Genomic DNA, 143,230 nt, shown 5'->3' on the forward strand with positions numbered 1-143,230 from the left:
TATCTGTGTAGCCTAACCTGGAACTCAGAGATCTGCCTGCCTCTGCCTCCTGAGTGTTGGGATTAAAGGCATGCATCACAAGGCCTGGCCACTTTTTCTCCTGACAAATTGCTTTTTTTTCCTGTTTCTCACAAATACAGCTATCAATAAGGCATATTTATTTGAAACAATATTTGAGTCAAAACAAAACGAAACATGGAAGGAAAGAAATTGCTATCTTTGAAAAGTGTATAGCTGAGATCAATTTATTTGGTACATGGAAAATTCTCAGAAAACAATCAAAATTAAGGGCCTCAGAGATAGTTCAGCAGGCAAAGTCTCCTACTTACCAAGCCTGATAGCCTGAGTTCTTTTTTGTCTTTTTTTTATTTTTTTTTCCAGAGCTGAGGACCGAACCCAGGGCAAGCGCTCTACCACTGAGCTAAATCCCCAACCCCGATAGCCTGAGTTCTATTGGCAAGACCCACACTGTACCAGACAACTGACTTCTGTAACCTGTGTCTGATCTCCACATACATGCCATGACACACACAGGCCTACACATACACAAGATCAAAATAATGTAATAAAAAGAAATTTAAGGAAAATAATAAAGATGAGGTATCACCACATTTTTCTTTTTCTTCAAGTTTAGAATGAAAATGGGAAGAGGAAAAAGAGACAGGGAAATAAACAAGTAAGCACATTTACAGCTGCTAAGTTGTTATTATTGTTCATGAAGTGTGATCTTGTGAGAAAATATTCTCAGAACAGCAGAGGGAAGATCATGCCAAAAAAGATGAACATGTGAGCCACACAAACCACAGCAGGCAGGGCAGACAGAGTCACACCTGGCCTTCTCTGAGGACAGTCACAACTCTAAACATCTTTTCTACTGAGTATTACTTTTTTTTTAAAGACTTATTTATTTATTATGTATACAATGTTGTGTTTGCATGTACATCTGCACACTGGAAGAGGACACCAGATTTCATTGCTGGGAATTGAACTCATGACCTCTGGAAGAGCAGCCAGTGCTCTTAACCTCTGAGCCATCTCTCCAGCCCTGTGTATTACTTTTTTGTATAAAAAAATAATTTCTGAACTTCTTAGTTTCTTAATGTAGCAATCACAGGAGCTGACTCAAATCTGGACAGAGATATTTACATTATAAGACAAAAAAACTCAAGATCACAGTACACAGCAGTTATTTATTTAAACACTTGAAAAGGTCAATGATGGAAAAAATAGGTTTATTGTGATAGTTTATATCCATTAGATTTATTTTACCATTAAAAAAGTGTTGCCTCTAGATTATCCTGGCCAGATACAGAACACTTGACGACACATGCAGCTATGGCGATATACTACGACAGACCACTACAGGACGGTTTCCCTTTGCGTGAGTCAGCAGTGGTCAGGGTGGCTTGTTTATTGTAACTAAAAACATTGATAATATACAAATTGTTTTCCCCGTTTGATTGAAAGGGCTATAAAATCCCACACACTGACAAAGAAGCGATGTAGTGACATAGGTAACACCTCTGCTACCTGCTTCTGCCTCAGGTCCTCAGCCACACACTCAGGTACACAACTTTCTAGATTTCACAATGGCTTTGATGCTGGCCTACCATAAGTGATGGAAATGAAGCGGTTTTACAAAGCTGACCTTGATTTCTGTGTGATCTTAAAAATGGAGAGAAAAGGCTATGGAAGCCAGAGGATCGTTCTGAGTCAACATGAAGTAAATGTCATCCATGAGTGAGCGTAATCTCTGGGGTGACTGAAACTTAGCAGAGCGAGCCAAGTGAACACTATAACACTAATGTAGAAATGTCTGGAAACACCGTTTCTAGAATTCAGCTTGGGAGACCACATCTTGCTTGAATATATACATTATTCACAAAATATTCCCTTTTGGCCTCTGAAATTTAGCCATTTAAGTTTGGCTACTAAGGTGTTTTCTTTCCACATGCTAGCAAATACTGCAGTCATTACTATCAGTAAAATACTCTTATGCATGAATTACAAATATTAATAAAGTAACTCTGCATGTATAAATATCTCAATTATTTCTAGCAGAATTTAAAGCATTCAGAATGTACATAAATGTATTTGTTTTTGGTAGGCCGGTTATTTTTTTTTTAATCATCGCTGTTTCAACAATGCTTTGTACATAGCAAAGCCCAGAACTGCAAAAACGGTAGCACCAAAACTCGCTCGAAGCCAGAACGTGGAGCTCTTGAGGTCAGCCTGTGTCACGTGCCTGCAGTCAGAAAACAGAATATTTAAAACATTATTAGTGGGAAAATTTCACTGCACCACCTAACAGTCTACCTGGGGAAGTATTGGCACACTTGTCAGGCTAATTGCATACAGTAGTGCTTACCCAAAGCAGTGACCAACATGGCTACACACGAAGTAAAGACAGCAGGGAAGACAAAGGTCTTTACAATCAGCTACTACTTGGAAGTTGCTATATAAAATTGTATACAATTTTGTCACATGGAAAATGAAGTTGGATAAATCAGTTGAATACTTTTTAATGTCACCATAGTCCTTCAGAATGAGAATTAGGTTAGAGCCTCACAATTGTGAGGGTCACATTCATGGAATGTGAGTAAGAGAAAGTCTTCTGTCTTCAGAAATCAGAAGCTATCTTGTAAGCAGTTAATTGACAAGTGACAATACGGTCTCAAGAGCAATGCTTAGTAGGAAAAACTTGATATAAAATTTACCCCCTCTAAAAAACTCCAAAGAGGAAGTGAAGGTTGACCAGTTGGCATTAGTTTAGTTACTGCTAATTAAAGAGGAAAACCAAAACCAAAAAACCCAAAACTGAAACCAACAAACCTTGATGTTAGTTAGACAGGCAGTGATAATGACACCAAATAATGGCCATGATGTAATGTGATGTATTAAAAGGTAATGACACAAAAGAAGCTATATTATACACGACAAGAACAGGGACAGCCTGTGCCACAAACTGAGGTGGTGAGCATGCTCAGTTAATAACGCTGCTATGCACCCTCAGGCATCTCGAGTATGACAGCTTACCACGGAGAGGACAGAGCTTAAAGCAAAGGTCGGAACACTGTATTTAAGTGTCAGTGAAGAGAGTCAGTTAAGTGGGCACAACTGAGGTGCTATGAGAACTTCCCAGAATTAAGAGCTCAGTGAGTCAGTCTTGGCTGCTTTATAACTAGGCAGATTCAAAGCAAGAGTCAGATCATTAAAAGACCAAGACACTGTTATATGCAAAGGAGTTAAGAGCCAAAAGTTCAAATTGTCCATAGCTACTTTACCTTGGTCATAGAAACAGAATGTTTAGATTAGCTCTCACAAGATGCGATCTGTTCTTCCCTAGAAGCTGCTGTACACAAGCCAGAGCTGCATGCTTCTCAGCTCACCACACAACACATGCACTCCACACCTCATCCACAATCTCTTCTCACATGATTACGCTGCACAAAGCAAAGTGCTAACACGGGTTCATTCTAGATTGTAGGTTAGTTCTTCCAGCAGGCAGAGTTTTTATTTTTTAAAAAGTCAGGGAAGAGAATACTTAGGTCTCAGTTTTTTCTAGGTGGGAAGACTCTAACAAGGCCAGCCCACTGTGGTAGGAAATGTTACCTGTCTTCAAGAAAAAGCTGACCATGAGATGACTCCATGAAGATGGAATCTTCTACAGAGCTGACGGCGTGCACCTGGTGAGTAATACTGCCTTCGTCGTCTGCTAACAGCGTGGCACCCCACTCAGCTACCCGGGCTTTCAACCTTTCACACACATGCACACAGTTGACAGTTCACAGCAGAGCTCACGAGAGAACAGGGCTCAAAATAACATCTCTCAATTAAACATCCTACATATATTTTGGGTTGCTTTTCTATCAAATTGAATCTTATGCTTTCTATATTTAAAATATGTGCATCACATAGATAATTGCCGGGGTAAAAATGATCTCTACATACTCTTAAAATATTCATGCACTGAGCAAGGAGACTTGAAGCCGCTACATGCATCCCCTACTTAACCCTAGGAGGATTGCCTAAACCAGTGCCATAGCATTGCTTGACAACAACTGATAACCACAGTATCACTCAAATGAGGTTAGCAATCACCAGTCATGAAGTTTATGTGCTTAGAATTTCAGAATGTTGAAAACTAAAAGTACTATCCATGAAAACAGAAAATGACTCCAACATTCCAAACAGACCATCAAGGAATCATACTGAGATGAACAGTCTGTATTTCCAATAGGCAAAGAGAGGACTTAAAGCAGAGGGTCTCCACTTATGTGTCATGACTCTTTAGGGGTTGAATGACACTTTTACAGGAGTCACCTAAGACTATTGGAAAACCCAGATATTCACATTACAATTCAGAACAGCAGAAAAATTAGAGCTATGATGTAGCAACGAAAATAATTTTATTGGTTAAGGGTGGCCAAAACATGAGGAACTGTATTAAAGGGAGACAACCTGAACATTAGGAAGGTTGAGAACCACTGACTTTTAAATACCACAGGCTGAGCGTATTAGAGATTTTGCTTTGTGATTACTGTGGGTACACTGGGAATAACATAGGGCCTTGCACAGTCCATCACTGAGCTATATCCCCAGTTCTACTCATTTTACTTATTTTTTTATTTCGAGGCAGAGATTTGTGATGTTGCCTAGGCTGGCCTTAAACCTATGATCCTTACACCTCTGCCTCCCAAGGATGGGATTATGGGCAGAAGCCACCACACCCAGACAGCCTGCTTTTGTTTTTTAATTTTTTCCTTTTTCCTTCATAATCACATTAGTATATGTCAGCACTGTTTCTCATGAACAGTCCTTAAATGAATAGGTGCTTCACAAACTTCCCTTGTTGCTGTTGTTTTAAATTTGTATTACTTGGGGGAAGGGGGAGTGCCACTGCATGCATCATGGAATCATGTTGACCTCTGACCTCTCATCTCAGCATGATTCCATTAGGTGGATCTCAGGGACTGAACTCAGGTTATCATGTTTAGTGGCAAGTGACTTTATCCTTTGAGTCATCTTGCTGGCCCCTCGAGACAAAGTCTAATTTTGCCTTTGTCTTCTGAGTTCTGGCATTTTAAGTGTGTGTCACCACAGACAGCTTCCTTTTTGTTATGTTTGTTATTGCTGTATTTTTAAACATTTTATTAGATTTTTTTTTTAAACGTGTTTTGCCGGGCTGGAGAGATGGCTCAGAGGTTATGAGGACCAGCTGCTCATCCAGAGGTCCTGAGTTTAATTCTCAGCAACTATATGATGGCTCACAACCATCTATAATGAGATCTGGTGCCCTCTTCTGGTGTGCAGGTGTACATGCAGATAGAACAATAAGTAAATCTAAAAAATAAAATAAAATAAATAAAATATTCTTAATTAGCTAATTACGTGTTAATAAGCACTTAAATAGCTAAGTGTTTTGCTTGCATGTATGTGTGCACTAGGTGCATGCTCGTAGCCCTTAGAGGTCAGAAAAAGAATGTCAGGACATTGGACTGCTTGCAACTGGAGTTAGGATGGTTGGGAGCTATCACGTGGGTACTAGCAATCAGGTGCTGGGATTTGAACCTGGGTTCTCTGAAAGAACAGTTAATGCTCTTACCCACTGAGCCATCTCTCCAGCCCCACATAAACAATTTTAAGAAGAGTTTCTCCAGAGAGATTCAGAATGCAACGTACAGAACCCAGTAAAGAAAGACTGACAGAAATCACAAGGAAGCTGGTGGTTACTTAGCATTAGCGACAGACTTCGGAAAAGGGTGTGCATGTGGACTGATGTCAAGAAATGCTTCCTCTAGCGGGAAGAACACAAGTGACTCAGATATACAGGAACTGCTCTACAATCCCCATGTTGACTAGTGATGCTTAAAGAACAAATAAGGCAAAGTCCACCTCATTTAGTTCTTTAATATATGAACTAATGGAAAATAACCTGAAATCCTAATTAGTGGCAGCTGACTGAGAATCTGTAACACAAGTTTTTGCGTTATCTTAAAATTTTTCTCTTTTCAAGACAGGGTTTCACTGTGTAACCTTGGCTTTTGCTTTGTAGGCAAGGCTGGCCTACACTCACAGAGATCCAGCTGCCTCTGCCTCCCAAGCATATGTCACCACGCCCAACTGAGTTACTTTCAAGTCAACTGTAGTAGCTAGAGAGATGGCTCAGCAGCTACGAGTACTGGCTGCTATTCCATGACCTGGCACCGTCTTTTGGCCTTCTGAGGCACACGAATGTATGTGGTGGTGCACACACACACATGCAGGCAAAAGCCTCATATATACAAAATGATATAAATCTGAATAGAAAAAACAACCTGTGTTATATAGACAGATTCAAAGAACTGTCCTTAGAGACATACAAAGGAAAGCAGATGAGGCATACCAGACACTAAAACAGGATTTCTTTGTACACATTACTTTACTACAGCATAGTATTCAAAGAGTGCTTAGAGTCCTAGTAACTAACATCCTAAAACCCATCTTTTTCATCAGACAATTCTATGAAAGAGCAATTTATTTTGGTCTAACAGTAATAAAGTTCTTTCTTTAAAAAGGGTACCTAAATAAAGTAATGTGTATTCCCCCTACATAAGGGAAGAAGTTGGGTGATTATCAAAATAACACAGGCAAGTGAAGTAATCCATTAGTAAGTAGCTTAATATAAACCCCACATATAATCAGCTCTAAAATGTATTAAAAACACAACAGGGACAATGTCTATCCATAGTATCATTAAGTTAGCAAACAGTGTGAATTATGTGTTGAGTTACCAAAGTAAAATGCTGCTACTGAATTCAAGGAATAACATGAATAAATAATTCAAATACCTAATGCAAAAAAAAAAAAAAAAAAAAAAAGGAATTAAAAATTCCTAAAACCAAAATAAGCACTGAAGAATATCACGGCAAAATACTGAATTGTAGCTGGCAGTAGTGGTAAACGCCTGTAATCTCAGCACTTGGGGAGGCAGAGGCAGGCGGATCTCTGAGTTCGAGGCCAGCCTGGTCTACAAAGCAAGTCCAGGACAGCCACGGCTACACAGAGAAACCCTGTCTTGGAAAACCAGAAACCAAAAACCAAAACAAATAAATAAATTAGTGAATTGTAAAATAAAAACAATTTTGGTTAAACTACAAGTTAGGAAAAATGAGAAGATTATATACAGATATCTTGCTTTGAAAGAGATCAAGAGAATTTAGAGAGGGAAAAAGAATATAACCAAAATATACTGTATGAAAACTTTAAAAAGATTGAAAATCACTAAGTAGCACAGATGGCTGAGTTTTGAAAAGCATACCTAAAGGACAGATGGACTCTGTAGCACTTTATATAATAAAGTTATGGATGATAACTTTATTATATAAAGTAGTTCTCAAGTCAGAATAACAAGTAATAAGAAAAAATTCTGGGTAGGTCAAACCAACAATCAAGCTATATACTCAGTTCATCACTTTCAGATTCAAAAAGTACTTAAGAAAATGTCAAAAGGTGTTTTCCCCAGCTGTGTAACTTACAGGACTGGAAAAATGACCTGACTACACATGAATCACCCTTCCTATGTGGTGGTCTGAATAGAAACGGCCCCCACTGACTCGTGTTTAAATGCTTGGCTTAGGGAGCGGCGCTGTTAGGAGGTGCGAGCTTGTTGGGAAGGTGGCCTTGTTAGAGGAAGTGTGTCCCTACGGGGGTGTGCTTTGAGCTCTCGCACGCTCAAGTCCCGCCAAGTGTGTGACACAGTTTCCTTTTGCTGCCTGCAGATCCAGATGTAGAACTCACAGCTCCTCCAACACCATGTCTGCCTGCAGGCTGCCATGCTTCCCGCCATGATGATGATGGACTAAACCTCTGAAACTGTAAGCCGGCCCCAGTTAAAATGTTTTTCTTTATAGGAGTTGCCTTGGTCATGGTGTCTTTTCACAGCAATAAAACCCAAACTAAGACAAAATGTATATTCAAACAATTCTAGTTATTCATAATTGTTCTAAAGAAAAAAATGAAACTATTCAGATATGAAATATGTGTTTTTTATGTAGCCATTGCTGTCCTAGAATTCACTACATAAACCAGGCTTGTCTGGAACTTACACATCCTCCGTCTCTCCGCCTCTAGAGTACCAGATTAAAACCTTGCTTGCTGTGTGCCTATGTGTGCGTGCCTGTGTGCTGTGTATGAGTGTGCACGTGTGCAAGAATGCATGCACCACCATGCCCCACTCTATTTACATCAAACACATAGTAGAAAGTGGAAACTGGGGGCTGGAGAGATGGCTCAGAGGATAAGAGCACTGATTGCTCTTCCCAAAGGTCCTGAGTTCAATTCCCAGCAACCACATGGTGGCTCACAACCATCTAAACATGAAATCTGGTTCCCTCTTCTGGCGTGCAGGTGTACATGCTAACACACATTGCATAAGTAATAAATAAATAAATCTTTACAAAAAAAAAGTGGAAACCTTCCTCAAGGAGTGACGCTCAGCGAAAAGCCCTTCAATGACTTTTAATAAAGTAACTGGTCTTTTTTTTTTTTTTCCTGCTTATATTAACAATATTAATTACGATATGTTTAGGATGGCAAACCAATAATGACTAACCACCAAACACTGTCAAAACCTGAGAAAAGGAGAAGTTTCCATTCTTATCCCACTGTCATTCCGTGGGTGTCCTCTTTTTCTGCAGGATTTGTGACAGGATCTTGAACTTGTGGCAATCTCCTGCATCAGGGCTACCCCATGCTCTGTCTGCCTCCATTTTCAAGGGAGTTTACCTTAAAACTAAGAATGCAAATGGTGGCTTGTAAATATGCTTTGTGCTGGTAATTTCTAAAGTCTTTAATGCATATTTGTCAGTTACCGGGAAATTTCACATCAAATTGTTTTTTGTTTGATTGTTTTTTGAGAGGTGTATAGTCCTGGCTAGCCTGGAACTCTGTAGACCAGGCTGGCCTCAAACTCACATCCACCTGCTTCTGCTTGGAGGACTAAAGGCAGGTACCAACATGGCCAATTTTGTTTGTTTGTTTTTGTTTTTTTGTTTGAGGCAGGGTATTATTCTAGCCCAGTAGAACATACTCTGTGGTTTAAGCTGGTTCCAAACTCATAGTAATTCTCCTGCCTCAGCCTCCTAGTGCTGAGATTAGAGGCATGGATAATACCACATACCAAGCCATGTCAGATAAAAATCTTGATTTTTGTTTTTTAGAATCAGAAAGGCAGCCAACACCAGTTCCTATACAGCACAGAGATACAGCTGAAGAGCGAATGCCTCTAATGACAGGCCTGTTAGAGCCACCGTCTCTACTCCTTCGTGGGCACTTCCTCCATCTGCCTCCTCACCTAGAATTCTAGATCCTTTGGGAACTGAGCTGTGACTTCCACCCACCTGTGCTGTTTCCTACACCCTTCTGTAACCTAGAAGAAATTTAGTACAGGACCCTGAAGTCCACTGCACTTCTATTCAATACACGCTCCAGTAGTAACTGAGCTGGGCATGGGGGAACATGCCTGTAATCCCAGCACTTGAGGAGGCAGAGGTAGGAGGATCTCTGTGAGTTCAAGGCCAGCCTGCTCTACAAATCAAGTCCAGGACAGCCAAGGCTACACAGAGAAACCCTGTCTGGAAAAAAACAACAATAACAAAATCAAACAAACAAGAAAGTAGTCCTCTGAAACATACATAGTTTTCCTCATCTTTCCATCCCCCTCGCCCCCCATTTTTTTGAGACATGGTTTCTCTATGTAGCCTTTGCTGTCCTGGAACTCATTCTGTAGACCAGGGTGGTCTTGAACTCACAGAGGTCCCACTGCCCCTGCAATTTAACTTATTTTTATTTTATATACATCGATGTTTTGATTGCATGTAAGTCTGTGTGAGGGTGTCAGATCCCCTGCAACAGGAGTTACAGACAATTGTGAGCTCCTATGTGGTGCTGGGAATTGAACCCGGGTCCTCTGGAAGTTAAGTGCTCTTAACTGCTAAGCCATCTCTCCAGCCCCATCTTTTCGCTCTTTATTACCAGATGTTAGTGAAAAGGTGCTGACACTATTAAATTACTTCCCATTTTAACAGATGTGATAGAAAGGGCTGACTTGTTTGAAGATTGCAATATAGAGCAAGCACATCAATTTAAACTATCTCCAAACACCTGGAAACTGACTGACCCGACCTAGGGGCAAAATTGCTACCAATGTTACAGAAAATGAATGAGTATGCTACAATAGCAATTAAGAGTTTCCAGACAGATAATGAAATGGGTGGTTTGTAATCAGTAATTACTATAAGCCAAAGTGGGCTCACTAAGAATAAGATTTCAAACAGATGTCACTTCCTATTTAGTAGATAAAACAATCCATTGGTAAGCAGGGCAATGTGATAAAAAATTATAGACTGATTTCATAAAAACCCTGAAACTCCTGATGGATAAGAAGATAAAATGTGTACTAGGTAATAATATACAATGTATACTAGGTAATAATATACTAGATAATATGCAATGTATACTAGGCAAAATATACAATGTATATTAGATAATAATAAATTTATTTATTTTGTTTTGATTTTTTTTTTTCTTTGAAGCTAGGTTCTCAGGATGGAGTTTAGTCAGGCCTCAAACTTTCTGTGCAAACCACCAGGCTGACTCTGAACTTGAGATCTTCCTGCCTCAGCTTCCTGAATACTGGGATTGCAGGTGTGTGCTACCACACCCAGCTTAATGACACACTTGTTTTTAAACTTTATTATTTACTATTGTTTTACACTGCTGTATTTTTTGAGCTAGGTTCTCAAACATCCTAGACTAGCTTCCAACTTGGTAGGTAAGCAAATTCCTGATCCTCCTATCTCAGCATGCCGGTGCTGAGATTACAGGTGTATGCCCCCACACCTGGCTCAAGAATGTATGTTTTGCTAACTGAATTTTACATCTATCATTGGCAGACTTCCCTATGGCTTGTCTACTTCTCTCTCCTTTTAATATTATTTATCAGTAACATCTGCCTTAACAGTACTTCATGTGAAGAAAAGATCTGATTTCTATTAACCCCAGTTAATAATGTATGTCAATAGTGGGATGGGCTACTAAAAACTTCGGTCATGTATTAGTTGGGTACTGAACATGTGCAGAACATGGCTGCTCACAGTACAGACTAGTCAGACAACACCTGGAGTCACTTTCAGTGGCACCTGCTAACTTATGGGGATTTCAGATGACGACAATCAGGAAAGATGAGGTCACTAAAATTACCTAATTCTGCCTGGAGAAGAGACTGTCAGAAGATTGCTCTGTTGATGAGGAAGAGTGTGTATGCTGTCCTAAAGGGCAGAGGGAAATCTTCAGGAAATTGTTTAGCTAAAAAATTAAAAGCAAAAGCAAAATCTCACTCCAAAAAAGAAAGCCATAAGCAAATAGAAGCCTCTCTCAGGAAGCCATGCAGGGAGAGCCATTCTCCTGAGATTAGCCAGGTGAATTCCAGACTCTTTAACACCAGAGCTCCTAGGTTTGTTTGGTTTGAACTAGCCTTGCATTTCTGTCAGTCACCATGGTGAGTCTGGGTCTGGTTACTCCTTTACAACATGCTGTTCAAGAACAGAAGAAGAACTTCACTACCAAGAGAGAAAGGTAATCATTTGAAGGTAGTTCTTGAAGGGGCTACATTCTTATTCTGGAGCTGCTACTGCTCAAAGCACCATGGAGCACTTACAGATGCCTTTAAAACTAGCCTCTAACTCTTGGCAAACAGCATTCTATAGGCTCAGCTACTACATTGGTGGTGGCCACATACCAGATATTCAATCCAGCTGGAGTCTAGGCAGGATATAGATAGTAGCTAGAGTATTCAAGGATGGACCAAGTAGCAGAGCCATTTTAAACCAAATTTATTATTAGCTTGATCATCTATTTAATCAAGGCTAGCTCTTAATTGTATATAGATGATTTAAAAAACAAAATTCATCCTTTGGCATAAGATACAAACTAATATTACATAGGGTTTTTTTTTTTTTATTTTAAGAAACCACTGATTTACAAAAGGGTAGAATGATCAGAATAAGGAAAAGATCATTGCTTTGAGAGAATGAATGCATACCTCCCGCCCTTCATTTTTGAAAGAACAGATTACTTTATCAGATTACTTTGTCAGAGCTTTAGCTCACTAAGAGTGACTCCTAAAAGTAATCTCTCTGTCTGTCTGTTATAAACAAGTTTAACAAACCTGGGGAAGAAGGGCTCAGAATCCAGCACTACAACTTTCCCCACCCCTTTCCATATTCCTTAAAGCCTTTAAAGTTGATTATTACTCTCATTTCTAGAAACCATGTGCTTTCAAGTAAACTTTCCAGGTACTTCTTTTCCAAAAGGAATACTGGAATTATAAATGGTTTCAAGAATTGAGAATCTGGTTCATATTAATATGGTTTACATATGATATATCACGGAACATGAACTAACTACAGTATAATGTTTCTCATTTTGGATCGACACATTTTTTTTTCCTTACTACAAAAGTCCTCTTGGTCTACAACTCACACCCAAAAGATTTTAATATCCATCTACATATTATCTCCTAAAATGGAGCAGATAACTACTTTTGTAATGAAAAAGTCTCAAAATCTTGTTTTATGGTTACCCAAATAGACCTATTAATTAAAAAAAAAAAAAAAGGATTATCAATGATGCTTCCCAAACTAAACACTGTCACCACATGGAGATTTTCAGTGGGAGTTAGTGGGGGTCAGTTGGCATGTTGCCTTTGAGGTGAATAGCTCTATAATAAATAATTATCCACTTTTTCTTTTGTATTTTAACAGAATGCCTGGTACCCAGTAAATAAAGTTAAGAACCTGTTAAGAACTGCAGTGAAGATTTTGTTCTTTACAGATTGCAGCAAGTCTGAGTTGAGGAAGTTCTGACAGATGCAAAATGTACACCTGTTGCAGGTGCACATACAGCGTAACCGGGCATGGCTGTGAAAACACACAGAAGGACAGGGTTGAGTTCTTACTCGCAAATATGGCACAAGTCGAGTGTGCCAACTTAAAAAAAGAAAGATTTAGGCATAAGCAACACTCTAGAAAGGAAAAGGGCAGTGTGGGGCATGCTAAAGTTGTGCAGAATTCCACATTTGCTGAAAACATAGTAAGAATAGTTCTCCTCCCTCCCTATAGAAAATCTGGGGGAATATTAGCTAACACTTTAAAAAATATCGGAGGGGGGATGGAATCATTACTGATGAGTCTTAGTGGAATAAATATGCACAGCAATAGATGGCACCCTCATCTAAATTAATAAAATAAAACTTGAGGAAGCCACAGCACCAACTGAAAGGGCAAGTTTGCTAACATTTGAATAAGCACTCCCTCCTTCGACTCCTCCCACGCATACACACATGCCTGAAAACCAGGAAGGAAAAGGTGACAAATGCACAAAAGCCAACCCAGAAAAGATATGAACAACATTATCTTTAATTCACCAAGCACCCTGGCTCCCAAAGGAAATCAGAGTGCTTCATAAATTTGTACTAGAAGAAATACAGGGTTAATTCCATCAGCAGCTCTAAGTATGATGGATGAGATTCTGATAAGGATATAAAAATCTACAGTAAGCCAATTGAATTAGTTATTAAAGGGCTTTCTGACTCCTTTCTGGTTGAGTGGAGTTTCACTGGTTACTGCAGGCACATGGGGTGACCCTCTTCCTCTAAGCCCTGACTCCAGTACAGGGGCCTTTAATGACTGCTCAGTTGTCAGACAAACAAAGCCATCATATCACCCATGACAAGGTACTGACTGGAGCAGAACCCACTGAGAAGAGGACCATTGGATGAATTAATGCCATCACTTCCTGTGACGTCTGATCATTTTCAGAGGCTTCTCAGTCAAGGGACTGGCCCAGTTTGCTTTGGCTTAGCTCGTGAGAGCTGATGAGACCACAGCACAGGGTGGCGTGGTTGTCGACACTAGCAGCATCTCAAAAGTGCCTAACTCTCAATATGAAGAAAAACAAGAATCAATTTTGAGAATTAGTGCTCAAGACATTTCTTTTAAAAATCTGGCTTGTGATGAGAAATTGTGTCACTGGTACCAAGACACTGCCAGCTGTCATACTGGAATCCATCCGTGATTTTATAAACTCAATCTGACTCTTCCACATCCACAAGGCTCCACCCACCAAAAAGGAGAGATGGAAAGTATGCTGAGCAACAGGGAGATGCTTCATGAGAAGTAGTTCGGTATCAACTGCATAAGAAGTGTCCATATATGTACATTTATCATATATACACACACAGTCAGCATAACGTGCTTTAGAGATGCAGCTCTAGTCACACTTGCAGTTACCTATGCGGCTGAAGAGGTACACTGACATAGCAGGGATGGCACCGTAAGTTACAGCTAGGCAGGGGGTCTGACCAAGCAGTGCGTTTCTAGAGATTTCTAAATATTAACAGCAAGGAAGGAGATTTGGCCACCCTATAAGAAAATGTCAACAAGATCCCACAGAATCATAAAGAAAAAGTAACTTACAAAGCAGTTTTTAGAAAGACCCAGATTTTTCTCAAATTCTCTATTCTATCAGTGCTGCCCATGTCTCGGGAGAGGCTGCCTCTGTAATGATCCTCTCTGTAGATAACATATATGAGAGTTTTAAAGCAAAGGTAAAACAGAAATAAGGGTTTTAAATCTTATCTTAATAGGAATGATTTGTCTTCCAATACAAATAGAAAGTCAAAGGCTTGCTGCTTTTATAAAAAAAAAAGTATTTAATAGAACACCAGTATACTATGATTTCAGAAGTCTATACAAATTAACACCTTTTGAAAAGCGTTAATCTTTGCTTACAACAATGTTTAATTATTACTGTTGTATTTAAATATTGTGTTGATTATTCTCTATTCTAGTTTTCATAAGAAAAATGACTTAAAGACTAACAGTAATAAACAGAATATTCTCTGAATTGAGAAACGCACTGCCTGAAAAGCTGTTTTGTTACAAAACAGAACATAAACACACTACCTGAGTAGAATGTCATTAAGATCATGCAATTTTAAGGCAGTTAGTAAACTATGAAAATAACCATAGTAATATGCTGCACATATGCATGTATAAATATAATAAATGTACATGAAATTTATGTCTATAACAATGCAAAATATTTACATAGTGGACATTCCACTTGTAACTTTTTATAGTACTTCAAAAGTGACAAATCTTGAATTCAAACATAAAATGTAAGTTCAATGTAAATTCACAAAAGACTTTAGAATTCAGCACACACTAAAGGTCATTTAATCAACAGGAAAACTTAAAAATGAAACTGTGTTCATGTGGAAATGTCTTATAAGCATAAAGCAACATGATGTCAACTCCATTTTATCAGCAGGAGTACTGTTCAATGCTGGGTCCTGGCTGTGCTTTATCAGACATTCTGTTAGGACAGCTACAGCCTGTAAAAATACACAAGTACTCTAGAAGCCCTGCTTCTATCATTTCTGCAACCAAACCAAACTTGCAGTTGCTCAAACTTATCCCTTCTCATTACAAAGTTTCTTTCTGTTGCTGAACAATTTCTATGTGACAAAGAGCCCCATGGCTAATGGCATGCAATGTTACTATGAACCATGCGACAGGAAAACGAAGACAGAGCAAGTACTTACGGATACATGGCCATTGTTGTCAGTTTAACGAAGATATCCTTACTGGGTGCATCAGCAGTATTGCAAGTGAAGGCTTGAGGTGGAGGCATTTTGTGTTTCCTGCAGAAATCTGTCGGTGATACACTATGCTCCTGTTTGACTTCATGCAGGTCTGACTTTGCAGCTACAATTAGGCAGGGAATTCTGCTGTCCATAAAATGTTGCTATGGAATTAAAAAAAAAAAAACGAAACCAAATGCTGACGGCAAGTTTAAAGGTTACTATTTAAACACTCCCCTAGACAAGTAAAGCGACAGCATTTCCAAAGGGAGAAAACAAAGTGTGGTTATGCGTGACAAGGACAGCTTTTCTTGTATAGGTAACAAAAACTTAATTTTCATGTGTCATTGTAATTTTTTTTATTTCTTTGAGACAGGGTTTCTCTGTGTAGCCTTGGCTGTCCTGGACTTGCTTTGTAGAACAGGCTGACCTTGAACTCACAGAGATCTGCTTCTGCTTCCCAGAGTGCTAAGATTACAGGCGTGTGCCTTGGTGCCAGGCTAAGTCACTGTAATTTTTAACATGTTAAAATATCTACCTGTTTTCTATACTAAAAAGTGTCATTTTTATTACGGTATCTCTAGTCTTTTACCACATACATTTATATTTAGCAGCTGCAGTTATGCTTTACATGGCATAAAAATATAGGTCTGTATCATCTCTGTACTTCAGAATCAAAACTATTGTTTTTAGTGTTCGCTTATTATCTTACTAGATTCTAAATTCTATTTATTTATTTACTTTTGATTTTTTGAGACAGGGTTTCTCTGTGTGTAATGCTGACTGCCCTGGAGCTCACTATGTAGACCAGGCTGGCCTCCAACTCACACAGATCCTCCTGCCTCTGCCTCCCAAGAGTGCTAGAATGAAAGGCATATGCCGCCATGGCCCAGCTATTTTATGAGATATTTACCTTTCTTTCTTTTTGTTTTTAATTTAATTAAAAAATATAATTATTTTTGCCTGCAGACCAGAAGAGGACGCCAGATCAATTATAGATGGTTGTGAGCCATCATGTGGTTGCTGGGAATTGAACTCAGGACCTCTGGAAGAACAGCCGGTGCTCGTAATCTCTGAGCCATCTCTCCAGGCCTTGATATTTATCTTCCTTAGAAAATCATTTGTCAACTGTTAGATACCTGAGTTTTTTTTTACATTAAAAACAATGCTAGAATAAATAGTTTTGTACACATAGCTTTCTCCTCCTCTTGACCCTTGTTGATAATCTCAAAGTGAATAATACACCTTGCAAACAGCCCTTGCTCTGGCTCTCACTCTTTGGGTGACCGGCAATATATATAATGCTTTGCCTTCCTAACAGCCAAGATCTTCCACTAATGCAAAAGTTCTCCATTAGGAACACGCATGACAGTCACATGTAGATAAAAACGTGTCACTACCTTTGATCAGGACTCTACTACTATAGAATGAAATGAGGATTTTCAGGGATAGGGTACATAGATGCATATATTTTTAAAACAAATCTTCAGTCTATTCTGTTGCACTTTCTGACTAGAAAAACCATACTGCAGATCCTTAAAACCCTATATAAAGTTACAATTAGGTATGGGCCTAAGAACAAACCTTAAAAATCCTGGCACAGTATTCAAAGGACTTGGGATTGGTGACGTCATATACCAGGCATACAACATCACAAATGGTCTCAGCCTCAGTCAGAAATTCCGACTCTGAGAGGTCGTGCAGCTTGTAAAAGAAAAAGATAATGAGAAACTTAGAATCATAATACCAATATAAAAGTAACTTGACAAATTTCTAATAAAACATTATAAAAGCATGCATAGCCTGAAACACAAAATATGATTTACAAAGAACATGAGAATATTAATAGTCAGCAATGTCTAGTGAGTATGAATATTTAGCACTCTGTGAGACAAACAAGATTAAATAAAAAACTCACAAAACCCTTATCAGAAGAGTAAAATATTATAACATCATAAAATGTCTAATATTTGTTCAATGTGATTACCTGAGAAACTATTCTCTGAGAAAAAACAAAGTATAGATATTTTCCTTTTTGTTTTCGTTTTCCAAGACAGGGTTTCTCTGGATGGCACTGGCTGTTCTGGAACTTGCTCTGTACTGACCTCATATATCCACCTGCATCTGCCCTTCCGAGTGCTGGGATTAAAAGGTGTGTGCCACCACCACCTGGCTGCATGCATGGGGCTTATTAATACTTAGTTGTCAGGAGCATTCCACAAGGATCTAATCTGGTTAGAAATTTGACTTAGAAAAAGCAGCTTCCTGAAGTCGCACAGCTAAGTTATTGTGAGCCAAGCCTGAAACTGCAATCACAGCATTCAAGAAAAGCATAACCTTCCATTGTATTTCACTGCTATACAATCCCTTGATGAACACATAAACTTGATTCAGATTAGAGACCACCAACATTGGTTTCAACTAATTTCTAGCCTATAACATTAGAGTTTAAAATTAATATTGAAGCAACTGGCTTTTTATTTATTCACATGGAAGGCACATAAATGTTGTATGTGAAGGTCAGAGAATAACGCTGTGAAGCTGTTTTTCCTCCTTCCATCTTTATGTAGGTTGCAGGGATCAAATCAGGCCATCAGGTTTTGTGGCAAGTACTGATGCCACCTCACCAATAGTGACTTTAAAGAAAAAAAGTACTCAAAAGGCAGAGGCAGGTGGATCTCTGTGAGCTTGAGGGTGAATTCTAGGCCACCCAAGCCTACAAAGTAAGCCCCCAGATGACAAACAGATTTGTGTGGTAGTATGTATGTGCGCATTAATGCCAGTGTGTGAGCGTAAATGTTTGTGCATGTGCATGAGGATCAGAAGTGGACATTGGTTTCCTTAGAGCTGGAGTTACTGGTGGTGTGGGTGCATGGAATCCTTGGATCCTCTGCAAGAGGAGCACGTGTTCTAAACTGCTGAGCCATCTCTCTAGCCCCCCAGCAGTAGATTTCTACAATCAAAATGGCAGAATAAAAAGGGGAGGTTGGATTTGTTTTGTTTCCCTTCAGTCTGAGTTTCTTATTATGGGGTAGCTAACATACAATTAAGTTTGACAAATTAATTTCTAACTTTATCTATACCCATCTAATCATCACACAGAATCAGTAGAATTAACATCCCAATGAGTAAACCAAATGAAAAGTAACACACACACTTGACATACAGCCATTAAACGAAAGCTAGTTTGTGCCTCACTTTTTAACAATGTACCCAGTATCATAGACGATCTTACCAACAAGTATTTCTCTTGTCCATATACATAGACAGTGTTAATTGCATAATAGGACTTATGATCATCACGAATCTTCTTCTGCCTCTAAAAATAGAACCAAAAACCTCAATGTTTAGAATAACACATTAACAAACTTCTTTTCTTCAGCACACACCTTTGTTCATGTGTGGGTTGCTTACAAACAAAAATACATTCGTTCCGCTTTATATTGCTATATATCAGCAAAAACAGGATACTGATTTTATACTTCTTAGTTCTGAGGTTCTTAGATTAAAGGTACATTTAGTTTGCATAATGTAAAAGCAGTAGCTGTAGAATAAACAGGATTAGTGAGTGATTCTGGAGCCATCTGCTGGCAATTCTCATAGCGCAATATGGTCTCATGCGAAAAACCATCTGTAAATAAAATCAGTGTTCTTAGTGAAAGGAATAGTCAGAACGAAGTATCAACACTCATTTGATACACGAACTTTATGCTGCTCTGTACATTAGTGCTATACAATCTAAATAGTAGCAATAGGTACACTGAGGACTTGGAGTCTGAGCCTACAGCCTTGGATATGTAGCCAGTTCCAGGCCAGTGTAAGCTCCTTAGTGAGATTCTGTTTTAACAAACAAAGTAACAATAAGTTTCTATCTTGCTTCTCTGATGTTATCTTTTTAGAAAATCAACAGGGATTAAATGACTGCATACCAATGACTTCTAATAATTACCTAAAGAGGATAATGCCTATGAAAACTTTTGTAAACCTATTACCATAAATGTTTGTTAGAATAAATTACATTCTGACAATCCTCACCATCAGGTTTCTTCCAAGGAGAGCCTGAAGAACTCCACTTTTCCCACAGCCTTTCACTCCGATTACATTACACCTGAACACATTTCTCTGAGTCTGTTTTTTCTGCAGGTCAATTTTTTTATCTCTTGTTACTAAAACAAAAAACACACAACATAAACATGTACCACTAAGGCTCAGTAAGCCTCCATTCCACCATCTATAAAACTGAGTATTGCTGCATCTCACTTTTGGGAAGTATTTGACTGACAAGCAAACAACACACAGCAGTGGTAGCTCACAGCTCTAATCCCAGCACTGAGAGGCAGAGGCAGATCTCTGAAATCTTTGAGGCAGCCTGGTCTACAAAGTGAGTTCCAGGACAGCCAGGGCTACACAGAGAAACCCTGTCTCAAAAAACTAAAAAAGAAAAGAGGAAATAAACAAAAGAAAACAAAACAGACCTGTAGAATCAGCACAATAAAACACCTATCTTTCTTTTGGAAGTGGGGGTGGGGCGGAGAGAGTTTGAGGCAGGATTTCATGTGGCCTACACCGGCCTCCAAATCTCTACTAGCTGAGAACGACCTCATCCTCACGTTCATCATTGGAGCACTGGTGAGGAGAATAGAAGCAAAAACCTCCCCTTTGATAAACAAAACAAAACAAAACAAAAAAAATTGCCAAATCATGAGAAACGAATATAGACATAGAATGAGCTTATCTTCATTCTTTTTAACATTTGAAATTAATTTTTTTTTTTTTTGGCCTTCTAATAGCTTGGTCCACATTTCTGAATCCTTTTTAAGCATTTATACTAGCATATATCAATTATTACAGTCACAGGTCTCATCTTCCCACATGTATATAATGCACTGTGATGATATTCGCCCCTCCCCACTACTCTACCCTCTCATTTCTTTCCCACTCCTGCTGATCCTTTCCTGCCAGTCTTTCATATCATTTTTTAAAAATTAATTTATTTTTTTAATTTCATATGCATATGCATTTATTTCATATGCATTTGCCTGTATGTATGCCTGTGTCGGGGTATCAGATCCCCAGGAACTAAAAGTACAGACAGTTGTGAGCTGCCATGCGGGTGCTGGGAATCAAACCCAGGTCCTCTGGAAGAGCAGCCAGTTCTCTTAACTGCTGAACCATCTCTCCAGCCCCATTTTTTTTTTAAGTCTTTTCTACTGACTCATTAGGGTTGCTAATAGGAATATGAGGGGTTATTTACAGGGATAGGCATCACACCACTTACCAGTGGTTACACCACTCAAGAAAATGCCTTTTCTGGGCTGGAGAGATGGCTCAGAGGTTAAGAGCACTGGCTTGCTCTTCCAGAGATCATGAGTTCAATTCCCAGCAACCACATGGTGGCTCACAACTATCTATAATGAGATCTGGTGCCCTCTTCTGGCATGCAGGTGTACATGTAGGCAGAATACTGTATACATAATAAATAAATCTTAAAAAAAAAAGTCTTTTCCATCCCCCATGACCTATCTATACATTCTTGAGAGGGTGAGGCCTTGTAAGCCCCTGAGGTAGATGGTACCAACCACGTGCAGGTCCTGTGTAAATAGCCACAGCTATTGTGCTCAAAAATACTGCTTTTGTTTTTAATTTCAAAAGTTTGTGTATGAATGTTCTGCCTGGATATGTGTGTGAATGCCTGGAGCCCACTGGGGTCAGAAGAGAATGCTGAATCCCAGGAACAGTTACAGGCATCTGTGAGCCAACATATATGTGCTGAGGAACTAACAGGGGTCCTCTGCAACAACGGCCAGAGCTCTTAACCGCTGAGTCATCTGCCCAGTCTCGTTTTTGTTATGAGAGAGGTCTCACAGAACATGGCTGGCCTTAATCTGGACTTGAGAATGACTGTAAACTCTGCTGGTATTATTGCAGGTATGCACCACCACTCCCAGATTATGCAGGGTAAGACCCAGTCAGTGCCTTCCGTAGGTAAGCGTTCTACCAACTGAGCTACACTCCCTTCTCCCAAAACTGGAGTGAAAACCGGATGGCATCCATGCGCTTACCTGTAATGGCTGAAGCTTGAGACTCTTGTTCCGTCAGTATGGAATATCCTAGATAGCCCAAATACTCCAGGCAACGCTGTACATCTAAGTAGGTTGTGAGCCTAAAACCAGGAAGTTTACAAGGCTTATGTCTTAAGTGAACACTCACAGAAAAAAAATTTCCAGGAACTCGAAAAATTACCCACCAGGCCAGATAATATTCGTCACACTGCTTTGCTTTCATAGGTTTTTATGACTGTGTATGGGTCTGTACGTATATAAGTGTAAAGGTGAGTGAGCACATGTGTGCAGACTAAAGGACAATCTGTAGTATCTATTATTCCTCAGGAGCTGCTTACCTTGTATTTAGAGAGAGTTTCTCACTAGCCTAGAACTCTCCATTGGTCCTCATTGAGGAGCAATGAGGTTCAGGGATCCATCTGCCTGTCCCCACCTTCCCTGAGGTAATGATAAGTGCATGCTCTATCTGTACTTTTTGACACGAGCACCTTACCAACTGAGCCATCTCTCTAGCCTCTCCAGCCATAGTACAGGATATGGGTGAGTTCTTCTATTCTACCTGCCACAGAAAGCAAGCTGAATGCTGGGACGACTGAAAACCTGCGTCCCAGGCTAATACAACTGACCAGACAAAAACTAAGCTGATTTGAAAAGAGTTGACAGAAAAGCAAGAACTTCCCGCTGAATGTACCCGAACTGGGTCCTTCTTATATACTTAGGGGGTTGAAAGAGTTTTGAATGTAGCTTAGTTGGTAGAATCCTTAGCATGATCCCTAGCAGCACATAAACAAGCATGAAATTCCAATTATTTATGAGGATTAGGAGTTCAAGGTCAATCTCAGCTACAGAGTAAGCTACAGAGTAAGCTCCAGGCCAGCTTAGGAAGGTAAGACCTGGACTCAGAAAAAAGGAGATAGGGCTGGAGAGATGGCTCAGCTGTTAAAGTAAGAAAAGGGAGCTAGTGGGGAGGGAGGATGGATAGAGAAAAAGAGGGAGAGGGGAAAAGGGAGAAGAGAGGGCAGGAAAAAGGAGAGGGAGGGGGTGGGGAGAGGTAGTGGAGAGAGACGAGAAAGAGAAAATGTTTAAAGTCTGCTTCAGGGATCTTTCCTTGGGGTGGAGCCTGGTTTTCTTTAAAACATCTATAACCTCTCTGGAAAAAAAAAAAAAAAACCAACAAATTTTTCTCAGAGCTGCTAAAGTATTGATGACATGTAAGAACAGAGACTTCCCTTAATGTTCTTGGTACAATGCCAACCATGCTCGAAGTAGATTTTAGACACACCCTCATTAATTTTTACAGAGAACTGAGTAAAAATCATTTAAAAGCTGTAAGACTGTGAAACAGTAATAACAGTTCTAATTTCCTAATCAAACAAAAAGTAAAAAATTTAGTTTCATTTTGATATAATGCTATGTCCTACAACATCTCAAGAAGAAAACAGCCCTTCTTGACAAACAGTTCATCTGAGACATGCTGCTTAGAGGAAGTCAGGATTGAAAGCTTTCTTATATTTGACAGACATACAAAATGATACAGGCAACACCACCATAACTTAAAAAGTAACTGACTCTCGAGCAAAGAGGTGAGCGCTGTACTCACGTCCACTGGGAAAGGAATCCCTGGTAGGTTATCCAGCCTCTTTCATTTGTGCAAACTGTGTTATTTACATCTGGTCCCCAAGGTATGTAAGGGAAAACTTTAAATAAATCTTTAAGTTCATCGGGCGACAAAGCACAGTCTCTGTCCTGAAGACACACAAGGAAGTGACATAACACTCAGATGCCTGAGAGAAAAGAGCCCAAACACAACAGCTCCCCAGTCCAGTAAAGCATGCTTTGAGAAACTCATTTAAAAAAAAAAATTCTGCTGAGTGTGGTGGCGCAAGCATTTGATCCCAGCACTTGGGAGGCAGAAGTAGGCGACTCTCTGAGTTCAGGCCTAGCCTGGTCTACAGAGCTAGTTCCAAAACAGCCAGGGTTGCACAGAAAAAAAGCCTGCCTCAAGATAGATGGATGGATAGAAAAATATGGACTTTGTATATTTGTTTTTTGAGACAGTGCTGGTATTAAAGGTATGTACCACAATCACCCTTCATAAAATAAGAACTTTTACATATTTCATTAAGACATTTTTCAGATTATGAAAATCTACTGGAAAACCAGACATTTTATCCTAAGAAAATAATAAAATCATATGATTAAAAAGCTTGAAGTTTAGGCAATATAAACACTGGACAACTCAAAGGATAAAAGAAAACTATTCATAAAAAATACTTGACTATGAACTCTGGAAAACTTTGGGCAAAGGCTTACCAAATCATGTTTGTCAAAGGTGCTTTGGAGAAACAAATATGCATGATGATTTAATTCAGTAGTACAATCAGGAGGTATTTTTAGCCTGTTGATGAAAAAAAGTAAAAATAAATCATTAATCAAATGTTAAATTTTGAGAAATGAATAAAAAAAACAAAAACAAGTATTTCTGTGGGATGACAGCATGAACAAAAATACTTTCTCTGAAGTCATATAGACAGTCTCAGGGAAAAGCCTCTGGGACGGTTATTGCATTCCTCAGAAGAATTGTTAGTAATGTTCACTCCAAAGACACATATACACATTTTTCCTAAATATTACTAGGGCAGGTTGAAATAACAACTTTATAAAGAATTCTAATTATGGGATGGAATGTGACTCAGCTTGCAGAATGCTTGTCTATGCACAAAGTTCTCCGCTTACTTCCCAGAACAACGTAAACTGGGGGCGGGGATGAGGGTGTGAGAGCTTATATCTATAATCCAAGCACTCAAGATGTGGAGGCAGGAGGATCAGGCATTCAAGGGTATCTTCAGCCAGCCTGCACAACATCAGACCCTAGCTCAAAAAGAAAAGAAAAATTTAAAAGGAGCCAGGAGATGACTTAGCAGCTAAAAGCACTTGCTGAGCAAGCCTGACAACCTAAGTTTGAATCCATGAAATAACGTTTAAAATAACAGAGGCCAGCCAAGTAGTGGTCACTGTTAGTCCCAGAATTTAGGAAGCAGACAAAATGGATTTCTGAGTTTGAGGCCAGCCTGGTCTACAGAGCATTCCAGGACAGGCAGGGTTATACAGACAAAGCCTGTCTCGAAAAACAAAACAAAAGTAAACAAAAAACAAGGGACAAAAGATGTTGCAAGTGTCTATATCCCTCTGCTCACACTAGATATAGATAGATAAATGTAACAAAAATATTTTAATTATAAAAAGATGGATGGCAAAGACTAACACCTAAAGTTGTCCCTTGACCTCCAAACATGCACACACATATAAGCCATATGCAAACATAACATATACACACAAATAAGTAAATATTAAAGGTAGGGACTGGGAGAAATTGCATTAAGTAAAGTGCTTTCCAAAATGCATGAGAACCTGAGCTCAATCTCCAGCACACAGATGGAAAGACAGGTGTGTGCACATAATTACAGCCCTGAAGAGGCAGGCAGAGATAGGCAGATCCCTGACACTGTAAGAGCAGTCCATCTAACTTAACCATGAACCATTATCTCAGGGAGATCCTTCCCCAAAAACAAAGCAAGTGGATGGCTTGAAGAATACTACTTAATGGTAACTGTATTGTTTTTACTATACACAAAATGTCATACTTTTTTGTTAAAACTTTATTATAAAGAATTTTGTAAATAAAACACATCATGTAACCAAGTGTGGTGGCACACACCTTTAATTCTCTGTGAGTTCTAAGCTTGCCTGCTCTACAGAGCTAGTTCCATGACAGCCAAGGCTACACATAGAAACCCTGTGTCAAGAAAAACAAAACAAAAACAGAACAAGGGCTGGAGAGCTGGCTCAGTGGTTAAGAGCACTGGCTGTTCTTCCAGATGATCTGGGTATAATTCCCAGCACCCACATGGCAGCTCACAACCATCTGTAACTCCAGTTCCAGAGGACCTGACACCCTCACACAGATATTCATACAGGCAAAAAACAATGCGCATAAAATCATTAGAAAACAAAACAAAAGGAGCCATTCTGTAGCTGTTGAACTTCACATTATATTTACACTTTTATTACTCAATTCTCATATATATATATATGCAAATGTACATGTGAGTTCAATGTAGCATACAGAAATAAGTACAAGAAATGGTCAGTATTAGGGGATGAAGAAGGACTGAATGCAAGTAATGAACATAAACCTAATTGTTTTTCTAGTTCTAACTCTGTCTGGAGTTTTCATTTTTTGGTGGTACATAAGTATATAAAAATACACCCAATGAGCCAGGCTGTGGTGGTGCACAGAAGCAGAAGGATCTCATGAGTTCGAGGCCAGCCTGCTCCACAGAGTGAGTTTCAGGACACACAGAGATACACAGAGAAACACAGAGAAACTGTGTCTTGAAAAACAAACAAATAAGATACACATATATACACTCAATGGTGTAAGTCACAACTATGGGCTCAATATTAATGGCAGCATTGTAATGAGTTGAAAATAATATGGAGATAGTATTTAACAAGTGTCAAATGCAGTAAGCTAGGTGTTAGAAAGACAAAACCAAAAATATGTGCCCTACATCAGAATTTTAAACATTTATCTTATTTATGTACTGCTTTGGAGTGTTGTGGATGTAAATATGTTCTTGTTTTGATCCCTGGTATAGGATACAGGACTGATTCAGATTGTCCACAGCAGCAAAATATTTGCCTTGTGTGGGCTCTGAAAGGGACTCTTTCCCACCTGAAGAAAGTTCAATTCTAAGGACTCTGAGAGGGAATAAAGGCCAGAGCCCAGACAGTGTTGGGGGAGCTCCAAGAAAGAAGAAAGCAGCTGGTGCTCCCCAATTGCTGTTGATGCAGTGTGAGAAGTCAGAGATATCCTGAAATGAAGACTGGACTTTCCACAGGAACCCAACGACCCTAACCAGCAGGAAGTAGCTAAAGAACATTACGCCCTTCTCCCCACAAACCTTTCTCTCCTATCTGTTGTTGGGGGTATTAGAGGGTATTGCAGTGGAGAAGGGAGAAAAAGATATAAGAAATGGAAATAAAATAGTTAAAAAGTACGCCAATATTGGAGTTTATTTGTCTATTCATTTGTTTTTCTGACAGGATGTCATTCTTCGGATCCCTTGGTAGGGACTTTTCTTAATTAGTGGCTGATGGAGGTCATGCTACCCCTGAGCAGTTCCAGGGCCTATAAGAAAGCAGGCTGAGCAAGCCAGAAGGGGCAAGCCGGTAAGCAACACCCGCTATGGCCTAAGCATAAGCTCCTGCCTCCAGATTCCTGCCATGCTTGAGTTCCTGTCCTGACTTCTGTTGACGATGAACTGTGATGTGGAAGTGTAAGCCAAATAAATAAACTCTGTCCTCCCCAAGTTGCTTTGGTCATGGTGTATCATCACAGCAATAGTAACCCGACTATGACAACTGGCATGTAATATTTGTGTTTGTTTATAGAATACAGGATTATAAATTCATATCTGATGGTAAATGTAGTGGCACACATTTTTAATCCCAGCAAAAGTAGACAGAGACAGGCAGATCTTTGTAAATTCAAGGCCAGACTGGTCTACAAAGTGAGTTTCAGGCCAGTAGTAAGGAAAAAAAAATCTTACCTAGATAGGATGTATACTGATAAAAATCATAGTAATTAACTCTTCTATACCCTCAAATACCATCATGTCTATGTGTAAGGCATCTTTAGACATCTTTTCACCAGTGACTCTAGTTACACTACAATGCTATATAGAATATCAGAATTTCTTTCTTATAACAGTTTATGTTGGTGCACATTAGTAACCTCTACCTAGTCACTCTCCTCTACTTGCTTATTTGTGATCAAATATTTAAGCAACTATGAATAAGGACATGCGTATGTCTTCCACGTCTGCCTATTTCACTAACCACAGTTTAGTGTTCTTAAACTCAAGTTCCTCAAGTTCCAGTCACCTTGCCACAGGTAACAAGATGCCATCCATCCTTCTGGGGCTAAAGAGAAGGCTCAACAGTTAATAACAGTAGCTGTTCTTTTCAGAGACAGGGTTTCTCTGTTTAGCCCTGGCTGTCCTGAACTCACTTCCTAGACTAGGCTGGCCTAAAACTCATGGAGATCCATCTGTCTCTACCTCCCTGAGTGCTGGGATTACAAGCGTGTACCACCATGCTTAGCTGGCTGTTCTCTTCTATGACCTCGGTTCAGTTCTCAGCACCGACATGAATTATCTGTAGCTCTAGTTCCAAGGGATCCAATACTCTCCTTTGCCCTCCATAGGCAACAGGCACACTCATGATGTACATAACAGACAGGCAAATATTCATGCACATGAAAGAAAACTTTTAAAAATATTTCATCCTTTTATGGTTGAATAAACATTCCATTAAGGAATCATATTTATATAGCACTTTAATTTTCATTTATTTATAAATGAATAAATAAAAATTGTGTGTGTATGTTGAGTGTGGGTACACATGTAGTGGGGGTCAGAAGACAACTGTGTGGAGTCAATTCTAGCCTTCCAACTTCATGTGGATTCTGGTGTTGGAGTTCAGGTAACCAGCTTTTGTGAGAAGCACCTTTATTAGCTGAGCTACCCAGCCCCAACTTTTTTTTTTTAATCATTTATTTATTTAGTTAATGTACATTAGTGTTTTGTGTACAAGTACATCTGTGTGAGGGTGTTGGATCCTCTGCAACTAGAGTTACAGACAGTTGTGAGCTGCCATGTGGGTGCTGGGAATTGAACCCGTGTCCTCTGGAAGAGCAGCCACTGCTCTTAACCGCTGAGCCATCTCTCTACCCCCCAGCCCCAACCTTTAAAAACAACTCATTCACCCATAAGTCACTCTATATTGTGGCTCTTATGACCAGTGCTGGAGTAAACAAGTAAATGCAGTTATCTCTCCGATGATTGCATTTCTGTTACTCATGAAATCAGTAGTGGGAATGCTGGGTCACACAGGTCATACAAAACTCTACTTCAGGTCTCTGAGGGACCTTCACACTGTTTTCACAATGGATGTACTCATTTGTGTTGCTACCAACACTGCCTCAGAATTCCCACTCCTCTGCATCCTTCACTATTTGTTTTTTTGTTTGTTTGGTTGGTTTTATTATACTTACCGCTCCCTAATTCTAAGAAACCATGCAAGTGAGACATGAACCACAAAGGTCCTTTACAGGTTCGAATCCCCAGCACCCACATGAAAGTTGGATGTGGCAACATAGGCACCTGTAAGCCCAGTGCCTGGGTGGGGGTGGGTGGAGACAGCAGCATCAGGGGGCTTGCAGGGGGCTTGCTAGCTTGCCAGACTGGCTCTAGGTTCAGTAAGAAACCATGTTTCAAAACAATGAATAGGAGGGCGATGAAGCAGTGCATCCAAACTCTGCCTCTGGACTCACACTCATGCGTACCCATACTCCCCTACAGTAATAATAATCTGCAGAATGTATCACCCACATAAATGACATAGGAAAAAAAAAAACCTTTATGGAAGATCCTAGGATAAACTGATTCACTCAGTATGCACGTATTCAAAAACCTTGTTGAATTTCAGCCAACATTCCGTTCCTTACGTTTCAAACTAGAACATATCAATGGACCAAGAATCTGGTTAGAAAAACACTCTGGCCCCTTGACAACTGAGAAGGTTAGAACAACTTTTTTTCTGAACCAGTACACAGACAGTTGGAGGTGTAATTCTTAAACAGGTAATATTACGACTAAAAGGTAAGGAAGAAAGGCCAGAAGACGCCAAGGCCCAATTATGGCCGGCCACAACTCCCAAAGAAGAGAAGAAGTGCCCAAGACCAGGCAGTCTCTCCTGGGAGGGCATCCCTGAGCCCACATTTAAACACGTAAGACTCAAACAGCACTACCAAAGGAAAATAACAACAAATACAACAGTTGTTTAGGAAAAAAATACTTAATGTGAACTAAACACAAGCCATAAAAGGGGAAGAAATAGCAGGAGGGAAATGTTAAGTAACAGTTTTCCCATCTTTTGACTCTAAACCTGGTATCTTTTTTTCCTCTATCATCAATAAAAGTTTTTAAAAAGATTTGTAAGGTTGGATACGGTGACACAAATCTGTAATCTTAATACTGGAAAAACAGAGGCAGGCAGATCTCTGTGAGTTCAAGGCCAGCCTAATCTACACAGCAAGAACCTGACTTAAAGCAACAAAAAATTTTTCAATTAAGTAAACAGATAAATAAAGCATTTACACTATATTAAGTACTGATTGCCAATTGTGAACAATTTTGCTTAGGAGAGGATATTTTTGCTTGTCACAACTGGAAGAAGAGTTATTGCTGTCATTTAAGGATCTGCTCACCATCGTATATTAGGGAGGACAGGACAATATCCACAATAAATAATTTTCTGGCTGGGCAGTGGTGGTACACACCTTCAATCCCAGCACTTGGTAGGCAGAGGCAGGCAGATCTCTGAGCTCCAGGCAAGCATGGTCTACAGAATGAGTGCCAGAACAGCCAGAGATACGTAATAGAGAGACTAAAAAAATTCTCTGTTCTAAAATGTTCAGAGAGCCAAAGTTGAGAAACTGCCTATAATTTTAAATCAGTCACAAGACACTTAAAAAGTATGCATATACTAAGCAAAACTTAAAAAACACTTGGCAAGTGAAATAAATGAGAAAGCTAAGGTACATACAGGGGGAATAAATACTCAGGCGTCAGATCCAGATCATCATCATAACCAAATCGCCGAAGTACAGTCCAAGTAGTCTCATGCCTCCCCCTCTGGATAAAAAGTGTATGTAAAAAGAGAAAACCTGAAATAAAGTAAATCAGTAAATACAGTTGATGTGAACACTGTGGCTGTGCCAGCGAGAAAAGCATACAATGTGAGTTAGGTTTGTGAGAACTCCTGGACTAGTTTTGCAGTGAGGAACAAAACAGTCTCCAGCTGTTCAACCCATTTTCCATAAACACCCAGCTTGGCAAGAGCAAGCAATGGACAAAAGGGACAAAGTTACATCCCAAGGAGCACACTGACAGCCAGAGCAACTTGATGAAAACAAACAAGAATGATGTACAGGTCTCCTGGCTTACTTCTATAATAGAAAATTCTAGTTTTAATTTCATTTTTTATTATACCACGACTTAGCAATATACTCAACAAAGAACACTAGAATTGGTAAATCTGACTCATATACACAGCCCCTAGAAGTAATTTTCTCCAAAAGATTGCTTATGAGTAATAAGATGTTTGCTACATGTATCTTGCCTTCATGTAGATCTCTGTATGTCTGATCTAACCAGTTTCCCTGCCTCTAACTTATAGTGACAGTGAAGATAATAATCTCTCACTACTACTGACATTTCCTTAATGTATAAATGATTCTATTTGAAAATATTAAATTTAAAGGGGTGGGAAATGAGCTAGAAATACAATTAAGTGGCAGAATGTCCACTTTGCGTGAGTAAGGCCCTGGCTTAGCCCAGCACTTGGGGAGAAGGTGATGAAAAAAACACCATTTCCTACCTCTTAGCGTCAACCCACTGTCAGCCACACCATCACTTAAGTGCTTTCTAACCACATTCTTGACATCTTCCAGGGCTTGGGGAGCTAAAGGAGTGTTGAAACAAATTCTCTAGCAAAAACATAAAATAAAATACATTTAAAAACAAACCAGAATGTAAATTCATAAAAAGTGTAACACAAAATCAAAGAGCTAGAACTACCAAAAGAAACAAGTTAGTGCCATCTATATTTCCTATTATTTAAGTAAAATGTGTTATACTTGAAGAGAAAAACTGGCAGTACTCCTCACTCTGTTTTAGAAACACAAAGCTCTTTGTGTGGTCACAATACAAAACCCAGAAAGCAAAGTTATTTACAGCTCATCATCCTTCATACACCCACTGAATACCAAGACAGCAAATTACCAAAAAGTCTCCAGTCGTAGGAATAAGAGGCTTTTTATATCTTAGGATTTACTAGTGCAGCTCTTGTTGTTTAAGCTGTAGTAAGACAGCTACCTGAAAGAAGTTGAGTTCAGCATCATTCAGAGTGCCATCGTTATCTTGATCAGATATTTTAAATATACGAGTGAGGGCTTTGATACACGCTGGTTTCATCTATACAACAGGAAGGAAAGAAACAAAATAAATTTTTAATATACAAATTTCACACACAACACCAAGAAAGCTTCTGATAGTTTTCATCTAACATCAAAAAGCTGGTAGCATGAAGAAATGAACTACAGTGTAAAGCATCTTTTTCTTTGTACAGAGGACTGAGCCTATAACTTGCTGGGCAAAGCATTCTATGCTATGCCATCTCCTCAATTCTTGTGTGTCCCATGGTGCTGACACGTGGAAGTCAGAGGACAACTTTGGTTGTCAGGCCTCATCTTTTAACTTGTTTGAGACAGGGTCTATTGTCTGCTTGTGGAAATCCTCCTTCTTAGATTCCCATCTTGACAGAACAAGCAAAACACAGATGAAGACAGAACAAGCCAGAGAATGAGAAGAAGCCAGAAGATTAGAACATATTGCTGAAGTTAGAATGAGGCCAGGCAGAACAATGCAGTCAGAGGCCAAGAGAAAAGACAGTTTGAATCAGTCATGTTGGAGAGGAGTTTGACCCAGGACAGGACAGCTGAGCTGAATCAGCCAGCAAGAGTCAGAAAGAACTAGAAGGTATGAAGCTTATTCAGCACTAAGTCTCAGAGGCTGAAAACATTCTAAGTCTAGATTAGATTGTGTGAAGGCTAGAAGATTCCATGAGGAGGCCTAGGTTACAGATAAGGCAGTAAGAAACAATTAGACAGGTGACTAAAAGATACTGTTCCATCAGGACTAACACGGTAAAAGAACCAACTCCCAAAAGTTATCCTGTGACCTACAGACACACACACACACTCATGTGCATATATACAAACAAATGGAAAAAAAGAAAAACTACTTTGAATAAAGTTTTATTACTTTTTAATTGTGTGTATTTGTCTGTGTGTAGTGGAAGCACATGAGTATAGGTGTTGGCTGCCCCTACAACAGCTGTGAGACACTACATGTGAGTACCAGGAACTGAGCTATAGCTCTTAGCTAGCTCTCTATCTCCCCAAAAGAGAAATTCTTAATAATAAAGAAAAGAGAGAGAGAGAGAGAGAATTTTCTTACAATAATCTTACGTTGTTTTACATGATCTCTCTGGGAGAGTTACTTGATATAGTGAGAACAATTTAAAAAGATTAGAAAGATGAGAAAAATACTTCAACTAGAGAGCACTGGCTAGGGTTTCTTTTATAAGGATATAAAATGGACTATAACTATTTGTTATCCCTCTGTGAAAGCACAAGGAGCTGAGTTCAATGCCCAGCACGCATGTAAAAGCCAGGCACTGTGGCTGGAGCTATAATTCCAGTGCTGGGAAGGTAGAGACAGGAGGAACCTGGGGGATTGCTGGCCAGCCAGCACAGCCAAATTGGCAAGCTTAGGGTTCAGTGAGAAACTGTTTAAAAAACTACTATGGAGCACAACTGAGGAAACCACCCAATGTCTCCCCCTGCCCAGGCTCCATACATACACCTACGCACATACTAGCACTGTAACTCACTATACTACCCTACAAACTGACACACATACACAGAATCATTCAATAATCTAAATATTTCCAAATATTTCCAATATGTCATTCTAAATAGCTAGAATGACATATAAAACAGAATTTGCAGCCTTGGATACAAAGTAAGACCTTGCCCTGCTCCAAAGGAAAAAAATCCTATTAGAGCACTTTAGTTTCTGAAGCATTTCAGACTGATGAAAAAGCGTATCATTACTTACATTCCACCTGATTACTATTATTACCTTTCATTTGTTTTACTTACTTTTTTTTTATAGGGTTTCTCTGTGTAGCCCTGGTTGTCCTGAAACTCACTCACTGTGAGTTGTAGAGCAACTCACAGATTCAACTGCCTCTTTTGTCTGGGACAAAAGTCAAGGACATGGTACTGTTACTACATTTTTAAGGCGAGCTCACAAAACTCAGAATTTCAAGGTCATAAAATCCTTTCTGCATCATTGGAAAAAATTCTGGTATAAGCTTAGACTTCAAGCCTGTACACGTATAAAACAACACAGTGTAAAAGCTGAAATTTTATGTTATGTTATTACTTAGATGTACCTGAGAACTGAGTAGCAGATGGTGTCTTGTCAAGGCTTTACTCAGGGAAGGGGGGAAGGGCAAGGGATCAGCAGATTAGCAGAATTAATAATAGGCCTAAGAACAGAGTAACAGTTAAAGAATTCAGAGTAAACTAATAGGGAATATCACTGGGGTAAAGGCCTCACAGAGAAGTTCCTATAATTGAAAATATTTTCTAAACCAGGAAAAAAGAAGAGAAACCATAGTCAGATTATGGAACAACTCAAGACTAATTAATTATCTTTACCAGGGGTCTGAACTTGTTCTGTCAAGAACACATCAATTATTTTAAGCTTTGGAGCCAAATATGCAAAATTACAGATGGCATATGGGTTTTATTTACATAGCATGCATTCCCTTTTTACTGACAGCATTTAAGAAGTTAATATAGTAACAAGTGAGTGTAATTTTACAGGTCACTAAAGAAAATATAATTTGTCAAGGGGTAGTAGTGTCAGGTGCATCTCTGAGTTGAGGCCAGCCTGGTCAACAGAGCAAGTTCCAGGACAACCAGGGCTACACAGAGAAACCCTATTTCTAAAAATGAAAATAAAACAAAAGTAAAATTAGAATTCTCCAGAGGGGCTTGAATTTTGCTACACTTGGACTCAAATTCATGTTCTCCACAGAAAGATGAGCTATTACTGCTGATCTGCAATGATCAGCAATATGTCCTCTTTTAAAAGTTTGGTTTTTTTTTGTACCAATCTATCCTGCCAAATACTGACATATACCCACAACATGTTTTTGTTTTACTTATGTTTTTGTTTTGTTTTGTTTCGCAAACTCTACACAGTCCTGTTTTATCCCAGAACTTGCTCTGTAGACCAGGCTGGCCTCCAACTCAAGCGATCCTGTCTCTGCCTCCCCAGTCCTGGAACTGAGAGTCTGCGCCACCACACCTGGCTGCACAAATGTTTTTGTTTTTAAATCATCTTTCTTTCTTTACTGGGGGACAGGACGCCTGACTGTGCCATAGCCCATGCATGGAGGTCAGAGGACACACCTCAAAAGCTGGTCCTCTTTTTCCACCATGCAGGTCCAGGGACTGAATTCAGGCAGACAGGCTCAGTGGCAAGGTCTTTGTGCAATGAGACATCACACTAGCCTACAAACAAGATTTTAATTGGGGAATCCATCCCCTGGAAGGCATCTATAGAGATGTTTTAGACTCCACTTTGGTGTCCGTCTGCATTTTAGGATGTGACTACACCACAGACTCATCAGGTCCAGCTAGAGGTTTGTGAGGAAACCAACTACAGAACTATGAACTATGAAAATTTCCTTGGACTTGCATCAAAGCCTAAAGAACAAAGCTACAACTTAGGGTTGTAGCTTAGGGTTAGGAACTGTGAGTGCTAATGACCATCTCCCTGTGTTGGTCTTGTAGAATTGGGTGTGGCACTGTGCACTAGATAGCAGGTGAGCTGGACATTACCAAAACCAGTAATGCTCAAACTGCTCATAGCTGCCACAGCTGTAAACAGATACGGATGCCTGATACGCAATTTGAATATAACATGGTTTCATATATCACAAAATACAATTCTTTCTGATGTTTTCAATTATCAAAAACACATAAAATGTACTGACAGCTCACAGGTTGTACAAAAATTAAGTGTAGGTCAAGTTTGGCTAATGGGTCTCAACTTGCCAACTACTCAATAATATCATAAACTGCAAATTTTTATTAAATTATTTTTAGATTTATTTGTGTGTGCCTGTCTGTCTACATGCCATGCATATGTGAGTGCCTGAAAAGGCCAAAGAATGAGGGCACTACCACCCAGACTCAGGACTTCTGAAAGCCAGGGAAGTACTCTTAACTTCTGAGCCAACTTTCTAGTCCTCTAAAATGTTTATTTTTTTAAATAAAAAATCCTGGCTGCTAAGATTACAGGCATGCATGACCACACCCAGCTGTAATCCCGGCACTTAGGAGGCAGAGGCAGGCAGGCAGATCTCTGTGAGTTCAAGGCCAGACTGGTCTACAAAGTGAGTCGGGGACAGCCAAGGCTACACAAGAGAAACCCTGTCTTGAGGGGAAAAAAAAAAAAAGAGCACCTCAAGCTGGGCATAGTGGCACACACCTTTAATCCTAGCACTTGAGAGACAGAGGCTGGCAAACTGTGAGTTCTAGGCCAGCCTGGTCTTTAAAGTGAGTTCTAAGACAGACAGGTCTGTTATAGAGAAACTCTGTCTCGAAAAACAAAGAAGAAAAAAACTTGCAGGGAACAAGCTAACAACAGCAGCCAGCAGCCCATTTAGAAGAAGAGCAGGAAACTATGTCAGCAGACATCAGAAGATAAAGAAATGAGAGTGGTTACTTCCCTATGATGAAACTAGAACTACTTAACTAGAAGAAACAGTTTGACTAGAAGTGGGACAAAGAGGGAGGGAGTGAAGCTGATGGCTACAGGGTTTCCCTGGGGGATGATATGACAGTGGAGTTAGGTAAGAGGTGCATAACTTTCTGAGCATGTTAAACATCACTTAACTGTATGCCTGAAAGACATGAGCTTTTGTGTTATACATCTAAAAAATCAGTTTTAAATCTACACCAAAACTGTGTTAGACCCTGAGTGTTTCCCAACAGGATTCTTAGTTATGAAAGAGCACATTCGAGGTGCGTCACATGTGCCAGGACAAAAACTACAAGAGGCCTGAGAACGTAAGTGCACACTTGTACTATGAGACTAATTACTGACATAAAACAAAGCAAACAAAACTACTCAAGTTTTTGTTTTGGCTCATAGATTTTCAGTGTTGGTGAGACAAATTAATGGGTAAAGATACTTGCTACCACGCCTGACAACTTCAGTCTGACCCCCGGGACCCAAATAGTGAGGCTAAAAAAGTAATTCTCACAAGCTGTTCTCTGACCCCTCCAGGCATGCCATGGCACACATCTACCTCACACAATAAACAAATGGAAGTTAAGAAAAAAAGTTCATAAAATTAACAGCTGCAAAGTAAGTAAACCATGAATGGAGTCTTGGCTGTTTTGTTAGAGCTGCACATCTGTGTCAGTCACTACCTGAATGAATACTTAATCAGGAAACTCTATGAAGACACAATGTCAGTGTCACTGAACCAGAATACTCAATTTCACAATCTAATAAGCTACACAATTCAATTTCACTAGCCTCCTCTTTATAAAAACTTAAACATTACTAAAATCCACTACCGTACTGGAATGCCTATATCATTCAGTCCCAAAGAACACAGCCTAGGGTTACCTCTTTCTCCTCTGGGCAGTACAGAGGCCCTGTAGGATGAAGAACAGCTTTCTGTGCATAATAAAACAGCTCTGATATATTCTTCAGGTTTTTTGCTGAACACTAAACAACAACAACAACAAAAAAGTTTTAAACTGTATATTCTGAAATCAATTATGATAGATAAAAACAATTTTAAAATATTAACATAGGTCTGAGATCAATTCTCCAACCAGGGACCATGTATGGATATAACCTAGAACCCCTTCTTGGACGAAGCCCATGGCAGGTCAGTATCCAAGAGGCTTCCCTAGTAAGGGGTACAGGAACTGTCTCTGGCATGAACTCTGTGGCTAGCTCTTTGACCTCCCCATCCCCCGTGAGAGGAGCAGCCTAGCTAGCCCACAGAGGAGGACACTGCAGCCAGTCCTAGTGAGACCTAATAAGCTAGGGTCAAATGAAAGGGGAAGAGGACTTCCCCTATCAGTGGACTTAGAGAGGGGCAGGGAGGAGATGAGGGAAGGAGGGAGGGTGGGATTAGGAGGAAATGAGGGAGCGGGATACAGCTGGGATACAAAGTAAATAAACTGTAATTAATATAAAAAAATAAAAATTAAAAAAACAAGAAAAGTAGATGGCATGACAGTGGTCTAAAACTAAAAATAATTTAAAATTCCCCAATCATTTTTTAAAAGAAAATGAACAAATTCTATATTGTAAATAAGCATTTAAAGTGTGAATGATGACACTGTTTCATAATAAAGTTGTATTCATTTGGAAAAAAAATGTTAACATAGGATATTCCTCTCTTGGAACCTCTCAAAAGTTTTTCTTACTTTTTCTTACTACATCTACATCCACTGTCTAAAAGGGGGGTGGGGATGTAGCAGGGAAAAAAGCCAATTTAAGGTAAGAATAAGATTCCTTGAAGAAACTGAAAAACACATTTTCCTTTGTAGATAGTACCAAGGTCTCCATAGAGTGTTAGAAGAAAACTCTTTAAGTTCTCTGTTTAATTTGGTTTATCTGACTTCACAAAGAACAGAAAATGGATTCCATCCCCCATAATCTCCCCTCCCATTCAAAGTCTCAAATGTTGAAGCATTCACCAACAACATATTTCCAAATTAAAGCATGAAGCATACCTCCACACAGGTTTCTATTTCTGTGTATTGGTTCATAATGGGAAGAATGGTCTCCATGCTACTGTACTCCACCAGATCAGATTTGTTCCCAACTAATATCAAAGGCAGCCTGAAATAAATATGGCATGAATGCAATAAAGAAAACAAAAAAAAATGTCAGATTTCTATTTTACCTTATATCATCACCCGATCTAACTAAAGTTTTTATCTAATCTTCCCAGTGTAACTTTTCTACTACAGTCAAGCCAAGGACTCCAGATAGTAGGTTCATACATTCAGTCAACACCCATTTATAGACTTGTTTTAAGCTACACACTCTTCTAAGAATTACAGGCATTAAAAAAAAAGAAAGGTTCCTTAGAGCCTGGAGAGAAGAGCACTGGCTGCTCTTCCAAAGGACCCAGGTTCAATTCCCAGCACCCACATGGTAGCTCCCAACTGTCTGTAACTCCAGTTCCAGATCTTACAACTTCATACAGACAAAACACCGATACACATAAAAAAATGAATAAATAAATCATTCGAAATGTTTTAAGTCAGACAATGGTGGCGCACACCTTTAATCTCAGTACTCAAGAGGCAGAAGCAGGCAAATTGTGAGTTTGAGGTCAGTGTGGTCTTCAAAGTGAGTTCTAAGACAGCCAAAGTTACACACAAAGAAAATTCTACCTCAAAAAAACAAAACAATAAAATAAAATAAAAGGTTTTAAAGCCAGATGGTAGTGGCTCATGCCTTTAATCTCAGCATTTGGAGGCAGAGGCAGACATATAATAAATAATAATTTTTATCCAATTAAACATTAGAAGAAAAATATTTTCATTTGACTTAAAACTGAAAACATTTATTCAAAGAACTATCATTCTACTTAGAAAATTAATGGGTTCTCTTGCTTTTTCCCCCCATCACGCTTGTATCTTCCAAAGGATTGCACAGAACCTCCTTGCATGAATTTCTAACTGAAGATTTACAAAGTATTTAGAGAAGTTATATATAAGCTAGTTAATTTAATTCTCGATACACCCATATGCATCTAGGATAAATATTACCTTTATCCCTGTTACAGATGAGGAAACTAGAGTCCTATGAAGTCAGAGGCCACAGTTTCTAAGTGGCCAAACCAGATCTCAAAGGTTGCTCAACATTTTCCAAGTCCTTGCTCTGCCTAGTGTGCATTATGAGCAATCAGCATTTCCACACCTCATTAAAGCAGCAGCTCAGGAGAGGGCACACAAAACACGCAAAGACAGACTCCCAAACAGACTCCAGTAGCAATTCTTGAACAATATGTAAAATTACTAAACTATTTTATCCTTCAGTAACCATTATAGCATCAGAGACGTTTCCTGCTTTGCTCTCAAATATATTTATTGTTTCTAATCACTCCTGCCCCACAAAAGGTATGTGGTGATATATGAAGGTAAGTGAACAGAGAGGAACTGGTTAAGTCCATTATAAACATGGCTCAGCAGGGAAAAGTACTTGCTGGCAAACCTCAGTTCCATCCTGGAACCAACACAATAAAAGGAGAGAACTAAATCTTATTATTAATATTATTTATTTAAATTTGGTTGGTTGTTTGTTTTTTTTTGTTTTTTCAAGATAGGGGTTTTCTGTATAGCCCTGGCTGTTCTTGAACTGACTTTGTAGACCAGACTAGGATAGCCTCTAACTCACAGACACCTACCTGCCTCTGCCTCCCAAGCGCTGGGCTTAAAGGCATGAGCTTCCACCACCACCACTGGTTCTATTTGTTTTTCATTATTTTATGTGTGAGTGTTTGGCCTGCATGTATGTCTATGTACCACACTCATGCCTGGTGCCTGAGGTAGTGAGCCTCCACATGGACGATGGGAATACAACCTGAGTCTTTTCAAAAAACAAGTGCTCTTCAGTACTTCAGCCCTAAATCCTGCAAGTGACCCTTTTGAGACATGTGTGTGCACATATATATACACACACACAGACATATACACACAAATAAGTAAATAAATATTTGAAAGAAAAAACAAATGCGGGACATTAATAACTGGTGGGTCTAAGTAAGGCTTTACAGCTATGTCTGTTACTGTTTCTTACATCTTTCTCCAAGTTTGAATAGAGGTTACAAAGAAAAAAAAATACCTGCTGTCTTTGTCTGTTCTTTCATTTATGAGAGGAATCCATCGGCTTGTTACCTAAAATAAAAGTAAGTAGGAGTGAAGCAATGATGCAGATCGTCTTTCAAAAGCTGCACACCTTTAATTCCAGCACTCTAGAGGCAAAGGCAGGGAGGTTTCTAATTTCAAGGCCATCCTGGTCTATATACTGAGTTCCAGGTCAGCCAGGGCTACCTAGTGAGATCCCACCTATAAAATTAAATAGATAGATAGATAGATAGATAGATAGATAGATAGATAGATAAAAGTGGGAGATACAAAAAAATAAAAAGCATTCTTTTATTTTTAAGTTTTTATTATTTTATGATTATGCGTGTTCTGTCTGCACATGTGTCTGTACCCCAGGAGCATCCCTGGTGCCAAGGCCAGAGGAGGGCGTCAGATCCCTAGAACTGAAATGGAGTTATAGATGAAGAGTGGCTTCTGGACATCTGGCCCTCTGAGCCATCTCTCCTCTCTATTTTGTTAAGAGTCCCTTAACTTTCAATGGAGGATCAGCTTTGATAAGATTTGCCCCATAAAGCTAAGCATAATGGTACATATTTGGAATCCCAGGCTGAGGCAGGAAGATCATGATCTCTGGGCCAGGCTAGGATACAGAGCAAGACCCTACCTTAAAAACAAAAACAAAAGCCAGGCAATAATGGTCTTTAATACCAGCACTTGGGAGGCAGAGGCAGATGGATCTATGAATTTGAGGATAGACTGTTCTACAGAGTGAATTCCAGGACAGCGAGAGCTACACAGTGAGATCCTATCTCAAAAAAAAAAAAAAAATAATAATAATAAATAGTATCACATTGAAGTTAAATATAGAGAAAATGTAAACATACCTTATCAATAGAATGTTTGTTGTTAACAGCATAAACTATGCAGATGACATTAGCCTAAAAAAATTAAAAATTAGTGACATTTTGAAATAAAATATACACAATAGCACTTGATTTTCAACTACCTAAGATTTTGAGCCAAAGGGGGAAAGGTTTTGGAAGGAAAAAAAAAAAAAATCCTACCTATAAGAAGAAAGTATCCCTAAAGAACTAGAGCAAAAATACATATTCAAACACCAATGACAACAACAAAGAGTTGAGAAACTCCTGGTAAACTGGGAAACTCCTGGTAAACGCCTAGAGAGCACTCAAGAAATGGAGGCATGGGCATCAAGACAAGCCTCAACTACACTGGAATCAAGGCCAGTCTGGGCTACAAGAAACTGTCTCAATCCCCAACTGTCCTTCGAAAAAAACATATTCTTGGTAAGAGAACTAAAAAGATTCATAGGATCATCAGTGCTCATGCGCACACACACACACAATTTTTTAATGCATACCTGTGATATTTCTTGATGAAGTTGTTCATCACTCTGTTCTGCTTCTACAAATGACAAAAGTCAGTGTTTTATATTTCAAAACTTGCATAACTAACAGACAAGATAAAAACAGAACAAAAACTATGCAACATCTGCCTTACAAAATTGACATAGATGGTTCTGTAGTTAAGAGAACTTGTTGCTCTTTCAGAGGACCCTGGTTTGGTTCCCAGCACCTACACAGCAGCACATAATTATCTGTAAGTGCAGTTTCAGGAAATCCTACACCTTCTTCTGGCCTCCATGGTGCTAGGCATGAACGTAATGCATTTCCATGCCTACAGGCACAATAAATTTTCAGCATGCGATAGTGTAGTACCAGGCAAGGAAGCAAACTGAGGGGGATCCAGAGAAAGAAAAAGCCTGACCTAAGATGAGGAACTGTTTAGCAAGGAAGAAGGATTCAAGAGAACAATTCCAGCAGAGAAGGGCAGAGGCCTTGTGTCAAAGATCTAGGCCAGGATCTGATCCAGCTGAAAAAGGGCCAGGCAAAAGAAATCAGCAAGTCAAGAAAGAAGACTTAGTGCTTCAGACACAGAGCCCAAGACCAGAGAATCTGGACACTATCAGCACAGTGGGCAGGAGTAATAACAAGAAAGGCCCAGAGGCAAAACTGTGTCCTGACAATGAAGAATTCCCTTTCTGGGCTGGTAGGATTGCTCAGTGGATAAGGGCTCTTGCTGCCAGGCCTGATGACCTAAGGGCGATTTGAAGAACCCACATAGTGAAGGAGAGAATCAAATCCAACAAGGTATCCTCTGACCTCCACACAGAATGAGACACACTGATGTTCACACAGATAGTAAATGAATAAAGTCAGTAATATGTATAGTTTAACGATTATCACAAACAGGTGAACTCTGTGTTCACATGTGTGTACACATGTGTGTACACCAGTGAGCTCTGGATGTGCCCGGCTCTGCTCCTGCCCAGTGCTGCTGTTACAACCACAGTGCCCAGCCTTTTACTTGGGTACCAGGGATCTGGTTCCAGGTCCTTACGTTTGCTCGGCAAATACTTTAACTACAAAGCAATTTCCTCGGCTCCCAAAGTGACCGTTTTAATAAATTTTTTGTAACCAAGGTAGAGAAATTTAAAAACACACACAGAGTTTAACAAATCATTGTAATATATGCATCCATGTGTATGATCCTGGAGACCAAATCAGGGCTGGGCAAGCACTAGGTAAATGAGCGACATCCCCATCCTCTTAACAAATTTTACAATTCAGAACTTTCTTACTCTTATTTTAAGTATGTGTGTATAGTACACATACATGTATGTTCACATATTCACATTTGTGTGATCACAAGTGTATGGGTGTACATGCTACATGTGTCTGTAGTGGCTACAGGCCCTGGATAACCCTGAGGCTGGAGTTACATGAGGTTCTGAACCATCTGATGTAGATGCTGGGGACTGGACTCAGGTCCACTGCAAGAGCAGTATGTGAACTTTTTTTATTTTTTTGTTGTTTTTTTCAAGACAGGGTTTCTCTGTGTAGCCTTGGCTATTCTGGACTCGCTTTGTAGACCAGGCTGGGGCTGGTCTCGAACTCACAAAGATCCACCGGCCTCCCAGAGTGCTGGGATTATAGGCATGTGCCACCACACCCAGCTATAGCATGTGATCCCAAACGCTGAACTTGTGAACACTTTTAAAAGCTCAGCAACGTTAAGCTCAGCGAGGTCAACTGCCTCACCCATAAGAGGCCACTCATTACCTGAGTAATCGACAATGTGTGTTGGAACTCTCTCAGGGGTGACATCCGCTGGAATGGTGATTTCTTCTGCCCGAGGAGGAACCTTTATTTGAAAAAATATATATAAAAAAGAATAAATGTGGTGAAATTATTCATCAAACTTATTAATAGACCAATAGATTTATCTATATCAGGCCCTTCTTTTCAGAGTTATCCTTGTAGATATTCACTGCATTTTAAAATGCTTTCATTGGGGCACTTCATCAGATTAGCAAAACTACAATAAAAACATTTTTTAAGGGCCAGCAAGATGGGTCAGTAGGTAAGGGTGCTTGTGAAGTCTGAGTTTGACCCCCCAAACCCTCCTGTGTTCTGTGGGTGCGTATGCATAGAGAAAGGTAACAAATAAAAATGCAATAAAAGTTAACAATAAAATAAAAATCAAAGGAAAAAACAACTTTTCAGCTGGGGTATAGTTCAACGGCAGAGCACTTGGCTAGCAAATGTCCGGCCCTAGGTAGTCAGAGGCCGTATTATGGATATCCACAACTTAAGACAATTTTTCCACAACTTAAGACAATTTTTCTACAAACTTAAGACAATTCTCTGTTTGGTCTTCAAACATTAGATTTTTAAAAATAAATTGTTCTCATTGTATTCTGTTAAGAATTTAAGATGCTTTACAAGTAAGGAGCTATTCTAATCTGAGGTGATCTTGATGGGTGTAACTCAAGTAGGAGAACTTATCTGGGTTTAATCTTCAGCCTTGCAAAACCCACAAAAGCACAAAGCGACAACTGTCAAGGTAACCAATAAATATTAATTTTGTCTAGGCTAAATGATAACTGGTTGGCTCCACAGGCCTTGTGTTTAGTAATTTCACATTTTAGAAAGACTGAATAATTTTTTAGTTTGTTTTATTTATATATTTATTATAATGAATTCACTTTGTATCCCCACTGTAGCCCCTTCTTTCATTCCTTCCCAATCCCGCCCTCTCCCTCCCTCTTCTTCCTCTATGCCCCTCCCCTAGTCCACTGATAGGGAGAGGTCCTCTTCCCTTTCTATCTGATCCTAGTTTATCAGGTCTCATTAGGGCTGGCTGTATCATCTTCCTCTGTGGCCTGGCAAGGCTGCACCCCCCAGAGGGAGGTGATCAGAAGCTGGCCACTGAGTTCATGTCTGAGATAGCACCTGTACCCCTTACTAGGGTACCCACTTGGAAACTGAGCAGCCAATGGGCTTCCTTAGAACAGAGGGTCTAGGTCCTCTCCATGCACGGTCCTTGGTTGGAGTAGCCTTCCCTGCAGGGCCCCCTGAAGACTGCATATTTTCAACAAAACTGTGGAATGTGGTGGCTCATTCTTTTACTTTAATTAATTTATTTTTATGCATATGGATTTTGCTTGCATGTTTATCTGTGAAACTCATGCATACCTGTTGCCCTTGGAGGCCAGAGAAGGGAACTGGATTCCCTAGAACAGGGTTAGCAGACAGCTGTGAGCCACCATCTGGGTACTGGGATTCAAACCCAGTCCTCTAGAAGAGCACCTAGTGCTCTTAACTGCTGAGCATCTCTTTGGCTCCAACTGTATGACTTTTATCCCCACTCAAGAGAAATACCCTAAAACAACCCTATCTTCAGTTAAACATTTAAAACTTCCTTATTCCTTGAGACAGGGTCTCATTCTATAGTCCTAGCTGGATGGGAACTCACTGTGATTCCTTAACTTTGTTTATTTATTGTGTGCACGGGCATCAGAGCACACAATGGAGTTCAGTGTGTTGTCAGTTTTGTACTTCCACTATGTGGGTCCTGGGAATGAAAATCAGGTTGTCAGTGTTGGAAGGAGGCACCTTTTCTCACTGAGCCATCTTGCTAGCTCCTCAGTTAAACCTCTGTTGAGAACTTTAGGTATTATACCCTAAGTAATTCTAAAGTAATGCTAATGATTCCACAATATACTTCCAAAATTAACAAGTTACAGTTTGACTCTTCTTTTGTTTTGTTTTCATTTTTGAGACTGGGTTTCTCTGTGTAGCCTTCGCTGTCGAGGAACTGTATAGACCAGGCTGGCCTCAAACTCACAGAGATCTACCTGTTTCTGTCTCCCAAATGTTGGGATTAAAGGGGGCTACCACCACTGCTTCCCAGCAATTTAATTCTTCAATGCAAAAGAGAAAAAAAGACACAGCACAGAACTGTAAATGCTGAAAACAAATTTACAATGGGTTTACATTTAAAAAGGGAGCTATTGCACAGCAGTAAAACCCTTGCTGGTACACAGACCCTAGACTCAATCCCAGCCACCAAAAAAATCCAGAAAAACAGAGACACTGTTGTGACACATCAAATTCCTCAGCAATAAAACTGTAAGATTATTTCTTTCTAAACAAGAGTAAAGAAAGGATAAATGAGCCAGGGGAGGTGGTGCACGCCTTCGATATCTGCATTCAGGGAGACAGAGGTAGGCAAACCTCTGTGAGTTCAAGGAGAGCCTGGTCTGCAAAACCAGGACAGCCAAGGCTTCACAAAAAAAAACAAAAAAAACAAAAAAAAACAAAAAAAAAAAACACAACCCTGTACCAATGGCCCCCCCAAAAAAGGGAAATACAAACTCTGACATAATTTTATTTCTATGTGTGAGCGCATGTACTTGCGTGTGTGTTAGGGGTGGGGGGAGGTGGGGAGATACATGCCAGAAGAATGTGGATGCCCTAGAGCCAAAGTTATGGAAGCCATGAGTCACCTAAGGTGTGCTGGGAATCGAACATGGGCTCTCTGGAAGAACAGCATGTGCTCTTAGGTAATAAGCTATCTCTCCAGCCCCAAACTCTGACATTAACAATACTTAGGAAAAAATAAAAAACAAGTCAGGCCTGTAAACCCAGCATTTGGGAGGCAGAAGTGGAAGGATCAGAAAAAAATTCAAGACCAGCCATGGCTACATAGTAAGTTTGAGACCAACCTGTACTATATAGGCTATGTCTCAAAATAAATAAATAAATAAATACATAAATACATAAATACATAAATAAGCAAACCAACAACAACAAAGTCCAAATTTTTGCTATGCTGTTTTCCATAGCAATACCCTAACGTTACAAGAGCCAGCATCTCCTCACTCAGGAATTTTAAAATGTAAGTAAGCTTAGGGTGGTGGTGCATACCTGTAATCCCAGCAACAAGGAAGCAGAGGCATGAGGATCAAGAGTTTAAAGTCATCCTGAGCTATGTAATAAGTTTGAAACTAGCCTAGGGTGCATGAGACCCTGTCTCAAAATACCAGTAACGGTAAACATAATAACAAAACTAAAACTACCTGGTTTCTGGTGGCACTTCATTATTATAATTTAATGTCATACACAACAATTCTTTGGATCTGTAGACAAAACAGAATGAACTCACTTCTAATTTGTAAAATGAAATAGGTAGGTAATAGCTGCATCAGAATTCTAATATTTCTGACAAAAACATCTCAGTGACAGGCAAGAAGGCAAGAGGTACCTACACCGTAATCTGGTTTCAATCCACACAATACTCTGCATCTCTTTCTGGAAAACATTTTACCTCTAAGAACAGGTTACACGGCTGATACGATTTCTGGATCTTTTTTGCCACCATTTTACAGATGAGACAACTACGATCCAGGGATGACAAATGACAACGCCATTGGCTGGTGAAATGGCTCGGCGACGTGCCCCCAGACTGATAGTCGAGGTGGAACCTCAGGACTCACATGGAGGGAACAGAGAACTGACTCACACAAGGTGTCCTCTGACCTCCATGCTGTGCTGCGGCATGCACGGGCAGTGCAAACACAAACACACAATGTACAAGAAAATTAACTGCAAAGTCAAAGGCACATAATGAGAACTTAGGCTGTTTCATAAGGTGATGTCCTCTACAAACTAACAAGAGCTTTTTAAAACCTAACTGGTGAAGAAACACATGAAGGTGGCACTGATATAATTTTAACTTATTTTTTTTATAAATCTAAAACCAAAACTAAATATGACAAAGAAATTAAATGTTTACCTCTTCTGGAAATTCTTCACTGACCAGAGACATAATCAGTGATGTCTTCCCAACTCTGGCTGTTAAGAGAAAAATCATCACTTTAATAAACCACTTAGTCACACACGCGACCATTTGAGAATAACTGTATCTTAGTATATATTTCCTAAAAGTTCATTCTTCTATGTAGCCAAAGTATCATGTCAGAGGTATGAAATTAACTATAAATACAGTACTATCATCCACCTTACTGACTTTATTCACTACTATCCTTTATACCTTTATAGAAAATGGAAAAAATTGGTTGCCAAGTCTCTTTAGTCTCATTTATACTGGAAGCATTGTTTGAGTCAGAGGTTCAGTAGCCTAGGCTGGACTTGAACTCAAAATGTATATGTAGTTTAGAATGACCTTGAGATTTTCTTCTTCTCTCTCTCTTTCTGAGAAAGGGTCTTACTATCTATCTATCTCTGGCTGTCCTGGAAGTCACTGTATCAAGTTGGCCTTAAACTCAGAAATCCCCTTGCTCTGCCTCCTGAGCCCTGCATATCACCATGCTTAAGACTTTCAATTTTCTAAAATTAAAATTATGCTACTAAAAAATGCCAGTAAGTACTATTTTAAGTTATTTTAGTGGTAAAAATCGGAAGTTCTAGATTTGACCCAACAGATATTTCAGGAGCACTTCTATGTATCTTAAGATGTGTGGAACAGTTCTGCATTAGGCCACTGTGTGTCCTTTTATAAAAATTACATCCTAACAGGCTTTAGGGGTATCATCAAAAAGTGAATACCGGGCCGGAGAGATAGCTCAGAGGTTAAGAGTACTGTCTGCTCTTCCTAAGGTCCTGAGTTCAATTCCCAACAACAACATGGTGGCTCACAACCATCTATGATGAGATCTGGTGCCCTCTTCTGGTGTGCAGGTGTACATGCAGGCAGAATACTGTACACATAATAAATAAATAAATCCTTTTTTAAAAGTCAACACCATTTCTACACAGGAGGATAAACTGCCATCCCTAATTCAGGTTTCTTATTTTGCACTAGAATTCTGTTAATTTTTCTCATTACTATTAGGGGAGACCTACTACTACCCTGCCCAAGTTAGTCTGGAACTCCTGGAGAGTCCTCCAAGCAGTCCTCCCACCCCCTGAGTGCTAGAAACACTGGCACCTGCCATAATGGACTTAGCCTGAGGTTTTAAGTTTGCCTCTGCTTGCCCTTTTGCCTGATTCTGGTATTTTCATTTAAACATTTCCCAGTTCCCAACTTTCCACCCTCATTAATCTACCAACAATAAACATTTCTTACACACCCTTCATTTTCTAATTGAACCTTTTAAACTCTCAGCATACTGAACTACCACATCACATTGGAATCGTTCTCATGAAAAGCGCCATCTACCTGCAGCTCACCTACCTAATCTCATTTCCCACTGCTGTCCACTCATTTGTTTGCACAAATAAGGCCACTCTATGTTTCACACGGCACAAGCACTGACTTTGTACCATACATGCTAATGTATGTATATATGGTTTTTATTTGTGAGTTTCTTGTTGTTGTTGTTGCTGTTGTTTGTTTGTTGTTTGAGACAGGGTTTCTCTGTGTAGCCCTGGCTGTCCTGGAACTCACTCTGCAGATAAGGCTTGAATTCTGCCTCTGTCTCCTGAGTGCTGGGATTTTAGGCATGCACCACCATGGCTTAATCATCTCTTTGGGGCACTTTAGTCCTACCTCTACCTAAAGACCCCCAAAGCTACCATAGCTCTCACTGCCTCCACTTCTTCCACTAAACCACTTCTGTGGCGTGACATATAAGCTACTATGAATGTAACATACATACTTACCATGTATGCATCTACATGAACACAATAACCAGATATGTGTAAACAAGTGGCTGATACGTCAGATCTGCTAATTTTCCATGAATGGAGGCTCTGCAGCACTATCTGGCTGGATGTCTCTGCGCCCAGGCACAGCTGCACTGCCAGCGGAACAATTCCTACAGTTCCTACCTCCCAACGCTTCTCAAACTCTTGTTCAAAGCTTTCTTTTCTTTCATTTTCTTTATTTTCTTCCTTTGTTGTTGTTGTTGTTATTGTTGTTTGTCAAGACAAGGTTTCTTTGTGTAGCCCTGGCTGTTCTGGATTCACTCTGTAGACCAGGCTGGCCTCGAACCCACATGCCTTCAAACCCAACACTCAGGAGGCAGAGGCAGGTAGATTTCTGTGAGTTAGAAGCTAGCCTGGTCTGTAGAGTGAGTTCCAGGACAGCCAGAGAAATCCTGTCTAAAAAAAAAAAAAAAAATCTAAAATAAATGAACTGTAAAATTCATTGTATCCAGGGGCTGGAGTGATGTTAAAAGCACTGGTGCTCTTCCAGAGGTCTCAAGTTCAATTCCCTGCAACCATATGGTGGCTCACAACCATCTATAACATGATCTGACGCCCTCTTCTGGCATGCAGGTGTACATGCATGCATTAAATTTTTAATTAATTTAAAAAATCATTGTATCCAATATGTTCCTAGTAAAAAGCTAAGGCTGAAATTCCATATAGCAAAGTAGAGTATGGAACTATGACAAGCAGCTTCAAAATCTCTTGCAATTTCCTAACAACAGCTAGTCTATTCCTATAACTATACAAGTTCATCTTATTGAGAGAACCATTTTAGGAGATACAGACTAGACAGCTTCAGAATAAGGGTTGGTCACCAGAAAAATCTAACCTCATGAGCAGAAGGTTGGAAAGAGATTGAAAAGGAGGACTGGCACTTGAGTCCAACCACATGATAATGGGTTAATCATCACTGAAAAAAAGACCCCATATAAAACCTCTAGGCATCACATCTCAGGAGAACATCCAGGTTAGTGAACACACCAGCAAGGTGGTACACCCGCTCCATGCAAAGTTCCTGATCCCTCCAACCTTTCCTTGTGCATCTCTCCATTTAGCTGCTCATCTGCAAGATGGTAAGTGTACCATTTTCTAGGAAATCAGTGAACCTGAGAGGGGTGGTGAGAAGCCTCCTTCCAAGTGTTTGACTACAAACCCTACTTGTACCTAACATCCAAAGTGAGAACAATCTTGGACCCTTGTCTTTCAGTTTGTAAGAGTGGCTACCTTCTTGAGGTAGCATTAGAACTAAGGAGAATTCTAGGACACCAAGCTGATGGCAAAGAACTGGTGTCAGAATGCAGAGGACAGGAAAGTCTCATGTTTATCAAAGTAAATCATTTCTCAAAAATAAAACAAAAACCTGAGAACATAACATCTTCTACCCAAGCAGATCCACACAAACACATGTGTCTCCTCAAACTAAGAAACACACATGTAGTGAGATTTTTGGTTTCTTTAAAATCATAGAAATGAAGGCTAGAGAGATGGCTCAGAGGTTAAGAGCACTGGCTGCTCTTTCAGCGATCCAGAGTTCAATTTCCAGAAATGACACGGTGGCTCACAACCATCTATAATGAGATCTGGTGCCCTCTTCTGGCATGTAGGTGTACATGCAGGCAGAACACTGTATACATAATAAATAAATCTTAAAAAAAAAAAAAGAAATGGCCGAGCACGTGGCACACACTCAGGGAGGTTGAGGAAGGCAGATCTCTGTGAGTTCAAGGCCAGCCTGGTCTACAAACTGATCCAAGACAGACTACAAAGAGAAACCCTATCTTGAAACAAACAAACAAACATACAAATATATTATGTTTTTATTTTAATCCCAGGTGTGGGATATAGGGCTGCTTCAAATTGACCACAGCAGTTAACTATAATTGTCTCATGCTCTGGCTGGGACATGATTTTGCCATCTGGACAGTTTACGTATGGAATTCTGGGGACTCTTGAGAGGATATAAATTCAATGGCCCCCCTGCTGTTGTTGCTGGTTAAAGCTATCCTGAGATATAAAGATCAAACTTGCCCAAGGAACTCAATGTCCCTAATCAGCAGGAAGTAGTCTGCCAATATCGACGGCCCCTTTCCCCTCTTTTTTCCTATCTAGTGTTGGGGGTTTGGATGGGATAGGGGTGGTGTAGGGAGTTAGGAAAAAGATCCCAATAAAATAGCCAAAAATCCAGTTACACATAAAAATCTGAACTTCTGCTTTCCAAGATTTATCTCTTTGTGCAGATCCCTTTAGCTCATTTGATATTTACATAATTGTCTACATACAAACTTTAGTCTTACATACTACATGGAGATAATATGAAAAACATTTTAAATAAGACAACCAAACTGTCATAGAAGGGGCCAAGTACTATGTTCAATCCTTCTACTTAAAACAAAGGATCACAGGGAGCAGAGAGGAAAGGAGAAAAGAAAGCAACCCACTTCTTAAGTCTGTAAACAAAATGTCAGAAAAGCCAACCGGGGCTGTCGTACAGGTCTGTGGCAGATCACTGGCTTATCATGTACAAGACGCTGGGAGGGGAAGGGGAAAGGGTCATTTGAAAAGAACAAAACTAGCTGGCATGCCTTTACTCCCAGAGGAGACAGGCACACTGCCTTTTTCCCCCAGACAGCGTCTCTCTGTAACCCGGCTGTACTGGAACTATGTAGACGAAGGCAGCCTCAAGCCCACACGCACTTGCCTCTGCCATCCAAGTGCTGCAATTAAAGGTGTGCACCTTGTTCATTCTGCCGGTGGGTATGCTTGTGCACCACCTGTATATAGTGCCATCGGAGGCCAGAGGGGAACATAAGATCCCCACACCTGGAGTTCCTATCTACCTATCACCCATCAATTTATCTGTCACGTAATATTTATTCTTTTACGTTGGCTCACTATATAGCTAACTCACTCATTCACAACCCAACTTATGGCATTTGTAAATCATTCTCTAGACTGTACAGAACATATCCTTAGCCACAGGATGTGCTCCTAAACCAGTGGTTCTCAACCTGTAGGTCACGACACAGGAGTCACATATCAGATATCCTGCATATGAGATATTTACATTAAAATTCATAACAGTAACAAAATTACAGCTATGAAGTAGCAACAAAAATAATTTTATGGTTGGGGGTCACCACAACATGAGGAACTATAATGAAGGGTGACAGCATTAGGAAGGTTGAGAAACACTGTTCTAGATAATGGGTATAAACTATTAATATATCTACAGCAATTTAATCTTTAATATTTTTTAAATGGAAAGCAACAGGCTTTAAAGTGGCCTTAGGAAGTTTTCTAAAATAAATGTTGGTTTATACTCAAAGTCTCTTAGATTTACGCCAGTTTATACCTGAAGAACCATTCTTCATCCTCATCAATTCTCTAAAGCCTCTAGTGTTTTGAGACATTAATTTCCTTGAGAAGACAAGCAAGACATGAAATAAACATGTTACTGCCACAGTAACTCCCTTATCTAATTTACAGCCAGAACACAGACCTCTCCCAGACCTCGCAGGGCAAGAGGACGAGAGAATGGATAAATGTTGTCCCTTCTGATCCTGACATAACCGTATCCATTGGATTTAAGGCAAGAGGTCAAACCTGTGGGCAGTCCATGCCTGCAATCCCTGAGGCTTATAAATCTGAGGACAACCTATAGTACCTAACAAATCCCAGGCAGTAAGTAAGAGCACCAATGAATGAAGTTGCCACCGCCTGGTTCAGGGACAGACACTAGCAGGAATACAAAGTAACAGAGTAACACAAAAGAATGCACTTGAAATCCACAATACCAGAAAGGATAGATACTCCTTTATCTTTGCCTCCCCTAACCCCAACCATCTCAAAGCAACTGAAAATTAGATACAATTAACAAGCATATTAAAAACTCAAATCACAGTCACTTTTCTCTAATACCAAAGGAATAGATAATAAATGTGTCAGATCTATATTAAAATAGTCTCTGACACACATTTACCTACCATTTGATCATTTCATATTTAAGTCCTGTCGGTGTGTGCATGTGTGTGTAAGACAGTATCTCATTATGTAGCCTAGACTTTCCTAGAACTCACTAGATAAGCCAGGTTTGGCCTTGAACCTGTGGTGACCTCCCTCCTGAGTGCTAGGATGACAAGTGTATGCCCTAAATCTAGGGTTTAAAATGCTACAACTAGGCCAAAGGCTGACAATAATTTATATCAACTCTCAAAAAGCAGGGCCTGATCAGCAGATAAGGGCACGGGCCTCAAAGCCTGACTACCAAAGTTCAGTGCTCAGAACCCACACGTTAGAAGGAGGAACAAACTCCCACGAGTTGTCCTCGGATCTACACACACACAGATAAACAAATCTAAGAAATAACTTTAAAAAGTAAACGCTTACGCTGGGTGGTTTCTATCAGAACACTGGGGAGGCAGAGCGGAAGGTCAGCCTGGCCTACAGCGAGTTCGGGATAGCCAGAGCCACACAGGGAAACTGTCTCATAGTGTGTGGCGGCAGGGGACAAACTAAAATGACTAAGATCCTACATTTCGATGAAGTTTAACTCTACTTCTAACATTTTAAATTTGAAAACATATGTAGCCGGGCAGTGGTGGCCCAGGATTTGGGAGGCAGAGGCAGGTGGATCTCTGTGAGTTCGAGAGCAGCCTGGTCTACACAGGACAGCCAAGGCTATACAGAGTATAGAACCCACCACCACCACCACCCCCCAAAAAGAAAGAAAACGTACGTATACACGGGCTGAGGAGCTCACTTGGTAGAGCACTTCCCCAGCAAGAACCAAGCCTTAGGTTTGGTACCAAGCACAGAACAGACTAAACAGGGCGACATAAACCTGTAATCCCAGCCCTCGGGAGGTACAGCGAGAGGATCAAAAACTCAGGGTCACTACTGGCTACAGAGCCAGCTCATGGGCAGCCTAACAGAACAAATTGAATACTTTCTCCCAAATGAGAAAAAGGGTAGAAAAGGGAAGGAGGAGAGGGAAAAATACATGTATGTGTTGTTGTTTTTTCCTTTTGGTTGGTTGGGTTATTTTCTTTTGGTTTTTCAAGACAGGATTTCTCTGTGTAGCCTGGCTGTCCTGGAACTCACTCTGTAGACCAAGCTAAACTCCAACTTATAGATATCCACCTGCCTCTCTGCCTTCCAAGTGCTGGGATTAGAGGATGTGCACCACCACCCAACTTGTTGGTTTTTTTCTTTTTTTCCTTTTTTTTCTTTCTTTCTTTTTTTCTTTTTTAACTTGAAGTAGGAAGATTCACTTCTTTTTTTATTGTTTTTGTTTATTTGCCTGTTTTAGGTTTTTGAGACAGGTTTTCTCTGTGTAGCCTTGGCTGTCCTGAACTCACTCAGTAGACCAGGCTGTCCTTGAACTCACAAATACCCACCTGCCTCTGCCTCCTGAGTGCTGGAATTAGTGGCATGTGCCACCACTGCCTGGCTATAGTTTGTTTTCTTAATAGTGAGTGGCCTAAAGCTTTGTGCTATTGGCGACTAAACTCAAGTCCTCATGGATGTCAAGCAATATACTACTCAGCTATATACCCTAGCCCTTTTAATTTTTTATTTTTATTTGCCATCCTCCTGCTTCAGACTCTGGAGTAATGGATTACAGATGTGTGCCATCAGCATGGTCAGTACCACCCTTTTAGTAAGAAAAGAGTGTCTCCTCTCTCCCTACGATCAGAAAACTCACATACAGATGGACCAATTTTCATTTGCTTTCACTGCCATATGACACACTTTTTCTAACAAATTTTAAACTTCTGCATATTCCTAAATAATACTGTCAAAGTTGAATGTAAATATCCTAAGGGTTGACACTGAATCTTACATATGTTAAGACAATTTATACACTAATGACATGTAACTGATTTCTATATTGAACACCAAATCCAAAATACCTATTTAAAAAAAAAAACTATTAAAAAAAGTATCGGACTTTTATACAGTTAAGGGGTTGCCTGCTCACTTTCCCTAATTTTGCTCCAAACGTACTAACATCAACCATACCTTAAATGCTTTTACTGTCAGAGAACTTGATGCAAAACACAGATTAAGATATCATTATAAAAAAATTAAAAAATTAAAATTTTATCATTATAAGTAAAATCTAAAATTCAAATCTCAAACCAAAAAGCAAACTATGTTTAGCAAAGCTTAGTTCCAAATTCTGACTAAATAGTTCTCAAAAAAACCTGCTATAGTTACATGGGTAAACAGTTACATGGGTAAACTGTCCATCGTGGTTATCATTGTCCCCAACTCCCACCCCTTTTTGGGGCCCGCAGACTTGGGGCTGACGAAGTTAAAAGCAGAAGACCCAAAGCTGGTTCTCAGTACCCAGGTGGTTCAAACCACCTGTATGTAACTCTAGCTCCAAAGGGATCTGACTCCCTCTATCTGGGTCCCAAGAGCACACCCTACCCCAATGAAGACGAGTGGGATCTCTGTGAGGCCAGCCTGCGCTACAGGGCAAGCTCCAGGACAGCCAAGGATGCACAGAAAAACTTTGTCTTGAAAAAAACAAAAATTAACAACTACAATAATGCGTGCACTTTCCTCTTTGGGAATGTATCACAGTGACCTACAGAAGTATCTCAAAATGCAATGGGGTTTAGAATAAACCGCTTCAAATCAGCAATAGCAAGACATTAACTAATGAACTTGTAAATAAATTCAAGTCCTCTTTAGCCCTCTTTTTAATTTTAGTCCCCATGACTGAGTCATGTAACTTGTAGTAAGATAAGGAATCCTTGCTGCACTGTCTTCATATCAGCCAGCAAAAGCGTTGGTTTGTTGTTGTTTCCTTTACCCGAGAAAAAGTGAAACCTAGCAATCTCTAGGGAGTCTTGGGGACTTGTGTATGCTACGGTCTTATATGCCTGCTCTTATTCATAAAATAACTACCACATAACGATGGAATGGCTAACAAGGAGAGAAAAGTCAGACTTTTAGGATAATAATTGCCTCAACTAAAAGGTCCCTCACTATTTAAGTATCGTCCACTGAGTACTTGTATTATTTGAAGGCGATAGTTCAACACAAAGGCCAAGTATGTCAAAAAAGAAAAAGAAAAAAGAAAGAAAGCAAAGCAAAGCAAAGCAAAAAATTAAAAAAAAAAAAAAAAAAAAAAAAACCGCTATTTTAACTCCCTGGTGCTGGAAACTGAGCCCAGATCTTTATACATACTGCTGAGCTACACAAGCAACCCAACGCTTCCTCTCAATGCCCATGCACAGCAGCAGCGAAGACAGAAAGTGGAAAAAAAAAAAATCCAGAAGCCTGACCTTGCCCACAAGTCTACTAGTTCACTCCTCCCCCTAGCGTCCCCCACGAGCCGGTTCCCACAGTCCCAAGTCCTCAGTCGGCCTGTTCCAACATCTGCCTGGCAGTGACTGACAGGCGACCAGAGGGTCCGACAGGAGGTGGCCCGAGAAACGCCGAGGCCCAAGAGGAAAGGACTCCAAGTGGCGAAGGCGACAGCCCTGGCAGCGAGAGCGTCGGGCGTTGGGGACTAGAGGGGACAAGGCCTGCGAGGAGCACTGCGGGACAGGGCAGAACCCTGCGAAGGGACGAGCGGAGGGGCTGGCAGGCCGGGCAGGGCGCGGACTCACGTTCTCCCACCAGCAGGATCCGCACGTCTTTCTTCATGTCGGAGGCTCGCGGGGGCCGCGCTCGGCCCGCACGCATGGAGCGCACGCCTCACGCCGGGAGCGCCCCGCCCGTGGCGCCGCTCTCTCCGCGCTACCGCCGCCCCCTGCCAGCCTCCCAGGCCTCCGCGCCCGAGCTTGGGCCGCCCGGACCAGCCGCACCGTCTCCTCCGCAGCCGCTCCGCTCTGGAGCCGGGGCAAGCCAGCTCCGCCTCCTCCGGCTCCGCGGACGCGGGCGGCGCTCGGCGCGGCGGCGCGGACGACGGCGGGCGGCGAGGGACACGCGCTCTCGGAACGCAGACGCTCTCGTGGCCGGAACAGCGCCCCTGCAGGCAGGCCCGCTGTAGCACAGAACCCGGGAGGTTCGCCGGCCTCATTCCGGATACTGCCAGAGAAGAAAGTGGCAGATTCCCTTGTCGGAACCCACTTGTTTTACAGAGTAAGAAGAGAAGGCATTCCTTTTCCAGGGTCACAGAGCAGGAGCTTGCTCATGACTCAGAGCAGGGATCTTCTCACTAAACGATAAGATCCAGGAGGGCAAGTGACCTTCCTACTTGGTTTTCAGCTGCGTCCACACTTGGATTTACGTGTCAAAAATGCTTTATTAAACAAGGTGACTAGTTCCCAGGGTGTGTACACTCCCCAGAGCCCATCATCCTGTTTTTGTTTTCTTCTTTCTTCTTCTTCTTCTTCTTCTTCTTCTTCTTCTTCTTCTTCTTCTTCTTCGTCTTCGTCTTCGTCTTCGTCTTCGTCTTCGTCTTCGTCTTCGTCTTCGTCTTCGTCTTCTTCTTCTTCTTCTAAATGTATTGTTTTGTGTATTTGTGTATGAGGTGTGCGAATTAGGAAGTTGACCAGTTTCTAATAGGGAATATGTTAGAAGCCTCCAAACTTCACGAGAAACATCATGTTAATAGGAAACGTTTAAAGAAGAAAATTTTCTATCACTTGCCAACAAGCCAAAGCGGGGGGAAAAGTCCTACATGTTCTCCATATAACCAAATACCTTTACCTTCTGATAGTAACCCTAGGGGTACTAAAAGAAATGAAATCTGTCAAGTGGATGTTTTTCATTTTGCAGAATTTGAAAGACAAAGATATATACACCATACCATGGACACATACTTAGGGTTTAATGGACAACTGCTTTAAGTTCTGAAAAGACTGGTTGTGTAATTACACACTTATTAAAAATAATGGCAATTATGGGGATACCAGCACAAGTTAAGACTGATAATGCACCCCATAGGTATCCAGTAAGATGAAGCAATTCTTTGCATATTACAACATAAAGCAGATTATGGGCACACCGCACAATCCTACAGGACAAGCAGTTGTAGAAAGAGCCAAGCCTCTGTTAAAAGAGATGCTTGCCAAACAAAACGGAAGAGCAAAGCCCCCAGGAAAAGACTAAATAATGCTTTGTTAACTCTAAATTTTCTCAATGTCAGTGAAAATGGAACGACAGCAGCTGAGAGACACTGGGTTATAGAAAAAAAAAATAAAGAACTAGGTCAACCAATATACCATAAGGATGTGTTGACATTAGAATGGACACCTGCAATAGTTTTGAGAGGGGATATGGTTATGCTTATGTATCAACAGGGAATGAGAAAATATGGTTACCAACAAAACTTATAGAGATTAGATCTGACCAGGGAAAACCTCTTATCACCTGAGATGTGAATGTCCACACAAAGCAAATAGCCCAGATGATTGACTCTCACAGACTGCCTCAGTTACTGATTTTCCCAAAATGGGCATGCAAATCATCTTCAAAAAAATGCTAGCCCAAACGACAGACAACACAAAGGCTGGACAAGCAGCACAGAGAGTGAACAGAAAAAGATACAGCTCACTTTCCTGGGACTTAGCCAATATCCCAATTTTCACAGTGAACACAAAAGATACCTAATTCTGCAGCCCTCCTACAGGAGTTAAAGCGAGGGACTTTCAGGGTATTGTAGTTGTATACTGGCTAAAAGCTCTGACACTTCTATCAAGGGAAAGAGTCTGCAGGGCAGGGGTCTAGGGAGAAAGCTGATTTGGGAGGACATGGGAGATGCTGTTCTGGAGGAGCACTTTGTGAATAGCACTCACTTTACAAGGCAAGAAGAGGGCCTGCAGAGCTGGTGCTCAGCAGTTATGAGCACTGGCTGTTCTTCCAGTGACCCAAGTTTAATTTCCAGCATCCACATGGTGGCTCGCAGCTGTCTGTAACTCTTCTGGCCTCTGAAGGTACTCAGCAACCATGCACTACATGCAATACATGCAGGCAAAACAACACACACACACATAAAATAAATAAAATAATCCAAGCTGAATGTGGTGCAGTTACAACACTCAAGAGACTGAAGCAGGAGGATTGTGAGCTTAAGGTCAGCCTGGGATCCATATTGTCTCAAACAAAAAAGCAAAAATCTAGACTGTTGGTACAATGTTCTTTCAGAACATATACAATTTACCCTTGTTCATTCAAATACTGATTTCTCTCCCCCACTATCTGGTTTCAATCTGGACATTGCATTGTGGTGCTTATTCTAAGCATCACCTGTCTCAAGTTTGTGTAAACATGCCGCCATTTGTTCTCTATATTGTCAATTAAAACAACCAACCACAATGATGAGCATTGGAGAGGAGAGGGTGGGACATCCTGGTCTGGGGTGGAAGGAAGAGGAAGGAGGCAGGGAAGAGGAGAAGAGGAGAATTGGCAGGAGAGGTCTTGGAACTACGTGGAGAAATAAACTGGACCAAAGATATGACTAAAAGCAAGTATATTCTGGAAGGGTGGAATCTGAATGGTAGGAAACTATGCAGGCTTGGAGGTTTAGGATGGAGTAACTATTGCCCAGCATTGTGTTCTAGGTTAATTAAATAAATCCCAGTCTCTGTATGGTGATTTGGTTATACAGCTGTTTAGGAATAATTGCTGCTAAACTAAAAGATATATCAATAGTAAATATTAATATACCACAACACTAGACCCACAGGAAGGAGGCATCACCCAGCTATTTCACCTGGGAATATTGATGGATGAATATAAATCAAGGCCCGCAATTTATTAAAGGGGAGGGAGGGGAGTTGAACATGCTGGAGTTTCCTTCACCTGCAATGTAAGTTTTTTTGTACTTTGCCCCTTCTCTCTCCCTGTCCTTGAGCTGATCTGGCTGCCATGGCTTTCCTTGAGGCCCATGTCCTTCTCATGTCGGTGACTAATATCCACCAGGAGTCAGTCAGAACTCTTCCTAAAGATAGCATGGATCATGATTAAGAGCAGAGAATTTGAAGTGCCCCTGATTGGTTTTGAACGTCCACTCTGACAATTACTAGTAATTTGCATTATTAGTCAAATTATTTAACCTCTCTGTTGCCTCCAGATGCCAAAGAAATTGCAATAGAACAAATTATGTGAAGTTGATATAAAAATTAAACTATCCTATATAATGAAAAATCCCTAAGAATACTACCTAGTGCCTGATGTTTAAAATACGGAATGTAAAATATATGCTGAGGGAAGTAAGTAATTTCTTGGTTTGGTTTGGTTTGATTTTTCGAGACAGGGTTTCTCTGTGTAGCCCTGGCTGTCCTGGAAGTCACTCTGTAGACCAGGCTGGCCTTGAACTCACAGAGATCTGCCTGCCTCTGCCTTCCAAGTGCTGGAATTAAAGGTGTGCGTCACCACAGCCCAGCTGTTTTATTTTGTTTTTGAGGCAGGGTCTCTCTATGTAGCCCTGGCAGCCCTGGAACTCAATATATAGACCAGGCTGGCCTTGAATTCAAAGCTCTGTCTGCCTCTCACCTCACCCGACAGCTCCCAGAGCTGTGTGCCAACATACCCAGTTCGAGGGAAGTTACTTCTGTCTACCTCTCAGAGTTTGAGGCTCAAGCCCTACGATTAAACACACAACAAGGCAAGGCAGAAGCCGTAGATGGCTGGCGATGAAACCTACTGTGGGGATAGTGCAGATCTACCGCAGGGTGTTAAATAATCGGGTACATGTTGGCAGGCAGAAGGCCCTGATGGAACTTTACTCAGTGTGCTAACAGGGAGCTTTGCTTTCACAAGCAGCCTTTACGCCCTTGAGGCGGATCATTGAGAAGGGAGAGCAGAGTGCTTCTGCCTAGAGATAAGAGGATCTATCTTTTCTGCCTATCAAAGGGAGCACTTGCAACACAACCTCTCTCTTGAGTCCCAGGAGGGTGCAACATCCCAGGCTAGTAGGCAGGCCTGCTGGGCAGAAGAGACGGTCTGTCAGAAGGTGACTGGCCTAGGGAGGGACGAGGCTTCATCTCTGATTCTTAAGTTCCTCCCTGACCTGGGCAAGAGGCCAAAGAGAACTTGGTTGGCTTCAGTCCCACCCTTCGAACCTATCTACCTCCGGCTCTCACGCTAATTCAAAGAAGTATCCCTCACCTGATCTGCCTTCGCTTTTTTTTTTTTTCTCTTTCTCCGTGCAAGAGATTGACAGGGCCTCGCACAAGACACATGTTCTACCCCTGAGTGACAGCCCCGATCTTCTTTTCCACCTTCCCTGTTTTGTTTCTGTTTTTTGTTTGTTTGGTTGGTTTTTTAATATTTTCTAAAGAGGGTTTCTCTGTGTAGCCTTGGCTGTCCTGGACTCACTCTGTTGACCAGGCTGACCTCAAACTCACAGCCATCTGGCTGTCTCTGCTTCCCCGAGGGCTGGGATTACAGAGGTGTGCCTCCGAGCCCAGCTCACCTTCCCTATTTTGTATCAGAGCTTCATCACATTGCCCAGGCTAGCCCTGAACTCGCTCTGTAACCTAAATGGGTGCTGTTTTGCAGTCCTCCTGCCTCAGTCTCTCAAATAGTGGGAACTATAATTCTCTTCTTCATTTTTGTTCTTTAAGAAGGCTGTCTGTGGGGCTGGAGAGATGGCTCAGTGATTAAGAGCATTATCTGCTCTTCCAAAGGTCATGAGTTCAATTCCTGGCAACCACCATGGTGGCTCAGAACCATCTATAATGTGAACTGATTGCCTCTTCTGGCAGGTGTAAATGCAGATTAGAACACTCATATACATAAAAAAAAAAATAAATGTAAAAAAAAAAAAAAACAAATTAAGAAACTAGGGCTGGAGAGATGGCTCAAAGGTTAAGAGCACTGGCTGCTCTTTCAGAGGTCTTGAGTTCAATTCCCAGCAACTACATGGTGGCTCACAACCATCTAAAATGAAATCTGGTGCCCTCTTCTGGTGTGCAGGTATACATGCAAACACACATTGTATATATATATTGTATATATACTAAATACATAAATCTTAAGAAAAAAAATTAAAAAGAAGGCTGTCTGCTTTTTCTACCATGCCTGTTCTGGTGGAGCATAAAAATCCAAAGGCTTGGTAACTGGTAAATATTCTCTAAGCTTCCAGCAAAGTTGATCTTGGTTCAATGTTAAACATCCATGTCCTCTACACGACACTGTGAAGAGAAACTCCTGAAAGGAGTCTGTGTCTGCAGTAGCTGGTTGGCTGCCTAGAATTTCACTGCTGTGGACAGACTGGAATGTGGCAGGTACGGAGGCTAATTACCTTACTCTGGGTTCAGTTCTGGCCCTTGGAATAGCCATTCTTTGCCCTGCTTTGTCAAAACTAACATTTTGTGCCAAAAGATTAAAAACTTTTTAGAGCCGGGCTGTGCTGGCTCATGGCTTTAGTCCCAGCACTCAGGAAGCAGAGGCAGATGGATCTCCATGAGTTTGAGGCCAGCCTGGTCTACAGAGTAAGTTCCAGGAGAGCCAGGGCTACAGAGAGAGACCCTGTCTCAAAAAGCTAAAACAAGCAAGCAAGCAAACAAACAAACAAACAAATTTTTAGAATCAATTGCCTTAGCAGACAACTAGCTTCTACCAACCTAAAAACTAAGAATGCCACCAGATAGTACCTTGAGCCTACATAAAGCTTCCCTCACCGCTATGTACCTGTGTCTCCGTATATACACACTCATGTATTTTAAACTTGCTTGATTTATGACTTTCTTTTCCTGTAACATTCTGTAAACTTTGTGAAGCTTCCACGTTGGAATATGGAATTTGGGATAACCTAAATCTGTTTTCCTGGGCCATGGCCACTCAAAATGGCTCCTAAATAAACTATCTCTCATTCCCCTTAAGATGAGAGCTGTGAGCTGGGCATGGTGGCACACACCTTTAGTCCCAATGCTTGGGAGGCAGAGGCAGGTAGATCTCTGTGAGTTCGAGGACAGCCTGGTCTACAGATCAAGTCGAGGACAGCCAAGGCTACATAGAAAAACCCTGTCTCAAACAACAACAACAACAAAAGATGAGAGCTGTGTTTTTATGTCCCAAGGGCCAACATGTAGAGGACAAAGTCTCTGATTGCTTGATTTGGCATGAAGGTGTATTGCTCACCACAACTACTTATTAAAAGGGGCATGTTCATAGTTATATTGGGAGAAACTTTTCAGACAAAACCTCATCTGTTGACTGGGGCAAATCCAGTTTTCTTCTGAGTTTTCTCAAGCTCCTTCAAGTATAGTGAAATACTAAGTACTCTAGATTAAGAGATAATTAATATGAGAAACCTATCTGACCACCTCCCTGCAAATGGCCTAAATTCCCTTATGAGGCAGTTAAAGGCTGTAGAGAAATTTTAATCCAGCAACATGGTAACTCTGGCTGAATACAGACATGCCTTTAATCTCAGGAGACAGAGGCAAACGGATCTCTGAGTTCAAGGCCAGCAAGTTCCAGGTAAAGAAAAGCTTAGGTCCAGTAGTAGTGGTAGTGGTGCATGCCTTTAATCCCAGCACTCAGGAGATAGAGGCAGGCAGATTTCTGAGTTCTAGTCAGTTCTGTCCAGTCCTTGAGCTGAGTCAGTACAGTGGCATTGAGTTCCTGGCAGTTCAGTTTGTGGAATTCAGAGGCAGTTTTTACTGGGAGAATTTTACAGACAGAGAGGTTGAAGAGAGAATAAGCTAGACACAGGTGAAGACAAAATGAGCCAGAGAATGAAAAGGAGCCAGAAGATTGGAACAGATTGTTAGAGTTAGTTTGAGGCCGAGTAGAGCAAGTCAGGGAGAAACTGAGAGAAGCCACATTGAATCTTGGACAGGAGTTTGAGCCAGAACAGCTGAGTTGAACCAGCCAGCTAGAGTTCAAAGAGGACTAGAAAGGGTGAGCTTATTCAGCAGTAAGTCTCAGAGGCTGAAAACATTCTAGGCCTAGAGTAGATTGTATGGAGGCTAGGAACTTCCAGGACTAGGCCTAGGTTATCGATGGAGGCAGTAAGCCTCCAGGACAATTTCCTCAGGTGAATAAAAGTTACATCTACAAAAGACAGATTCTAAGTTCTGTATTTCTTCTCCAATAGTTCACCAGCTATTCAGCACTAGGCAAGTAGCATAATGTCTCTGAAGGGCATAAACCACCCCTATAAAACAGCGCTATCTCATGGGCTCTCTCTGAGAAGGAAACGATGCTGGCAGAGCATTCATTACCCTTGCTTGACATGGAGTCTTCAGTGCACATGTCACGGCCAACAGCTCATTTTCATCTCTCATTAGCTTCCCAAGGGCAAAATGATTAGCCAGCCCACAGCCCAGTGAACTCTAAAAAGCGGACCAGTATAATTTGTAATCACCTTAGGCACATTAAAATTTTTGCTGACTTAGATATGCTGCCAACCAGTGATTCTCAAAAACTATGTAGGTCACAGGACACTTAGGAAAAAAAAAAATTCCATGGAAAGTAAATTGATAATTTCTGCTTGCTTCTGAAAAGAAATCATCAGAATTAAATGCAACCCTAGACAGTAATGAAAGAACTATATATGCCCATATACAAATATATATGCTTAGCTGCTGTTCAATACAGACAGAGTTGGTTCTAAGACTTCTTTCAGATACCAGAATTGAAGGATTCTTGAGTTCTTCAGATAAAGTGCATGATGTTTGCATATACATCACAACTTCTTGCATTCACTTATAAACCTAAGATATGTAATTTCTTCAGGTGATATCATTTAGGAAATAACGACAGGAAGTTCATATATGGCCATTAGAGGTGTTATTTATTCCAATTTTTTTTTGTTACTGATTTTGAGAGTGGGTTTCTCTGAGTAGCCCTGGCTGTCCTGGAACTAGCTCTCTAGCCCAGGATGGCCTTGAACTCAGAGATCTGCCTGCCTCTGCCTCACAAGTGCCACCTTGTCTGGCTATTTTCTAAGGATTTTTGATGCATGGTTGGTTTATTATGGAGATTTCACCAGAACCTGGTAATAAATATTTAGGATAGAATGAAATAAAAATATACAGACACACACATACATGCACAAACTGGGGAGAAATAAATTGATGTTATAAAACACTTACCATGGGCTGGAGAGAGAGTGCAGAGGTTAAGAACACTGTTCTCCCAAAGGTCCTGAGTTTAATTCCCAGCAACCACATGGCGACTCATAATCATCTCTAATGAGATCTGGTGCCCTCTTCTGGCCTGCAGGCACATATGCAGGCAGTATACTGCATAAATGAAAAAAATCTAAAAAATAAAATAAAATAAAATTTTAAAAAGGGCTTACCAATAAGCTTGCCTAGGAAATAATAAGTTTTACAACACTGCCTCTACTATAACTTGAAGATAAGTAACATTAGACTAACCAGAGTTGTTAAAAACCTTAGAAAGAGCTGAGCAGTGGTGGTGCAGGCCTTTAATCCCAGCACTCAGAGAGGCAGAGGCCAGTGGATCTCTGTGAGTTCAAGGCCAGCCTGGTATGCATATTGAGTTCCAGGACAGCCAAGGCTACACAAAGAAACTCTGTCTTAAAAAAACAAAAAGAGGGCTGGAGAAATGACTCAGAGGTTAAGAGCATTGGCTGCTCTTCCAGAGGTCCTGAGTTCAATCCCTGGCACCCACATGGTGGCTCTCAACCATTTATAATGTGACATGGTGTCCTCATGTGGCATGCAGGTGTACATGTAGGCAGAACACTGTATACATAATAAATAAATAAACCTTAAAAAAAGCAAAACAAAACAAAAAGAAAGTACAGGCAGTGGTGGCATGCACCTTTAATCCCAACACTCCGGAGGCAGAGGCAGGTGGATCTCTATGGGTTAGAGGCCAGTCTGGTCTACAGAGTGAGTTCCAGGACAGAGAAACCCTATCTTGGAAAGGAAGGAAGCAAGGAGAGAGGGAGGGAGGGAGGGAGAAAGGGAGGGAGGGAGGGAAAGAAGGAAAGAAAGAGAAGGAGGCAGGGAGGGAGGGAAAGAAGGAGGAAGGGAGGGAAGGAAGGAAGGAAAGAAGGAGGGAGGAAGGGAAGGAAGGAGGGAGGGAAGGAAGGAAAGAAGGAGGGAGAAAGGGAAGGAGGGAGAAGGAAGGAAAGAAGGAGAGAGGGAGGGAGGGAAGGAAGGAAAGAAGGAGGGAGGGAGGGAAGGAAGGAAGAAAACTGTAGAAAGGAAAATTTTGTAACTCTAACTTTAATTTTTTTTTGAGAAAAATAAAAACTTTCACCAAGATTCAGCCAATTAGGCTCCATTTCCATAGGAGACACCCTAACTCACAACCAGCCAACAGTTCCATTCCCATATCAGAGAATATGCCTTGGGTGCCTGTCTTTAATCTCAGCACTCTTGAGGTAGAACCAGGATCAGAAGCCAGCCTGATCTCCATAGCAAGTTCCAGGACAGCCAGGGCTACAGAAAGACTGTCTCAAAAAAACAAAAGAAGGGCTGGAGAGATGGCTCAGAGAGTAAGAGCACTGGCTGCTCTTCTACAGGTCCTGAAAACAATGATATCTGGTGCCCTCTTCTGGCGGACAGGCACAAATGCAGGCAGAATAAATCCAAAAGAAAACCAAGAATCAAGGTGATGGCGCCGGGTAATAGCCATCACTGATTAAGTACAGGTCCTGGTTCTGGTATCACGAAAGGTGGAGGGCAGAACACAGGGCTTTGTGCAAGCAAAGTAAATCCTCTACCACCAGGTTACACCCCAGCCTGTGCAGTATTTTAAAGCGCTAAATTAATGGAACGCTATTCCACAGCAATTGCTAGGTGGCATTTGTCCCTTCTGGCTGCGGACCCTTCGGGTCATTATCTGCTTCAAAGACCACTTCAGGGACTCACTGGACTCAGCTCAGCTGTGACTCTCCTGGTTTCAGTTTATTACACGGAAAGGGCACAGAATCAAAGGAACAATAGGGAAGGGCACCCAGCTAGGGTCTGGGAGGGGTCCCTCTCACTCGTCATGGGACAATGCCCCACGCTTCCAACAGTGGTACGTGGGGACATTTATAGAGTGTGCTAGCTAGCGATGTTCACGCAGCCTTGCTGTGGGGCTAGGCTTTTAATTGGGTGCTCAGTCCTGGAAGTATGACTGGCTGGCCACAGGCTGATTGAACCAACAGTCCCAAATGAGGCCAAAGTGACAGAGAATGGTTCAAAGTCCTTCTTCTTAGGCAGGCTATTCTGAGGCCTTGGAAGTCACCTTCAGGAGACACTGCAGGCCAGCTTTCTCTGAAATGCCCAAGGTTCAAAGAATATTTAGTTAATTCTGTCCCCTGCACCCCCCCACAAAAATGTAACTTTAAAAGTGGGCAGAGTCGTACTATGTAGCCCAGTCTGGCTTTCAACTCCCTTTGTTGACCATGCTGTCCTCAAACTTGCAGTGATCCTCCTGCCTCCACTCCTCAAGTGCAGGGGTTTCAGGCACGTACCTCCACATCCAGTTTCCTTAGGTGGAATTCGCTGGTTGCCCCTAAACAGAGGAACTAAGAAGCCAGTGGTTTAACCCCAGGGGAAGCCTCATGAGTCTACCTGCTTTATTTCCAGGTAGTTGCCAGGACTTAAGCCATGCAGCCAGAAGGCAGGATGCGGAGGGGAGGAGGCAGAGACCGCACGCTCACACAGAAGCCTCTCCTGGTCAGCCACTGAGCATAAGGCAAGCTTCCCCAGCTCAACGTCCAGCCACAGGCCACCACCTCAGGGCGGCCCAAGTGAAGGTCGGTTTTCTTCACCATGGCCCAAGCGGAGAACTGGCCAGGCCCTTTCCACTCTATACACCAAGAATCCAAGTTCCGTCCCAGCATCTGGTTCTACCCCAGGAAGCCGCCCCAACAGTCCAGTGGTTGCAGTTCCTAACGTCCACTTCCCAGTACTTCTGCCCAGAAGAGAGGGCCTGGGAACATAGACCTGGCTAATTAAAAATCTCTCGGGACTGCAGAGATAGGGCTGTGGACATCTAGACACCGTCACCACATGGCAATTGTTTGAAACCTCCAGGTTCCAGGAGATGCTCCTCAGGTCAAAGGTTAGACTGATGGCAGAAATAAACACCACAATCAGTTATCAGTTATGCTTTTCGTTTTTTAAATTTGTGCGTACAGGTGTTTGGCCTACATGTACGTCTGTGCCCACACACATGCGGTGCTCACAGCTCGAAGAAGAGTCCCTGGGATTGGCATTCCAGACCACTGGGACACAGGAAGAGGGTGCCAGAGATCAAACCTGGGTCCCCTGGAAGAGCAGCCGCTGCTCTAGCCACTGAGCCATTTCTCCAATCACTGATAGTTTTTGACCATCCATGCTGGAAAACATTCACGAAATAGCAGAAAGTTGCATTTTACCCCTCTGGTGTGATGTTTAACATTAAATTGATACATAAACGTGTAAGACGCTCCACACAAGCTCATGCTGTATTATCAATACCTATTCCTGCCTTTCTTCTTTTCCTCTGAGCAGGAAGCCATCTCTGAATTCCACAAAACTAATGTCCTTGCTTTTCTCAATACCTTTGTATGACCATGGCTTTCTAGGCCCGCTCTCAGTATTATTCATTTGTGTATAATTTTCTCCCCCTCTCTTCCTTCCTTCCTTTCTTCTTTTTCCTCTGGGATGCCTTCTGGAGTATTTCAGAGTCCTATGCCCAGTGCCCACTCTAAGGGCTTCTAAGTTTACACACCTCTGCAAACAAACTTAGCCTCAATTTTCCTTAGACGGCAGATCCAAAATGGGACCTTTTTAGTTGCTGCTAAAGTGATCAAGTAAATGGAAGGCGGTTCCCTATGCTCAAGCTTTTAATCTCTTCTTCACTCCCAACCTTCCCCTTCACCATCTAATCCAGACATTTTAGTGCTCTTGCTTTCTCTTTCTTTCTTTCTCTCTCTCTCTCCCCCTTGCATGGTGGCCAAGGGCTGCTTCCGAGGAACCTACATTTACTTACTTTAGCTTGCCTTGCATGAGAAGCAGTCCTGTTTGGCCATCCCTCCCTAGCTCCTCATATTTTGACGTTATCGGAAAATGGAGGAATGTTAGTTCACAAGCCAATGTACTAGCCCGCGCCTAGGTTACCTAGTAACCTGACATCGTCACCTGCCACCTCCAGGTGTTTGCCAAACACGCTTCAGCTGCATCCCAGATATAAAGGACCGACTAGTCGCTGCATGCTCTCTCTGTCTCAGTTTCTCTCCCCCTCTATCACTAGCTCTCTCAGGGTGCCTCATCCATCCCCCTCTCTCATCTCCTATGCTTTCCCTTTGTTTCTCTCGGTGCCTCTCTCTCTCTCTCTCTCTGACCTCATGGCTCAATAAACTTCCTTGTACCATACCTGTCTAATATTTATATTATTGCATGAACTCTTAAGGACCATTTTAGCCTTCGATAATGCAGAATATGTATAGGTTGGGGAGCAAACAGGCAGTTGTAACTGATGACGGCAGCATGGATGTGCTTGGATCTAAGTCATCAAGGACCTGGCTGAGTCTGTAGTTTAGGCCTCTGAACCCTCTTTGCCTTTATATGAAGGTCTGCGTATGAAGGGACCTAGTCTAGAAGGAAAAAAAAAATCCAAGAACAGAAAGTCAAAGGCATCCAGGGAGGCAGTGATGGTGCACTCACTTAGCCCCAGTGCTCTGGGGGGCAGAGGCAGGTGGATCTCTGAGATCAAGGTCTACAAAGTGAGTCCAGGATAGCCAGGGCCAGACAGAGAAACATTGTCTTGGGGAGTTAAAAAGAAAAAGAACAAAAAAAAGAAAGTGAGAGTCAGCCAGGCGTGGTGCTGCAAAGCCAGTGCAGGACAGCCAAGGCCGCACATGTTGTAACCTGCATAAACTCTATAGCCCCTCTTTACCTCTCAGCATGACTGTGGCTCCTCTGTTAACACCTGCTGTAGCCTTTAGCATATCAGAAGCCATTTTGCCTCCAAGTCTCCATTTTGATCATAAGGTAAAATTAAGTTCAAGTTCTTAGGCCAGCGTGTCTGAGACCAGGATACAATTCAATAGTTCAATACTTTCTGCTTAGAATAAAACAATAGATGATAAATGCAAGTTCCGTTTGAGTTAAAGATTGAAACATCTGCTATGTTCCTTACTCCCAGAGAGCTGGAAAGTCCTCCAAGAGCTCTCCTATCCTTAAGCCCAGCCAATCAGTTTAAAATGCTTTGTCTAGCTACCTAGATACAACACAATACACTTGGAACAAAATCGATTATGTTTGGCTAGCCAAAATGATGTAATGCTGCCCCCCTCACTTCCTACAGCTGGTTACCTGGTTGTTATTTGGTTACGATTTTTTGTATTTTAAAAAAAACCTGTCTTAGAAACAGACAAGCGTCATAGTCTGGCTCTGGAGTCCAGATTATGGCTCTGCCTGGTCAGTTTTTGTTTAGCATTCAATAAACTTCCATCAGTCTGAGTCTGGTGTCTAAGTGGTCAGTGTTCGGCTTCTTCTCTGAAGAAGAAGAAGAAGAAGAAGAAGAAGAAGAAGAAGAAGAAGAAGAAGAAGAAGAAGAAGAAGAAGAAGAAGAAGAAGTGGCCTGCAAATAGTTTGATCTGTTTTTTGTTTGTTTGTTGTTTCCATGTTGAGCCTTATCTAACCCAGGCTGTCCTCAAACTCAACAGGTGGTTAAGGATAGCCTTGAGACACTGATCCTCCTGTCTCTACCTCCCAAATTCTAGGATTACAAACATGAACCATCACATCTGGTTTACATAGCGCTGGGGGAATCTCTCTTGAGCCTGCTGGAAAAGTGCTCTACTATGGAGTTATAGCCCAGCCCCCGTACATAGTACATACATTTTTAAGTGGACTTTGTACTTACATAGGGCAAACTGGGAAGCTTTCATTGGTACAGGACACCTCTGGTCAGTCAGCAGACATAAGGAAGATGGCATTTCCAGGAACTAAAAGAATAATTAGGAGGAGGGAGGCCTGTCAGGCAAAGCTAAACGGAAGGCATCCGGCTGTCATAATAGGCGCATAGGCCTACATTCTTCCTCATTGGCACATTTCTGGGTGTCTTCATAGTGCCAGACACCATATGCAGACTGAGTATATGCAATCCCATGTTATCATTGTGGGGCTATTTTTTTGGTTTGGTTTAGTTTGGTTTGATTATTTTAGACAGGATTTCTCTGTGTAGCCCTAGCTGGCCTGGACTCACTTTGTATATCAGGCTGGCCTTGAACTCACAAAGATCTGCCTTCCTCTGCCTCTGACTCCCCAGTGTTGCAACTAAAGGCATTCACTACCTCGCCCACAGAACTTTTTATTTTTTTAAACTGTTTTCCTCAAAAAAACTCAGACTCCAATTTGCTAGCAGAGCTGAGCTAGCAACCCTTTTCCTTCTGGGCTGTCAGCTGAGCTAGCAAGCTTTTGGCCTTGGGCTTTTGGTGTTTTGCCTTTTGGCTTTGAGCTTTTGGGATTTTTCCTCTGGGACTTGAACTGAGTAGGAAGGTCAGCTGGGTGCTTTCTCTGCTTCTCTGAGCTTGCAGGCTTTCACCCCAGGATCTGGCTCCTGAGTCTTCATTGGTAAGGTTGAAGGAATTGGAATTTTATTTTATTTTTCGTTATAACAACATATAGTAGACTGTAATGACCCTGGGAAGGCAGGAACAGAGAAAGTGAGGAAAGCCTGACAGCAAAGGTGAAATTTGACCTTCTTTGTATCTTTTTTTCCTTTTTTTCATTTTCATACATTTGGTATGTGCGTAGACAAATATTTTGGCATGGGTGGGTGCTTGTGCCTGTGTGTGTGTGTACATGGGTGCATGTGATGGCCTGATAGTGATGTTGAGGATAACCTTCAAACATCCCTTCACCTTATTCATTGAGATAGGGACTCTCCATCAAACCCAGAGCTTGTCTTGCCAGCGAGCTCTGGGGATCTCTGCCTTCCTATGGTGATTCTCCAGCAGGCTTTAGAGCAGGCAGGGAAAAAACCAGTCAGGTTGAGGTTAGACTAAAGCTTGCCTCAGCCAGATTTTATTGTAACCAGCACTGGACCAGGCCTTCCACAGTCTGGTCCAGATCATTTTGCTTTAGCCATACTTAAGCACAGCACAGTTTTGGGAAAAAAGTATTCAGGTAACAATTAACTCAGCCCCGTGAGTACAACCAAGCTTAGGGCATGTTTACCCTTAAGTTCTTAGCAAAGTACACATGGCTTCTTTCACAAGAATGAGTACTGCTGACTCAGAGATAGTGCCCAAGAGTTAGGGTCTAAGGAGCTTGACAAAGGTAAACATAATACCCGTGGCTGTCAGGATTGATCTGGCCTGGAGATAACACAGAAGTCACTTAGGCTGTGATAAAGCACAAGGAACATCGCTCCTAAGAATGGGTTGTAAAGTCTAAAAGCAAGGCTCAAGATTTAGGAGGAAAGGATCTGAGATAAGCAAATACAAACATTCAAGAAGATGTGGGCAAAGTCTGCCTCATCAGACAGCAAAGGATCACCAGGTTGTAAAACTACATCATTCCTGGCATTCCAGGAAGAGCAGCTACACACCTCATTCTATTGAAGAAGTTAGCTGTATGTCAAGGCCTTTCTGTGTACACAAGGCCTTTTTGCTCTCTACATCTCCCCATTTCTAAGGTTTTTTTTCAAAGAAGAAAATAGCAGCCATAATAGAGGCCATGGTTGAATGAATTGCCTCTATAGTTAGTTTAATTAATAGAGGCAAGCACAAGAAAATTAAAAGAATAGCAAACAGAAGACCAAGGAAAAGGGAAAATGATCCTAGCCACAAGGACCATCCAAAGGTCGCTTGAGATATTTTAATCTATCTCTTTGTCCAAGCCAATAATTTGACCATCAATAGCCTGAGGAAAATCTGACACATTAAAGCAACACATGCCAGGAAGTTGTTGACAAACAAGAGCAATAATTTATAGTAGCTCCATTTACTTCAGTTCACCAATTTCTTGGTTGATTCTTGCTGATATTTTTGCCATAATATTAGTAGTTTTGCTAATAATCATACAGGCCATTTTAGAGACTTCTCTTTGCATTCCAGTTAACTATTCCTCGAATAGGCTAAATAAATAAATACATAAATCCTTAGTACGCCAAAACAAATCTCATACTGTCTCCTATGATATGTATGTCTTTTATCCCCCTGACAAAAGGCATTTGGATTCTGCATTGACGTGTTGAGAGTTAACGTGAGATACAGTGAGTGAATTTAACAGCATAAAATTTTGGATCAGTCCTGTTTTGTCTTTGTTTTCCCCAAAGTCTCAGCTTGGTGAGTTAGAGTCTGGATGTTTCCCAGAGTCATCAGTTTTCTCTTTCTCCTGGGGGGTCTCCCTTTGACGGTTCTGTTGTCTGCTTTCAGACTTTGGATTTGTCCAGTGTTCTCTGGTGTCCTGGTCAGATGCATCAGGTCAGGAGCCGTCTGGGACTATATTTTTCTGTGAAGACATAAGCACAACCTTGCCTCGACGCTAACAGAACGTCGAGCTCTTTCTTCTTATTCAGCATTTACTTTAGGCTGAGTCTCCTTTGGAGCAAAAATGCTTTTGGGGAAGCAGAAAAAAAGCATTATCCTTTAAAGTGAAGGAATTTTTTTTTAATTTTATTTTTTTCTTATCAGTTACATTTTATTAACTCTGTATCCCAGCTGTGTCCTGATCCCTCATTCCCTTCCCGTCCCTCCCTCCCTCAAAGTGAAGGAACTTAAAACTAACATAATCGTATGCAGGAGAGCATGTGGTGATATGAGTAGGCGCAGCCTCTCACCCCCTTTTAAATCTTGAAAAAAAAATGTCAATGATGTACTTAAGGGTGTTTTTAAATTTTATTTTATGAATTTTTTTTTCTTAATGTGTGAATGCCCTGTATGTACATCTGCACACCACAGGAGAGCATCAGATCCCTTCCTAGAGAGTCCAGCCTGTGGTCGCTGGGAATTGAACTCAGGACCTCTGAAAGACTGGCCAGTATTCTTAACCTCTGAGCCATTTCACCAGCCCACTGGTGTTTTGTAATAGCTTTACCCTGTGTGTAGTAAAGGATTTTTTTTCCCAAACATTAAAATCCTGAGATGTTTATTACAAAGGTAACCCTGATCCTCGAAACGGTAGGATTTCTGGTTATCGAACACCAGCACGGGGACCTCTGAACTTTTTCGACTCACGGTGTCCGGGTCACCTGCGGGGTCCGATCCTACGGAATGAGGTTATCTTTGATCTCCTTTTTAGAGGCTTCATGCACATACAGGGCTTTGGGAGATGGACTGTGGGATAGCATAAATTTGGGCCACAAAAACACCACGCGGACACTGACACACGGATGTCCACACCAGCAAATGGCTCCTTGCACCAAAGCAGAACCGGCTCCAGTAACCTGGGCAGCGCACGCACCTCGATCATTCCCGGGGACGTCTGTTCGCTTTGATGAGCCCGGCTCCCCAATTGCTGGTGACTGTCTTCTCGCACCTGAAGGGGCCGCAGCGGACCCGTGGCAGAGCTCCTCACCCAGGGGCGCCGCCACGGGAAAGAAGCCAGTAGAGGATTTTTGTAACATGATTAATATCAAGATTTCTTAAATCCTTTGCTAGCATAAGCAGAACCATTATTAGCATTCAGATGTAACGAGAGTCTAGGAAGGCCATGTGTAGAGTGATTTGACAAAGGCTCCCAGGGTGTAGGGCCGTGCCTAGGGTTGTGCTGTGTTGCTGACTACTTAGGAAGAGGCACTCACTGTCCACGTCTGTAGTGAATTTTACATACCCAATAGCCATAGTTTCAGTCATCAAACTGAGGTCCACTCATTACTAATTAGGCACAATAAGCTTGGAACAAAATAATATCTTTACACTATATAGAAATGTCTTTGATAGATAAGCTTTTGTGAGCTTTTTTTTTTTTTAAGATTTGTTTATTTACTGTTTGTGAGTGCTCTAGCTGCATGTACACCTGCATGCCAGAAGAGGGCGCCAGATCCCAGTATACATGGTTGCGAGCCACCATGGGGTTGCTGGAAATTGAAATCAGGACCTCTGGAAGGACAGACAGTGCTCTTAACCACTGAGAAATCTCTCCAGCCCCTTCTTTTATTTTTTGTTTTTCTTTTCTTTTATTATTACTATTATTTTGCTTCTCAAGGGAGGATTGCTTTGAGAAGCAGCCCTGTCTGTCCTGGACTCACTTTGTAGGCCAGGCTGGCCATGAACTCACAGCCCGCCTTGGCTGGCTTCACATTGCACTTTTATTGTTGTTTGCAAGCCAGGGTTTCTCTGTGTAGCCTTAGCTGTTGGCTGTCCTGAACTCACTCTGTAGACCAGGTTGGCCTTGAACTCACAGAGATCCGCCTGCCTCTCCCTCCCTAAGTGCTGGGATTACAGGCGTGGGCCACCGCTCCCACCTTCACATTGCGTTTTCGAAGCGGTTGCATAGGCATTCCGTGAACATATACACAGTATGTTGTAACAAAAATAACCTTAAATTTGTATCAAATGTACAATAATCCGCACCAATGTAAAAATATTTGAGACTAGTAGTTGCTCTTCAGTTTGAACGTAGAGTCAATCATCTACCCTTTTATCCTGTCATTCCTATATCCCCAACCCTTCCTTTCCCCTCTCCCCATAACATTAAATAGGAGAGAAAGCAATCCCTGAATCTAATCTCCTTTGTCTGCTCCCTGACAAGACCATTGACAACTTGCAACAACGCCCCCTTACCAATGACAAACACCCACTGAACAACCCTAAACAACCCTAAACCCACCCCACATTTTGGAGGCATTGTCCTCTTTATGTTGTTTTCTGCTGTTTTGGAGCAACATTTTGGAGGCCCCAAGAGAATTCAGATAATGGCCAAGTCCTAGGAGAGCTAGCTGTGTTATTTGTTGTCCACTGAAGCCCTGCCTAGAACAGTCTGTGTTGTCTGGTGATCTAGCTAGCTGTATATAAGATTCTTTTGGATGCAGATTCTTGAGGAAACAGCTATGGAGGTATAAGGCTGAATCATCTGGGCAATTTGTCTTTTTTGGTATCTGGTCCTTCTGTTCAGTAAACACATCAACTTTTAAAGGTAATATACATTTCCTCATTAACACATGTATGGAATGTGCAGCGAGCACAATTCAGGTAAAGATGACTCTGCTCTTTTTAAGCAAGTGAAAGGCATTTCTTTTCCTTTTCTTTTTAAAGAGTTATTTATTATTTATGAAGCAGTCCTCCTGCATGTGTGTCTGCCCACCAGAAGAGGGTACCAGATTTTTCCACAGATGGTTGTGAGCCACCATGTGGTTGCTGGGAATTGAACTCAGGACCTATGGAAGAACAGCCAGTTTTCTTAACCTCTGAGCCATCTCTCCAGTCCCAGCATCTGTTTTTCTTTATAAATTAGTTTCGACTGTATAACCAAGCTTCAATATATATCTCTATCCATGCCATGTGAAAGGATGGCATGTTAAGTCCTGAGGACTCTGTAGCCAACAAGATTTATTGGCTACGTAGAGATATTTTCTCATGTCTCAGCCATTCTCAGAGCTGTTCCCATGTAAAGAGACCAGCAATTCATGTGACCTGTTTTGTTGTTTTTCTTGCTTTCTTTCTTCATGTTGGTACTCTAGATCTTCAGTAGGTCTCCCCTGGTCAAATCTGATCTTTATTAATTTTGAAGGGCTCCTCACCTTTTCTTTACCCATTAAAACAAAAACCTCTCTTTCAACACAATATATTTCCTGACTTACATTGTGAAGTTAGCTTATCTGTAGGCAGATTTAATTCAGCAATCCTTTCTAAAATCCAGTTTTAGCATCTATTTGTCTTACTGACATTTTAAAAACTGTAAATTCAATAGAGCATTATTTAATCTATCTCTGGGAGATCCCTGCTGTTCATGAACATTTCCTTTAAAGTCCTGTTAAATGTTTGTGGAGAACCACTTGTTTTGTCAAGCTGCTTTGTCATTAAATATTCAGGGAAAAACATGTTTTCACCCTGGCCATCACCTTGAGTCAGAGATAAGCAGGAGGTTTTGCCAAGTTCCTTTAACTTGTTTGTGTGATCTTGGACCATATCTGCTACAGGGAAGTGGTTTAAGAAAACAAGTTTGGCAGTTCCATAAACTTCTTTTTTGTATTGATGTGACTTTCTTTTTTGGTATATAAAAAGGAATTGTGGAATAAAGTCGAAGCTGCAGTTTTTACTGACAGCCCTCTCAAGCTGATCCCTTCTGTTATTTATTTTAATCTTCACTCTCCACTCAGGTACTGTTCAGCTTTGCCAGCGGGCTCTGGCAGATCTTTCCATAACTGTTTGACCTGTGAAATTATAAGGTATATCTGTAACATTTTTTTATGATATAATGTCTAAAAAGTTGTTGTTGTATCTACTGGATACACATGTCAGGGCATCATCAACTTCAATTTGCCAAAAAATCTTTAATATAGCTATTACTGCTAATAAATGTGTAATTATAAGATCAGCCTTTTAGAACTCAAAGCAAAAACCCACTGAAATCTTGAATAGCTATCAACTGTCCACCATGCCAGCCACTGTACTTTGAGTGCCAGGTTTTAATATGGCTGACACCAATTTCTTCCAATGTCTTGCCTAGTTATCAAGCATCTGCTCTATGTAAGTTAAACGCATGCCAAGAGACATGGTTCTTTCCTAAATCTCCTTAAGTCTAGCACCTCTATGGGCCGCCACCCAACTGCTGTAACCCTGTGGAATTTTCTCATCCAGAACTGCCTTTTTTACTGTCATGGGATCTAGACTGGATTTGTTGTTGTTGTTTTTCAAAGACTTTTTACTTTGACTTAAGGAATCATCCAATCTCTGTTTGGTAGCTTCCAATCCAGCAATTCATCTCTCCATCCTTTTCTTATCCAAGTCTGCTCCACTGGGTTTTCCTTAAGGATATGCAAAGTTGCAGTCATCACTGAGCGTGTAACTATCAGTTAAAACAAAACCACATGGGGTCCAAATACCCTTCTTCACACCATTTTCCATTTTTTTTTAACATGGAAAATACTTTTAAAAACAATCGACATTTGTCCTTTCTTTGAAGACTTCAATTATTATTTTCAAACTAGTATTTTTATGACTGTCTATATCCACTTTCCCCTTTCTTTAGCATCTAAGCACATTTTAAAGCATACTGTACATAGGTCTGGCTTCTGTTTACCTTAAGTCACTGTGGCTATGTGAGACAGATCTCAAAGGGCCAGGCCACCTGCCTAGACCCACAGGAAGGGGTGGTCCCGCCATGCTGGCTTCTTCCCCTTCTCAGCTCAGTCCAGCCATGTGCCTGACTCTGTCCCTAGACTGGCATGAGTTCCCAAGGTCATCTTGGGCCCACGTGTCACTGCTTGTCTCCATGGTTCTTGCCACCTGCCGCTGCACCGGCTGTTCACAGGCCTGGTCTGATCCACCACAAAGCCAGCTACATGGCACAGGTCAGTCCACTCTGCCACAGCGAGTCATCATCTGTCCTGGCTCCCAGCTATAGCTCACAGAACACTGTGACACCCAAGGCTCACTGCTCAACAGGAGCTCTTAGGCAGCCAAGCCTCTCATCAAGCCATGCAGGCCAAATTCTGCTGCTTTGCTCGGCGACAGGCAGCATGTGGTTGCTAATAAACCATTTTTTTTTCCTGCCCAAACTGTGGCTTTTGTGTCTGGCCTTTTCAATTGGCTCCCAAGTCCAGAATCTTCCTCAGCTTTTTTAGGCCCTATGCTTTGATTTCTGACTTAAGATTAGATTCTATGTCCACGTTGGGTGCCAACTGTTAAAGGTTGTTTTGTTTTTGTTTTTTCCCCCCACTCTCACACGAGCTCCCAAATAACCATTTATGCTGGTCTGGCCACTTCCCTGTTACCTGTACACCATTCTTTCCCTGGCCATTCCTACTCCATCTTTGTCTGTCCTCATGGAGACTCCCTCATGGCTCCTGGACTTTCTTGTCTCTCTGTTCTCCCTGGGATTGCAAATCCACCTTTAACTCTCCTGCCAGTTAGAGAGGGTTCAGCTCTGTACTTAGTACAATGTGAATGAAGGTCACTTCTACATAAACATGCAAAAAGTTTTGTTTTTTTTTTCGTTTTGTTTTTTGAAACAGGGTTTCTCTGTGTAGCCTGCTGACCGCCTGGAACTCACAGAGATTCGCCTGCCTCTACTTCCCCAAATACTGGGATTACAGGCATTCACAATGCCTGGCAAAGGAATATGATTATACGAAGAACAAATATGGCTGGTGGTTGTGGCACACACCAGTAGGATTGGCTGAAGGAGGCAGAGGCAGGAGGATCACAAAGAACAAATAGGACAGTTTTTTGGTAAATTTTTTGGCTTGTCATGGGGTAATTTTTTCTTTAAGCCGTTATTATTAACATGTTTTTTATGAAATTCAGAAACGTCCAACACATATCAGTAGTTGATGAATTTAATTTCCTTTTGCTAATGGCCCAGACAATACAATATGAGTTCAAGTATGAGTGATATGTAGTGGATAATTCCTGTCCCAAATTGTTGTGGTTGCATGAATTGTCAAAAATAAGTTGAACAGTTTCTTTATGTACTACATAAAGGCCATTAGAATAGCATATATTTCTGACTTCCAAATTGAAGCATATGGACCTCAATTACTTTACTTATGTTTCCTGTTTTATAACCAGCCATTCCCAATTTATGTGCATCAATGTTAACATGTAAGAACCTCCAAAACATATGACTTTTAACTGTACAGGGAAAAATCCATTCTGTTCTTTCTATAAATTGAAGTTGTTTACTTTTGGGATATTTGTAGTTGATTTCTGCTACAGTTACTGCAAGCTCTTTGCCAGTCATCATTAATTACCCACCACTGTATACTTTCAGCATTGGTATAGGACACTACAATCTTAAACACATCCATTCCTGACAGCTGACAAAGCTGTTGGTATTCTGAGGGGTGCAGGAAGAAGGAAAAAAGGGCACCACTCAAGGATGAATTACAGCCTTGCTGGCGGCAGGGAGACCCAGCATCTTGGGGACTGAATCTCAACAGCTTTACTAAGGCATACTTATTGATCGCTACACTAAGTTCCTCATATTAAACCCCTGATCTATGTTTCCTGAAGGAAAACCTCATATCCCTACAACTTTGGTCCTTATTGTGTACTGTTGGCAGTACCCAATAATCCAAGATGCTCCATCTTGTGGCCAAAGACATATAAAGGCTGTGAAGCTCCTTCAGCCAAACAACTCTATAGATAACAGAAAACAATCACTGTTTGCACAAACTTCTTCAAGGTCTAAATACTTCTGGAAAACAACTATTCATTTTAATATTTACCCTCAATACAGTGGAAAACAACTATATTACTCTAATGCTTACCTTAGATACAATGACTCTGCTAGAATTTTGTCCCATCCAGCGGGAGTTCAACGAGTTCCTAAGGAGGGGCGAAAAGAATGAAATAGAGACAAGGAGACACAAAGAATGAAAGCAAGTTTATAATCTGATCTCACTCTCATTTATTTGAAGAATTTCACACAACTTTATAGGGAGAAGGCAGGAAGGGAAAATGTGTCAGCAATATAGTTTAAAAAACATAACAGGGTGATTAATGATGATGCAGAACACCACAAGAATGTTTACTAAAAGAGATACTACAAGAATGTCAGCTAAGCTATCTCAAAATATCTAGCCTGACATTTTAGCACAGATGTCTCATAGGTTCCGGAAACGGAAATATCTCACCTACGACCTTGTTGCAGCTGTCTGTAACTTTCCACTAGCTGGCCTTGGCTCCCGGCAGAATTTCACTGTACCAAGTCTTATCCTTCCCTTTATACTTACCTCTGTAACCTTTTTTATACAGATTTTTAACTTTATACTTTGCATAGTGAGCCCAGTAGGGAAATGTGTAGAAGGTAAAAAATAACTAAAATACACTCAAATTTAGGATCTAATTGATCCAAACATGCCTCTTGTAATATTTCTTCCACTTGGGTCACTTCTCTGTCTGCTTCAGCCATTAGATGTTTCAGATAATTAAATCCAATTACCATGCAAAGTTTGAAATAAATTACTTAATTCTTGGTAGTCAATCCATTTGTCAGTCATAACCAATTACTATCTCCAAATAATTTTTTAAAGTCATTAAGAGTTTGTACTTGCACTGGGCTTGATGGAGCACACCTGTAATTGCAGCACCCAGGAAGCAGAGAAAGGCAGATCTCTGTGAGTTTGAGGCTAGTCTGATCTACAAAGCGAGTCCAGGACAGCCAAGGTTACATAGTAAAATCCTGTTTGCAAAAACAAAATCAAAACAAAACAAAAAAACAAGCAAAAACAGTTTGTAATTGATATCTTCCAATCTATACCTTTTGTGGCTGAATTCTCTGTTGGCTAAATTTAAATGCTAAATAGTTTACAGAATTCCTTCTGTGTATCTTATTAGTTGCGACCTGTAATCCCCAACAAGGTGCAATTTTTTGTAGTTAATTCAACATTCTTTCAAAGCTGTCTGTGTCAGAAGCAGCAATAAAATATCATCCATATAATGGTAAATAATAGACAAGAGAAAATTGTTTACAGATCACTTCCAGTGGTCAATGCACAAGATACTGACATAAAATTACACAGTTAAGCAATTTTCTCTCTTCTTGTTCTAACAGGAAGATGAAGAAACAATCTTTTAAAGCAATAACTGTAACAGGCCAATCTTTGGGCAATAAGGAAAGTAATGCCAGGCTGCAAAGACCTTATAAGTTGAATCACTTTATTTACAGCTCTTAATTCAGTTAACATTTTCCAGATTTCTTTTTTTTATTACAAATACAGGAGAATTTCAATGGATAGTAGTTTTCTCAATATGTTCAGCATCTCTTCCTTTACCAGCTGCTCAAGGGCCTGTAACTTTTTTAAGGGTTATTGCTCCACCCAAACAGGCTCGATAGTTAACTATTTCGAAGGTAGGGCAGTCGATTTTCTACCAGTTGCCCCTACTCCAAATTCCTGCTTTGTCCTGTTGCTGGACAACATGTACAGCCTGAGATTTTCCTTGATAATTTTTTCCAATACCTTTTCCAGGAATGGATCCCATTTTTAACATCATTCTCTGAGCTGTCTCTGAAACTTTGAAGTAGTATTAATTTGAGTTCCCCACTGTTGTAACAAATTTCTTCCCCATAGGTTTATAGCTACATAAGGTTTTAATTTCTCTCTACAACTTCACACCCTGTGCATCTAATCCACTCCATACTTTGCTTCACCCGAGATAATGTCCTAATGCCTAAAAACTGAGTGGAGCCTTCTTGTAAAGGTCGGTTGGGATTCTAAGATTCTTGAGAAGTTACAGATATTTCACTTTATTCTTGGACCCCAAGCTAGGACCTACATCTGGTTTCTCGATGGCAAAAGATTACCATACACGTCTCTCACTGATCTACATTCATCAATCCAATGTTTGCCCTTCCCACATCTCCTACAAACTCCCGGGGGTTGAGGCATTCTATTCTGATTATTCTCCAAAGAAGTATTGCTTAAAGTAACAAGACAATCTTTTCTTATATGCCCCAATTGCCCACAATTGAAGCATTTCGTATTCTGGTATCAAAGAGCTTTAGCTATAGCTTCTCCAATTACAATAGCATCATATTCAGCAGGTCCAATATGAGCAGTAGCTCTAACATATTCCTCCAAAGGAGCTTCCTGTTCCTTCAAAGGCCTTATAGCTTTCTGACAAACTCTATTGGCATTCGCAAAAGCAAAGAGCTTAATTGACAATTCTCTTGCAACTGGATTTGATATTAGTCTATGTGTGAGTAAAGTTAATCTTTGTAAAAAATGAGAGTAGGGCTCTCTTGGGCGTTGCAGAATTCTTTCAAACGATATAGAACTCTTCTTCTCTTCAACCTTATCCCAAGCCCTTAAAGCCACTAAACGACATTGCTCTATAGTGGCATCATCAAACTGTACTTGCCTTGTCAGGCTATCATATTTTCCCTCACCTAACAATTGGTCCTTCTGAACATTCACTCCCATAATCCGGTTACTCTGTTCCATATCTGCTGCTTCCTCTTTCCTCCAGAAAAGCCACTGAAGTTTAAGATCAGTATCTAGTACAGCTCTAATTAAGTCCTCCCAATCTTGAGGAGTAACTTTATACTGAGAAGCCCAGTCATCTAAAATATCTTTTACATAGGGTGAGTGCATCCCATATGCATTCACTGCTTCTTTAAATCGCCTCAGATCTATCATTTTTGTAGGTCTACAACTAATCTGAACATAACCTTGAGAATGCTGGTTATCTGCAGGCCTTTGCTGTGCAGTGACTGAAAACACCTGAGGTGGAGTCTTTACGATCTGAGGATACCATTCCTCAATACCGTCATAAAGAGGTCCCGTAGGTTCTTGATTATACACTTCCCTTTGTTCTTCTTTTCTTCTTTGGCTCTGTGGTCTTTCTGTTGAAAAAAATTATTCAGGTAACAATTAACTCAGCCCCATGAGTGCAACAAAGCTCAAGACATGCTTATATTGAAGTTCTTAGCCAAGTGCACATGGCTTCTTACACAAGAAAGCTTACTCTGACTCAGAGATAGTGCCCAAGATTTAGGCTCTGGCAAGACTGACGGAGATAAGCATAATGCCTATGGGAGTATGGATTAGTCTGGCCCCAAGATAACACAGAAGCTACTTGGCTGTTATAAAGAAAAATTGACATCACTTATAGGCCATAAGAATGGTCTAAAAGCCTTGCTCATGATTTAGGAGGAAAGGGTCTGAGACAAGGAAATACAAAACTTCTGGAAGATATTGACAAAGCCTGTGTCATCGGGCAGCAAAGGATCGAGGTTGTAAGACTACATCATTCCTAGCATTCCAGGAAGAATGGCTACACATCCCATTCCACTGAAGAGGTGAGCTGTGTGTTTAACTTTCCTGGCTTCTCCAGTGCTTATCTGTGTTCACAGGCCTTTTTGCCCTCTACACCTTCCCAAGCTGGAATTCCAGGTGGGCCACCACAACCACCTGGCATTTGTGAAAAGTTCTGGGGATTCCAACTTCAGTTCTCACACTTGTGCAACAAATGCTTTAACTATCGAGCTGTCTCCCAAACCCCCAAAATGTACTGTGCAATATCAAAATAGAGCAAAGTTGAAGTCCAGATTGAAAAACTATCCAGGGCGAGAGCTGTGGTAACTCCGGGTAGCAGAGCAGGACAGCTGCCAATCAATAGCCCTTCTCTATTTGTTTGTAGACAGGGTCTTATGTAATCCATGCTCACCTTAAACTCAAACGGCAATGATATTATTTAAATGCAAAAAGCAGCCAGGCAGTGGTGGCATAGGCCTTTGATCCTACCACACAGGAGGCAGAGGCAGAGGCAGGTGGATCTCTGAGATCAAGGCCAGTTCCAGGACAGCCAGGGTTACACAGAGAAACCCTGTCTCAAGTAAAAAAGCAAAGAGCATCAGGGGGACAGACACTCAGAGGTAAAGCATTGCTTAGCATGTGTGGAGCCCTGGGGTCTACCCTTCATAGCACTAAGACAAAAATCTAAGAAGTGACTATTAAAGCTATAGTAAGATACATATTTCTAAGTTCATAAACCTAGCAGTAGCCAGGGTAGTCGAGTCTTGGGAGGCCAGAGCCAATGTCTAAGGCCTAACTGGCATTAATTACTTTTTTTAAAAAATATAAACCCAAAGCCAGGTGTGGTGGCGCAGGCTTTAATCCCAGCACTCAGATAGGCAGAGTGCTGTGAGTTCAAGGCCAGCCTGGTCTACAAAATGAGTCCCAGATAGCCAAAGCTGCACAGACAAAAAAGAACAGTGGTTCCTTCACATTGGTACTATTTTAATGTTAATACATTCCCCCAATACAATACAGAGATTCCAACCCCACCCCCCACCAGACAGATCTCACTAAGAATTCCAAGCACTCATAGAGACCCACTTGTCTCTGCCTCTTGAGCGCTGGAATTGAAGTTGTGTGCCCCTGAGCTCATAGGATATATTGAGAAGTAAAGCCTTTAATCCCAGCATTTAGGGCAAACACAGTTAGCCAAGTTCAAGGTCAGCCTGGTCTACACAGCAAAATGCAGAAGAGGTAGAACTACAGAGGCCCTGTCTCAAAAACACAGAAACAAACAAAAATTTAATTATATAGTTTCATGCCTTTTTTTCCTTCTTAATGTTATTCTCCCCACCCAACCCCTCCCTAGCCCCATCCTTGTTGTGAGACAGGGTCTCTCTTACATGTGCAAGTAAAGATGAAAATGGAAAGTCCAAGTCAGCCTACTTCCAGTCTCCTGGAAAGATGAGCCATAAGCCAGGATCCAGGTTCACACATCTAAAATGGGAGTTTTGCTGTACTCTGGGCCTATCCTACAGAACATACTTTTGAGTTCACATCCCAGTACACAGCCACGGCCACACCTCTGCCCACTGCTCCTCAGCTTACACCACCACAGTGAAAACAGCCATGCTCTAGGTCCTGTCCCCAAGGAACAAAGTCAGGGGCACTTGGCCATTCCACCTGGCTTCCTTCATCAGTCCTGCCCCACTAAACAACATCAGCTCACCCTGAGTTTGTTCTCCAGGAGCTTCTTTCCATTCGTCAATCCCTTGCAGTTTGTCCTGAATTTCTTCTAGGTTACAGAGAACCTCTCGAATTTTCCTCTGGGAGGCACTGGGAGTCAGGAGCTCTGTAGAACTCAAGGAATATTCCAGCTCTAAAGAACCCTATCGGTCAATGAAAAAGAACAAGCAAATAAAAGCCAACTACAGAACTCATTAAATGCACTCAAGCTTTCCCATCCATCACATTTTTAAATTTCAAGTCTGAACAGGCTTTTTAATTGTATTTAATTTTATTTTGTTATGTTTTTGGCTTTATTGAGACAGTGTTTCTCCGTAGAGCTCTGGGTGTCTGGCAACTCGCTCTGCAGGCCAGGCTGACCTTAAACTTAGAGATCCGCCTGCCTCCGCCTCCTGAGTGCAGAGGTTAAAAGCATGCAACACCAACACCAGGCAGACTTATTTCTTTTTACTTTATGTGTATGAATGCTTTGCCTGCTTGTGCGTGTCTGTGCACACCGCATGCCAGCCTGGTGCCCGAGGAAGCCAGAAAACGACATTAACGTCCCTGGAACTGAAGGAACAGATGGCTGTGAGTTACCATGTGGGTGCTGAAGATCAACCCCAGGTCATGTAGAAAAGCAGCAAGTACTTTTGATTGCTGAACCATCTTCCTGGCCCCCCTCTATACACAATTTATCATTTATCTACTTTTGGTTTTTCCAGACAGGGTTTCTCTGTGCAACAGTCTGAGCTGTCCTGAAACTTGCTCTGTAGATCAGGCTGGCCTTAAACTCACAGAGATCCACCTGCCTCTGCCTCTGAAGTTAGGATTAAAGGCATCTGCCACCAAGCCTGGCTATTATTAATTTCTCTCTCTCTCTCTCTCTCTCTCTCTCTCTCTCTCTCTTTCTTTCTTTCTTTCTTGAGACAAGGTTTGCTCTGTGTACTTTTTGTAGCCTTGGCTGTCCTGGACTCACAGAGATCCACCTGCCTCTGCCTCCCTGAGCGCTGGGAATATAGGTGTTTATAGGTGTATATTTGTTTCTTAATGTGCTTTTTTATGGGGCTAATGAATGAACGAATGCAGCAAATATTGTGAAAGGCATCCCATATTGGGAAGAAACAAGACATCCTACAGGAACTGATGTGCCTGGGTGGCAGAACACCCAAGGCCAGGAAGGATGTCATGAGGAGAGGGCACAGGCATGGGACCCTGTATAGTTCCACTGGTTCTGTGAGAATTTGGGTCTTAATCACAAACAGACAGACACTACCATAGTTTAGATTATGGCTCCCCAAAGGCCCATCTCCTAAGGTCCAAGGTGGTTTGATAGTGGCCATAGGTGCAGCAGTAGAGAGAATCTCACCAAGATGCTGAACCTGCATTTTCTGAAGGAATGTTCAGCCTTCTTGGAAAAGACTGAGACCCCAGCCAGCTCATTCCATAAAGCTAGCTACTTTATTCAAATATATCTAAGGTTAATTGGGGCTGGGAAAGGTTCCAGCTACCACAGCTGTGTTGCCCTTGCTGCCCCAGAGAGTAGACCACCCACATTAATTTTTGTCCCTTTTGACCATAGCTAGTCATAATCAAAAATAAGACCTCTAGGTTTGCTAGGAGTGCCTCAGGACCGAGACCTGTGCATCTGCAAGTTCCCAGGCAGCACCAACTGCAGAGCTCCAGAGACACAGCATTTCTTCAAAGTTCGAACAATCTCAAAACAACTTTTCAGGGCCGGAGAGACGGCTCACTGGTTAAGAGCACTGGCTGCTCTTCTAGAGGACCTGGGTTCAAGGTTCAATTCCCAGCACCCACATGGCAGCTAACAACTGCCTGTAACTCCAGTTCCAGGATATCTGACACCTTTACACTTAACACACATAAAATTAAATAAATTATTTTTAAAAACCAAACAAAACTAGTTTTCAGTCTCTACTGATTAACCCAAACAAAGAAAAGGCTTTTCTGAAACAAAGGGCAGAAGGGCTACAATATATATTATATATAAAATCATGGTCTCGTTTCCTCCTACTCTCCTTTCTCATGTGGTGAGGCTCTGCTCTATCACATCTTCCTGCCATGGTCACTGGGCTCCTGTAAATAGAGCTAAAATAAAACTTTTCCTTTTCAAAAACTGATTATCTCTGGATAAGCCAGACAGTGTCAGAGTATTCCAAGCAGAGGAGTTACACCTTCATCTTTGTTGAAAATAGCTGACTCATAGAGAGGAACATTTGCAGGGCTATGGCAAGAGACTGTCACAGGTTTGGACTGAAGAACTCTCAAAAGAGCTCAGGGGGGGATCAGGAGCCTGTACAGGAGGACCATGAGTCCATGTTGACAGACTGGACGACAAGACAAATGCCACCTCAAAAGGAAAAGGGCAGTATCAGCAAGATGGCTCAGCTGCTAGAGTGCCGATGACCTGAGTTAGACCCCTGGAACCAACAGCGGAAGAAGAGAATGAACTCCTGAGAGCAGTGCTCTGCTCCTCCACCCACACGCCCTCCCCTGCACACACCCTGCTCTCCATACAACAATAAAATACTTTGTAAAAGGTCCCTGAATGAGGCTGGGCAGTTAGCTTGGCAGTTAAGAGCACTTGTTGCATCAGGCCCAGTGGTGCATGCCTGTAATCCCAACACGCAGGGAGGCAGAGGCAGGTGCATCTCTGTGAGTTCAAGGTCAGCCAAGTTCAGGACAGCCATGCTACACAGAGAAACCATGTTCTTTTTTTTTTTTTTTTTAAGCACTTGTTCTTGCAGCGGACCCAAGATAAGAGCTTGAATCCCAGTACCCACAGGATGGCTCACTCCTATCTATAGCTTTGATTCCAGGGGATCTGGCATCCTCTTGTGACCTGTACAAAAATCAGGCATGCACATGGTGCACATACATAAACGCACGTAAAACATCATAAACATAAAAAAGATAAAGACATATTTAAAAAGATTTTAAGGAGCCGGGCATGGTGGTGCATGCCTTTAATCCCAGTACTTGGGAGGCAGAGGCCAGTGGATCTCTGTGAGTTCAAGGCCAGCCTGGTCCACAAAGGGAGTCCAGGACTATTATATGGAGAAACCCTGTCTCAAAAAAACCAAAAACTAAAAATAAAATGAAATTTTAAGGGTCACTAAAGATAAGGACTTCCAAATCCGCGGGCTTTACCTAGAGATTGTTTTAGAGAGAGTTGATTGGATAGAGTAACTCATATCCAGTAGGCCAGATTTCTAGCCACCCATTATTTGCCAGAATAGTGAAAAGTGAGACCTGGTGCATTCCAGGCCACCTCCTGTCGTTGCTGGAAGCTGTCCTTCACCCTAGCCCCTCCTTTTCCCACCAGAACCTACCAAATCCAGTCCAGATCTCAGGCTAGTTGTTTCTGTTTGCAGGCTCTTCACAATGGCTACAAGCTGTCCCATCAGCCCAGTCAGCTCCTGGGTGACTTCTGTGATTCTTTTCTGTACTGCCACCTTTAAAAAAGCAAAAGTAGGTTTCTGGTTCCCTAAAACCGGACCCAGGAACCACAACTCAATGAAGGGAGCTAGAAATACCAAGGTACTATGTTGTTATAAAGAATGAAAATCCCCAAAAGCCAAAAACCTGCTGGCTCAGAGAGGCAGAGAAAGCTCCCAGCTGACCTTCCTTCTCAGCTCATGTCTCAGAGGAAAAAGCCAAAAAGCTGCTACCTCAGCTGACAGCCCAGAAGGAAGAGGCCTGCTAGCTCACCTGACAGTCTAGGAAGAAAAAGCTAAAAGCTAAAAGCCAGAAAGCTAAAGAGCTAAAGAACCCAAAAAGTTGAAGAGCCAAAAACCTCCTTCGACTTCTCCATGGAGTCCTAAACTCCCTTCAACTCAAAGCCCCTCCTTTCTACTTAATCCCTGTCAGCTGGTTTCTTGCTCAGCCTCTTACCTAGGGTTAGCTTTTTTTAATCCAGTCTACAGAAAGCTCTTGGATTAAAGTTGTGTGCTAGGGCTGAACCACACCAAAATCACCTGTTTACAATAAACAGAAAGATCTTGGATTAAAGGTGTATGTTAAGGGGGAACCACTCCAAACAAATACAGACAATTCACACTCTCGGGGTTCACAATGGGATCAAACATCCTGCACCAGTAGTAGCATGAAAGCAGACAGGTAGACCAATGGAAACAAACAGCTGGCTGAGGTGATGGTGCACGCCTTTAATCCTAGGACTCCAGAGGCAGAGCTCTATGAGTTTGAGGCCAGCGTGGTCTACAGATTTCCAGGAGAACCAAGCCTACACAGAGAAACTCTGTCTTGGAGGGGGGGAAAAAAGAGTAGAGAGTCAAGAAACATAACAAAATAATTTTTTGCAAGAATGCTAAGATTGGGTCTGGAGAGATGGCTCAGAGGTTAAGAGCACTGGCTGAATCAATTCCCAGCAACCACATGGTGGTTCGAGAACCATCTAGAGTGATATCTGGGGCCCTCTTCTGGCGTGCAGCTATACATGCAGGCAGAACATTGTACACATAATAAATTAATAAATTAAAAAAAATACCAAGACTACTCAAAGGGGCAAGGAGTCTTTTCAATAAATACTAACTGGAATATGGTATGAAGAGATGAAGTTAGATTCTTTTGTTGGTTTGTTTTGCTTTGTTTTTGAGACAGGGTCTCTCTACAAAGTCCTGGCTGTCTTTGAACTTATACCTGGACCAGGCTGGCCTGGAACTCACAGATTTGCCTGCCTCTGCCTTCCAAGTGCTGGGATTAAAGAAATGTGCCACCATGCCCTGCTTGAAGTTAAGAGTCATATCTGTACACTATGCAGAAAATTAAATGAGGAGCAGGGGGACAGTGCATGCCTGAAAGAGTAAAATTGAAAATAGGAGCAGATGATAAGATACATTGTAGCAGGCTGGAGAGATGGCTCAGTGGTTAAGAGCACTTGGCTGCTCTTCCAGAGGTCCTGAGTTCAATTCCCAGCAACCACATGGTGGCTCACAACCATCTATATTGAGATATGATGCCCTGTTCTGACATGCAGATGTACAGGAAGATAGAGCATTCATGTACATAAAATAAATAAATAAATATTTTAAAAAGATACATTGTAGCAGCAGTCATACTAGCCAAAAGGGGGAAACAATTCAAATGTTCATCACTAGATAAACTGATTAGAAAGTGACATAGCCACAGACATGATATGACAGCCACATAGAGCAAGAATGTTCTGATACATGCTGCAACATGACTCAGCCCTGAAAATATTACAGGAAAGAATGAAGTTTAATACAAAGAGATGTGGAAAGGACCCGTTTACATGAAACACGTGCAATAGGTCAATTCGGAGACTTAAAGCAGAGGAGACATGCGCAGAGGCTTGGAGGGACAGGGATCAGGGGCCATCGCTTACTGGGTATTCAGGTCCTACTTTTGACAGACGACAGATGCACTGTGCTGGAAATACCACCAATGCCATCGACCAGTGCACTAAAAAGAGTTCAAATGGTTGGGCAGTCACGGTGGCACAGGCTTCTAATCCCAGCTCTTGAGAAGCGGAGGCCCCTGAACCTCTGCTCTGTGAGTTCAAGTGGTCCACATCTGTAACCCCCAACCTGGAAAGCTGGGTGAAGTCACTCACTCCAGGTTCAACCTACCTAGTCTACACTAGTTAGGCCTGTCCCAATAAATAAAAATGGGGGCGGTGGCGATGAACGCCTTTAATCCCAGCAGAGAACTCTGATTCGAGGCCTGCTTGGTCCACAGAGTTCCAGGTCAGTCAGGATTACACAGAGAAAGCCTATCTCACAAAACAAAACAAAACAAAGAAGACAAACAGAGTCAGATACATAAATAAATAAATAATATTGAATTTAAGAGTTAAAATGTCAAACTATATTTACATATGTATGTGTATACATATTCATATACATATGTATATGTTATATACTCTACTATACTAAAAATTTTCAGACATCACAGAAAGGCTGAGAAAAAAACGGGACTACGCTCGGGTGCACCACACCTCAGTTAGACGGGATTTAGAGTATTAACTGTCTGTGACGGGCCCTCATCACGTAGCTCCGGCTGTGCGGGACAAGCCACGGTTTCAGCCTCCCATAACCTGGGACTGCAGGCTGGGCTCGCCTTGCCGGGATTTTCTACTTCTTTATACACTTCTGAACCTTTTAAAGATCCTCCCGAAAACAGATTCGATTGAGAACGTTACGGGGCAGGAGATTGCGAAAGCAAGAGGCACAGCGGTGCCAGCGAGGTCTGCAGAGCAGTGAAGGCTTCCTACCTGAGGCGGCGCAGGGTGAGGAGGAGACTCAGGCGCGGAGGCGGGTTCGGGGCCAGCCTGGAGCTCCTGCGCCGCTTGGCGGTACTTGTCCACCAGATCTTGCAGCAGCGTGTTCCTGTGCAACTTGGGCCTGTCCGGAAGCCCCTCTCGGCAGAGGGGGCAGGCCCAGGGGCGGCCGCCCACGCCAGCGTGCTGGGCGAGCCACAGGTCACTGAGGCACTGCAGGCAGAAGCTGTGGCCGCAGGGCAGCGTGGTGGCACCGTCCAGCAGCTCCTGGCAGATGATGCAGCTCAGGTCCTCCTCTCTCAGCCACACAGGGACCGCAGTGCCGACGCAAGAAGCAGCCATAGTTGCGCCCAGCGCAAACTAAGTTTCCGCGTTTCCCCAACAAGATCCCTCCTCCGTCCTCCTGCCCCCACCCACCTTCGCCTCGCCCTGCCCACTGCAAGCCCAACATCGAGCCCCGCCCAGGCGCTCACGGTTGCTCCGGCCTCTAAAACTGTTTGGTGCTCAGTGCTAGCTGGCCTCTCCCCGTCAGCGGAGTCCTGCTCGCCTATCCATCAACAGGCAACCCCAACAACTTAAGCAAAGAAGCAAGCAAGCAAGCAAACGAACAAACAAAATACTAACTCTTTCATTTTTGAGGAGTCATTCAGATAAACCATTCTAACGCTTGTCAAGTGACTCTCATTTCTAACCAGGTATTTCTACTTAGAGATTTTTGTTGCTGTTGTTGTTTACCTGATATACTCAGAAAGGAATAGTAAAGCATTGTTCATTTCAATACATCTTTGGCAGTCTAGTATTTTTGGAAGGATTTTATTAATGGTTGATGTGGTCATAGATGCAGCAGTAGAAAGAGAGGCCCAACAAGATGCTAGGCCTTCATTTTCCAGTGGAGCAGAGGGGGTCAGTCTTCCAAGAAGGCTAGCTAGCTCACTCCACTTTTATTCAGTCATTACACAAAATAAAAATTGGGGCTGGGAAAGGTTCCAGGTACCAAAGTTATCTTGACCTTGCGGCCTGAGAGAGTGAGAGAGGAGACAACTCCCACACACAAATCTCAGTCCCTTTGACCACGGGTAGCCATAATCAAAAGTAAGAACTCCAAATTTTGCCAGGAGTGACTTGGGACCAAGGTTTGTGCAGCTACAAACTCTCAAGTAGTATGAAGCACAGACTTGAGCCTGGCATGGTAGTACACACCTTTAGTCCCTGCACTGGGGAGGCAGAGGCAAAGCTGAGCTCTGTGAGGCCAGCCTGGTCTATGAAATGCGTCCAGGACAGCCAGGGAAATTGTCTCAAATAAACCAAGAAAAAAAAAAATACAGAGTTTCCAGGGAGACAACATTTCTTCAAGGTTCAAACAGTTTTAAAGCAAGTTATCAGCCTCTACTGATTAACCCAAACATAGCAAAGGCTTTGCTGAGACATTTCGCTCAAAGCCGGACACAAAGGCTTCACTTTATAGATCACCACATTTTATCTTTTATACTTAAAATGTGTTTGAAACTTTGGAGGTGTCAATTGAGCTCACTGAATTTATGAAGAATATTTACCACCAGCTGTCAGATGAAATCCATCTGTGGCTGGAGTCAGACATTTCTTTTCAATTCAAGTCGAAAAGTGGGTGGGGCGGTTGGAGACTTAACCCAGTTGGCAGAGGGCTCCCTGGTGTGTGAGGCACTGGGTCCGATCTCTAGCGCTGAGCATGGCGGCACAGTCCTGTGGTCTCAGTACTCAGGTAGAGGGAATAGGATGGGAAGTTGGAGGCTAGCCTGGGACACCTGAGGTCTCTCAAAGAATAGAACAGAACTTTGCTCATTGGGCAAAGTGCTTACTGGGCAAAGCCTGACACATGGATTGAAACCCACAGAGAGGTGTAAAGAAAGAAATAACTTCACAGAGTTGTCTTCTCACTACTGTGCTATGACACACACACACACACACACACACACTCCCACACATATACACAATAATAATAACAGAGGTCCTGGGATCCATTCCCAGAAACCACATGGTGGCTCACAGATCTATAAGGAGATCTGGTGCCCTCTTTGTCATGCAAGTAGACATGAAAATAGAGTGTTCATATGCATAAGCAAAGGTAAGTCTTAAAAAGATAGTTAAATAAAACAAAATCTACATTTGCCGTTGTGTAGTCGAGCCCATTTATAATCTCAGTGCTCTAATCCTAGAGGCACAGGCAGGCAAATTTCAGAGTTCAAGGCCAGCCCATCTACACAGAGAGAGTTCCAGCTCTGTAGCCGGAGCTGCAGAGAAATCCCATCTCAGACAAAACAAAAATCTATATTTGCTCTGCCTAAAAATAGATAAGATAGATAGATAGATAGATAGATAGATAGATAGATAGATAAAAAGATACAAAGGTTTCCTTCCTCAGGGACAGACAGAGGTCAGGAGCCAAGCCAGACCATGCACTGTATAGCACTGCGATTTCTTGTCAGTCTCCTCTGCCTTTCTGGGAGCTGGAGAGATGGCTCAGAGGTTAAAAGCACTGGTTGTTCTTCTAAAGGTCCGCAGCAACCACATGGTGGCTCATAACCATCTATAGTGAGATCTGGTGCTCTCCTCTGAGGGATACGCCCACCTAGAAGCCTCCTTTCCCTTAGAACTCGCTATCTCACCACTTATTTGCTGCTCATTCTGCTGGTGAGGTCCTTGAGCTTAGGAGCTGTGGCCTTACTGATTTCCCCACCCCAGAATTTAACCACATAGAACCTCAAGGAGCACACAGGGGTGGAAAGCCAGGCTCTTAATCCATACTCTACAGCGGCTCCCAACCTTCCTAACGCTGTGACCTTTTAATACAGTTCCTCATGTTGTGGTGACCCCTAACCATAAAATTATTTTTGTTGCTATTTCATAACTGTAATTTTGCTACTGTTATGAATCGTCATATAAATGTTGCTGGAGACAAAGGTGTGCAAAGGGATCCTGCTCTAGCAGGAACTGCAGCAGCTATGTCCAAAAAATTATAGGAGTCAGAGAGGATCCGCCTCTGACGGAGTCTGGTAAATGCAATTTTGCTTCCTGGCCTTGGCAGATATGAGTATAATCTAAACTTCCATTTCTCAGAGACTGTCCTTGGCAGTCTCTGCAGCCGGGTGTTCCAAGCCTGAGAAGTAGACAGCAAGCTCCAGGCAACCCCGGGAACCAGATAGCAAACTTTGTGTAACCTTGAGTGAATGCTCAGCCGCCTTGCCAGCTGACACAGAGGAGTTGCTTGTAAGCCTTTGTTTTAAAAGTGTTGTTTGCACATTCAGGAAACTGGAGCTTTATCAGAAAACTGTCTTGGTCCTCATTCTTTGCATCTCTGCCCTATCAATTTTCACTCCCTCTTTCAGGCAGACCCTGTCACGCCTCCTGGGCAGCTTCATTCTGAAGAGAGACATCCAGAATTTATACTGCTTTGACTGCAGAATTCAAAAAAGGCCAGTAAATTGAGAGACTCTCACCAGGTATGAAGATATAGATCTGTAATCCCAGCACTCAGGAGGCAGACAGGCAGATTTCTATAAGTTTGAGGCCAGCCTGATCTACACAGTGAGTTCCACGAGAGGCAGGGCTACATAGAGAGACCCTGTCTCAAAAACAAACAAACAAACAAACAAACAAACCAGGCCAGCCTGGACTACATGAGGCACTATCATTCAAAAGACTTACATATATATATATGTGTGTGTGTGTGTACCCCCAAAGACAAGGGGACCTTTTCCTTTGTTCACTGAACGGGCAACTGTATCTCCCTTACAAGCTTCTTTACAACCAGCTAGGCAGAAAGGAGAAGATAGAACTGAGTTTTATGCTTTTCCAGTTCTAGAGCAACCTGATGGACAGGGTAATATGGTGAGAGTCCATGCTCCTATACCTTTAAACAATTAAAAGGACTGAAACTTGCATGTGCTCAATAGGGCCCCACAGCACCTTTTTCTCAAGCTCTATTAGAGTCCTTTTCTACTGAAGCCTTCTGCCCAGGGCACTGGAAGCAATTAGCAAGAGCATGTTTACTAGGAGGACAGCATTTATTATGTGAGAATTTGCAGAGCATTGTCAAGTTACAGCTGAATTCAATCAAGCTCAAGGAGTTCCTATAACTCATGACATGCTTGCTGGAGAAGGTGAACAGGACAACAAATGGATTTTGATGTGGCTGTTTACACTCAAGTAAATGCTGCTGCCCAAAGATAGCAGCACACAGGTAGACAGGTGGAAGATTTGTCTAAAATCTGTCAGGGACCTGATGAATTATTTCAAGATTTTGTAGCAAGATTAATGAAAGCAGTAAGCAGACTTGTAGAAGACACAGATTCTGGATTATTATTAGTAAAACAGTTGACCCATAAAAATGTTAACAGTGCCTGCAAAGCAGCTTTGAGACCCTTTAGGAAGAAAGGGTCTGACTATAAGAGGTTATGTTCTGACATCGGGCCATCTTATACTCAAAGAGTGGCTATGGCTGCTGCCCTATGAGGGAAGACTATGAAAGAGGTATTATTTCTGCAATAGAAAGGCCCAAAGAATGGAGTATCTGGAAGTTGTTATGGTTGTGGGCAAATGGGACATCAAAGAAAAAAAATTGTCCTAATGCCGGTAAACAAGAAGGGAATCAAAAGGAATCTGGTCTATGCCCAAGATGTAAGAGGAAAGCATTGGACTAATGAATGTTAAGTCTAAAAGAGATGCTGCAGGAAACCCTTTAATGCAGGGAAATGGGGAAAGGGGCCAGCCCCAGGCCCCACAACAATGTTAAAAGGTGCTACAGAACTTTGTCCCTCAGCAAGAAAATCCTACAGGTAGCACAGGACTGGACCTTAGTTCCTCCACCTATACAGTATTAACTCCTGAAATGGGGATGCAGGCCCTACCTACAGGAATTGATGGTCCATTACCTAGGGGGATTATTACTAGGAAGTAGTACAACTATGCAGGGAATTTCAGGAGCTCCTGAGGTAATTGATGTGGATTATGAAGGGGAAATAAAAATTATGACACACTCTCCAAATGGAATTTCTGTAATAAAACAAGGTCAAAGATTAACCCAATTAATATTGCTTCCTCAAGTTCAGACAAAAAATGCAAGTAAGAAGGCTAGGAGATACAGGTTTTGGATCTTCTGATACTTATTGGGTACAAGCTATCAGTCCCAATCAGCCTGAACTAGTGTTACAAATTAATGGAAGAAAATTTAAGGGTTATTGGATACAGGAGCTGATATCTCTGTCTTAACTACTGATCAGTGGCCTATGCATTGGCCTAAACAATCTTCTATTACATCGTTACAAGGAATAGGACAAAGCCAATACCCTGAACAAAGTAGTGACGAATTAACTTGGAAGGATGAGGAAGGACATGAGGGAACCTTTAATCCATATATTGTTCGTGGCCTTCCTGTTAATGTAGCTAACCAATCAGATGCTTAATCAAATTCAGGATTGGGAAAATCTGGACAAGGCATAGTTCAGCCATTACTACCTACCCCCAAGAAATTTTAAAAAGGGGTTGGGTCATTTTTAGGGGAGGCCACTGAACAACCTGTACCCCATGCTGATCCAATAATGTGGAAAGCAGATATTCCAGTGTGGGTGGATGAGTGGCCTCTTTCCCTTGAGAAAATTAAAGCCGCTGAGCAGTTAGCACAGGAACAGCTTGACAGCGGCCATATTGCTCCACCAAACTCACCTTGGAATGCCCCCATTTTTGTTATAAAAAAGAAATCAGGAAAATGGAGACTTTTACAAGATCTCAGAAAAGCAAATAAGATCATGGAGTTAATGAGAGCCTTGCAACCAGGACTACCACCCCTTCTGCTCTACCTAGAGACACTTTTAAGATTATACTAGATTTGAAAGACTGTTTTTATACTGTTCCTCTTGCTCAAGACTGTAAAAGATTTGCTTTTAGTGTGCCATCAGTAAATTTTAAAGAACTTATGAAGAGGTATCATAGGCTTGTATTACCTGAAGGTATGGTAAGCTGTTTTTAAAACTAGAAAAGCATATTCTTCTGTGTATATTATTCACTATATGGATGACATTTTATTAGCTCATAAGAATGAAGGGATTTTATTAAGTGCTTTTGCACACTTACAAGCTTTGAAGGATCAAGTTTTAGTAGTTGCACCAGAAAAGGTGCAGACAGAGCCACCTTATTTGTATTTGGGACATAAATTATATCCTCAGACGATTATGCCTCAGAAAATTCAATCAAGGGAAGACAACCTAAAAACTTTAAATGATTTTCAAAAGTTGATAGGTGATACTAATTGGCTTATACCCCATTTGAAGTTAACTACAGGAGAGCCGAAACCACTTTTTGACATTTTAAAAGGAGGTTGATCCTTTGTTAAAAAGGGTACTTACTGGGGCTGAAGAAATGGCTTAGTGGTTAAGAGCACTGACTGGTCTTCAGAGGTTCTGAGTTCAATTCCCAGCAACCACATGATGGCTCACAACCATCTGCAATGGAATCTGATTTCCTCTTCTGGTGTGCATGATAACAGTGTGTTCATATACATAAAATAAACAAATAAATCTTTAAAAATAAAAGGGCACTTTTACCAAAGAAGTTTGTGATGCTTTGCAAAAGATAGAATTAGCTATTGAAAAACAACATGTTCAATATATAGGTTATTCAAAAGAATGGGGCGCATATATTCTGGCTACTGTTCATACTCCAACTGCTGTATTGTGGCAAGAAGGACCATTATTATGGTTGCCCTTGCCTGTGTCTCCTGTTCTAACACCATATTTTGAAGCAGTGGCTAGTTTAGTTCAAATAGCTTGATAGAATCTCTCTCAAGTATTTTGGTAGAGAGCCCGCCTGCCACACCCACTCCAGGGTCTGGTGTAGCATGTCAATAGATAGCGCTATTCAGACTAAGAGATATGTGTCCTTCGGGATTATGCTCTCTGGAGGTCCCTGGTAGACCTCCCCCCTCCCTCCCCCCCCCCCCCCGGTCTGGCAAAGAGACGCGTTCTGAGATTTCTACGCTTTTTCAGTTGCGGTTCTGGGGCTGGATTAATGAGTTTTTTGATCTTTCTCTGTGACTCTTGAAACAGCACAACTAATTTTATAAAGAAATTTATTATTAGTAGATTATTAAAGGCTTTAATAAAAATAATATGTAAAAGAAATAAGTTTAAGAAAAGTAATGAATTAGATTTAATATTAATAGGCATTAAGAATAGTGAAATAATAATAGGCTTCTTCTTAAGAAAAAATAGCATGAGAGGTGCAGCTGTTAGGAGTTTCCCCTCCCTTCAGTGCCTTGTTCCTAGGGAAGATCGTAAATCTTAAGCAGGACATATGGGAGGATGGTTAACAAAGATGTAATTAGATTTTGATATAGAGAAAGATTTTGGCAGGCATCTGACTTAGCTCCTGACTTTCCTCTTCACTGGTTAGCAATAATGAAACTACATTTGAGGTTTCTTTTTCTTTGTTTGCTCTGATCAAAAAGTTTTTAGGCCAAGATTTCTTGTGGGCACTGCTTTATGTTTGATTACAATTTGAGTTAAAATGTAAACTTTGTATTCTTGGTAAAAGTCTGAATGTTCTGGGAAGTATGCCAATTTTAAGGTGCCTTTTGTAAAATCATAAAAATACTAGCTTGATTTCAGTAAAGTCGCAGCAGAGCCAAAACCATCAAGGTGTCTCTGTCTGTCAATTCATCGCCAAAACCATGTCTTCCTGTCCAAAGCCTTGTTCTCCCGAGGATGCCGGAAGCCCGCCTGGGCCGGTCTGTGGCACCCGCCTTAATTGGAGTTCCTTTCACCAAATAAGTAGAGTGGTTATTTCAAAATGCAGATTGTTGGGCCATAGCTTTTGCTCATTATTTAGGACATATTGAACAAGAACCATTTCCAACAGTATCACAGACGGATCTTCAAATGGGAAAGCTGTATATGTACTTCTGGGACAAACTTTTGTTTTGCAAACATTATCAGCCTCTCAGCTCAAGTTGTAGAATTACTAACTATAGCTGCGGTCTTTAAAAATATGGCTTCTACCTCTTTCAGCTTGTGCACTGATAGCCATTACATTGCTAAGGCTTTGCAAGTCCTAGAGACGATACAGCTAATAAACAAATACAAGATCTATTCAGAGAGATACAACAAAGCATCCAGAGCCGTGTGCAGCCTTGTTAGGACATATTAGAGCTCATTCAGGACTTCCTGGACCTCTAACTTTAGGGAATGATTTAGATTAGATTGAGAACAAGGCTTCCTACCAGAGGTGGCGCGGGGTGAGGAGGAGACTCAGGCGCGGAAGCGGGTTCGGGGCCAGCCTGGAGCTCCTGCGCCGCTTGGCGGTACTTGTCCACCAGGTCTTGCAGCAGCGTGTTCCTGTGCAACTTGGGCCTGTCCAGAAGGCTCTCTCGGCAGAGGGGGCAGGCCCAGGGGCGGCCGCCCACGCCAGCGTGCTGGGCGAGCCACAGGTCACTGAGGCACTGCAGACAGAAGCTGTGGCCGCAGGGCAGCGTGATGGCAGCGTCCAGCAGCTCAGGTCCTCCTCTCTCAGCCACACAGGGACCGCAGTGCTGAGGGATGCGGCCACCATAACTGGGGGAGGGAGGTGCAACGCAAGTTTTCGTTTTGACCCACCAACTCCCCCCACAATCACAAGGAGATCAAATATCCTGCAATATCTCCTCCTTTTTGTCTAAATAAAAGACTTTTCTCTGGCATCAATAAACTATATATTATCTGGTAAAAAATAACATTCAGAATGTCCAGTCCATTAGTATCTGGCAATCTTGGAGAAAAGATTCTACTGTCTATCCTAGCTTAGTGAGTCCAAAGTTCTATACCTAAATTACTTTGTATCATAACTTGCATTACCAATCAAAAACCTTTGGGAGAGTGGGGGTGGGGAGGGATGGTGGCACACACCTTTAATCCTAGTACTCTGGGAAGCAAAGACAGATCTCTGTGAGTTCAAGGCCAACCTGGTCTACAGAGTTCCAGGAAAGCCATGGCTACACGGAGAAACCCTGTCTTTAAAAAAAAAAGGGGGGGGTAGTTAGGGCTGGAGAGATGGCTCAGAGGTTAAGATCAGAGCACTATCTGATCTTCCAGAGGTCCTGAGTTCAATTCCTGGCAATCACACCGTGGCTCACACCCATCTATAATGAGATCTGGTGAGCAAGGTCTACAGCAGATAGAGCACTCATCTACATAGAATTAACTTTTAAAAAATGACCATAACTATTTAGTCTTCAGCCCCAACAGAGACCTCAGAAGGAGGCCTGTTTATTACCTGAATAAACAGGATGTGCAGAGCAAGCAGCTGCCAAAAATATAGATGTGACAGGACTGCCGGCTGCCTGGATGGTCACCAAGGTTTCTCTATAATGCGGGAGCACCATGGCAGGATTTTCTGTGAAGCAGGGAGTATGAGGGACTTGCCTACCTTGTGCTAGAGGGTAGACCCGTGTGGGATCTGATAGGTGTTATAATCACAGGATGGCTTCTATTTCTAATTACTTGCTACAGTAGAATAAATAGCAAAGTTAATTCTGAATCTCCCAGAATTAACAGTTTCAATATGTAAAACAACTTTCCTCATATTGTGAGTCAGTTACTATATTAAAAGATTCATGAAAATCACATAATATCATAAAATGGCATATAACTCTGATTTTTGAACTGACTTATAAGGGCTCTGGGCCACTTTACTTAAATTTCCTGACTTATAACCTGCCTTTCCTGATTTATTTGCAGTAGTATAAAATGCAGGTACTGCAGAAACTGGTGTCCCTTTTATTATATGCGGGAGAATTCAGTTAGTTCTTTTTATAAATTGAGGTCTCCTGCTTTTGGGATATTTGTTGTTAATCTTTCCCAAAAAATTACTGCATGCTCTTTGCCGGCATTAAAGAGTACCATAAAGCATAAAGGGTACCACAATTTTCTGGTGGGTCTATTTGTGCCAATTGACAAAATTTCATTTTTCTTTTCAGAATAAATTCAGAAATCTTTTCTACATAGGTCTTTAGTTTTTTACTCTGCATAATCCCAGCACTCTGGGAGCAGAGCCAGGCAGATCTGTGAGGCCAGCATGGTCTAAAAAGTGAGCCTAGGACAGGCAAGGCTACACAGAGAAACCCTGTCTCAAAACAACAACAAATTCCCACAGGAGAATAAGTAGAAAGCAAAATAATCAAAATAGCATCTAACTTTGCATTAAGTCATCCACATGTGCATTCTATAGTTTCTGTCAGAGCCAATTCTCTCTCAGCCTCAGTCCCTATCATTTTGTAAGGTTTGAATACAATTACTCAGCTCTTGAGTAGTTAATTAATCCATTTGTGGGCCACTAAGAGTTTGTAACTGGGGCTGGAGAGATGGCTCAGCGGTTAAGAGCACTGTCTACTATTCCAGAGGTCCTGAGTTTAGTTCCCAGCACCACATGGTGACCCACAGCCATCTATAATGGGATCTGATGCCCTTTTCTGGCATGCAGGTGTACATGAAGATCATGAAGATAGAGCATTCATATACATTAAAAAATAAAGAAACAACAAATAAATAAAATAATTTTTAACTGAAGCCAGAAGGGATGGCACACACTTGTAATCTCAGCACTCTGGGATTTTTCTTATTCTCTTCTCGTTTATAAGTCTCTCTAATTTTCCTTCTAAGGCTGGTATCTTATCAATCCATTTTCCACATTTATCTTTAAAGGTTTTTTGTTTTTTTTTTGGCTGGGGGGACTGGAGATATGACTCAGCGGTTAAGAGTACTGGCTACTCTTCCAGAGGTCCTGAGTTCAATTCCCAACAACCATATAATGGCTAACAACCATCTGTAATATGATTGATGCCCTCTTCTGGTGTGCATGAAAACAATATACTCATACACATAAAACAAATAAATAAATCTTAAAGAAAAAAAGATGAGCTACATTTTTAAAAAAGGTTTGCTTCCCTCCCCCCACCCCTCTGAGCAGGTACAGAAGCCATTATATCTATTAATAAGGGATAAAATTCCAAAGTGATAATCATAATTGGTATTGAGCCAATATCAGTTACTTAGCTTTTCACTTGCTGCTTCTAATTTTAAGCCATCTGGAGTAGCACTAAACAGGGTTCTTCTATTATGTTATTTCCAGCCCTTAACTCTCTCTTTGAGATCTTCTCAAATGACTTACCAAAGCTGATTTTCAGTTTGTCCACAGCAGGAGTGATCTGTCTGTGGAGCCACACCACTTGTTGGAGTACCAAATGTTGTTTTTAAAAAAGTAAATCCCAAATTGCTTGATTTTCCCAGTGAAGACCAGGAGCCAGATGCTGGAGTGAAAACTTATTATCTCAGAGAGGCAGAGAAAGCACTCAGCTCTCTCTCAGCTCACATCCCAGAAGGAAAAGCCAAAAGTCCAAAGCTATAAGCTTGCTAGCTCAGCTGACAACCCAGGAAGAGAAAGACACAGAACTAAAGATCTCAAGAGCTTCTTCCTTCTTCTCCACACTGTCTTAAATACCCTTCACTCAAAGCTCCTTCTTTGTATCTAATCCCTGTCAGCTGGTTTCTTGCTCCTCCTCTTGACCCAGGGTTAACTTTATTAAATCTGGTGTACACAAAGCTCTTAGATTAAAGGTGTGTGTTAGGGCTGAACCACACCAAACAAAAGACACATTTTTTTACAGTTCACAGTCTCTGGGTTCACAATGGGATCAAATATCCTGGAATAACCTAGAATTTGTACTGCTGCTTCTTTGACTGGGAAATTCAAAGAAAGTCCAATAAATTCAGAGAATCTCACCAGGCATGAAGGCATATATCTGTAATCCCAGCACTCAGGAGACAGACAGACAGGCAGATCTCTGTAAATTTGAGGCCAGCCTGTTCCAGAAAAGACAGGGCTACACAGAGAAATCCTGTCTCAAAAAAAAAAAAAAGGGTAGTCTGGATTATATCATTTAAAAAAACATATATGTATATTAATAAATACGTATTAAGAATCTTTTAAAAACCATCCCAGTCTGCTGAAGAGACAAGAAAACATCCAGTACATCTCTGTAAAAATAGCTTTTATTCACCCATTTTTTGTTGTTGTTTTGTTTTGTTGATTTTTCAAGACAGGGTTTTTCTGTGTAGCTCTGAATGTCTTGGACTTTGTAGACCAGGCTAATCTCAAACTCATGAAAGATCTGCCTTCTTCTGCCTACTGAGTGCTGGGATCAAAGGCATGCACCACCATGCCCAGCTGGTTTTGTTTTGGTTTGTTTGTTTGTTTTGTTTTTTTGTCTCAGACTCACAGAGATCATCTGCCTGTGCCTTCTCTGCCTTCCACATTCTCCACCACACCCAGCAATTCACCTTTTTAATTGTCTTTGAGTCTTATTGCCTCCATCTGCTAACCTAGGTCTAGTCCTGGAAACTTCTAGCCTTTGTACAATCAAATCTAGGCCTAGAATGGTTTCAGCCTCTGAGACTGAATAAACTCACCCTTTCTAGTTTTTTATGAATGCTGAGGCTGCTCTTCCAGAGATCCTGAGTTCAATTCCTAGCAACCACACGGTGGCTCATAACCATCTATACTGAGAGCTGGAGCCCTCTTCTGGTGTGCAGGCACATATGCAAACAGATCACTGTATACATAATAAATAAATAAATCTTAAAAAAAAAAAAGAATTCTGGCTGGCTGGTTCAACTCAGCTGTTCTGGCTTGAACTAACTCTAACAATCTCTTCTAATCTTCTGGCTCTTTCTCATTCTCTGTCTCTTTAAAACTGTCCTAGTAAAACTGCCTCTGAATTCCATGTACTGAACTGCCATAAACTCAAATTTACTCACTGCCTGTCAACTCATGGACTCAACCAAGCTGACTAGCTGTATGACTCCTGCTGGAATTGAAGGCATGTATCACCACACCTGGACTTAAGCTTTTCTTTACTTGCTCTTTACTAGGCTGGCCTTGAACTCAGAGATCTGCTTGCCTTTGTCCCCTGTAGTTAAAGGTGTGTCTGTGTTTCAACCAGATCCAACAGACCTAGGAAGCTCTTTGGATGTGATCTCTTGCCAGAGCAGCCATATTCTGAATTAAAATTCCTCTACATGCTGGGCTTGGTGGTACATGCCTTTATTCCCAGCACTGGGGTAGCAGAGGCAGGCAGATTTTCATAAGTTCAAGGCCAGCCTGGTCTACAGAGTTCCAGGACAGCCAGGGCCACACAGAGAAACCCTGTTTTGGAAGGGGGAAAACTATTTTTTTTCATATTCCTTTTTGTTGTATGAGTATTTGATCTGTATGTATGTAAGTGTGACTTGAGGATACAGTGCCTGTGGAGGCCAGAGGAGGGCGATGGATCATGTGGAACTGAAGTTACCCATTTCGGGCTGCCATGTGTATGCTGGGAAAGAGAGTCCTTTGTAAGTGTTAATGACTGAAGTATGCTAAGACTAGAAACAAAATAAACCTAAAAGTAAAAGGAGAAATTCCCACTCTTTAACAATCAGACCCTGGCTGTTTGGAGACGGGCCCCAGTGACTTGTGATACAAGCATTTATTGCTTAACTCCTAATAACCCACGAATGGCCAGTCTAGAGAAGGACAACAGGTGCTGGAAAATGTTCTAGTTAACAAGATGAAGGGATAGCTGGGTGGTGGTGGCACACACCTTAATCCCAGCACTTGGGAGGCAGAGGTAGGTGGATCGCAGAGTGAGTCAAGGACAGCCAGGGCTACACAGAGAAACCCTGTCTTGAGAAAACAAGACAAGATAGACAGTTACTTATCTACCCAGATATGAAGCCTGTGCCATCAAGTAACTCCACTTGTAATGGAGGAACTACCTTTCCTGGGGCAGCAGAGGTGTTCTGAGAATTCTCTGAGGCTCTGTCTCTCTTGTAGCATTTTTGTTGTTGTTGAGACAGGGTTTCTCTGGGCAGCCCTGGCTGTCCTAGAACTAGCTCTGTAGACAAGGCTGGCCTCAAACTCAGAGATCTGCCTCCCAAGTTCTGGGATTAAAGGCATGTGCCACTACCTCTGGCTCTCCCATGCAGCATTTCATTTATTTAATCTTCATTTAATCTGTTCTGGTTTGGTAAATACTTTTACCCTTGGGCCTCCTTTGGGCACCACTCTTCCCTGTAAAATAAGTACAGATTTTGAAGAGTTTGAGTTGGCCTGAATATAACTCCATTTCGAAATAAAGATTTTGACTGGGAACTGAATTCAGGTACCAGGAAATATCACAGAATATACACCTGGCAGAAAACAAAGTTAACTCCCCTAGCAACAGCCTCCAGGAAATATAACAGAATAAATGCTTCATAGAAAATAGAGACAAACTCCCTGGCAATAATCAATGGGAATTGATTGAGAATCGGGTGGGAAAATTCTCCCCAATGTTTCAGATATGGTTTAAAAAAATAGCTATTGTGATTATGTGCCTCAGAAAAGGTCACCGTGCCCTGCTAAACGTCACCCAATTCTGTAACACCAAGGCTTGTGCCCCCCTGCTTGCTGCCATGGAAACCCCCTGCTCACAGACTTTCCCTTTAAAAATCCTGTTCACTCAGAGCTAGGGGTCCCACTTCTCTACTGCTGTGCCAGTGAGACTTGCGTCCCCGAGTTCGATTGCTCTTGTAATAAAGCTCTCTTGCAATTGCATCGAGTCGTCTCCTGGTGGTCTCTGAGGGTCCCGTGAGCCTGTCATAACAATTTTACCACTGAAGGCTACCTCTCCAGCCCCCTCCCACGAACTTCGAGAGAATGTCTCACCAGGATGCCCAAGGGTGTTATCAGACTCCTTGGCTCAGTGGACCTGCCTGAACCCCCTGAGTACTTGGAATATACCGATGTACCCACCATGCCCTGCTCCAGGGATATTGCATTCTTGAAGGAAAACCATTGCCTTTGAAGAGTGAAGGCTGGGTGTCTTGTCAACTTTTTTAATATGAAAACTCAGATCCATATAAAATGTTCGTTCACAGATAGGAAAATAAATGTTCATTTACATTTCATCTAGATTCATCAGTGCTGTGCTCTCTGTATATATAGAAATGCACTCATGTGCATTCCATTCATGAACATATAGACACGTACAGACTTTAGTTGAAATTTTTAGTTTAAAAATTGGCTGCAAACATCACTATGTCCTACTTCAGTATGTGTCACCTGAGAACAGGAACATCTGTTCAGACACATCATGATCACCACAATTGTGTAACATTGTTAGCTACTGTACATCCAGATTCTAACTTACCCAACACCAGTTATGTCCTTTACAGTGACTCTCTTGTTTTTCAAGACAGAGTTTCTCTGTATATCCTTGGCTGTCCTGGACTCACTTGTAGAACAGGCTGGCCTAAAACTCAGAGATCTGCCTGCCTTTGCCTCCCGAGTACTGAGATTACAGGTGTGTGCCATCACACCTGGTTTGTGACTTTTTAAAGTTATTTTATATTAGTGTGCTGGTGTCAGATGCCCTGGAACTGGAGTTACAGACAATTGCAAGCTGCCATGTACGTGCTGGGAATTGAACCCAGGCCCTCTGGAATAGCAGCCAGTGCCCTAAGCAGTTGAACCATCTAGTCAGCCTCAAGGTTTTTCTCTCTGTGTTTTTGAGACAGGATTCTCTGTGTAGCTCTGGCTGTCCTGGAACTCATTTTGTAGACCAGGCTGGCCTTGAACTCACAATGATTCCCCTGTCTCTGCCTCCTAAGTACTGGGATTAAAGACATACACCACTACCACCATTAGCCAGCTCCCCTCAACCCCATAAGATCTACTTATTTACTATCTATAGTGTTCTGCCTACATGTACACCAGAAGAGGGCACCAGATCTCATTGGTGGCTCTCATGGCTGTGAGCCAGCATGTGGCTGCTGGGGATTGAACTCAGGACTTTAGAAAGAGCAGGCAGCCATCTCTCCAGAGCTTAAAATCCGGGTTCTAATCAAGAATCCCATACTTCATTTAGCTGCCATGATTTGGTATTGTTTGGAGGTTTTGTTTGTTGAATGGGGGTCTCAAGTAGCCCAGGCTAGCCTTGACCTCTCTATAATAGAAGAGCCTCTGATCTTCCTGTCTCTATTTCCCTAATGTTAAAATTATAGGTATCACCACCCCTGGCTTTGGTCTGTCTGTGTCTCCTCCTCCTTTCAGTTTTTTTTTTTTTTGAAAGAAGTTCTCTCTATATAGCTCTGGCTGTCCTGGAACTCCCTACGTAGACCAGGCTGCCCTTGAATTCGAAGATTGCCTGCTTCTGCCATGCTGAGCACATGGGCCTAAAGCCATCTATCACCACACCTGGCCAATTTTATCTTTTATAATATTGACATTTGAAGAGTCCAGGCTAGTTACATAGCAACACGTAAATAACATAGGAATGTCTGATTATTTCTTCATAGTTAGGTTTAAACCTTTACATTTTTTTCCGCTTACACAATGCTGTGGGCACTTTTTTATTATTGTGTCTCTACCCCCTCTCTGTAGTTTATGTTGTTGTTTGCCTGCTTGCTTGTGCTTCTGTTTTTTGAGACAAGTCTTGCTACGTAACTCAGGCTGGACTTGGAAAATGGACTCTCTGTACTGTCCAGGCTGGCACTGAACTAACTCATGGCACTCTTGCCTCCCGAGTGCCATTAGTGCATCGCCATGCCCAACACAGTTGTGAGAAAGCCTTCAGCACTTCCAGGCTTGGAGAGCTGAATTCTTCTCTGCACCAGATCAAGACCGGGAAATGTTTGCTGAAGGATCCCGGGGAGCCTTAGGATAAACCACACCCGGAATCTTGACTGAGTTCACTGACTGACAGGGGCGGCTGCAGGCCTCAGGGCTTCCTTCTGGACAATGAGAGCAGAGGTGAATGCTCCTCCAGGACCTCATGTGTTCAGTGCTCTGCCAGGATCCTCCTAGGTGGGTCACCTGAGGCCACAGCCAGTCTCTGCTGATACATCTGCAAAGGAAGGAAGAGGGCTGGCGAAGGTGGCCGTGCTAGCCTCGGTCCTGCTGGAGGAGAGGGGCAGCTGAGGGGATGGAAAGGGGAATCCCCAAATTTGGGGACACATTCTGTCCAGAAAATCTCTGGCTGCTTGTCTGGCTTTACTCAGGCTTTCTATTCTTTAACGAAATAATGAATAAGTGTGCAGTGACAGAGGGAGCCATGGCAACACTGAAAGAAAAGAGAACTTTAAATGAGAATAAAACAGAAAAGAACAGATTGAAGGAGACAGTCAGGAACAGGCACATAGGTTAAAACAGAGAGGAAAGCAGGACCAGAGACTTTGGGATTCAGGCCCACAGAGAACGGAGGGCAGCAGCTGAAGTGCTCCATTTGCCTTCTGTGTCCTTGGCTTTGGGAACTGGACAGTGAAGATGGTTGTGGGTTGGGGTTTTTGTTTGTTTTGTTTATGTTTTAGTTTTTGGTTTTTTGAGACAGGGTCTCATTATGTAGCCCCTGGTTGTCCTGGAACTCATTACGTAGAGCAGGCTGACTTTGAACTCAGAGTTCTGTCTGTCTTTGCCTCTCAAGTACTGAGATTAAAACCATGCCCTAGTTAGGAGGCCCAGCTGTGACAGCTGTATTTTTACTGGTGAGTCTAGGGTGGCACAAGGGCTTCACCAGAGGCTTTTGAGGACACCTGTTCATTTTGTATTCTTCCAAATGCAGAACTTTTCCTTTATGCCCTAGAAGCCTGGCCCCGGGACAGATGCTTCCTCCCTAGCTCAGCATATCTCTGCTTTTCGGGCTGTCAACAGATGGGAACAGTCTTCTTGTGACACATCTGGGGTGAAGAGGAGGAGCAGGGGAGGGAGACAGACAAAAGGGAGGGCAGAGGAGAGGGAGAAAACTAAAAATAACCTTCCCTCTGGGAGGGGAGGAATCCAGAGTCCCAGGGGACGCCCAGCAGGTCAAGCTCTGCTAAGGGTACCAAACCAGCATTTTCTTATGAGAAAAAGGACAAGGGTGTGAGGAGTCTGAGCAGCCGGGAGGAGCCAGTCTCTACAGCTCTGCTCAGACCAGACTCCTGAGGATGGCTGCAGTGAGGAAGTTGGTGCAGAGGGGATTTTCTGGCAGTAATGTGCAGTGTGTGTGCTTTTCTCTGGCAGGAAATGAGGGCGACTGAGAAAGCTGAGTCAGGCGCTTCCGGGACCACAAGTGAAGGAGGCCTTTTCTGCCCTCACCCACAAGAACCCCTAACTCCACTCCCACCCGCCCACCCCTGCTTCTCACTGAGGAGGTGGAGGGGTGACAAGGGGCTGCACAGGACATCGCGCAGACTCTCCAGCCATTCTCGCTGCTCCTTCTCGCTGGGACAAGTGAAGATGAACTTCCGCTCTGGAGTGACGACAGCGAGGCCAGCCTTCCAGCGGTTCCCTCGGATGCCCTTGGGCAGCTCTTCACACACTTCATATCCCTGCTCCTTGCTCCCCAGGAAAACCTGGCCCTGCTCAAAAGCATCCTGAGAACGGAAGGCACGTGGTCAGGAGAGGCCACCTTGAGGCAGAAGAGCCCCCGAGGCCCAGCCAGTCCCGAGGTCAAGCTTGGTTTAAAGAGATGTGCATGTCATTGCCAGATGTGACCCCGAATCTGAAACCATAAAACTTAACATACGTTGCACGCAAACCTGCTGAAAATGCTAACATACAGAGACTCCACCAGGCGCTGGGAAGGCAAAGGCTGGTGTTTTACTTTGTTTTGGCCACTAGTGATTGAGTTTAGAGCCTTGAACATCTTAGGCACTGAGCAGAACCTAACACACACACTCTTTAATTTTGAGATAAGGTCTCAATAAATTACCCAGGTTGGCCTTGAACTTATTCTGAAGCCCAAGGAGGTCTGAATTTGCAATCCAACTGCCTCAGCTTCCCCAGTAGCTGGGATGACAGGCTGGTGCCCACAGGCCCAGCTCAAGTGCTTTTACATGTCAGCAACTTTTATACCCATCACGGCCACTTCTGAGCCAGGCATTTATGCTAAGCTCATATTTTGCAGAAGAGAAATGCTTCCTTAAAGAGCTATCAGCACACACAGCCTAGGGCATAGCAGGGCTGAGCCCAGAGCTCAGCCAAACTGGACTGTCCCCAAGCCCACATCCCTCACCACTCCACTCCGGACCTCCTAGTTACAAGGCTGTGCTTACACCTTACTTTAACCACAATTGTCAGCACTAAGGATCCTGACTCAGAGCTGCGTGAGAAGCAGGGGTACAGAGGAGAAGCAAGGGTACAGGCTTTCCTGTCACGGGTTCCCCTGCCCTGGGATTCTGGGAGACGGTCCTTCTGTATATTCTGAGATCAGCACCAGCCCACCTGACTGGGAACATGCTCCGGAGAGAGGAGGAATGGCTCTTACCAGGGGGTTCTTATAATACAGCAGCCTCCGCTCCTGCGGATCCAGAGCAAACCACCTTTTCTTGAAGGGTTCTCTCTGCTGCAAAAGAAGGAACCTCTTACCAGACATGACAAAGCTAGGCACAGAGGTCAGGGCCAGTTCAGACAAGAGGCCATCACACCAGTCTTCCAGCCTAGCTTCTGCAATCAGACGGGCTAGAGCTTTTCTCTGGGGCCAGTTCCTGGGAATGCACGGCCTCCCCAGAAAATGGCTCTATAATGGCAGGGCTGAGACTGGGGTCCAGCCAAACTAGGTCTATGGTCCACAGGTCTGAGCCCCTGGTCAGACTCTGGGTCTTATGTTCTGTTTGTTTGTTCATTCGTTTGTTTGGACACAGGGTTTCGCTGTGTAGTCCCGGCTGGTCTGGAACTCGCAGGGATCCCCCAGCGTCTACCTCTGGAGTGCTGGAATTAAGGGGATACACCACCACCTGCTCAGATTCTGAAGGCTCAGCTCAGCCTCTCCCTGCACCTCCTTCCTCCCTCCCCGCTAGCTTTGCTCTGCACCTCCAGGTCCCGCCTGCAAGTGAAAGGGGTACTTCCCTCTTAGGCTGTGCACAAATAAGTCTCAGAAGAAGGAAGCCTGGGAAGTCAGTGGTGGCCCCTGCTCACAAAGCTGAAAGTGCTGGCCTTGGCTCAACTAGGTCAGGGGAGAGAAAGGCCTGAGGTAAAAACCAAGGACTGTGCTTGGCATCTGAGGGAAGGAGGTTGTCATCACCATTTGACTTGAGTTTCCAACTCCTGAGCACCAGCCCCCTTTTTTTGAGGAAGTGTTTCCTTGTGCAGCCTTGTTCTGTAGACCAGGCTGGCCTCGAACTTACAAAGATCTACCTGCCTCTGCCTCCCTGAGTGCTGGGATTAAAGGTGTGTACCACTACCACCACGGGGCTCCTGAGGCTTTCTTTCACACTGTCCTCCAACACCTTTCAGGACAACAAACGTCCTGTAACACATTGGAGTTGTATTTTTGCATTGAACCCCTGATCTTGTGCACACTAGACAAACGCTCTCACCGTACCCCACTTCACGTTACTAAGTTTTCAGTTTGAGATTGGGAGACAGGGCTCACTAAATTGTGCAGGCTGACTGAATCTCTTATATAGGCCAAGCGAGCTTCGAACTTGCAATCCTCCTGCCTCAGCCTCCTAAGGATCTGGGTCTGTGCAACTGTGCAATAATTGCCTGGTTTACAGGAAAGCCCAGGCTGCTCCTCCTCCTCCTTAGGTTAGCGAGAAGGTGAAGGACCTGGTGAGGGGAGCAGGCTTAGTCACCGGGAGGCAGGCTGAGTTGTGAGGAGGAAGGGCACGAGGCCACAGCTTTTTCTTACACCGTCCTGGTGGACTCTTAGCACAGCGGACTGAAATATCTACTCAGAAGCTGTCTCTCTAGGGGATTCCTTCTCAGCATTGCTCTCCCGGGGTTAGAGTCTCATGGAGAGCGGAGGGCAGACACTGGTGGAGCTGACAGGGTGGTCCACGGGAGGAAGAAGCCCCTGCAGCCATGCTGGGTCACACACCAGCCAACTCCCAGTCTCTACTCAGTTCTTTAGTGCAGAAACTCACAAATATTGGTAGTCTTCCTTTCTCTCTCCCTTCAGCCCTCCACCCCACCCCACTCCACCCCACCCCCGATTTTCTGCGTTATTGATGGTAGGGATATAACCATATCAAGTAACCCAGAAAACAGCAGCATGTACCTTTGGGCCAGTCTTCTCCATGAAGCCTTGTTTGAGGTAGTTCCTGGTGATGAGAGGCACGAGCTAAGGGAGAAACAGAGGCTGATGCCCTATTCACACACAGAGCTTAAGGTTCCAGACTGAACCCAAGACAAAGGAGAAGTGTGGAATGGGACAAGATGCGCAGTTGTGGTTTTTAGGTTATATTTGGAGTGTGTACTGGATATAATACAAATATTTCAACAAAGCCAGTCAATGGCCCCGATGTCTACAGAGTTTTACAGCATGGCTCAGTTTTGTTCATCCCAGAGTATAGAACAGGCCAGGCTGTCAAGAGACCCACTTGTTGACAGAGGCAGGCAGATCTCAGAGTTTGAGGCCAGCCTGGTCTACAGAGTGAGTTCCAGGACAGCCAAGGCTATACAGAGAAACCTTATCTCAAACAAACGGAAAAAGAGGAGGAAGAGGGAAAAACAAACATCCCACTTGTCTCTGCGGCCATGGCGGGCTCTGAGTACACTCCCCAACCACGCTGGGTGATAGATTTTATCAGCCTTACCTTACTCAGAAACCAGGCCAAAAAGAAAAAAAGAAACCAGGCCATGGAGACGTGGAAGAAGACTTTGCTGCAGTCACGTGGCTGCTAGCATGAAGAGGTGGGATTCACGGGCCGGCCTCCTGTGTGCCATTACACCACTATGGTACCAAAAGGTAAAGATGGCTGACGGAGCCCTCCGATCAGACCCCCCACTGTGCTGAAGCCAGCTGAGACCTGCCTGGTCACAGATCCTGACACAGGCCACGAGGAGGAGACTGCAGGGTGGACAAACAGAGAAAGCTCTGGCCTACGTTAGGAGACCGCCAGAATCCTAGCACCACTTCTGGCCTCAAGCTGCTGTTACTTTGGGAGGCCTTCTGTCTCCGGGGGCCTGCTTCCCCTGTGCTCTCTGACGGCCCTGACAGCGTGCTTTCCTACTCAGGGAAGCTTCCAGGGATGGACGGTGACTTCCTAGGTTTCCTGGAAGAGAGGAGACGGGGACTGGACGACTCCATAGAGTGTCAAATGGAAGTCCAGATTCCTAAGGACACAGCAGGGCCCCGGGCTGCAAGGGCAAGGCTGAGGTGGAATCTCAGGAGTCCCAACAGGAAGAAAGAGAGGAACCCTGCGGCCCAAAGTGAAAATCTACGCTGGACTGCTCCATTTCTCCTAAAACATGTTCTACAGGATTTATCCACTGTTTGGAGAAAACAGGCCCCCAAAGTTCATAGTCTGAACTTGAAACATTAGTCTAGTCTAGGCCCAGAAGAAAACGGGAGAAACAAGGGAAGCCACGAAGCCACGTGGCTGGCATTCTCCTTCAGCACTCTCTTCCTGTAATTTAGACACTGGCTCACTCCATTCTTATAACAGCCCGGCACGTGGCCCTGGGTCATGGTGACATGACAGATGAGCATACTGGAGCTCGGAGGTAAATGTCATTTTCTGGGCAGCACACTGCGCTTAGACTACAGTTTATGTACACTTTTTGGGGGTTTTGGTTTGGTTTGTTTTTTTGAGACAGGGTTTCTCTGTGTAGCCTGGCTGTCCTGGACTCGCTTTGTAGACCAGGTGACCTCAAACTCACAGAGATCTGCTGGCCTCTGCCTCCCTGAGTGCTAGGATTAGAGGTGTGTGCCACCAAGCCCGGTTTATGTGTGCTTTTTTCATTCTCTTACTCCACCCCTGCTTTCCGTCCTCCCTCCACTCTGTCATGGTTTTTCTGTGTATCCCAAGCTGGCCTCAAACTTTCAGCAAATCCTCCTGCCTCAGCCTCCAAAGTGCTCTACTACTGAGCCACACCCCAGTCCTGTGTGCATTTCAGATGAAAGGATTACAACTCCGCAAAGACTTCCAGCACCAAATTCTTAAACCTGAGCACCACACCTAGATATAGGAAAGACAAGAGAGGCAGGCGGGATAGGATGATGGTTGGGGAAGGAGGCAAGGGGACACTGAGGACAGCGGTCAAAGACAGACTTTCTCCACACAGGTTAGCAAAGGCAGGAAGCCAGGCCAGATTAAAAAAGGCTGAGCACCTGCTCTATGCCCTCCCCTTGTCGCCTCCTCTCTCCTGGGTCAGCAGTCAGCACTTTGGACTCTCCCTGAGCCAGCAGTGACCAGCTCTGGGTGCTGACTAAGCACCCTGACCTCAGCTTTGGGCCCTGACCCCCAGCCTTGCTGGCACCGTGCCTGGGAAACTTCCAAATGAGTACATCACGGGGCCTGAAGTTGACCTTATCCCAGCTGCTCAGCAAAGAGAGTGTGAACTCTGGAAATTGAGGAACATTTAGGCTTTCAATGAGGGTCTAACAAAAGAGACTAAAACTCTAGGGTAGCCAGGCACGGTGGTATATGACTGTAATCCCAGCACTCAGGGCTGTAGAGGTAGGCAGATCTCTATGAGTTTGAGGTCACCTGGTATACAAAGCGAGTCCAGGACAGCCAGGCTACACAGAGAAACCCTGTCTCAAAAAAAAAAAAAAAAAAAGAAAAGAAAGAAAGAAAAAGAAAAAAGAAACTGAGTCACAAGTGGGGGACCCAGACAGTCGCGTCCTTGGGGCTCGCTGGCCAGCCTACACTAATGGGAGCGCCCAGGCCAATGAAGAGAGATTGTCTCAAGGTGGATGGCATCGGAGGAATGACACATGGGGCTGGCTTCTGGCCTCCACATGAATGCACACAGACATGTACCTTCATCTGCACATACATGTACACACACATGTATGTGTGCTCATACCTTTAACTGCAGCACTCAGGAGGCAGGGGCTGGCAGATCTCTGTGAGTTCCAGGCCAGCCTGGTCTATACGGTGAGTTCTAGGCCAGTCTGGGCTACACAGTGAGACTGTGTCTCAAAAAAATGACAACACCAAAACAAAACAAAACAAAGCCACATCCTCAATTAGGAAACGTCATAGCTAGAGGGGACCAACCACTCTCTTCCTAACACGAAAACACGCTCGGAAAGGCACTGTGAGTCCTGAGGGTCACACGGTGTGTCAGTGACAGAGACCAGCGAGGGCCTAGGCCTCCTGGCTTAAAACACCATCCTCTGCACCGTGTCCTTCCAGTTTCCCCAGACAAGCCTGCAGGACACAGATGCGGGTCCCAATGTCAGAGGACGATCAAAACGAAGTTCTCAGCTTGCTGCTCCCACCTCAGGCAGATCCACTTCTGTAGTGAGGAGGATCCCAACATCTCCGAAAGGACAGAGCGCCACAGCCAGCGACACAGCAGTGGAAGGGTAAGGGCTCCATTATTCATGTAATGGAGTGAATAATAATCGCCAAGCCCCATTGCCTGTTGCAAGTAATTACTATATGGAAAGAGTTATGAGATAAAATGGGTCAGAGCGCTTGGCACGCAGCAGAGAGGGCTCATTTACATATTTTAGTGGGTGAGATCAGAGAGATGTTCAAAGGCTGAGGCCCTTGACCCTGCAGATAGTTGTCATCCTCCAGTCTCCCCAGGATTTACCTTCAATAAGCCTAGCAGAGCCCCTGAGTGACACAAGAGAAAAAGGGAAGTGATGGGGACTCAGAAACAAAGCCCACATTTCGCTCACCTCAGACTCCGGGAGATCAGGAAAGGCCGACTTTAGGTATTGCAGGCGGGCTGCTCGGAGAGCATTGAACCAATCCACTATTTCCTGCCAGGGAAAATTCAAAGTATGCGCAGTGGTGAGACGGGTGGAGCAGGGTTACAGCACACTCACGTGCGGTCAGGAAATATAGACATCCCTCAGTCCCATCTGGGGACATCTGGAGAGGGTGACATCAGAGCCTCGGGGGCTGCCCTGAGCTAGTCACAAGTCACAGACAGGAAGAGCTCCCAGGCACGGAAGAAGACCCCTGTGAGCCGAACAAAAGGGCTTAATCCACTTCCTAAAGTCTACAAGCATCATCTGGATTCCTGTTAGGAGACTGGTGTGGAGAGGGCCTGAGGCTGCAAACCCTAAGACTCTCAGGTGGGGTTGCATATGGGGATGCTCCTCCATCAGAGACGCTCAGGATGCAGCGTGCACAAAGGCCACAGGTAGATGTCGCGGTGAGGGAGTACATCCTTCATAATCGTGGGTCCCCATCCTCTCACCTGGAGACCCCCATTTCCAAGGCTTCCTCAGTGGCTCTACAAGCAGCTAGCCTTTCCTTTTCTTCATTCTCCCCCCGTGCTTTCATTTTTTTATATATGTATGTGTGAGTGCCTACATGTATGTGTGTGCCACCAAGTGTGCCTGCAGAGGAGAGAGGAGGACTTTCAAGGTCGCCTGTAACTGGGGTTATAAAGCAGCTGTGAGCCACCACGTGACTACAAGGAACTGAACCCAGTTTCTCTGCAAGAACAGCAGTGCTCTTAACTGCTGAGACATCTCCCCAGCTTCCCCCCTCTACCCCGTTTACAGTCTCTAAGGAAGCCTTCTACAGTGGATCTGTAGCTCCAGAGCCTTTTTTGCTTTTTGTTTGTTTGAGGTACAGTCTTATGTAGTCCAGGCTGGCCTCCTCAAACAGGTAAGTAGCACAGGTTAGCCTTGACTTCTTTTTTTTTTTGTTTTGTTTTGTTTGTTTTTCAAGACAGGGTTTTTGTGTTTTTTTTTTTTCTGTGTAGCCTTGGCTGTCCTGGAACTTGCTCTGTGGACCAGGCTGTCCTTGAACTCACAGAGACCCACCTGGCTCTGTCTCCCAAGTGCTAGGATTAAAGTCATGTGCCACCACTGCCCGGCTCTAGCCTTGAACTCTTGATCCTCCTGCTTCTTCCTCCCACATATGAGAATTGTAGCTGTGCACCACCTCAGCTTTTCATTTTATTCTTAATTTTGATACAGGGTCTTGCCATGTAGCTTACACTTGAACCTTGTTGTAATCCTGCCTCTACCTCCCAAGTACTGGAATTAGGTGTTCATCTTGCCTTTTGTTCATTTGTTCTTCTTGTCTGTTTCTTTCCATCTTCCTTTTTTCTAAGAAACTGTCATTGAAAACTTATGCTGAGGGGCCAGAGAGATGGCTCAGTGGTTAAGAGCACTGTCTGCTCTTCCAGAGGACCTGGGTTCAATTCCCAGCACCCACATGGCAGCTCACAACTGCCTATAACACCAGGATTTAACACCCTCACACAGACATACATGCAGACAAAACAAAAATGCAAGAAAAATAATTTTTTTAAAAGAAAACTTATACTGAGACTGGGCACAGAGGCGCACACCTTCAATTGCAGCACTCAGCAGGCAGAGGTAGGTGAATCTCTATGAGTCTGAGGCCAGCCTGATCTACAGAGTGAGTTTCAGGACAGCCAGAGCTACACAATGAGACCCTGTCTCAAAAACCATGAAGAAAACTTATACTGAGACAATCAATAACTTGAGCACAGAGCAACGGGCTGGAGAAGTGGCTCAATGGTTAAGAGCCCTGCCTGCTCTTGCCAAGGACTGGGTTTGGTTCCCAGCGCTCACATGGCAGCTCACAACCATCTCCAACTCTAGTTCAGGGGACCCGACGCCCTCTTCTGGCCTCCATAGGCAGTGCATGCACATGGTATAGAGCAAAGCACAGAGGCAAAACATCTATACACACACAGCATAACAAAAGAAAGCACAGAGCGAGATGCTGCCAAGAACATGACGCAATGCGTAATTTTCTATTGCGGCACCTCCAAGAGCTCTAAACCCTGAGCCTGCTTTGACCTGAGATGATCACTGTTCCTTGCATAGGGACCTGTTCTGCTTGCTATTAGGAACCAAGTATTATAATAACTTAAAATGTAACCATCTAAAATCCAGTTCTGCCTCTGTATTGGTCCAGCTGCTGTAGCCAAGGCAGGGTGGGGACCACAGGAGTGTGGGTGGGGTTGAGGAAAAGTTCTAAGAGAAGCAAGGCTTAGGCAGGATGGAGCAAGCGCCAGAGAATCTATTACGACCTCTCAACTAAGCTGTGGAAGGAATGGACTGTTGTAGGTCAAAGGCGGGAGGGCGGGAGGGAGGAGCAGCAAAAGATGGTGAGAGTGTGGGCAGTGAGTGGGAGGAGCAAACTGAAAATCATGTATTTATATACACAAGCGTGTAAACCCTAACCCAACAACCCCTGGTGCCTGTGACATGCCCTAGGCTCTACAGCGTAACCCTGCACACTTCACACTCACACCACCTCATGCTCCTCCTCCCTCCTGCCCATCCGCTCTCTGACCCACAACAGTCCATCCACCCCACACATTAGTTGAGATGATATAACCGATTCTCAGGCCTTTGCTCCTGCCCAAGCTTTGCTTCTCTGAGAACTGCCGACCTGACCATCAATCCCACACCCCACCATCCCCACCCTGCCTCGGCTACAGCAGCTGGACCAATCAGCATCAGGACTGAACTTATCAGATATGCTCTCTTCCCAGGAATTTGGGATGAGGCAAATTTGGCGTGGTGCCGGGCTCTGAGGCACTGCAGTGATTGAGAAAGCCTTCTGAGTGTGGTTTCAGCAGAATGCAACAAGTTCCTTTCTACCCCCCAAGCCAGACACACAGGCGGAGCAGGACACCTGGGCTCTCCCGTCCTGGTCCTGTCTGTTAAGAGCTTTCCTGGTAGAGTATGTTAGCCCAGGCCTACAACCTCAGCAGGAGGAAGGCTGAGGCGGGAGGATTGCTCCAAGTTCAAGGCCAGCTGAGCTACATAGCAAAACATCACTCCTCCCTAAAAAAGAAAGAAAATTTAAAAATGAAAAACAGAAGTTCTTGGGTCTTAGGCATTAGGTAAATGGGCACACCCCAGGAAAAAAAAGGTACCTGGCGTGTACATGGGTTATAGTCACAGCATAAAGAAAAGCAGTGAATGCCCCCAACATCTGCTACAACCTGGAGCCAACAGTAACCGCAGCTGCCGATAATGCTGTCATTGCACCCTGTGAAACACTTCCATGATGATGGCTTACGGTCACTCACCGTAGAGCCAGCTGTGGTGGTGTATGCCTTTAATTGGCGCTCAGGTACACTCAGGCCAGCCTGGTCTACACCTCAAGTTCCAGGCCAGTTAGGGCTACCTAGCGAGAGCTCCTCAAAACAACAACAAAACCTCCACTCACACGAAACCAATCAACGAGCAAAATAAAAGCCCTGAGAGAGGTGGACCCTAGAGAGCAGTCCTGAGTCACCTCCCCAGTTAGGGGTCCCCTGGAAAGTCCATTCATCTAGCTCCAGATACCTGCTGCTAAGCCTATCTCACCAGCAGGTCCACGCTCACACATAAAATAAGATGAAGAAGTCTAATTTCAAAAAAGTTTTTAGCCAGGCGATGGTGACACACACCTTTGATCCCAGCACATGGGAGCCATAGGCAGGTGAATCTAAATTTGAGGCCAGCCTACAAAGCAAGTTCCAGAATGGCCAGGATTACACAAAGAAACCCTATCTCAAAAAAACAAAAAGTTGTTAAATGGGTGCAGGGTTGAAGAAATAGCCATTGTGTGACCCCAAAGCAAGTGACCTGACATTTCCCTGTCCCTTGAATGTAGGGAAAAAATATTTTCAGGATTGTCAAGCATTAAGAAATGAAGGATACGGGGCTGGAGAGATGGCTCAGCAGTTAAGAGCACTGACTGCTCTTCCAGACAGCCTAGGGTAAATTCCTAGTACCCACAAGGCAGCTCACAACTGTCTGTAACTCCAGTTCCAGGGGATCTGACACTCTCACACAGACATACATGCAGTTCTCTTTCTTAGCTGTTTCTGCTGGCTACGTTCCTTGGAGCCCGTCTAACCCTCCTTTTAGGAGATCTCTGACTTGTCTCATAACAGCAACCAGGAACAGCAAGGTGGAAGCAGGAACAGCCTTGTTCTTTCCCAGAGCACCACATTCTCTGGGCTCTGGCATTTATTCTTGCTCCAGAGTCCTGTTTTAAACTATCCGCAGCTGGCAAAGAGCTCCTCTCAGAGCCCGCATGAGGCAAATAGTCAGCTACTGTGGACCATCTGAATCAGCCCCACATCCCACACCTGGGAGCAAAACAAAAACACGTTTATATCTAGAACAGGGGTGTTTTGCCTGCATGTGTGTGTATGTATCACAACCACGCCTGATACTCAATGAAGCCAGGATAGAGTATCGGATTCCCCCATAGCTGGAGGTACAGATAGTTGTGAGGTACCATGTGGGTGCTTGGAGTCAAAACTGGGTCCTCTGGAAGAACAGCCAGCGCTCTTATCTGCTGAGCCATCTGTCCAGCCCCAAAATGAATAGTCACAGGCCACCCCAGACCTGCTCGGTTAGAAACTTTAAGAGTCTTGAGTGATTAAGACACACGAACACATTTGAGAAGCATTATGCTTCTATAATCCCAGCACTCGGCAGGCTGAAACAGGAGGCTCATGGGTTTGCGCTCAAATTAGGATATATAGCAAGACCGGAGATCAGCCCAGTGAGGGCGAAGCAGTCAAGCAAATGAGAGTGTCCTCAGCATAGCCGGTGATGGAGGACCTTTAACTTGGCCACACATGCTCTGCCTCCCTGAGTGCTGGATTAAGGGCGTGTGCCGCTGCACCCGGCTTTGTTCTTCCTCTCTCCTTCCTGCTTGTACATCTATGCAGCGCATAAGCGTCCTGTGCCCACAGAAGTCAAAGAGGACATGGGATGCCCTGGAACTGAAGCTCTGTGTGAATCACTTTGTGGGTGCTGGGAATTGAACCCAGGCCCTCTGCAAGAACACGGAACACTGCACTAAGCCATTCCTCCACCCCTAAGACTCTCCTGGTCTTAGGACATAACGATGCTCTTGGTTCAGTGCGACATGTGGAAAGAAAGGCCCTGGCCCAATCCATCCTCCTTCCTCCAAAATCAGTCTTTGGCCCTACCCAGACTTTCTTTTTCTTTGTTATTTTTGTCTTGTTTTTGGGTTTTGTTTCTCTCTGTGTGTATGTGTGTCTCTGTGCAGCCTTGGCTGTCCTGGACTCACTTGTAGATCAGGCTGGCCTCAAACTCAGAGATCTGCCTGGCTTTGTAGACCAAGCTGGCCTTGAACTCACAGCAATCCACCTGTCTCTGCCTTCCTGAGCTGGAGTCAAAACTACGTGCTACCATGTGTAACTTTCTTTGTTTTTTGTTGTTTCCTCAATATGTAGCCCTGGCAGGCCTGGAACTCACTATTTAGAGCCTCAAACTTAGAGAGATCCTCCTGACTCTGGCCCCTTAGTGCTGGAGGCTGCTGTGTGCCACCACAGCCAGCAGATTTGCTGTTTCTGGCTATGGTCCCCTCTGCTAACTTTTCTCTTTCTCTCTCTCTCTTTTTTTTTTTTTTTAAAGATTTTTTTCCTTATTTATACAACATTCTACCTGCACACCAGATCTTACTATAGATGGTGTGAGCCACCCTGTGGTTGCTGAGAATTGAACTCAGGACCTTTGGAAGAACAGCGAGTGTTCTTAACCTCTGAGCCATCTCTCCGGCCCTAACTTCTCTCTCCTTGATGACAGATGTGCACTGCCCATCAGTATGTCCCAGTACTTGCTGGGTTCATCTCTTACATCCACTCTGCCTGCCTCAGCTCTCTGGCTCAGAGCACACTGTAGAAGCTGATTAAGGCAAGCAGCAGCAGCAGCAGGTCCTAAGAGGCAGCTGAGTGCATAGTGAAAGGTGCACCGGAGGTGATGAGCTGAGCCCATCAGCTGGGTGCCATGCTGGAGGCTGCGGAAGTGACTTGAGACAGCTTACCTTCCCATTGTCATGATATACAAACAGATTCCTGGTGCGGCCCTCTCTCCTGTAGGTGATCTGCAGCCCGTGGGGATGGCCTATCTTCTCTGTCTGGAAGGTGGCATTCAAGTCCTTGATGTTGATGACAGCCTTCGGGGCTTTCGCCTAGAAGAGAGAAAGAGGATCCTCAAGACACTGAAGGCAACAGGTGCCTTCTTGCTTTCTAAGAGGAGAGCAATATTTAACCCCCACCCCCAGCAATGACTGAGGGTTCTCCTTGCCCTGCGTCCTCCCTGGACTGGCCTTTGCAGCGGTTTTCAGCGGTTTCCTCACTCTGCTGGGAAGCCGTTTTGCCTCTCTGTGACTGAAACCTGCATCTCTGGTGCTAGAGAAGAGCATCTCTTCTCAGGTTTCCCGAGCTCTACTGTCTTTATATTTATCACACTGTTACTTTTGTCTTTTGCTTTGCTTTGTTTTGTTTTTACGAGACAGGGTTTTTCTGCGTAGCCTTGGCTGTCCTGGACTTTCTCTGTAGACCACAGTGGCCTCAAACTCACAGTAACCCGCCTGCCTCTGCCTCCCTGAGTGCTGGGATTATAGGCATGCACCATAGAGCCCAGCTTGCTGGGTTTTGTTGTTTTGTTTTAGAATTTTATGCACATTGGTGTTTTGCCTGCATATATGTCTGTGTGAGAGTATCAAGTCTTGGAGTTACAGATGTGGGTGCTGGGACTTGAACCTGGGTCTTCTGGAAGAACAGTCAGTGCTCTTAACCGCTGAGACATCTCTCCAGCCCTTTTGTTCGTTTGTTTTGTTGTTTGAGACAGGGTTTCTCTAACTAGCCCTGGCTGTCCTGGAATTCACTCTGTAGACCAGGCTGGCTTCACACTCAGAGCTCCACCTGCCTCTGCCTCCCAAGTGCTGGAATTCAGGGCACGTGCCACCACCACACCTGACTGCCCAGGTTAGTCTTTAACTCTTGGGCTGAAACCCTGTCCTGCCTCCAGGGAAGCTGTAACTCCACTTAGCTTAACTCTTTGCACAACCCAAACATTTTACATAAAAATGAGTTACTTTGATGACAGGGAAAAAAAATTCCACTTTGGGGAAAAAATTTTTTTAAAAGAAAAGGTCCATATAGAGTGCATTTCTGTAATCTCAACATTCAGAAAAATGAGGCAGGCCAATGGGCTACCCAGCACAATCTCATGTAGAAACAAAATAACCCGTTGTAACCTGCATAAACTCTATAGCCCCTCTTTAGCTCTCAGCATGACTGTGGCTCCTCTGTTAACACCTGCTGTAGCCTTTAGCATATCAGAAGCCATTTTGCCTCCAAGTCTCCATTTTGATCATAAGGTAAAATTAAGTTCAAGTTTCCAGGCCAGCGTGTCTGAGACCAGGATACAATTCAATAGTTCAATACTTTCTGCTTAGAATAAAATAGATGATAAATGCAAGTTCCGTTTGAGTTAAAGATTGAAACGTCTTGCTACGTTCCTTACTCCCCAGAGCTGGAAAGTCCCCCAAGAGCTCCCCTATCCTTAAGCCCAGCCAATCAGTTTAAAATGCTTTGTCTAGCTACCTAGATACAACACAATACACTTGGAACAAAATCCATTATGTTTGGCTAGCCAAAATGATGTAATGCCGCCCCCCTCGCTTCCTACAGCTGGTTACCTGGTTATAGTTTTTCGTATGAAAACAAAACAAAACAAAACTGCCTTAGAAACAGACTGGTGGGGGCTGGAGAGATATCTGAGGTAAAGAGCACTGGCTGTTCTTCCAGAGGTCCTGAGTTCAATTCCCATTAACCACATGATGGCTCACAACCATATGTGATGAGGTCTGGTGCCCTCTTCTGTGTCCTCTTCTGGCCTGCAATCATACATGTATGCAGAAGACTGTATGTAGAATTAATAAATAAATCTTAAAAAAAGAAAAACCCGCATCATAGTCTGGCTCCCAAGTCCAAATTATGGTCCTGACTGGTCAGTTTTTGTTCATTGTTCACTAAACTTCCATCAGTCTGAGTCTGGTGCCTTAGTATGCGGCTCTTCCTGAACCCATAAACAAACAAACACGAACACAGGCCCCTGCCTCCCCCACTGCCCTCAAAACACAGCATACTGGACCGGCTTGGAACTGAAAATCAAATATCGTTTATCCAGTCAGGGAGGAAACCCTGTCATGGAGACCAAGTCACAGCCACCAGCGGGCCTTGGGCCCTGAATAACCACAGCAGAGCTTTATCTTCCTGCCTTGAAAACAAAAACAAAAACGTTGAAAAAGCAACTTGTCAGCCTACATGGTGGCACACCCCTATAATCCCAGCACTTAGGGAGGCAGAGGCAGGCAGATCTCTGTTGAGATCAAGGCCAGCCTGGTCTACAAGGTGAGTCCAGGACAGCCAAGGCTACACAGAGAAACCCTGCCTCGAAAAAAAAGCAAGTTGTCAGTCTTTAAATGGTAGGTCTCCATTTCCACTTGGAGGGTTAATACTCTTCTCTCTAAACATTTTTTTTCTTGGGTGGGGAGACAGGGTTTCTATGTGTAGCCCTGGCTGTCCTGGACTCACTTCGTAGACCAGGCTGGCCTAGAACTCACAGAGATCCTCCTACCTCAGCATCCCAGAGTGCTGGGATTACAGGCATGCTCCACTGAGCCTGGCTGAAATATTTATCTTTTTGTTTTGTTTTTCAAGTCAGGGTTTCTCTGTGTAGCCCTGGATGTCCTGGACTCTTATTTGTAGACCAGGCTGGCCTTGAACTCACAGAGATTAGCCTAATTCTGCCTTCTGAGTGCTGGGATTAAAGGCATGCACCACCATGTCCCAGCTACTCCCTAACACTTTTCCCTCAGTCCCAGACACAGCAGCTAGCCCTACCTCTGCCTGCTCCTCTAGGGGTGAGAATGCCTCCAGGCCATGCTGAAGAGCCCTCAGGTGGGCTGCTCCTTCACAGTCACTCTGTTAGCACTTTTCATTTCTTCTGTTCTCTAATCCTAGAATGCTCCAGGGCTTGACACGGCAGCTGGCCTCCCTATCCTCACCACTTCCTGTTCTCCCACTGGGCCCCAGATACCCTATCCATAAGGTTATAGAATTGTGTCCCTTCCCTTAAGCAAGGCTGGCTACATGATTTGTCTTGACCCTGTAGAATATACTTCCTGGCCTGGCCTTTGGGAGGCTTGGAAATTTTGTTTTTTATTTGTTTGTTTGGTTTGGTTTCAATTCATTTTAGTTTATATGTGCATAAGTGTTTTATCTCCATGTAAGTCTGTGCATCACATACATGCCTGATTCATGCAGAGTTCAAAGGAGGTGCCGAGTCCCTTGGACCTTGAGTCCTGGGGGTGGTTGTTAGCCACAGTGTGGGTGCTGAGAACCACACCAGAGTCCTCTGCAAGAGCAACAGGTGCTCTTAACTGCTGAGCCATCTCCCCAGCCCTTGTTTACACAGACAGGGGCTTGCTATCCGGCCCAGGCTGGTCTGGAACTCAGAGATCCTCCAGCTTCTGTGTCCAGGGTGCAGAGGCTAAAGGCATGTTCCACCACGAAGTGGACCAGACTAAGCTCATCTTGAGTGACCAGAGTGCAGTTGCTACTGAACTGGATTGACTGTTGCCAAGGGAAAGTAGGGAAATATTATGCTTGCCAGGGCTGAAGTTCCCTGTAAGACTAGGCCGTAGTGAGAGGAGTGAGCCTGAGGAAACCAGGCAGCCTCTTACCTCCTCCTTGGTGTAGTACTTCAGGAGGCCTTCTTTTGCCAGAAGGACAAACCTCCTCCTCAGGAACTGTGCATTGTCCCGTCCTCGCTTCCACAGGAACACTTCTCGGTTTCCTTAACCACCAAGGCAAGAAGTGAACCATGACGTCAGCATAAGCGAGCTAATGGGAGGCCCAAGGACCTGAGGGCAGACGAGCTGGCACCTACCACTCACATGTAGCCAACCTAATTGGGCTCATTCATGGTCCTGTCTGGGGCCAACTTGATGTAAGTTCAGCCTCCACCCACTATGCAAACCTTACTTCCTTGGCTCTCCTGAGAAGACAGGTGGGGCAAGCTGAGGAAAGAGGTGTGTGATGAGTTCGATGCCAGTCTTGGCTACATAGCAAGACCATGTCACAGAAAAGAAAGGAAAAGGTGTTGGAGAGAGGGTTCAGCAGTTAAAGGCACTTGCTGTTTTTGCAAAAAACCTAAATTCAGTTTTCAACACACACACACACACACACACACACACGGTGGTTCGCAACCATCCATAACTCCAGTCCCGGAGGCTCAGACACTCTCTTCTGAGCTCCGAGGACGCCAGGACTATATGTGGTGCACACACATATATTCGGGCCAAACAATCATACACGTAAATATAAAGTTAAGATGTTTTAATTTAGGTTTTTTAAAAAGGAAGGACAGAGAGAGGAGGGGAGGAGAGAAGAAAAGATCTTACGACCAAGCATTGAGAAACTGGACTGACTCTGAAAGAGGTCCTGGGCTAGGAGGTGTCTTAGCTGGTAGAGTCTCTCACAGCGTCCAAGAAGCTTTGGATTTAACCCCCAGAACTGCATAAAGTCGGTTGTGGCGGCACGTGTCCATAACACTGACATTCAGGAGGTAGAGACAGGAAGATCGGGGGTTTGAGGTCACCCTTGGCTACACAGTGGGTTCAAGGCCGGCCTGGGACACATGAGATCTTGCCTCAAAAGAGCGAAGGCTGTGTGTGTGTGGTGGTGCACACCTCTGATCCCAGCACTCGGGAGGCAGAGACAGATGGATCTCCGTGAGTCTAGGGCCAGCCTGGGATACATTAGGAGCTTCAGGCAAGCCAGGGCTGTATAGTGAGAGTCTGACTAAAAATATATAATTATACATTATATACATCATATATTCCTAGCCAACTTCGACACTGACATCAACCTGATACAAGCTTAAGGGTTTAAGAGTGACCTCAAGACATCTACTAGTTGAGAAATAATTTGCACGCCTGGAAGCTGAGCTCCTTCAAGACCTTTGTTCTCTCTGGTCAGTGCCAGCCTGAGAATTCAAGTCAGTGGAGTGAAAACTGCCCTGGTCCAGGGCTGCCAGTGATGCTGTACCCTGCATGAGTGTAGAAAGAGAGGCTGAAATCAAGCTTAAGGGTTTAAGAGTGACCTCAAGACATCTACTAGTTGAGAAATAATTTGCACGCCTGGAAGCTGAGCTCCTTCAAGACCTTTGTTCTCTCTGGTCAGTGCCAGCCTGAGAATTCAAGTCAGTGGAGTGAAAACTGCCCTGGTCCAGGGCTGCCAGTGATGCTGTACCCTGCATGAGTGTAGAAAGAGAGGCTGAAATCCAGTGCATGCTCTTACCAAGCCTACCTCCCCCCTCATAGACCTCAAAACATTAAGATGGGCTGCCGAGATGGCTCAGTGACTGAGAGCGCTGGCTGTTCTTCCAGGGACCCAGGTTCAAAGCCCAGCTCCCACATGGCTCACAACTGTCACAATTCCAGTCCCAGGGAATCTAATACCCGGCCCTGGCCTCTGGTGCACTGCATACATATGGTGCTCATACATACATGCGTACAAAGCAGTAAGTTTACCTGGGGGAAAGACAGCTTTCTCTTCAGCCATAAACTCCTGTCTCTCATACTTAGCTCGAATCCATTGTTCCTTTAAGACTCTAAAAAGAGAAGAGGTCAGTTGTGTCTACTTCAGTGTCTTCCCACAGTGCCCTTCCCAGACCCTGCAGCAGAGGGTGGGGACAGCCCAGCAGTTGCCAACTCAGAACACCCAGAGGTTCTCCTCCTCGGGATGTTAACGCTGCCCGTGCTGGAGGACTGGCTCTCTGTAGTGGGGGTGGGGTGGCCTGCGCTTTATGGAATGTGCAGCTGTACCTCTGGATTCTGCCTCCTGGATGCCAGTAGCTTCTTCTCTCCAGATGACACAGCAAGGGAATTTGTGCATTGAGAAGCAATGGTGAAGATAAACTCCCTGGACTCTTAACCTGCCCCCTTCCCCCTCCAACTCCCTGCTCTTGAACTTGAGTCAACACCATCCTGGACCTGCTGATGAACTCTGGGCCACCACACACCACAGAGAGCGGACTGGCTGAACTTTGTTTTATTTATTTATCTTGAGAGGAGCTCCAGGGCGGCCCAGGCTGACCCAGAGGTGTCCAAAGTAACTGAGAATGATTTTGAACTCACGATCTTCCTGCTTCTACCCCTCAGGCGCTAGGATTACAGATGTGTGCCACCATATCCAGTTTTAGGCAGCACTGGGGATCCAACCCAGATCTTTAAGCATGTTGAGTAAGCACTCTATAAATTGTGCTACACTGCCAGACCAAATTACTGAACATCTCTAAGTTTGGGAAATCAGCCAGGAATATACCCAGCCCTCCCAAGTGCTGTTGAGGTAGGCTGTTGTATATAAAGAACCCAGCACCCTACTCAACACATAGTAGGGTTTTTTTTAATGCCGTGTCCTACTATGGAGGCTGGCAATGAACTCGCGGAGAACTGCCTGCTCCTGCCTCCCAGATAGTTAGATGAAGGCGTGTCTCCCAGCACCGGGCTCACGGGAGGTCCTTAATGCTAACCTCAACCAAACGTTATCCTTGGCTGCAGCTGAGAACAAACTTATTTCCATTGTTTGTTCCTTGTCTCTGCCAGGTACATGTTCCAAAGGTTAGCTGACTGAATGCCCTGGGAACAGCAGTGACCTTGAGCTGTGCATCTGGCCCAAACAGGTCACCTGGAGCTCTGGGTTGCCCTGGGCTGTGTGGATCAAGGGGACCAAAAGTTAGAAGGCATCTCTGTGCATGCTGGGAAGTGCAGCATAAATCTGAGAGTGGATTTGCTGCCAGCTGCAGGTAGAAGCCTGGTTGAGAGAAAGATGGATGGACAAGAGCCAGGAAAGCATGAAAGATATGATCTGCTGGTGTGGTCCTTCTCCTTTTCCTTGGTCATGTTTGAGCTCCTGGTATTATGACCCTCCTCTTCCTCTTCCCTTTTGCTTCCTCTTTTTTAAAAAAAAATACATTTAGGCTGGTCGTGGTGGCGCATGCCTTTAATCCTAGAACTTGGGAGGCTGAGGCAAGCGGATCTCTGAGTTCAAGGCCAGCCTGGTCTACAGAGCTAGTTCTAGGACAACAGACCTACACAGAGGAACCCTGCCTTAAAATAAATAAATAAATATTTAAACCACATGCATTTATTTATTTATTTTGTGTGCATCTGTACGTGTGTCACTGCTCTTGATCCACATGCATATGTGGGAACCAGTTCTCTCTTCCCTTCATGCAGATCTCTGGAATGTAGCTCAGGTTCTCAAGCGTAATGGCGGGTGCCTTTACCCACTGGGCCATCCTGCAGGCCTTCGCTGTTACTGTTTTGTCACGGGGTCTTACCATATTGCAGTCCAGGCTCGTCTCAAACTCAAGCCACTCGGGCCCCAGTCTCCCTAGGATTACAGGTGTGCACTATCATACCTGGTTTGGCATTGTCTTTCTTGAGCATGGCTTCACATCTGCCCTTCCTGGTGGCTGAGCTTCAGAACCCACATAGTCTTTTGGTGCCTGAGCCAGCTTAAGTTGGAGTTCTGTCCCTTACAATCAAGGGTTCTTTTTGGCCTTTAATATGCATCCCCAGTACCTTCCCAAGGCACAGCCTTGCCCACGGGACAGTGAGAACAGCACCTGGCCCAACACGGAGATGGGAACCTTGGGCCATAGGACCAGCACCAGGGGAGAGGCTAGAGACTGGAGACTGCGGGGAATGCATTAGTTTTAGAACTGGAGGAAAGTAGTCACCAGCCCTCAGTCAACGGGGATCCAAACGCAAAGATGTCTGTAGGAGTCGTGAGAAACAATGCTGGAGCGGGGCGGGGGAGAAAGCCCATGAAGGAGATGCTGTCCAGGGCCTCTGGAGTAAAGGCTGAGTGGTGGCATGGGGCTAGATGGGTTAGCCCCTTTCAAGGGGTGTCCAACATAAGGGTCACCTCAGGGGTCTGAGAGACCGGGTCTCACTGTAAAGCCGACACTAAGAAATGCATGAAGCCGGCCATGGTGGCGCAAGCCTGTAATCCCCGGACTCCGGGAGGCAGAGGCAGCCGGATCTCTGTGAGTTCCAGGCCAGCCTGGTTTACAAAGCGAGTCCAGGACAGCCAAGGCTACATAGGGAAACCCTGTCTCCAAAAAACAAAAAAGCATCAAAGCTACCATTCTGGGTGACACAGGAGACACACAAATGGTATCATTTGATCTATCTACATCATGTTGTAAGGCATGTTCTTGTCTATGTTTCTGAAGAGGGACTTGGGCTACATGCAGAGGGACATCCAAAGGCCTGGGTGGCTTGGCCACCTTCTTATAGGTAGAGTCGGGAGGAGGGGAAAGCTGAAGCCTTCCGAATTTAAAGACGTCTTTCACTCCCACTCCATGTACATCCGTAGTTCTTGGGTCACCTAGCTGCAAAAGCACAGACCCACCAGCCACAGTCACATATTTGTGCAAGGCCCAAAAGCATCACGCCAAGACTTAGTGGCTCAAATACAACTTTCCAGCCATGCTTGCATGAGATATCCCTTTTCCTGAGTATACCAGACCCTGTCCTGTGAGTCCTGAGTGAGGCTGAGTCCCTAGGAAAGAGGCCTAGGCTCAGGGAGTCAGCCCTGCAGAGGTTTTGGGTCATTAGGTTCTCACCTTTACAACCCCCACTCCCCCCGCTATACTGGGTTTTTCTAATGCTCCTTCAGGTTCTGTCTCTGAATTTAGGGTAACAGGTCTCCTTGCAGGGTTGGCACACTCAGGAGGCTCCACAAATATCAATGGCTTTTGTTTCGTTTGAGGCAGAGTCTCAGCCTGTGCTGACTTCCAACTCAGTGTGTAGCTGAGGCTGACCTTGAATTCCTAACTGTACCCTCCTCACTCCCATCCCAAGCACTGGAATTACAGACTTCTGCCACTACACCTGGTTTAAACCAGGAATCCTACGCACCTCAGTGATCATGCCAAACCCATCCCTGAAACAAGCATCTAGCCAGGTCCCAGGAGAACTCAGCTCAGACAAAGGTGCCAGGGGCAGAGAAGGGCTGGGAGACCCCTCCCCAGATTGTACGGAATCACTCACTTACAGGCAGTCATTGGCCTGAGGGACATAGTAGAACGCTGGGACCCTGGCTTCAAACTTGGCTTTCACACTGAGGTTCCCGTTGTGGGTCATGAACTGTAAGACAAGAGTACATTGGCATAATTGTAGAACTTGAAAACGAAATGGAAATGAAACTATGGTCTCCCCAGAAGACTGTGGTTGCTGGGTGTGGTGCTCCACACAGGCTTTTAATCCCAGCAGAGGCAGGCAGCTCTCTGTGAGGATGGCCAGGGCTATGTAGAGAAACCCTGACTCAATAAAATAAACGAATAAATAAATAAACAGTCAGTGTTTTTTGCCTGCCCCAAGGCAGGGTCAGGAGAAATCACCTCTGAGGAGGCTTCTCACCAGGCATGGAAAGCCTGGTTTGCCATATCTTATATAGTCCTTTACAGTCCTCACACAATAGCTTTCTGCGTCCTCTCAACCATTTTAACACTACCCTTCTGTATGTAGAGAGGAAGTTAGGTGGCTTGTCAAGGCAACACAGCTAGTTAACACTGAACCCAGTTCTGCCAGACCACGAAGATCACGCTTTTTCCTCTCACTCCTTCCATAGAGTGCCAAGCTCCCTTACAGACCTTAAAGTCTGCAGGACACTGGGGTGTCTGAAGAACGAGAATGGCTGCTAGCCCCATAGAATACCCCCTGTCACCTGGAACTCAGAGTGGGCATCCTGTCCAGTGACATGCTGAGGTGCCAGCGGGCAGTGGCATAGCTGGGGAAAGGGCAGAAACGATGAACAGTCCCTGGGGACCCTGGAGATAAGTCAAAGACGTACTGCCTTTGAGCCCCAGCGCGGCCTGAGTGACTCTAGGAATCTCACCTGTCTCCGTGAAGACATTACGGGGGAGTTAGAAGAAAAAACAAAAACAAAAATAAAAACAAAAAACCTATTTGGGCTGGTTGGCAGAGTACCTGCCTTTCCCATCACAGAATGTAAGCCTTGAGAGGGCAGCCTCTTTGTCTGGTCAGCAGGCTCTTCCCACCACGAACACAGCAGCCTTACAGTTCCATCTGTGGCGACTGAGCAGTGAAAAGCCCAGCCCAGCTCCTGCCGCAGAATGGAACTGCTCAAGGATGATACCCTCTTCCCCAGAGGCCCTTGAACCTCTCGGTTCACCGATGCGCCCTTGACCTGCCTGCTCTTTTAAGGTTTTCTGGCCAAAAATGGCTTCACCACCCAGGCTGAGGGCTCCTGCACACTAACTGGGCAGGAAAGCAGAGTGGGCTAGGAAGGTGGAAAGGAACGTAGGCTATGAGGGTGTTTCTCTTCCTCAGTTTCTGGCTGCTACCAACAATGACAGCAACTGTTCATTCACTGGGTGCCAGGGCTGAGCCTGCGTTATTCTCACAGCAGCCAGTGAGAGGCTGGTGCGTGCCCACAGCATGGGCGTGGAAACAGAATCCACAGCTGAGATTAAGGAACTAGCCCGGGGCAGCAGTGAAAAGCGCTTACTGCTCTCACAGAAGACCTGGGTTCAATCTGCAGCCGCTCACAACTGCTTGTTACTCAAATTCCAGGGGGTCTGATGCTTTCCTCTGGCTTCTATGGGTTCCTGCGCATTTGTGGCAAATGCCCATACATACATTCAGGTACATACACATCTTCACACACACACACACACACACACACACACACACACACACACACTCCTTGTAGGAGGAGCGAGTGATTAGCTTGGATTTGAACTTAGGGCCCTCCCCTAAGCCACGGTCAACTAGTCCGTGTGTCCCCTCATTACTCATCTCAGCTCTCCGGGCTCCATTTTCCTCCCCGGTGGAACACGAGGAGGAGCACCCGCGTCCCGACCCGCGCCCAGTCCCGAGACTGCACATGCTCGCCGCTCTACCTCCACCATGCTGTCGTCCCAGAAGTCCAGTCTCACGGATTTAACTTTGCTGATGTCTGGGAAGTTGCGGTGGACCCCGGAGCAATGGAGGCAGATGAAGATCCCCAGCTTGTACGAGGCCCAGTCAGGATCTGCGGGGTGGAAGGGCGGGATCTTCGCTGAGCCGGACCAGGACTAGACTAGGGTGCAGGGACAGGCCGGGCCGGACAGTAGGATTCTGGGTCGGAGGCCAGCACTGCCCATGGCAGCAATCCTTTCTCTGGTGGTCCCCAACCTTGCACCACTGAGGTGACAGCATGAACTGTGCTCAGCCGTCCCCGTGGCTCGGAAACAACCCAGGAGACCTCGGAAGGGGGAACCGAGAAGAGCGGGCGACTGGGGGATCTGCTCGGGGGCTGGAGCCAGCCACATTAGCATCCTCAGGGTCAACGCGCGGCCGTGAGGGTCGCGGTGGCCCAGGAGGCACCGAAGGTGAGGACCTCGGGGTCCGAGGGCGCAGGAAGGGCCCGGGGTCGGAGACGCTGTCCAGAGCCGGGTCCCGGGTAGGAGGGTGAGAGGGACCCAGGACACGGACCGCATCTGGTGCGGAGCGAGGACGAAGGTCCTGCTGGGCTTCGGAAGCAAGGAGACGGAAGACCGTCGGGGCCACCAGAATCTCTCCAGCCAGAGTGACTGGGATCCCGCGTGAGCGGTGAGTCTGGGTCGCGCGCAGACGGGCTGCTAGGGAAGGGGCCGGCGGGCCGGGAGCCGGGCCGTGCCTGGCTGCACCTGCCCCGCACGCTGCGCCCTTACCCGCAGCCCCGCAGTCGGCGCACCGCGCGTTGCCGGTGCCCGCAGCCTGAAGCAGCTCCAGCAGTCTCTTCTTGTTGCGCTCGCGGTCGCCCATGGCCGGCCCAGAGGTCTTACCGGGGCTCAGCCCCGTCACCTCCGCGCTTCCCGCTCCTGGACGCCCATGGTCCTGCGTTGGCCTGGCCGCGGGAGAAGGACTCAGATCCGCGAGCCTCTAGGCCAGTTCTGCCGCCGGCCCAGCCCCTGGGCGAGCATGCCCCGCCTCTAGGCCTTTGACCACGCCCCCAGACAGCATGCCCCGCCCCCAAAGTTCCACAGTCCACCTCCTGAGGGGAGGAACAGAGGTGTGCATAGATCTAATCCTGCCTGGCTACCTGCTCACTAACTGGAAGGCCAAGGTTTGTTCTGTCTCTCAGTTTCCACGTCTGAAAAAGGGCAGTGTCGCCGTTTCCTCAGCACTGAAACGTTCCGCGCTGGAGGGAAGAGGGCGGCTCTTAAAACCAGGGCGGTCCTGGTGGCACACGCCTCTAATCCCAGCACTCAGGGAGGCAGAGGCTGGTGGATCTCTGTGAGTTCAAGGCCAGCCTAGTCTACAAAGCAAGTCCAGGACAGCAAAAGCTACACAGAGAAACCATGTCTCAAAAACCAAAACCAAACCAAACCAAACCAAAAAGACTCAGGGAGTTCAGAAAAGTACAAGGCTCACAAGATTGAGGAGGGAAGACACTGCCGGAGCTGCCTGCAGGTTGAGCAGGGACATCAGGCTAAAAAACATTCGTGAATGGGCACTCAGGTGGGTTTTTCGCGATGCCGCGGTGACTTCTTTTGAGTCACCCAGACTAAGTAACGTCAATAAACTCATTTTCAAGCTACACCTGGGTACAGATTATTTTGGTATGACTCGTGGAGGTAAACAGACATTTATTCATGTCTCTCCGTGCTCTCCGTGTACACAGCAGGCATGTCTCTGCACACAGGGCTCTTTGGAAACACCAAACATGCTCTAATTTGTGTCTTACACCTTACATCCTTTTAGAGACAGAGCTAGGTGCACCTAACCCTGTCTCAGAACACCCTCCGTGATTCCCAGGCTCCAGCACTTGATCTGGTCCCGTTATGACTCCTCAGGAGCGCCAACCGCCCTCTGTAGTCCTGACCGTATCTGTGATCCGTGTCGCAGTACGTGACTGTGTTAATTCCAATCCCCAATGGCCTCACTGGAGTTCCGTGTCAATATTCAATTCCTGTATCACCAATAGCTTTGGGAAACAGCCTGTGTCCATTTTTAGAAACTGAAAAACTTTCGTGACTGGATTCACCAGGAAGTAGACGAACCTGGACAGATCTGGAGCCTGTGGAATTCCTTCACTGTGAGGGAGGGGGCTATGGTGTGGGTGGTCTTGAACGTGTTTCACCACATCCCTTCTCTCTGACACTCCTGTCATTCGTCTATAACACACTTAAGGCTTAATGCACAGAGATGTCAGGTTTCTATCCCGAAGGACCTGCGGTCTTCCCATACCCACATTAGGCACACATAGCGCGCGCACACACACACACACACACACACACACACACCACAGAGTAGGATGATAATGGTATAAATCTAGGATTCCACAAATTCAAGGTCTGAATGTTGGCTCGGGCTCCATTTCCTAGCTGTTTCTCATGGGAGTTTGTGTCATCCCTTCTCTAACCCTTGGCCTTCTCTAGGAGATGAGGATTTTGAGGGATGCTGAGATAGCATACAAATCTCTGAGAACCCAGAGGTTTCTTTGCTTTTCCTATCCCTTGATCAGCTGAGGGGACTCATCTGGAATGCCAGGTTTCATTTCTCATCATTACCAAGGTGGAGGAGGTCAAGCCACCAGCCCTGGAAAAGAAAAAGAATCCAGAAACAGCCAGCTTTTACAGGTCTTGACTGTTGGGGCTGCTAGTTCAGGAGCATCCATAAAGAAATCAGTGAGCCAGCTGGGGTCAGGAGGCATGAAACTATTTACTAAACAAACCCAGAGATGATTCATTTCCGCTGCATTAAATGAAAGAAGAGACAGAAATAAGTCTCCCGGGAGGAGGATGGGAACACCAACAATGTAAGGTATGAAGGGAGAGGGGAGAAGAGGGCACTAGCCAAGGATAGCTCTTCTGTGCTCATCCTCAGGGCAAAGTTGGTCCATTTGGAGCCCCAGCCTTTCTCAGCCTCTTGTAGCAGTCTCTGGATTCCTGACTATTTTTTTTTCCTTTTCCATAATTTTATTTTTCTCATTAGTTACATTTTGTTAATTCTGTATCCCAGCTGTATCCCTCATTCCCTCCCCAACCCCACCCTCCCTCCCAGATTCCTGACTATTCCCTCCCCGGAAGGCACATAAAAAATGCAGCAGCAGTCGGCTCTGAGAGGAGTTCCTGACTGAAATGTCCCCTTGGATTTCTCTTCCCTTCCTTATTTGTGAAGGTTTTAGTTTTAAAGCCAGCAAAGGCTCACGGTGGGTGGACTTGTGGCCATCCTAAGAAGAGAAAAACGGTAGTGTGCTGGTACTTGGTGGCAGGTTTCCTACCTCCTGCCTCTTTGCAGGGACCGGGTGACTAACATGACTGGGTGCTTAGCAGACCAAGCTCCAGACATTGATGGCTTTGAGTTTCACAGTGACCCTTGCTGGGCAGCAGGCATCTTGTCATTTCACAGAACAGGCTGACAGCTAAGGCCCAGAGGAGCTGTTACCCAAGATCTTGTGGTCAAATGGTGTGTGCAACAGGGGCCTACAGCTAAGATTTCCTGTCTCGGAATCATTTAGTCTATTTATTTCATGAAACCCTCATTAAAATTTTTTTTTCCTGTGCAGGGGATTGAACCCATGCCTTTGTGCATGCGAGGTAAGCACTCTACCACTGAGCTATAATCTAACTCCTTATCCTTTCATAGGTATACACATAACATAGGCATAGTGATGATTTGGTTCTCTGTGTACTGATTCAACATATCCAGGATGGAGAGACTGCTCAATGGTTAGAGCACTGGCTGCTCTTCCAGAGGACCCAGGTTCAATTTCCAGCAACCACATGTCAGCTCACGAGTGTGTCTGTAACTCCAGTTCCAGGGGCTCTGATGCTTTCTTCTGTCCTCTTGAGGATACAACCACAATCACGCCCACATAAACAGACACACAGACCTACACATAATTAAAAAAAAAACAACAACCTTAATAAACATATACACCCATTACCACCACAAAATACCATGTCCATTACCACCCTGCAGTGTTCATCTTACAATTGAAGTCCGAACCCTTTGTTTTCCTACTGATCTTCAAATCATGTTCATCACCCAGCAGAAACATTGTCACCCACTCTGGATTTGGCACCATAGAAGCTTCTCTCCACCCTTGTGCTCAGAAAGCACAAGTCCAGGGGATCTGGTAGCAGTCCTTTCACCACAGCTCCTCCAGAGCCTGAAGCAGAAAGACTGAGAGTCCGAGGCGTCCAGAACCAACCTGAACAAAACCTTGTCTCAAAATAAAATGTAAAAAGAGTGGCTGGAGAGATAGCTCCGTGGTTTAGAGCATTTGCTGCTCTTGCAGAGGGACCCAGTCAGGGTTTCCAGCATCCATGTTGGGCATCTCACAACAACCTGTGACTCCATCTACAAAGGATATGACATCATTTCTTCATCACACATACATATTTTATTTACATATGTGTAAGTAAAAGTAAACCAAATCATTTTAAAGCTTTATATTACTCTTTCTTTCTCTCTCTTTCTCTCTCTCTCTCTCTCTTTCTTTCTTTCTTTCTTTCTTTCTTTCTTTCTTTCTTTCTTTCTTTCTTTCCTTCTTGGCTTTTCAAGACAGAGTTTCTCTGTGTAGCCTTGGCTGTCCTGGACTCACTTTGTAGACTCACGTGGGCCTGTCTCCCTGAGTTCTGGGATTACAGTCATGTGTCACTGCTCCCAACTGTTTTATATTATTTTTATGTACGTGTGTGTGTGAAAATAAATCATTTAAAAACATTTGCTTATTTTTAAATTATGTGTATGTGTTTGTGTGTGGTTATGTATATATGAGTACAGATACCTGTTGAGTCCAAAGGCAGCAGATCCCTTGGAGGTAGAGTTAAAAACAGTTATGAGCTACTGTGTAGGTACTGGGAACCTAATGTGAGTCTTCTGCAAGAGCTGAAAGCATTCATAATGGCTGAGCTATTTCTCCAGCCCTAAAATAGATATTTTTTTCCCTCGAGAATTAAGCTTGTGTCACAACCCAAACAGTTGCCATTTGCCCCCTCCTACATAGTTATCACTTCTATAGCCATGTACAGGTGGGTGGATGGAAATGTTGAGTCTTTGAGGAACCTCCATGCCACAACCATAGACCTCACTTCACTGGTCTTGGAAGAATAGTCAAATCCAAGACAACTCAAATGTGGTTTACAATTTAGGATGTGTGCTACCAGGATGGGAAATGTGGAGCCTCCCAAAGCCTGCCTGGGTAGTGCAGTGGTCCCTGATGAGTTTACAGAGGCCTCTCCTGAGTCCCAGGGCCCTAAGTCTTATCTGCACCTGTCCTGACCAGCTACACGGTCAAGAGCTGAGCCTTATTCTTCCTGGCTTCTGGATCTGGAAAATAAAAACATATTGATAATTTTTGTATTTTCCTGGCCTCTCTGAATGCCTCCCAGAAAACTCAGTTTCCACACCCCTCTAACCCCAAAGGTGCATCCTGCTAAAATGCTGACCATGCAACCCTTTGGTGGGTCCTTGAAGTCTCGACATTGGGTTCTGGCCAATAACATCAAAGCCAAGCCCAGTGCCTCCTCACCAGGGCTCTGCAAAGTGTCAAGCTATCAACGGTGACTTCAGTGACTTCTCAGCACTGACTGTAGAAACAGCCACTTACCCTCTGCCCTGATGTTACAGACACAGCTGAGCATCTGTGCTGTGCCTGTGGTCCTGACAGACACAAGACAAAAAAAAAAAAAAAAAAAAAAAAAAAGCCAGGTAGTGGTGTAGTGGTGGCTCACACCTTTAATCCCAGTACTCAGGATGCAGAGGCAAGCAGATTTCTGTGAGTTCAAGTCAACCTGGTCAAAAGAGTCAGTTCCAGGACAGAGAAACCCTGTTTCGAAAAACAAGAAAGAAAGAAAGAAAGAAAGAAAGAAAGAAAGAAGGAAGGAAGGAATGAAAGAGTAAAAAAAAAAGAAAAGAAAGCTGGCTTTATAACTTAGTGGAAGGGCATTTGCTTAGCACACATGAGTTGAATACCTGTACTGACAAGAAGAAGAGGAGGAGGAGGAAAATGAGAAAGAGAAGAAGGAAGAGGACATGGGGCTGGTGAAATAACTCAATGGTTAAGAGCATTTGTTGCCACTAACCAGGCATGGTAGCACATACCTGTAATCCCAGTACTCAGGAAGGCAGAGGCTGGAGGATCAAATGAGTTCGAGGCCAGACTGGTCTACAAAGTGAGTCCACAACAGCCAAGACTACACAGAGAAACCCTGTCTTGAAAAAAAACAACCAAACAAAACAACAAAACAAAAAAAAAAAAAAAAAAGAGAGAGCACGTGCTGCTCTTGCAAAAGACTTGTATTTTTTTGTATTTGGTTCCCAGAACCCACACACCAGCTCACAACTGCCTGAAATTCCAGTCTAAGACCCTCTTTTGGCCTCCACAGACACCAGGCATACATGTGGCGCACATAATATCTATGTAGGCAAAACACTCATACACATAAATAAACCTAAAATGTTTTTAAAAGAAAAGAAAGGAAAAGGAAAAAAGAAGAAGAGAAAAGAAATAAGAAGCTGTTTCCAAGGTTAGAAGACTGAGCTAGAGGCTGCTGTGCCCTAAGCCATTGCTGAGGGCTGAGCCCAGAACTTGAGAGAGGCAGACAGCAGCTGCTGGGGTGATGGAGAAGCCAGGACCCTGGGACAGAATGTCCTCTGTAAACAAAACTCCCGGGGCTCCTCAGTACACGAACATTTAGCCCCGACCCGGATCAGTGCTGTCCAGCAGAGATGAGCCACAGCGATCCTGGAAGCAAATCTTCCAGCGCGTTCCCAGGAACAGGCTTGAGATCCCCGGGGAATACAGCGTGACCCCTTTGAAAATGTAAAACAAAACAAAACAAGATTTTAGAATTTTCGTGAAAACTATAATTATAGGGAATTTGGAAAACACAGTGAAAGAAAACATCTTTCCCACTGATGGTCCACAGACTGCAAAATGTCAGGCAGCCGCATGCACAATTCCATTTTGACCTTGTCATAACCTCCCCCCCTCCCCCAACCTGCCCCCCACCCTCCTGACAGAGACTAGTTTCAGGCCTATTTGGTGAACAAGGCAATGCTAGCCCAGAGACAGTAACTTATTTTCCCAAGGTCCTGAGACTATGCATCTTGCATGGCGCAGCGCTAGACCTGGGGTTTGAGTGCAGTTAACCTTGGCAGGTTTTTGCCAAGATGTCAGGTTGGGCCTGTGAACCTAACCTCCAAAAAAGAGCAATGTCAGGCAAGTGAGCCTCACACGGCGCCCAGTAGCCCTGCTGCAAACACTCACCATCATTATTGTGAGTTTCCTTCTGGTCTTTCACATGTAATTTAATATGGTCCAAACCATAGTTTTCATACCATTCTACGTCCCTTTAAATTTTTACATGTATCATATTTAAGATTCATCTTATTTTGTAGGCTGGAGAGATGGCTTACTAGTTATGAGCGCCTACTGTTCTCACCAACACCCACAAGGCATCTCACAACGGTGCACTTCAGTGAGCAGACATCTAGCTTTAATGGAACCTGCTGGAGTTTGTCTTCAAGTTTTATGCTTTTTATGTCTTAAGAAATGTCTGTGTAGCCGGGCGTGGTGGAGCACGCCTGCAATCCCAGCACTCAGGAGGCAGAGGCAGGTGTATCTCTGTGAGTTCGAGGCCAGCCTACTCTACAAAGCAAGTCCAGGACAGCCAACAGCCTAGGCTACACAGAGAAACCCTGTCTTGAAAACAATAACAACAACAAAAAGAAACAACAACAAAAATGTTCAATTACCTCATCATGAATTTTTTTCAGTCTTTTTTTTTTAAGTTACATTTATACATTCTCTCTCACACACACAACCACACACACTTGTGTGTATGTGTGGAGGTCAGAGAATAACTTGTGGGAGTCAAGTCTACCACATGGATTCTAAGGAATGAACACAGGTCGTCAGAATTAGCAGCAAGTGCCTTTACCTGCTGAACCATCCTGCCAGCGCTGTTTGGTTTTTCTTTTTGTAGACCTGGGGCCAAGGTCTACATTAGGCCACTGATGGTCTTGACCTCACAATCCTCCTACCTTAGCCTGCTGAGTGCTAAGGTTATAGGTGTGCACCACCATATCTGACTATAGAGAACTGATTTTTAATATTCCTATAAACAAAAGTAATTTGTCTTAAGGACATTTATCTGGAAATAAAAACAGGGAAATGAGAAGAAGCTGAAGTCAGGAGGAAGATGACCACTTTCATTTTGAACACCCTGGCTCTGGCTTGCAGTGAATCATGAGTACTAAGCTCTCTCTCTTTGCCTGCCACCTCCAGTCGCTGGTCAAAGTACGTTGTGAAAGGAGACATTTGCTGAGGACATTTCCTCTCAAAGCTATTAATCATTAGTTCTAAGAACAAATGATACTGTGATGGGAAAATTACCAGTCCCTGAGCCTGGGTTACATGTGTCCTCTGCATTCAGTACTGGGAGGCAGGTACAGTCTCCATTCACAAATGAGGAACCTGAGGCTCAGAGAGGGAACTCTCTACCCGGCAGCTAGCAAACCTAAGTGGCATTTTGCTAACCAGCACCATCTCTCAAGAGTACCACCACAACTCCTAGGTCATTGTTTCCTGTGTGAGTGCCACAGAGCTGCTGAAATGAACCACGGGAAAAGTATTATCTCAGTTCAGAATGTCCGTGGGGTTGGTTCCTTCTGAGGACTCTGCAGGAAGTAGGCTGCGTGCCTCTCCCTGACCTTCAGGCACTACCTTCCTCCACATACAGATGTGTCACTCCATTGTCACTAGGCATCTACAGGGACATCTCTTCAGGACAGCAGTAATGCTGGAATTGCCCCTGCTCCAGTCCAGTGTGAGCTCATTTTGCGGGGAGGGGGTGTTTTGAGATAGGATCCCCTGAACAACTGGCTCAGGTGATCCTCTCACCTCAGCTACCCCACTAACTGGGGCCATGGCCCAGGTCACTCGTCCATTTCACTCGTTTGATTGTGCTGTGCTGGGGCTTACATCCAGAGCCTCAGGGGTGCCGAGCAAGAGCTGGTCACACCCCGGCCTCCACCTCATTTTAACTAAATGACATCCACAGTGACCTGATTTCCAAATAATCCAATTGCATTCTGAGGTACTAGGAGTTAAGGTTTTAATATTTCTTTTTTTGAAGGATGTAACTCAATCATAACACCTCATTAATTAGAGCTAGTGCTGTCGTGGAAAGGCAGTCATTTCTTCCTGGGCTGGAAGCTTTAAAAAAAAAAGATTTGTTTTAAAAAATTCTTTTAAAATTATGTGTGTGTG

At 43.5% G+C, this 143,230-nt stretch overlaps 3 protein-coding genes and 1 long non-coding RNA gene across 9 annotated transcripts; all 4 read right to left on the reverse strand.

Annotated features, from left to right (window-relative positions):
* Positions 1-1,170: 1,170 nt before the first annotated feature.
* Rhot1 (ras homolog family member T1) lies at positions 1,171-57,327 on the reverse strand. Of its 6 annotated transcripts, XM_060387171.1 has the most exons (22): positions 57,054-57,320; positions 47,549-47,607; positions 43,531-43,612; positions 41,769-41,812; positions 41,272-41,325; positions 40,404-40,456; positions 38,282-38,390; positions 37,158-37,259; positions 31,752-31,850; positions 31,255-31,363; positions 30,421-30,541; positions 24,061-24,145; positions 23,348-23,493; positions 21,748-21,848; positions 19,721-19,851; positions 18,921-19,004; positions 17,270-17,389; positions 15,647-15,849; positions 14,517-14,612; positions 12,837-12,959; positions 3,613-3,756; positions 1,171-2,245 (listed from the first exon to the last, which is right to left on the reverse strand). In XM_060387171.1, the coding sequence occupies exons 1-22, from the start codon at positions 57,127-57,129 to the stop codon at positions 2,128-2,130; spliced, it is 2,259 nt and encodes a 752-aa protein (XP_060243154.1). In that variant the 5' UTR covers positions 57,130-57,320; the 3' UTR covers positions 1,171-2,127. The 6 variants fall into 6 exon arrangements, with proteins under 6 accessions (XP_060243154.1, XP_021486632.1, XP_060243156.1 ...); XM_021630957.2 differs by lacking the exon at positions 3,613-3,756 and having other exon boundaries at positions 57,054-57,327; XM_060387173.1 differs by lacking the exon at positions 14,517-14,612 and having other exon boundaries at positions 57,054-57,319.
* A 10,544-nt stretch (positions 57,328-67,871) lies between these two features.
* On the reverse strand, positions 67,872-92,547 carry Rnf135 (ring finger protein 135). Its single transcript, XM_060387174.1, is given in 9 exon segments — positions 67,872-68,044; positions 68,047-68,163; positions 68,166-68,255; positions 68,258-68,382; positions 70,177-70,186; positions 71,167-71,243; positions 85,885-86,042; positions 89,232-89,354; positions 92,153-92,547. Coding segments are annotated over 9 exon segments (1,221 nt in total). The 5' UTR covers positions 92,501-92,547.
* LOC132655193 (uncharacterized) lies at positions 72,296-80,671 on the reverse strand. Its single transcript, XR_009592888.1, has 2 exons — positions 74,712-80,671; positions 72,296-73,865 (listed from the first exon to the last, which is right to left on the reverse strand). It is a non-coding gene; the product is annotated as an uncharacterized LOC132655193 (long non-coding RNA).
* A 14,512-nt stretch (positions 92,548-107,059) lies between the features above and the next one.
* Adap2 (ArfGAP with dual PH domains 2) lies at positions 107,060-134,915 on the reverse strand. Its single transcript, XM_021630964.2, has 11 exons — positions 134,676-134,915; positions 133,884-134,014; positions 132,014-132,105; positions 128,479-128,558; positions 126,628-126,740; positions 122,917-123,063; positions 116,799-116,882; positions 113,217-113,279; positions 111,483-111,560; positions 110,361-110,589; positions 107,060-109,082 (listed from the first exon to the last, which is right to left on the reverse strand). The coding sequence occupies exons 1-11, from the start codon at positions 134,767-134,769 to the stop codon at positions 109,048-109,050; spliced, it is 1,146 nt and encodes a 381-aa protein (XP_021486639.1). The 5' UTR covers positions 134,770-134,915; the 3' UTR covers positions 107,060-109,047.
* Between the last annotated feature and the right edge of the window lie 8,315 nt (positions 134,916-143,230).

Source organism: Meriones unguiculatus, chromosome 7 (assembly GCF_030254825.1).
Source record: "Meriones unguiculatus strain TT.TT164.6M chromosome 7, Bangor_MerUng_6.1, whole genome shotgun sequence".
NCBI classification, from domain to species: domain Eukaryota; kingdom Metazoa; phylum Chordata; class Mammalia; order Rodentia; family Muridae; genus Meriones; species Meriones unguiculatus.

What these genes read in the sequence shown, in the direction of transcription:
- Adap2 (XM_021630964.2), bottom strand. Translation starts at nt 134,769, where the DNA reads ATGGGCGACCGCGAGCGCAACAAGAAGAGACTGCTGGAGCTGCTTCAG. An exon ending in GAAAGCTGTCTTTCCCCCAG is followed by an intron (nt 126,741 to 128,478) that starts GTAAACTTACTG and finishes TTGGTGGTTAAG; the next exon opens with GAAACCGAGAAGTGTTCCTG. An exon ending in GTCACCCCTCCACCTCCTCA is followed by an intron (nt 109,083 to 110,360) that starts GTGAGAAGCAGG and finishes CTTCCTTTGCAG; the next exon opens with ATGTATCAGCAGAGACTGGC.
- Rhot1 (XM_060387171.1), bottom strand. Translation starts at nt 57,129, where the DNA reads ATGCGTGCGGGCCGAGCGCGGCCCCCGCGAGCCTCCGACATGAAGAAA. An exon ending in AAATAGAAACCTGTGTGGAG is followed by an intron (nt 37,260 to 38,281) that starts GTATGCTTCATG and finishes GTTGTTGTTTAG; the next exon opens with TGTTCAGCAAAAAACCTGAA. An exon ending in CAGTGGGTTGACGCTAAGAG is followed by an intron (nt 30,542 to 31,254) that starts GTAGGAAATGGT and finishes ACTTTATTTCAG; the next exon opens with GTTTTCTCTTTTTACATACA.